Raw genomic sequence first — 144179 nt, 5'->3', positions numbered from 1 at the left:
TCTTGGCACCCACTTCTTTTACCAATCACTACTCTTCTGTAGTTAATAAGTTCACTCATTCATTCATCCATTCATTTATTCCACAAACATTTACTCTACTATGCACTAGACAGTGTGAGAGGGCAACAGGTATGGGATATACAAAAATGATAAAGAGATAGTCCCTTCCCACAAAGAGCATATGTCTAGTGGGGAGAGAAGTAGATAAATTACAAGCACTGTTTGTTAAGTGGTGGAATTTGGGTACAAATAAAATTCTGTATCAGGAGACCCAAGCAGTCAGGTTTAACAGAGATATTATTTGAGTTGGATTTTGAGGAATAAGTAGGACATTTCCAAATGGAGACAGCACAAAGGACATACTTGATAGAGGAAAGAACAGAGGCATAGAAAAAATGTGTGTCAAGAGAATGCAGGGGGGACATCCCTGGTGGCGCAGTGGTTAAGAATTCGCCTGCCAATGCAGGGGACATGGGTTCCAACCCTGGTCCGGGAGGATCCCACATGCCACAGAGCAGCTAGGCCCGTGAGCCACAACTACTGAGCCTGCACTCTAGAGCCCATGAGTCACAACTACTGAGCCCACATGCCACAACCACTGAAGCCCATGCGCCTAGAGCCTATGCTCTGCAACAAGAGAAGACACCACAATGAGAAGCCCACGCAACGCGACTAACAGTAGCCTCCGCTCGCCGCAACTAGAGAAAAGCCCACGCACAGCAACAGACCCAACGCAGCCAAAAATAAATAAATAAATAGAATGTAGCGTTAGTTCTGGCCTCAGCAAAATTAAGTAAAATTAAAATTAATTAAGTTAAAATTAATTAAGTAGGGGCAATCCACTTTCCTTTGCTGCCCCTTCCCCAAATCACATGACACAGGCAAATTCCAATACAAATAATTTGGGACTCTGCTTCTGTTCTTCTCCATTCTCATGAACAAAGATAAGATTTCGTTACTAACAATCACAAAGACAGCAACTAAATTGGGTCCCGTGCTCTTTCACATCACTGTCTCCCTTGATTTCATGGGTCTTAGGAAATAATCAGACCAGGCTTACTGAGAATCGCCGGCTGACTAAGGCCTACTTGGAATTGGGAATAAATGTTCGCACCAGGGCATGAGAAGTTTTCAAGGGGGTCAGTCAAGATTTCAAACCACAGTGTCCTCAGCTATGCAGCTGTACTGCAGGGACTAGCTAAGCACATGGTTCCTGCCTTCTCAGGGCTGCAGCGGGGCTGTATATATATTCTGAAGATAAAATGAAAAGATATGGTCTGGTAACAGCACCTAGTATCTGAAGGCAAGACCATCTTGAAAAACTGCCAAGACGGAAGGGTGCAGCAACCATTTCTCTGAGGAGTTGCTCTTTATACCAATTCTGTCCAATAACAATGTAAGTCACAACATGAACCACATGTAATTTTCAACTTTCTTATAGCTGCATTAAAAAAACTAAAAAAAGGTAAAAATCATTTTAATAATATATTTTATTTAACCTGTCCAAAATATTATAATTCTAAAATCTTATCAGTATTTTTAAAGTGTTAGGATATTTTACTTTTTTTGTTCATACTAAGTCTTTGACATCCAGTATGTATTTTCCACTGACAGCCCATCTCACTTCAGACTAGCCACACTGCAAGTGCCCAATAGCCATGAGTGTCTTAGCAGCTATGGTGCTGGACAGCATAGCTCTACACCAAAGGAGCTAGCTGTCTGTGGTCCTCCCTTCCCTGGACACTCTGTATTGATAGTAATACCCAAATAACCAAAGCATTAGCTAGGGTTAATCAAGACTCTGGCTGAGGACATATAGTAACTAACCTTGGTTCTTTTATTCATTCATTCATTTATTCACTTAATAAACATTGGTTCAGCGACTGTTATTGTGTGCCAAGTTAAGTGCTTCTTGTGGAAACACAAAATGAAATAAGAGGTCTCTGCTTTTGAGAGTCTAGTTGAGAAGAAACAATAATGGTGCAGTGCCTTGAATTCTTTTCCAGTGTGTGCACAGGGAGCCTTGGGAACCCAGTGGCAAGTCAGGGAATGAACAAGGAAGACAGGAGAGCTGAGGAACCATTCAGAGCACTGCAGGACTAGTGCAAGTTTACTGCACAGTTGTAAAGTGAAAGGAAAAAGATTCCTTGGAAGAGAAAGGGAACAGGTGCAAAGACCTAAGGCACCATTCTACAGAAGTCAAAAGTATAATCTGTAATAAGGAGGTTCCAGGGATGTCAGAGAATGTGTCAGGAAAGCTTGTGTGTCTGTGTTGCATACACCGCAACATAGTTTGGCACGGCATGGAACCAGAGAAACTGCAAGCATCCAACACCTAGTTTGGAGTCTTCGGATAAGTTCCAGGTAACTCCCTGCAACTTGTTTTTAGACAGGGCCAGTAGATGTCTGTTTTCAACATTCCAGAACCAAACTAAAAATCCAACAAATTATGCTATAAATGTATATGCTATATATGAATGTAAGGTTCTGTCACAGTTATTCAAACTTACAATATTTTCAGAGCATAGGCTAGGCACTTAAGGTCAGCATGTCCTGCTTATAAAAAAGTTTGTTTTACCAATTCAGAGAACTCTTTGCTAAAATATTTTCAGCAACAGTAGCAGGATTACATTTCCCTGGGTTGAGTCCCTTTAAGACAACAGACAAGGTCCCTCCCTTGCCTACACTGCCACCTTCATCCCCAACCTGACACTCACTCAATCCACTGCACTCCAGTCATAGGAAATGACCTATGGTTTCTGAAACACAGAGCTGCAGTCACTCTCAATGCAGACCTTTGCACATATGACTCCCAGAATGCACTAGTTTCTACCTGACTGCTTAAAACTCAGCTCAAAGCACAACTTCCTTGAGGAAGCCTCCCCATCGTCCCGACTCTCTATCTGGGTGGGCGCTACTCTGATGTGCTCCCATAGACCCCAGTGAATATCTCTACCATTGTTTTTTTGGCCATTTGCTTGTTATCTTCTGCCACAAGACTGTTAACTCCTAGTGGACAAAGTTTTTTGTTTGTTTGTTTAACTTCTATATCCCCCACCCCTATTCAATAAGTGATTGATAAATAGACGAATGAAAAAAATCAATAAACCATACTGTCTTTAGAACAAAAGGATTCAGGTTGGAAAAGTTATATGTTATAAATAACTTAAACACAGAAGGCAGAGTTATGGCAAATCAATCAAATTTTTTTTAAACAGAGTAATGCATGGTAAAGGAGATAAAGAGTTGTGACTAATTTAAAGGGAGACAGATTTTGCCTCAAGGTAGAACTTTCTAACACCTAGGGCTGTTAGAATGCTCCCTCTGGGGGTAGGCAAATTATGTCTTTGGGCCAAATTCAGGCCACCATCTGTTTTTATAAATAAAGTTTTATTGTAACACATCCACACCCATTTGTTTACATATTGTCCATAGCTGCTTTCACAGGCAAAGGCAGAGTTGAATAGTTGCAACAAAACCCAAGGACGAGGAATTCCCTGGTGGTCCGGTGCTTAGGACTCCATGCTTTCACTTCCAAGGGCACAGGTTCCATCCCTGGTCAAGGAACTAAGATCCCACAAGCCTCGTGGGGCAGCCAAAAAAAAAAGAAGAAAAGAAAAAACCCTAGGGCCTGCAAAGCCTAAAATATTTACTATCTGGCCCTTTACAGAAAAAGGTTGCTGGCCCCTAGTCTAGACATGAGGTTGTGAGATTTCCATTGCAGGAAATACTCAAGTAGAGGCTGGGTCTGTCCAGGATGTGGAAGGAATACGGTCTTTAAAAGAGAGAATGGTTACCTTTAAATGTCCTCCCCTCTGGGCAGGTCTGTGATTATAGGCCTACTTTTCTATGACAAAAGCGCATCATACTTTAATTTGTCTTTGACTGACAGTTCTATAATGGGCAGTATTGCCAGTGAAATGGAACAGGACCTGTACCCTCCCCCCTCCCCACCCTGGGTTCAAATCCTTTCAGTGTCCCACCCAAGTAGAGGATGGCAACTTCAGGCTGAGCACAAGATTCCTGGACCACCACCCTGTTACCTCACCACCAATCAATCAGAAGAAAGTCTGCACACAGTGGAAGATAATGAAGACTCTGACCCCCTCCCCAAACGATCCGCCTTTAAAACCTTTCATGGGCAAGCAGAATCTTTGGAGTTGGTTCCTGGACACAAGTCTGCCTTCTCCTCAGGTTGCCAGCCTCCTGAATTAAGTAACCTTTCCTTTCCAGCTAACACTTGTCTCTTGAGTATTGGCTTTCAAGCAGCGAACAGCCAAACCTTAGCTCAGTAATACTAGTTATAGAAGAGGAAATCATCACATATACAGCCATGGTTTAGGTAATGCACCCGACTTCCTAAATACAGCTTACACTCTGAATAATGAAGGAAATATGTTTTTGGCTTCAAGCATCACCAGGAAGCTATCATAGGAAGAAGTCAGGAAAGATTCAAAGGAAGCCAAGGACTTAAACAGACTTAAAATGAGGCTCTCCCTCTGGACCACAGGTATTAATCAGGGGGCAGCCCTTCAGCCTTTAATGTTCTTTATGAGGCTATGTGGTCACAGTGGAAAGGAAAGGGAGCCACCTACGAGATTACCTCTTCTGCTTGCTTTATTCTATTGACTCTCCTCAACATCATTGGAGGTCAAGTCTCCAGAGCTACTTTTTCATCCTTTAGCAGGGTTATTTACTTGGAATGAAAAATTCTCAAACTGGAGCACTCTGGATGAAGAAGAATTCCTTTTCAGAAATCATTCCATTTTCACATATTACAATGCCACACCACGAAATGTTTTTAATGTTGAAGTAAAGCCATGTGTGTACATTCCTTTGGTGTTCCTTAGGAGGGCTGAAATGTCTGCATGCTTCCATATTTTCAGTTATAGAGGATGTACCTTTGGGTAGATTAAGGAAGGAGCTGCTGCGTCAGGAGGAGAAAAGGCATTCCTGCATCCTGTTATTCTGGAGAAGGTGTTGCTGCAGGAAACTGGCCAAGGAAGGCAGGTCTGGGGGCAAGGTGCTCCCATCACCACATCAGTCAAGCTCAGCTGTCATCTCAGCACATTTCCTGCATTACCAGGTATACTGTTCTACAAATAAAGGAGGGACGGGAGCAAGTCCTAAAAACCCTCAATTTTAAAGTGGTTACACGGGCTATCCCCAAAGACACCTACCATCCCCTCTTCAATGATCTCCTCACCAACTATATCAAGACTCAAAGATGAGGGCAGCTGAAAAGACCCCAAATATTTCTGGTGGAAATTATTTATAGCTGTTTACTTTCTAGTGGTCACATTTACAGGTTTCTAGTAAATCCTCCAACTTTCCCTCCTATTTCTTCATGAAATGATTCTCTCTCTCCTCATTTACCACAGCAGCTGTGCAAGTGAGCTGCACTCCTTCAGATTTCTGCCAACTCTTGTTATCAGTCTGAAGGAACTGGCTACTTTAGGAGGAAAGGGAAGAAATCTCTCCAGCATTATGTAGTATAAGGAGAGGATCATGTAAGTTATAGTTGTCTGGGGTCAACTTGTGCAGATACTTAGCATTTGTTCTTTCCTTCTTCTCCCCATCTCTCCCCCCTGTGCTGGAGGATACTTGCTGTAATAAAAAACAGTAGAGAAAACTTGCTCCCGTGAAGTCTTATTGAAATTTTCCATTGGAAGGAGCGACTGTAGGTCAGGAGGGGAAACATTCAGCCAATGGGATTCAGAGTGACGCTCCCTCTTCTGAACTCCGGTGGCCCCACGGTTCAGCCAATTGGCTAAACCAGTCATTGGCAGTTCTCAAATCCTGTTCTGCTGTTCTCTGTGTGTGTCTACCTCATCCACTCAAGGAGGGTGTAAAAATTCCTTAAAGGCAGTCTAATCCCACATACTCTCCTTTGGACTTCCAATAGCTCCTAGCACAGGGCCTTCCACCCTGAAGTCATTTGAAAAAAATTTTTTGCTGTGCTACTTCTGAAGCCTGTGAACTAGTTCGAATGCATTTTAAGAACTTTAAAAACTTTTAAGAGTAACCAGAACACAGAAGAGAAGGGGGAAGATTTTAAAATACTTCCTTACTGGGATAGGCAGAATGATATTACTCCCAAAGATAACCAAGTGAATATGATATACTACATGGCAAGGGGGAATTAAAGTTGTCAATGGAATTAAGGTTGCTAATCAGCTGACCTTAAAAGAGGGAGATTTTTCCTGGATTATCTATGCGGACCCAACATAATCACAAAGGTCCTTGAAAGTGGAAGCAGGAAGCAGAAGACTTAGTGTCAGAGTGATGCTATGTGAGAAAGACTCTGCTAGCCATTGCTGGCTTAGGAGACGGAAGGAGACACAAACCAAGCAATGTGGGATGCCTGCAGAGGCTAGAAAAGGCAAGAAAAATTCTCCAGGGCCTCCAGAAAGACATGCAGCCCTGCTGACTCCTTGCTTTTCGCTTAGTTCTGAACAATCATAAGTTTGTGTTGTTTTTAAGCCACCAAATTTATGAAAAATTGTTGCAGAAGCCATAAAAAAACAGATTCAACGATCCTTGACATATACAAAAGGGAGGAAGGTTTAATATTGAGGCATTTTCTTCCTGAGAGTTTCTGCCTTGAAGAGGGCCTTCAGTCCTGTTTGGCCATAAAGTTTCTAAGTGATAGGGACTAAGAAGGAGTCAAGTGACTCCTTCTTAGTGGCAAAATCTTTGGCCTCCAAGGCCCTTGCATGTTTCAGGTTAATACCTACTGTGGAAGGCAGAGCTAGCCCTGCTCTCATATGAAATGAACAGTTGCCTCTGTAGTGTTATTTCATGGGGAAGGATAAGGTTTCCCAACCTACTTCCCCAAAAATGTCCCTCCTCCTTCCTCACTGGGCCCTGAGAACAGGGAAAGTAGTATCGCAGCCAGTTGAACAGGGTACCATTCCTTGCTTTCTATAAGGAAATCTTATATCTATGGATATCAAGGGTCTAGTTTTCACAATGGAACACCACTTGCTGTAGTGCCTGCACAACAAAATGTCACTCGAAAGGGATGTCTCCAAACCTGACAAGCATCGGATGTTGCCAACTGAGATAGGCTCAGAGCCAATGGTACTGGCTGGAAACACAAGGGGATGCATGGAGACACAGGTATTTTCTAAGCCAGGTAAATAGAGAGAACTGGGCTCCAAGGCGATATTTGCTAATATCACAATTTTGCTTACTTTCAACACTTAAAGGGGCAGGCTCCCCAATTCGGTCTTCAAAAGTTGATTAGCCTGGAAGGGCTGCAAAGGCTGCCTCTATTATATCCTCTGAGTGAAACAGGAACCTCCAGTGTTCTTGTAATTGTTCAGTACTGAGGTTCAAGTCGAACACATTTATGGGACTTGGCCTCTAGCCCACTTCTTATGAATACACACAAACGTACCTTTTATTGCTCAATAATGCTTTCACTTTTGCAACTTTTTATGAAACACTAAAAAAAAATGGGGATTTTATTTTAATTTTTTTACAGAAGAAACCACAGAAATACCAAATCTTCCAAATGGGAACTTTTCTTGTCTGCTGCCTCAATCAAAAATTATTTGTCAAGGGACTGGTCAAAGCTTCAACATAACAACTCAAGATATTCATTTGGTCCAAATCCAACTGACTTACTCTCCAGACTGAGTTTCTGCATCCCTCTTTACGAGCCCAACCTCCTTCTCTGGGATGCTTAAGGTACAACGCAACAGCATTCATCAGCTCTATATGCCTATAGGATGTGCTCCCCACTGACTCGGTTACAAATCCGCATTCTCTCATCTTGGTTCTTGTCTAGAAGAACAAGAAGCTCTTTCTTACATGCACACCTTTGCATTGCCACCTCTACATCATGACTCCAGGCCTTCATGACCCCCACCTGGACCACTGCAAGAGTTTCCTACCTAATCACCCTGCCTCCATTATCCACATTCGACAATTTGAATAAGCACACTGTCATCACATTACTCTTGAAGGAGAGATACAATCGTATTGCCCCAGCTTAGATGCTCCAATAGTTCTCCATTTTTCACCAGGTGAAGTTCAGTCTTCTCAACCTGGCATTCAACCTCATACAACCAGGCTCCGAATTCCCTTTCCAGATGTAGCTCTCACTACGCTCTTTCATGCATTCTGCACTGCTGACAATCTGGATGGTCCGGCACTCTGCAATGTACCCCACACATGCCTTTATTCTTGCCACTTTGAGTTCTTTGTTGCAAGCCACAGAAACTGACTTTGGCTACCTTGGGAGCAAGGGGATGGGCTGGAAGGATGTGTGGAAGTTCACAGACTCTGAAGAGCAAAGCACAGAAAGGACAGGAACCAGAGTTGTTCAGGGGGTTGCTCAGTAGTGGGAGCTGTTGGACAATCTCTTCGAGGCACAGACAAAGTGAATAAGTGAGCCCCAGATTTTTGAGTTTTTTGTTTTGTTTTGTTTTTTGCCGCTCTACTCACATTCCAACTCCAGAGAGCATCGAATGGAACTGGCTTTGGCTGGAGGCAATCAGAGCAACTTGATAGATCATTTTACAAACACTATTCAATGGGAGAAGAGAATTCTTCAAAAGTAAGTCAGAGCATGGGCTTTCCTGGTGGCGCAGTGGTTGAGGGTCCGCCTGCCGATGCAGGGGACACGGGGGTTCGTGCCCCGGTCCGGGAAGATCCCCCATGCCGCGGAGCGGCTGGGCCCGTGAGCCATGGCCGCTGAGCCTGCGCGTCCGGAGCCTGTGCTCCGCAACGGGAGAGGCCACAACAGTGAGAGGCCCACGTACCAAAAAAAAAAAAAAAAAAAGTAAGTCAGAGCGTTAGTGCCAGAAGAACAAATAATAGAGGCCCGGCAACCAAAAGCAACAAATACCTATGACACATTATCTCCACCTGGAATATTCACTTTCTACCTACCATTCTCTGCCCATTCTTCAAGACCCAGCTGAGATATCATTTTGAAGCCAGAGCCCATCTCTTTCATTGTGAGCTTCCAGTTCAGAATGTGCTCCTCTCTTTCAGTCCTCCTTACTTTCTTCCTTCTTTCACAGTTTTTATGTTGTATCCCTTTCCTCACTAGCTTTGTAATGAGAAAAGTCACATCCCCTCTCTATGCTCCAGTTTCTGGATCTACAAAAAGGAGATAATAATAACCATTTCACATAATCATTGTGAGTAGGATTAATATCCATATGTAATGAAATTAGTTTAGTGTCTGACATGTTGTGGTTGTTATTTTTATTAGCCTGTCATCATCATCATTATTATCAGTATTAACACTTTTAGACTGGGAACCATGATTTGTTCGTCTTTATGGACCCTAGTCAAATAGTTTGCACACAAAACTATTTGCTACTTCTGGTGAAAGAATGACTCAATAAAGTCAATTAATGAAGGAAGAAAATTCCGGCAGCTGAAATTGAAACTGGGATTTCAGTAGGTCTTCCCTTTCTACTTTTACCATCCAATAAGGAGACCCCAACTGCAGGAGCAAGGATTATCACAGATATTCCAAGAAACAGATAGGAAAAGAGCTTTTCCATTGAACATTCTGTGGTTCTGAGGCAGTTGGAAATACAGCCCCAGTTCTGTTCTTTTGCTGGAATAGCCTCTGTCTGTAGGAGATTTTAAAATGGATAATGAAAAGAAGGAAGGAAGGAAAGAAGGAAGGCAGTGGGCAAACATTAATAAGAAATTTAGGGTGACCCATGGGATAGGAAACAGGTATCCGCCCCACCCCGACCCAGTTTACCAACTCTGACAGTGGCCCCCTTAGGAGCCATTCTTGGTGATACCCTGTGCAATACTTAGGGATGCTCCTCGGGCATCCTTATCTCCCTTGGTTACCATTATGGGTCTGTCATCTATGTATTTATCTAAATCTTCTCCAAATCTATTTGTATGTTTAGTCTTTGCCACTTTCCACTTGTATTAAAGCTTTGCTTTAAAATTTAAATTTTAACCTAGATGGCTAGGGAAAAAAGAAAAAAACTCATCCTTCCAACAGAGAACTGGAGAAAGTTCCATTTAAATTGTACCTGTGCCACCCACTCAACAGCCTGGGCCAGGCATTTGCCCTCCCTGCTTCACCCTGATCCATTTAAAATTGATAGAATAACCTTCAGATCAGTACATTAAAGGTTAATTAGATTTTAACTTTTTCATGCCACTCAGAATATGAAGGAGATTATATAAATATTACATCTTACTATAGATTCTAGATAAGAATCCTTTCTTCATTTGACTAAATTTGTATCCCTCACTGATCGATTCCTTGTCCTCCACACCATATTTTTATACACTTTGGATAATCCCTTTATTACCACAATGTGTGGGTGTATAGATTATGCACCGTACTACTCTAGGGGGTGACATTCCTATCCTGTTTATCATACATATGTCCATGCACTGTGAAAATTTCCAGACAAAATGTCAGTAAACTGTCTTGGGGAAAGGGTACCTTTTTCTACTTCACACAAAGATATTAAGAAGACATTATGGGGACTTCCCTGGTAGGCACAGTGGTTAAGAATCCGCCTGCCAATGCAGGGAGGGGACACGGGTTCAAGCCCTAGTCCGGGAAGATCCCACATGCCGCGGAGCAACCAAGCCCGTGTGTCACAGCTACTGAGCCTGCGCTCTAGAGCCTGCGAGCCACAACTACTGAGCCACGTGCCACAACTACTCAAGCCTGTGCGCCTAGAGCCCAAGCTCCGCAACAAGAGAAGCCACTGCAATGAGAAGCCCACGCACCACAACGAAGAGTAGCCCCTGCTCGCCGCAGCTAGAGAAAGCCCACGCGCAGCAACAAAGACCCAACACAGCCAAAAATTAATTAATGAAAGAAAAAAAAAATCCATGTTAAAAAAAAAAGAAGACATTATGACTGGATTTGAGACATCACTACTATGTCTTTCCCAGCTTTATCCTTGAGCCTTTCAGTAAACTTCCATTTATTAGGTAGATTCAAGAAAGTTCAATGGTATTTTCAAATATAATACACATGTAGTAGTTACCTCCTGCATCAGACTTCCCACTCACTGCATACAGCCCTTTGAGCTGAGCTGTTCCTCTTGCAGTTCATTTCTGAGGCCCAGCACTTCCTCTTCTAGACCTGGTTCTGGGTCCCTAAGATACATACTTTAATACAGGTCTATAAATTAATCAGATGTGAATGTCTTCACTCCAGATTCCCCATGTCTGGCACAGAAATCTTTCTCAGGTTGGGTGAGAGAATGCGGGCAAATCCCTGGAGTAGCATTAAGTGTTGTTCCAATTAACAGTATCTTTTATTTTCTTCTTAAAAGGAGATGGCCCCCTGGATCTGGCTCCTTTGGGATGCTGAAGAGTATGTTTTTAACCCTTCGAGTAGAGCCAAGAAAAACATCTCTTGCTCTGTTTCTAGATTTAATATTTCCAGGTGGATTTAAGAAAACCACTATTATTTTGCTCTCGGTATGAGTACGTGTGCACACACACACACACATTTAGATCATCAAGGTAAAACGGATTTAACCATTTTAACAGGAATGGCTGTCATTTCACAGATTTGGGAGCCAGAATTCTCAGGATGATGCAAGCCATCATCCATCTAGTATTTAAGTGCTCTTACCTAAAACTCTGCTTTTGTTGAAACCACAGGGGAGACAAAATCCTTGCCCCAGGATAAGAATGGAAAGATGTCAAGGTACTTACTCTACTAAACCTCATTTGTCTAATCTTTAAAATGATAATGATAATAATACCTACCCCACGGACCATTAGCTTGTTGAAATAATAAACATGAAATCTTTTAAGTAGCTAATATTCAACAAATACTTATGGGAAACGTACTGCACTCATTAAAGAGAGAAGCATTTTTCCTGTCTTCAGGGAGTTTTACTTTTTATAGGGTTTTTTTTCCCCTCAAGAGGTTTTTGAGCAAGGGAGCAACCAATGGTGTACCAGAGGCAGTGTGTGTTGGCTTGCACGAGCCAATTAATAAAATATTCAGAACTAGTTGCTAAACCATTGGTAGTTGAAATATGGGAGTATCTGCACCTCAGAAATTGCCAAGCACTATAAATCAGACTTTCTTTCCCTCCCCCAGAAAGCCCATTTTGTAGCACACCGTTGAAAAATATGAAAGCATGAAAAATACAGCGTAGTGGTTAAGAACAGGGATTTGGAATTGGGGAGAGATGGATTAAAATCCTAACTGTACAATCTACAAGCTGTAAGTCATTTAGCTACTCTAAGCCTCATTATCCTCATTCATAAATGAGGAAAATGGATTAATACTGTAATCTACGTATGTTCATCTGCTCAGGTTGCCATTATAAATGTAGACTAGGTGGCTTAAACAACAGTTTTCTAACAGTTCTGGGGGTTAGAAGTCCAAGATCAAGTTGCTCGTATAGTCAGTTTCCGGGGAGGGCTCTTTATCTGGCTTGCAGATGGCCATGTTCTCACTGCATCTCCACATCACCTTTCCTCGGTGTGTGGGCATGGAGGGACAGCAAGCAAGCTCTCTAATGCCTCTTCTTATACAGACACTAATGCTACCAGATCAAAGTCCCACCCTTAAGACTTCATTTAACCTTAATTACCTCTTAAAAGGCTCTATCTCCAAATAAAGTCACATTGGGGATAGGACATATGAATTTTGAGGGGACATAAACATTCAATCCATAACACTATCTCATAGGAAAATAGAATGAGACACAGTATGTAAATGCCACGTCTAGAGCTTCTCAAGTGCTCAATAAATATTAGCTATTATTACCATTACTCATTAGAGGAGTAAGACTGGCTTTGTGGGGTGGTAGGAAGGGAGACTAGAAAGTGAAAGACTACAGTCAAGAGGTTCATTGAGCAGACCGTTGGAAAACATCAGACAAAGATCCCAATAAATGAAAAATTAACAAGATATAGAAACTGACTAGATATGGAGGTGATAAGAATAAATGGTCATGGGCTTCCCTGGTGGCGCAGTGGTTGAGAGTCCGCCTGCCGATGCAGGGGACACGGGTTCGTGCCCCGGTCCGGGAAGATCCCACATGCCGCGGAGCGGCTGGGCCCGTGAGCCATGGCCGCTGAGCCTGCGCGTCCAGAGCCTGTGCTCCGCAACGCAACGGGTGAGGCCACAACAGTGAGAGGCCCGCGTACCGCAAAAAAAAATTAAAAAAAAAAAAAGAAAGAAATGGTCAGAGTTAGCTCCAAGGAGCCTAGGTGGGAAGGAACTGATGGGAAAAAGACACCAGAAGATGAGAATCGGTTTTAGGAGTTTTAGGAAATGAAATGAAACAATTGAGAGTTTAAGATAATGGCCAAAAATATCCAAACTCCCCAATTTAAAATCCTTAGAGTATGTATTCATTGACCAAATATTTCTTGAGTTTTTATGCAAGACACTGACTATAAGGGATACAAAAATGGTTAGGATATGGTCCCTGTCTTTATGTACCTATGGTCCATTATGGATGAGGACATAAAAAGGAAATTGTCACTCAAGCTTGAAAGAGATTCAAATTAGGTGAAATAAATTTTCAAAAAAAGGGAGATGGCTTCTTGCTGAGGATAAATTAGCATTTCATGGAGGCAGAGGGATGGAGCATGAAGGATAGATAGGAAGGTGTGGACTTAGATAAACAGTAAGATGTGGAAGAGGGTAGAGAAAGGCTTCCTCATAGAGGCGTTCCTCTAGCATAAGAAAAAGCATTGAATTGAGAAAATGTATTCAGGGGGCAGTTCAGTTCAGCCAAAGCATGGACAGCCAATTAGAAAATAGTAGGAAATCAAGTTAGAGAGGCATCAAAGACCAAACCACAGAGGATCTTAAAATCTAGGTTAAAGAATTTGAACTTGATACAACATTGATGAAGGGAATTAAAAGAGACACAGATAAGTGGAAAGACATCCTCTGTTACTGGATTGGAAAAAGTAATATTGTTAAAATTGTCCATTACCCAAAGTGATCCACAGAGTCAATGCAATCCCTATCAAAACACCAATCTCATTCTCTACAGAAATTGAAAATAACAATCCTAAAATTCACATGGAACCATAAAAGACCCCAAATAGCCAAAGCATCTTGAGCAAGAAAACAAAGTTGGAGCCATTTCAAAATATATTGCAAAGCTACAGTAACTGAAAGATTATGGTTCTGGCAGAAAAACACACGTGAAGAGCAATAGAATAGAGAGCTCAGAAATAAACCTATAGTCAACTGATTGTTGACAAGCGTGGCAAGAACACACAATGGGGAAAGGATAGTCTCTTCAATAAACAGTGCTGGAAAAACTGGATAGCTACATGCAAAAGAATGAAATTAGACCTTTATCTTACACAACATAAACAAATCAACTTAAAATGGATTAAAGACTTAAAAGTAAGACATGAAACCATAAAACTCATAGAAGAAAACAGGGAAAAAAAGTTTGACATTGGTCAGGGCAACAATTTTTTGGATATGACACCAAAAACACAAACAACAAAAACAAAAATAGATAAATGGAATTTCATCAAGCTAAAAAGCTTCGCACAGCAAAGGAAACCATCAACAGAATGAAAAGCAAACTTACAGAACAGAAGGAAATATTTATAAACCATATATCTGATAAGGGGTTAATATCCATAATATATTAGGAACTCATAAAACTCAGTAGCAAAAAGAACCCCAAACAACCCAATTTAAAAGATGAACAAACTATTAGATATAAAATAAGCTACAAGGATATATTGTACAACATGGGGGATATTGTCAATATTTGATAATAAGTATACATGGAGTATAACCTTTAAAAATTGTGAATCATTATACTGTATACCTGTAACTTATATAATATTGTACAGCAACTATACTTCAATTTTTTAAAAAATGGATGAAGGACCAGAATAGACATTTCTCAAAAGAAGACATACATATGACCAAAAGATACATGAAAAGGTGCTCAACTTCACTAATAACCAGAGAAATGCAAATCAAAACCACAATGAGATATCACCTCAAACCTGTTAGAATGGTTATTATCAGAATGATAAAATATAACCGGAGTTGGCGAGCATATGGAAAAAAAAACACTTGCACTGTTGGTGGGAATATAAACTGATACATCCATTATAGAAAACAGTATGGAGGTTCCTCAAAAAATTTAAAATAGAACTACCACAGGATGCAGCAAGCCCACTACTGGGTATATACCCAAATAAATGAAATCAGTATCTTGAAAAAATATCTGCACTTTCATGTTCATTACAACATTATTCATAATAGCCAAAATGTGGAAACAACCTAAGTGTCCATGAACAGATGAGTGGATAAAAAAATGTGGCCTACATTCCATACAATGGAATATTATTCAGCCAGATAAAAGAAGGAAATCCTGCCACTTGCAGCAACATGGATGAACCTGGAGGACACAATGTTAAGTGAAATAAGCCAGACACAGAAAGACAAATACAGTATGATCTTGCTTATATGTGGAATATAAAATACTCATCAAACTCACAGAAGCAGAGAGTGTAAATGGTGGTTACTAGGGGCTGAGGGGAGAGGGAGATGGGGAAAGGTTGGTCAGAGGGTACAAAGTTTCAGTTATGCGTGACGAATTTCTTCTGGAGATCTCATGTACAACAATGTGATTATAGTTAATAATTCTATATTGAATACTTGAAATTTGTTAAGACGGTAGATCTTAAATGCTCTCACCAGAAAAAGAAACTAGTAACTATTCAAGATGATGGATATGTCAATTAAATTGATTGTGGTGATTCTTTCACAACGTATATGTATATCACATCATCAAGTTGTACACCTTAAATATACACATTTTTAAACTGGCAATTATATCTCAATAAAGCTGGAAAAAATTTTTATGTAAAAACTGCCCCCCCAAAAGAACTTGAACTTGATTTATTGATAGTAGTAAGTGGTGAATCACTACCACACTGATAAGCATCTTTCACCTCATCCACAATTGATTTACTCAGACCCTTTCATTCTCCAAATCTCTAAATAAACTTTTATCAGCTGTGCTGACTTTTTTTTTTTTTTTTTTTTGCGCTACGCGGGCCTCTCACTGTTGTGGCCTCTCCCGTTGCGGAGCACAGGCTCCAGACGCGCAGGCTCAGCGGCCATGGCTCACGGGCCCAGCCGCACCGCGGCATGGGGGATCTTCCCGGACCAGGGCACAAACCCGTGTCCCCTGCCACCAGGGAAGCCCCGCTGTGCTGACTTTTAAGGTGCCTAATTCCTGGCATTAACCCTTTTGCAATTCCTTCAGCAACCAGGTTGTCCAAGATCCCAGAACTCTTCCTGATCTCTGGAAAACTAAACCATGTCCCGCCTTTAACTACCTTAGCTTTCAATCTCAGAATTTCCTCAGAAAGATTAAGCAGAAACATCCGCTCTTCTCAATTCTGCTCGTACTCCTATATGCAGTGTGGTCTATGACAGTACTCCATATACAGTCCGTAACAGTTATTGAGCGAAAGAAAGAGAAGCTAAAACATGGAGGTGACTTACCAAGAACCTTTAGAAGGTATTCGGGAAGAGGAATCAGAGGAAGAGTGTGGAAGCCGAAGTTTGTGAGGTTCCAGAGCACAGACACGTACACACCTCGCGTCTCCTTCACCAGCATTTGCACCTCTGCCTCTTGCTCCCCTCAGAGGCTGCGAATCTCTGCAGAACACGCCCAGTTCCTTATTCAGGCCTGTGCCCCGCTGTGGGCGGAGGTCACGGGAAGAATGCGACTGCCGGTTGACCTGGAGCTGAACCTGAGCGCCCGGAGGCTACGCAGCCCCTCCCTGTCCTTGGATTGTACGTTCCGCCCACAGTTCCCACAGCTGGAGCCGGTTTCAGAGGCACAGGCTTGAGAGAGCGCTGTGGTGTTGAGACCATCTTGACGGTGTAAGTGACTGAACCCAGTTAAGGCCTCTACAGAAACTTTTAAAATCTGGCAGGCGGGCTTCCCTGGTGGCGCAGTGGTTGAGAGTCCGCCTGCCAATGCAGCGGACACGGATTTGAGCCTTGGTCCGCGAAGATTCCACATGCCGCTGAGCGGCTGGGCACGTGAGCCGTGGCCGGTGAGCCTGCGCGTCTGGAGCCTGTGCTCTGCAACGGGAGAGGCCGCAACAGTGAGAGGCCCGCGTAACGCAAAAAAAAAAAAAAATCTGGCAGGCAGGTGGGGTGATCTACCCGCAGCTGCGGGAGACAAGTCTCCTACGCAAGTTTCCTTGCTCGTTAAAGCTGCCACCTACCAACTGGAGTGGTCTCCTCTTTCTTTAGTCTCTCCCTGCCCTCCGTGTACGGGGCCAGTTTCAGATTTCACCGGGGAAATTTCAAGGTTGTGAACCAACAATTGTTGAGGCAGCCAGGGGACCGAAGAAATGGGCCTTGGGAAGGAGACATCCTGGGGGCAGGGAAGCCGACTTGGCCATTGACTTCTATGTGGGGAAGGGTGGCCCGTATGTTAGATGCTTGTGGGCCATCGAGTGAGTCAGGGGAGAAACCCCAAAACGCTGGCTGCTGTAATGTGTTTGTTTGAGGAACTGCGCAGGGCGAACCGCCGCAGAGAAGGGAAAGAAACGGCTGCCCCAGTGGGCAGGCCTCTAACTGTGGGCAGACGGGCTGGACCCCGACGCCCAACTGGAGGCTGAGGCTCAGGTTAGAAAATTGGAAGAAGAGCTGAGGATAGAGAAGGACGTGCAGTGTCCACGGCTCTGCTAGCTTCAGTGCAGGCAGGCGAGGTGGGAGAGCCAGGTAGTAATTTGGAGGCCTTAGCGGTGAGGGTTCTGTGAAGTGAGGAGGGCGCAAGCTGCCGGGAATTAAGGTCAGAGTGTTTGTAACAAAGCGGATTGGGACGGTAAGAGGTAGAATCCCTGGAAAAGTGAGGAGAGCAAAACAAGGATGTTGCGGTGATTGACAGGGAAACGCACAAAACGCCTCGAGCGGTATAACCCCTAAAACAAAGGAAACCAAAAGCACAGCAACAACAACGCCAGCCAGCATCCCCCAGTTCAGGAAACGTTCATGATGAGAGAATGTTCTCCCACTGAGCTTATTGATCTAGCTACCAAGTTCCAGCCAAAGACCAGGGAAACTATCCAGGCATGGTTCGTGAGGCTGTGCTATATAGGGGCCAGTGACATTTCTCTAATGTCATTGGGCAGCAGGCAGAAGAAATGACCAACATCACCACACACCCTGTCTTCCAGCAGTGCCTGCCTGGTGTTAAGGTTGGGGGAGGAGGGTGTTCTAGGAACTCACTCCCTCATAGATTGGATTATTCTAGCCTACAGGGAGGCTTGGCCCAATGATTGAGGGGGTGGGGGGAACCTCCCTGGGCCTGTGCAACCCTGGAAATCTATAGAGGAGGTACAACAAATTCTTAGGGATTTGGGAATGAGACAGGCTATCTGCACCCCTGTCTTTGAAGGTCCTGAATTGGCCACATTCACTACAGGAATTTAAGTCAAGATACTCCAATCCAACCCCAGTACGTGCTTTGGGATGCCGACATCCATGCCGAGCCCAGTCGTGGGAGAAGACATTTATGGTGTTGGGCAATTCATCGCTGGTCTTGGCGGGGCGGGGGGGTGGGGGGGTGGGGAACTGACAAATCCCCGGAACAGGTCCGGGCTGTGGGCAAGACCCAAGATGGAGGGAACTCAAAAAGCCAAAAGGCTATCCCAATCACCTGTAAAGGGTTGGGTAAAAGTAACCCAGAAGCAGACGTGGTTTGACCTCACTGCTGCAGGGGCCCCACCTGAAAAGATAGAGGCAACACAACATTGTTTGGTCAGCCTATAGAAAGCTTTAAAACGTGAACAACAATTCAGACCTGCCTCACCTGCCCCTGCTATCCCTGACGCCCTGCCTGCTCCCGCAGAGGCTTCGGGGATTCACGCTCTGGATACATGATACAAGCCAAGATTGCCTCCAGGTGAGGGCCCTTGGAGGCCTCATGTTGAACTCACATTCACCATTCCCCAGAAATAAGCAAAAGGTGATGGCTCTGGTTGACATTGGAACCAAATGTACTCTAATATCATGGTAACCCTCAGAAGCAGCCATTGATGGTTATGGAGAGCAAATGGTTATGGTCAGAAAGGTCCCTTTGGCACTGGAAATCAGGTGTTCTCTTGCACTAGAATACGAGGTTTTTTTCTCTTCAGTACTAGAGAACGTATTGGGCATTGATATCCTACAAGGTCGAATTTTGCAAACCTCTATCAGTGAATTCCACATCCAGGTTAAAGTAATCAAACCAGTGTTGAGGGGAAATGCCAGCTGAGAACCAGTTAGTCTACTGCCCCCTTGAAGAGTAATAATTGTCAAACGATATAAAGTGCCGAGGACACAGCATAAGGAAATAGGAGAAACTATCCAAGAACTGCACTGAGTGGGTATTGTGCGCCCTGCCCCTAGTGCTTTCGACAGCCCAGTATGGCCAGTAAAAAAGCCAGATGGCTCATGGAGGATGACCATGGACTACCAAGAATTCAGCAAGCCCCCCAAAAATTGAAGAAGTCATCCATGTGGCTGTACCCAGCACTGCACCATCTTAGATACCTGGCCGCCACCTTAGGAGTGGACCATGCTGCACTAGACTTAGCAAATGCTTTTCTCGGTGTGCCCCTGGCCGCTGAGTCACCAGATCAATTTGCCTTCACACGGGAGCGGCAGCAAGGGACTTTAAGGAACGTCCCCAAGATTACCAACACAGCCCCACCAAATGGCATGGGACGGTAGCTTGAGATCTGTCCCTGTTCTCTTTCCCCACATCAGTAAAATAAGCCCGTTACACTGATGCTAAACTGTTCACATGAAGATTTGCCTGTACTGCAGAACACTCTGCAGACTTCACTGGAACATCTGTGAGGGAGAGGATGGGCAGTGAACCCACAGAAAATTCAAGGCACAGACACCACTGCAAAGTTTCTGGGAGTCATTTGTGTCAGATAAGATGTGTCTTGTCCCAGAAGCTGTGATTGATAAGGTGCAAGCCTAAATGGCCCCTAAGAACACAAGAAGTACAAGCTTTTGTAGGAGTTTAGGGGTTTGGGAGGACTTTTATTTCCCACCTGGCACAGTGCCTCTATCCCTTCTACTGCCCAGTAAAGAAAGGGCATGGGAGAGACTGAGGATCAGGGCAGCAAGCTGCCATTGAGAAGAGAAAAAGACTTGTGAAACAGACCTGGGCATCACCTCCCAGGCAGGGCCACCATTTGAGGTAGATGTGTCTGTGAATCTGGAAGGTATGGGTTGGGCACTATGGCAGAGACCACAAAAGAGAGGGTCCCAGCTCTGGAAGGGGGCCGGAACCTGATAAACCACCATAGGGCACAGCTCCTGACAGGGTACACAGTGCTCCTTCAAGTAGAGCCTCTCCCAAAGGAACAGCGTATCATGTGTAAGGATGTCCCTTCCTAGCAAGGGGAAAGTTGAGAATATCTTCCAATGACCCACCTCTGCCATGGCTCAAATTCCCAGTCTAAGAGGCATGCCTATTTGCAACAGAGGAACATCCTGTCTGCCAGCCCACTGTCTCTAGAAATATGGGGGCTACTTGGCCCTGTAGAGTATGGGCCTATTCCGGTGGCAGCCCCTGCGGCCTGTTAGGGAGGGACTGGGGGAAATTCCCACTGATGCCTGGTATACAAATGGGTCTAGTAGGGCAAACAGCTTCTGCAGATGGACTGCAGTCACTATTCAGCCCAACACTGATGCCATCTGGCTGAAACAGGAATAAACTGGTGATCACTCGTCAGCCCTGACTGTTAACTCTTTTCACTGATGGCTGGGCTCTTCTAAAGAGATTAACCCTATGGTTCGCACAATTGGAAAATGAGGGGTGGATAACCATGAAGAAGCCCTTGGGGGTTGGGATATGTGGGAAGACATTTGGGTTCGCCTCCAAGGGCCTAAACTGTCCTCACTGTCTTCCACGTCCCCGTTCATAAAGTACTGACACCCACTGGCAATCAGGAAGCTGATGTCCTAGCTTGGGTACAAGCCCTAGCAACTGACCCTTCGGTAGATACAGCAGATTGGGTGGGATGGCATACTGCCAAGGATGCTGTGTTGCCTTTGAAATACACTGGCTTGATTAATGCAGTAATGGCATGTCCTATGTGTTCTAAACAAGGCCCAAGGCCACTGCCAAAGGAGTCTAGGGCCATCCACTGGAGTTCCCAACTGGTGAGGGATTGGCCAGTTGATTATATTGGCCCCCTCCCTCTGGGTGAGGGTTCTAAATATGCCTGGATCTGTGTGGACACTGTGTCTAGCCTGACCCAAGCTTTCCCCTGCCGCTGCACAAACCAGGCTGCCACTATAAGGGGTTTAGAGAAACTGAGTCCCATGTATGGATACCATTATCGAATCAACAACAATTGGGGGTCACGTTTCAAAGGTCATGATATGCAAAGGGCAAAGAACATAACATTAGACGGAGCTTTCATCCCCTCTGTAACCTACAAGCAGCAGTGTCAGTAGAAAGGAAGAACAGAATATTAAAGCAGCAGATTAAATTACAGGTAAAACCACTTTGGCCAGCTGGGCTAAAGCACTATCTAACGCTTTAATACATTTGAATGGTCAACCAGGAGGACCTGCTGCCTCATACACCAGACTGGGGACCCCTGCCGAGGCACTCAACACTGTAAAGGTATGGAAGTTGCTGGAAACAGCCATTGCCCTGATTCTCACCTCAGATGTGCTATGCTGCTGGGAATACCAAGTCCCATCATGACTGGGAAAGGCGCTGTCTACTGGGATTTGCAATGGGATGGGGTGACTTATCAGGCACCACTGGGTGAGAGACCTACTCAGACTCTGCTGGGATCCCGTTGTCCTGGTGAAATGAAACTACACCTAGAACTGAACACATACTATTGGGGGTCCTGGTCTGGCATATCGCATCCCCATCCATCTCCTCAAGCCTGACAGTGTTGCTTCCCCTGGCCAATATGTATGGTGTGCACAACCAGGTCAAATTCCTAAAGCTGGGCTTCCCTGGTGGCGCAGTGGTTGACAGTCCGCCTGCCGATGCAGGGAACCCGGGTTCGCGCCCCGGTCCGGGAGGATCCCACATGCCGCGGAGCGGCTGGGCCCGTGAGCCATGGCCGCTGAGCCTGCGCGTCCGGAGCCTGTGCTCCGCAACGGGAGAGGCCCGCGAACCGCAAAAAAAAAAAAAAAAATTCCTAAAGCTGCAGCCACATTTACATCCAAGGATCAGGCCATAGTGTAATTCTTATAGAAAGGAAAGAGGCTCCCATCCAAGTTCCTACTAACTATCTTTCTTTTTTGGTTTTCAGGGAAGAGTTTTTATTTATAATTAATTAATCACATTATTTATTTACTTGTTTGTTTATTTTTGGCTGCCTTCAGCCTTCATTGCCCCGTGCAGGCTTTCTCTAGTTGCGGCGAGTGGGGGCTACTCTTCGTTGCAGTGCACAGGCTTATTGCAGTGGCTTCTCTTGTTGCAGAGCATGGGCTCTAGGCACAGGGGCTTCAGTAGTTGTGGCACACAGGCTTCAGTAATTGTGACTCATGGGCTCTAGAGCACAGGCTCAGTAGTTGTGGCGTACGGGCTTAGCTGCTCCGCAGCATGTGGAATCTTCCCGGACCAGGGCTCGAACCCGTGTCCCCTGCATTGGCAGGCGGATTGTTAACCACAGGGAAGTCCCTAACTATCTGTCTTTTTGACCTTAGACTTCTGCTTCTCCTGTGGTGTTGGGTAATGGAATGGGCACCTGATGACTGGTTTGGCACTGACTGGTCATGCTACCCAGGTATTTATTAGGTAGCCCCAGATGGGGCCCAGTGGGTGTGTGGCACAAATCTTTGGCCATGGCTTCCACCTGGCTGGTTGGACCGTTGCACCCTGGGCTTTCCCTGGGCACAGGGGAGAATCCACCCCATGGTAACAGAAACTGCCCACCTACCTCTCCTCAGGGCCAGATGGGCATGTTCTGTTTTCCACTGGTACAATCATTTGGCCACCACCTTTATTCCTTCCACACATAGCACACATAGAAGCCCTTATTAATTCACCCAGTAACACCTCATTAATAGCCAGCAAAGCTGGTCCTTACTGAACACTGAAATGTCTCTAATGGGAAAGGCTGTCCTCCAAAACAGAAGGGCCTTGAACATTATTACTTCGTTGCAAGGAGGCACCTGTGCCGTTGTCCAAGCAGAATGTTGCGTGTTTATACCTGATGAGTCTGCTCAGGTATCATCTTTATTAAATATGAGGACACAAGTGAAGGCCCAGAGTGATCTGACCCCCAGCCTAGGGGACTCAGTCAATCAGTGGTTCCCATCATGGGGCTCTAGGTGGAAAGAACTGTTACTGGGGAATTATTATCTTAATCTGTGTTTCCTCTTGCATGTGCCTGTACTGTCACTGTGGTGTCTGCCTCCAGTGCAGCCAAACGGCCGCCAAATGAGCCACCTCCGTGCTAGTGAAACCCCTTGCTGATCGCTCAGGGCGCCTTGCAGAAGAGGACAACATGTGAGATTGTAAGAGCCGGGCACAAGGGGAGGAGTGTTGAAAGAGGGCATCGAGAGGACCTGACCACCAGTTGACCTGTAAGCTGAACCCAGGCGATCAAAGGCTCCTCACGCCCTCCCCTGTCCTTGGGATGTATGTTCTGTCCCCCTTTTTCACAACCAGAGCCATTTCCAGGGATGCAGCCTGGAGAGAGCAATGTAGTGTTGAAACCACCTGGACAGTGTACGTGACTGAACCCAGGTAAAGCCACTGTATAAACTTTTAAGATTCTGGCGAGTGGGTGTGGAGATCTGCTCGTCCAGAGGCAGCCCAAGCCTGCTTATTAAACCTGCCACCTACCAGTCTGCAGTGGGCGGCTGCTTCCTTCTTCAGTCTTTCCTTGCCCTCCTTGTACTGGGGCCAGTTTCAGACTTCACCCGGCGAAGTTCCCAAGGTCGCAAAGCAACACCCCAGCACCTGGCCTTGGGCCTGACACAAATAGGTGCTCAACGAATGGTGGCTGAAAGCAGGGATGGAGGGAAGGAGAAAAGGGAGGGAGAAGGGGGCAGCAGAACTTTGGCACTAAGACCTGCCAGGCTCTGTTACTTGGGTGCAAGTTTGCCTCCACTCTAGATTTTGAGCTTAAGAACAAAGATCGTAATCTAGAATCCTCTATATACTCTTCCAGCCAAAATGCCTAATATGGGATCAAACACAATAAAGCTTCGCTAAATTAAATTTCCTCAGTGCGGTGAGTCTGCTTTTTTCTTTCATTTTAGGGAGGGTGATGGGTAGGCTAGCCATAATTTTTAAAATCCACAGATTTTTGTAGATAGGTAACTGCTAAATTCAAAATTATAATGGGTTCAGTAGTGGGAAGTGCAGCAGCATTACTGTTACTACTGTTACTCTTACTACTGCTGCTATTCCTCTCTCTTGTGCCCAGGAGTATTTAAACATTCCCATGGGTAAAGGAGCCTGGAGTCTTTTAAAGACTCAAAACGAAAGCATCAGCCTTCACCTTCTCTCTAGCACACCAGCAAGAATTAATTACCAACCTGGGGGGAATTAACAGAAGCATTATCCAATCTAGAACGGGAAAACCAGGGCCTCAGGATTCAGAGGGCTCCAAAGCTGAGCCTGCTAAGCTGCGTCAACTTAAGGAAGATTTAAATGCTCTACCCAGCTTTCTCTCTGTCAGAAATGAATAACATTGCCATGAGAAGGAAGCCTAGCAATGACAGCAAGCCCTGGCTTGAGGTCTGTTGGCATAGTCTCTCCTAGATACTTGAAATGTGAAGATGGCAACTGGGTCTCTGCAGTCAGTGCACCTTTGAGTTATTAGGAAGAGGGATTAGAAAGAAGCCTTTCATTTAAAAACAGGTGGGTTTCTCTTAATTTCTAGGAAAGTTAGGAGTGCCCAGATGCCGCTGCTGATAGAATTGACTTCTATTCGCGTACTGCAGGTTGATGCTGTGTCATTTGTGCTTTATAAAAATCCAAAATCCTTAAGTGCTCTGATCAGTAACAGCCTAAGTAAACTGGAGCTGAAGGAGCTCCTTTGTCCACATCACCATCTTCCACTTCCCCTCTTCTGCTCTGCACCGAGCACTCTCTGATTAAAAGGCAGTCACCTATAAAAAGAATGCAGAGGGCTTCCCTGGTGGCGCAGTGGTTGAGAGTCCGCCTGCCGATGCAGGGGACACGGGTTCGTGCCCCGGTTCGGGAAGATCCCACATGCCGCGGAGCGGCTGGGCCCGTGAGCCATGGCCGCTGAGCCTGCGCGTCCGGAGCCTCTGCTCCGCAACGGGAGAGGCCACAACAGTGAGAGGCCCGCGTACCGCAAAAAAAAAAAAAAGAAAAAAAAAGAATGCAGAAGCCCAGCACAGGTAATGTGTTCTTTCCCGTTGCACAATGAATGAAATCTCAAGCTTTTAACCAATCTAGCAGCAACCAGTTTTAAAGATCTTCAGCAAGCTTCCTTGGTGGTAATCAGTGCAAAAGAATTCACTGATTAGTTCAACAGACTTTTCTTGAGCATCTATGTTATGTCAGGGATTAAGCTTTCAGAGGTGCTGGACAGAGTCCATTACTAAGAGTTTATGGCCCAAAACTCATATGCACTAAGGCCAATGTAGTCCAGACAAATGTGGGCTGTGGTATCTTCCCAAGGATACACTGGCAAGATTGAAAGATGTTCTTCATAGTACCTGTAATGGACTTTGAAACAAGTTTTTATAAATCTTGTGACTATCTTGTGAAAACCCTATTTATATTGCACTGTATTTTTGTCTTAACAGAATTAATTGATCATAGATAAATAGGTATACACATATTTTTAATACTCTATGGTTTTTAGCCCCATTTTAACATTTCTCCATTTGTAAACATACTGGCTACCTCAAAATGTGGAAGTAGCTCAGGCGTCTCAGAGTTTAAAATAATAAAGATAGCATGAAACCAAAATGACATCATTGTTTTCTAGCCCTTAAATCATCTCAAAGTAACTACTCTTTCCTTTCAAATCTTCACTAAAGGTTTCTTATTGACTCTCTTTATAATGGCATTTCACTGTGGTTTGAAACTGTATTCTGCTGCACTTTAATCTAAATCCCTCCTGCATCAATTTCACTCCATTCTTTCTTGACCTATTGGTGTAAATAGAAATAAAGAGTCATTTACCATCTTTTATACTGGCCCTGCCTTACCTTTTTGCAGTGTATGTGGACAGAGTACTTTGCTTATCACAGATGCTGAACAAATGTTGTTCAAATTTAACCAATCAGGTCAAGTGGATTTATACATGCACACACACACACACACACACACACACACACACACACACACATATATATAGGCTACTGAGCAAACTACTTCTTCCAAAACACTTAACACATATTATTTTACAACATTCCTGTAAAACTTGCTTTTATTATCCCTGATTACGCAGCTGAGGAAACTGAGACTCAGAGAGGCTAAGTAACTTGCCCTAGGTCACACAGCTAATGAATTTTAGAGTTGGAACTTATGCCCAAGTCTATCTGACCTCAAAGCCCTGTTTTTGGCTCCAGACTAGTAGGTAGCATCTCATCTTTGGTCCCGGGGCTAGATTTGGCTGCTTTTAATTGCCAGTAGACTCTACATGCACTTTCTAATGAAAACAATTCTCAACTCTGAACAACTCTACAGAGAATTTGAAAAAATGAAGAGGAACTTTGAAGAGGTCAGAGCTTTGAAATTTTTTCCCATCCTATTTCTTGAAAGTAATTGCTCAGAAAGATAAGGTGGTACTTACTTCCAGTAAAACTGGGACAGTCCCAGAAATGCTGACTCACTTGTAATGGAACATCATTCCTGGAACCATGTCCCATATAAAGCGGCCTCTCAGAGCTCTAGCAGATGCAAGAGGCCTCTGTGATCATAGCACCTCTTCCCCTTCACTCCAGCCAGAGTGTTCGTGGGACACCTTCTGTCTGCTTGATGCTCACGTGACAGGTTTGTGTTAGAGAACCCAGCACTCCTCACGTTGTATCCTAAACTATGTAGCTACCAGGGCATTTGTTTTCTTCAAAATTAACCAAGTTTGCTCATTTTTAATAATTTATTTTGTCTCCTTTACTATTTTTAGCATTTCATTTTTGGGGTTATTTTGCCCTACTTCATTGATGTGCAAGTTTCTGTTTTGTTTTGTTTCGTTTTGTTTTACCATGCCCCTTGTGGGATCTTAGTTCCCCCACCAGGGTTCGAACCCAGGCCCTCAGCAGTGAAAGCGCAGAGTCTTAACCACTGGACCACCAGGGAATTCCCATTTGTGTAAGTCATTTTTATAGACTTCTGTCCTATATCAGACAGAGCAGGAAGCAGAGCTCTGGACACTTTCTCTCTCCAAAACCCCCTGCTCCAAAATTTCTAGTACCCCTCTCTGGCCAAGCTTTTTAAAGATTCTTTTCTACTCTATCACTTCTCATTCTTTCTTCAGTACTCAGCCTCCAATCCACTATTCCCCTTACTACAGGAAAATGATCTCACACTTGCACCTCCAAAGAGTCACGTAGCATGGATATTTCCATTCCTTATTTGTTAGATTTCTGCAGTATGGGACTCTGTTCACCATTCCCTCCTTGAAACTTTTATATCCCTTGACTTCCTTGGTATAATTTTCTTCTCTTCTCATTTTCCTCCTGTTTGGCCAATCCTCCTCATTTTTATTCATATAAAATCTTCCATATCATTCATCCTTCTTTCTCCTGCATCTTAAACATTAATCATTCCTGGGATTCTGTTTCTGCACTTTTAACCACACTCTTCCTAGGTAACCTCATCCCCAAGACTTCAAATAGGTCCATTATACTGTGTCTACCAAATACTCTAATCATAATGAAAGCAAGGATCCCACTAATCTTGGCCTGAAGTACAGAAAATAATTAATAGATGTTTGGGCTTCCCTGGTGGCGCAGTGGTTGAGAGTCCGTCTGCCGATGCAGAGGACGCGGGTTCGTGCCCTGGTCCGGGAAGATCCCACATGTCGCGGAGCGGCTGGGCCCGTGAGCCATGGCCGCTGAGCCTGCGCGTCCGGAGCCTGTGCTCCGCAAGGGGAGAGGCCACAACAGTGAGAGGCCTGCGTACCGCAAAAAAAAAAAAATTAATAGGTGTTTGTTGAATGCATTAAATACCCATCTCCAGCCCAGGTCTTCCTCCTGAGCCCCAGACAATAAATATGTATATATGTATATGTGGGCATACATATTATATACCTACCTATTGGACTGCTCCACCTGAATGTCTTACAAGCACTTCACATTTATCTTTTTCAAAAATAGCTATTCTCTACTGGCCCCCAGCCTCCTCCTTACCTTTGATTCTCTGTTTTAGTAAATGGCACCATGCCAATCAGACACACTGGAGGTTGTCTTTATGACCACCTCTTCACCCACGTGCCCTCCCCCCATACCGAATTATTCATTAAATCCATTTATTTTTCTCTTATAAATCGTTCAAGTCTATCTTCTCTATTCCACTTACTCACACGGCCGCAACCTTAGTTGAGGCCTTCATCCTTCTACAACTACCATGGCCTCCCTCTCTCGCTCTCTCTCCAGTCCCAGATCACCCCAAGGCAGCCTCTACACTGCTGTCAGAATGTTTTTTTTCTGAAAACAAACCCAATCACGTACAGTTATATATCCAGTATCAAAAGTCCACGAATTTCCCTTTTCTCTGTCCTTAAAAGCACTGCAACAGGCACCTTTCATGAAAGATTCACTCAAGGCAAATGCAACCATACCCCGTAACAGGATTCAGCCAACCTTCTCTAATAGGAATCAGAGCCCTAGGTCAAGAGCACCCTAGATTCCTTTGCTTCCTTCATGCAAGGGCAGCGGTGCCTGTGCCACATTCCTAGCCAATATATTTATCTTGAATAGTACTTATTTCACTCCTTTAAAATTATTGCTAGCATCCCTCAGGCTACCTAATAAACCCTCTAGTGCTAGTTGAAATGGCAGAGAGTCAAACATTTACAGTAGCTACCTGAGTAGAGTCTTTCAGATGCTTAACTAACCTCCCTTGGAGTGTGTATTTTGGATTAAGGTACTTCAAACATCAGCAATCTGCCCGTAGAGGTAGGTTAAACTAACTAAACACACACATATGTATTACACTTTCTATGTTGAATATTTTTAAACTAAATTACAAACTATATAACATCCTGTTTTGCAGGGCCTTACAGGTGTGCCTAATTTGCCTACTGTGTAATTAAGCAGAGCTAGTACATACCCAACCCTTGGCATTCTTGTCTCAATGCTCAAGACAAGAAAAGATAGGCCACAGATGTTTTGTTCATGAATAGACCAGTGACTTTACTAATCCATTAGGTATAAGGGCAAAAGTTCTGGATGGGAACTCAGAATTCATTTCATCTATCCGGGCTTCAATCTTGCATTTCTCCGACCGAAGCTAATATTAAGCTGAACCATATGAAAATGCCGTCTTCAAAGTGGAAAAACACACAGGTTTTGGCAATTTTATATGGTTCAGTATCCCATGATGCTTCTTAGCCACCTTCAGATAAACAGAGAGAAACTATTTTAAAGCACTTATAAGAATCAAATTCTATTCAAATGCTTAGTGATGAGGTCCCAGGAGGAGAAGCAGATCCTTACCTCTCAGTGTTGCTGGTGCCTCCAAACTCCTTAATATGCTTCATCATTCAATAAGGGGCTGTGGTTGCCACGAAGTTGTCACAGATCAATTAAATCCTGGGCATTTCTGAGGTGACATTCAGATTAGTGGGAGGATAAAAGGAAATCAATTCTTCCTTTTCAGCCTGCACGTGCCCACTGATTTCCTGGTGTGAATCGTGAACTCTCATTTCAAACACAAAGGCAAAGATGGCCTCTCCTTTCAGGGCCACTAGTTGATTGCTGAGGTGATGCTGGAAGAATAGAAACCACAGGGGTCTTGCCTTGCCATTACGGGCACTGACACAAAAAGACATCTTTATACCAGGAGACGTAATGCTTTTTTTTTTTTTTTTTTTTTTTTTTTTTTTGCGGTACGCGGGCCTCTCACTGCTGTGGCCTCTCCCGTTGCGGAGCACAGGCTCCGGACGCGCAGGCTCAGCGGCCATGGCTCACGGGCCCAGCCGCGCCGCGGCATGTGGGATCTTCCCGGACCGGGACAGGAACCCGCGTCCGCCTGTATCGGGAGGCGGACTCTCAACCACTGCGCCACCAGGGAAGCCCGACACTAATGCTTTTTGAGGAAGAGTGTCACTGCAGAGTGGGGAGGGGGAAGAAAGACGAGTCAAGGTGAGGCAAAGTGAATTCCACCATTTAATTAGCAATCACCCCTGACCTGCCAGACACTGCTAGTGTAATTCCTGAATGGCTGAATCAAAGCGAACGAGCAGGTAATTAGATAGCATGCACTAGAGCACTAGAAGCATCACATTTTCAGGGTTTGCACTGAGAGCAAACTGGATATATGTGCTATGCTTTTAATATGTTTTGCTTTCCAATTAGCAATCAGACCTGATTTGTCAGTCATCCCACCTATAATGCATAAAACACTGGAACATGGAAAAAAAGCAAGTTCAGAAAATCAATCATGCTTATATTTATATTCACTCAATGCTGAGGCATTGCAAAAACTGCCGAAATATTATCTTTCTCTTTACAAAGGAGCAGAAAGGAAGGGTGAGATTGCAATTCAATATAATGAATAAAACTCTGGCTGTTTGGGGAAAAGTACAATAGCTGAATATTTATGAGATTGATGATGGGAAATGCATTTCATATAGTCAGCAATTGTGGAAATATTCTACCATTTATAAAGAGTATAGGAACAAGTACCTGTTCAAGAAATATAGAGTCATCTTTTTTTTTTTTTTTTTTTGCTGTACGCGGGCCTCTCACTGTTATGGCCTCTCCCATTGTGGAGCACAGGCTCCGGACGCGCAGGCTCAGCGGCCATGGCTCACGGGCCCAGCCGCTCCGTGGCATGTGGGATTTTCCCGGACCAGGGCACGAACCCGTGTCCCCCTCATCGGCAGGCGGACTCTCAACCACTGCGCCACCAGGGAAACCCTAGAGTCATCTTTTACATATAAGGAGTTAACAGAAAATGTTTTAAAATCTAGCCTTTTTATTGGATGGTAATTGGCAGAATGAGAATTTCTCATCTATCTCAAATAACACACTCACACAAGAGTGAAACTGAGTCCCCCCCCAAAACCAAGGCCCTCTAAAACTGAGTTCCCCTGCTGAGTTTATGGAAGCCTCTTTATCCAAAATTTTATTCCCTTTCTTGTCCCACTCCTGTCCCCCTCAGGATCAAAGAAAAGGGGGGATCAATACCGAGCAGGATGCTGCAGGGACCTCCCAGCTATAAAAACCCCTCTATATCTCCCACCCACACTCAAGGCAAGGGGATGACACTAGAAAAAGGCTTTAGTCTTTTTTTTTTTTTTTTTTTGTAGAAAAAGGCTTTAGTCTCCTAGGCCTTCCCCCATTTCCAAAGAGTGGACTGAAGAGGTTACTAATTAGGGAAGTGAGGGAACACAGAAACAAAGGTAAAGCAGTCAAGCAAGAAAAGTAATGATAGCTTAAATAAGAGCTCAGGTATAAAACAGAGTCCTAGTTCATCCTCAAGGGATATACACAACAATCTGATGCATAACTTTGAGTTATTCTGCAGAAACTGAGACCCGCCCCCCACCCATACCCAGGTGACTACTTGCTGACCACAAGCAGGTAGACCCCAGACTGGTTGGAACCAGAAAGTTGATGATCAAGATTTCTAAAACATCACTCTGTTACGTTACCACCAACCAATCAGAAGAAAGTCCACGAGCTGCAACCCTCACCCCAAATCTTGCCTTTTAAAAACTCTTTCCAGAAAGCCATCAGGGAGTTCAGGTGTTTTGAGCACCAGCTGCCCAATCTCCTTGCTTGGCACCCTGCAATAAATGCTATACTTTCCTTCACCACAGCCCAGTGTCGGTAGATTGGCTTTGCTGCACAGTGGGCAAGGGGACCCAAGTTTGGTTCAGTAACAGAGGTAGTATATAACTTCCTTCTAGCCTTTTAAAGAGAGTAGTCTAAACTCATTCAGTTTCCCTACTTCCTCAGCTCATATTCAGTTCTCAACCAAAGAATCTGTCTTCCATTACCACCATTCCATCAAAACTAGCCTTACCAAGGCCTCCAGTGACCTCTTAATTTCCAATTCAGTGAATACTTCCTGGTACTCATCTTAACAGACGGCCCTGTGGCTGTTGCCCCTGATAACTTCTCCCCTCTTCTTCAAAAGCTCTCATCCTTGGCTTCTGTGGTGCCTAGATCTTGATTCTCCTTCTGCCTCTCTGATCATCCTGTTTCTATCTCTTTTGTGAGCTTCTCTTTATCTGCATGTGTCTTAAATATTGGTGCTCCCCACTTCAGCCTGCACGTTTTCCCTGAGTGTTACTTGCTGTAGCCTCTGGTTTTAATTGCCACTGGCAGGCTGAAGATACCTAAATCTTTACCTCTTGTTCTGATTCTATACCTGAGCCTCAGGCACAACATCTCATTTCCAGATGGACCTCTTCACCTAAATATTCACCAGCACTTTATACTCAATGTGTCCAAAATGGAACTGCTTATCCTTCCAGCTTCCAATCCTGCTCTTCTTCTTGCCCTCCATGTTGCTATTCGTTGTTTGTGGGAGAGGCAGCCCCAACCATGGGCCCCAATGACTTCCACTTCCTGTTCAGGCCCTAGTGTCATCCCCTTGCCTTGAGTGTGGGCTAGTGACTTGCTTCTAACGAATGGAATATGGCAAAAAGTACTTCCAAGATTAGGTGGCAAAAAAAGATAGTGACTTCCTTCTTGCTTCCTCTCTCTTCCTCTCTCCCTTATTCACTCAGAGGGAAGCCAGCCACCATGTTATGTGCTGGCCTACAGAGAAGCTCACATGATAAAGAACTGATGTCACCAACCGAGGAGTACCAGAGTCCTGCCAACAGCCATGTGACTAAGCTTGTTAGCAGATCCTCCCCAAGTTGAGCCTTGAGATGGCTCACCTCCAAACACCTTGATTGTAACTTTGCAGAGGTGGATCCAGCTAATATATCATATACCATATGAATTCATTGTTTACTAAACAGTACATTATTTAGGAAAAATATATATACATGTGGTAAAACCATAAAAAAAGAAGAGGGAAATTATTAACACACTATTGAGAGAAGCGGTTACCTTTGGTAGAAGAATATGGAGGATAAAATTGAGGAAGGGATCATAGGAACTTCTGAGGTGTTGGTACTATTTAAGCTTAATGGTAAGAAGTGAGTATTTGTTTTATTATTCTTTAATCTGTGCTTCATATGTGTGTCTGTGTATGTATATAATGTACTCTTTGAATACATGATACATTTCACAGGTGTTCAATTTGGTTGTTTTCTCATAATTAGATTGACCTTAAGCCTTTTGGGCAAGAATACTACATGAAGTAATGTTTTGTCCTTCTCAGCGCATATCAGAGGGTCATGCCTTATTACTGGTCATATTAACCTTGATCAAGGTGGTATCTGTGAAGTTTTTCCTCTCTGAAGTTACTATTATTCCCTTTGTAATTAATGGAGATGGTTTGAGACTGTGCTAAAACCCTGTTTCTCCTCAAACTTTTGCCCAATGATTTTAGCATCTATCTTACTTAGTGGCTCTTTCTATTGGGTTTGCCCAGTAATGATTTTATATTTCCTTCATTCCTTCAACATTTTTTAATTGAAATTTTTCTATAGGCAAGAGTTGTCCCTTCTCCTTATATAAAGAGTTTTCCTTTCATAAATAAATGAAATTTATTTATTTCATTATGTATTTATATCTGTATTGACTCAAGGATACTTATTTTACTCTACTGGTCATAATCCAATGTTACTGTTATATATTTTTATTGTTTGAATCATTCCATTCTTGGCCATTGGGAGTTCCACCTTAGCTCCTGTGTCCTTATGACACACTGTCATCCTTTTCTTGAATACTTCTTTTTTCTGACATCACAAGATGTTCCAGTCGCATCTTTTATTTTTTTCCTCCCCAGCTTTTCCAAAGAGTTCTGGTTTCTTTCATAGGACAAGCGAATTTATAAACCGAGATTTTGCCACGAGGTGTACTCATGGCTACTAGAGTATCATTACTCCTGGGCTCTCTCAATGGACAAAGATGGGAAATATACATATGAGTACTAACCCACACATACACACATCTACATTTATTTCTACATATATCGATCTGTGTCTATACACATATAAAATCTGTAAGTTCATATTCATGAATCATACCTATGATTCCAATCCAACACCATGAGGCTCATTCCACCTTTCTCCCTTGATTTATCTCTAACTTCTTTCCCCAACAGTGACAGATCCAGCTCTCATTTTCTACAATATATTCATTTGTTTGTGCAATACTAGTATACACATAAAGTAGTTACACAATTGCTCATCTATACCCCTATGAGAAACAGATTTACTAACTAGATAACAGTATTTGCATACAGTTCTTTTTATCTTTAGCCTCACAGCATCCAGCCAAAATATTATTTTCCAAAGCTATTTAGGTTTGTGCTTTTCTGTCCGTTCAACCTCAGTGCAATATGTCATCCATTTGTAATACAGTTAAGTTCATTTGTTACTGATTACATTCCATTTTGGATTTTCTCCCAGTTCCTGGTTGATTTTAATTATTAAATGGGGAGAAGGTATGTATGTGAAACATGACTATGGTTCTAAAAGTCAAACCTATAAAAAAAATACTCAGAAAAGTATCTCTTCCTTTTCATCCCTACTAACCTGTCCCCATCCATTCCTTCTTCCTGCACCTTTCCTACCAATCTCTGTAGATAACCAATCTCTTTAGTTTCTCATTTATATTTCCTGTATCTCTTTTGTATACATGTGCAGATACATGTGTATTTTTTTATTTCCCTTCCTTCTCACATAAAGGGTATCATGCTATGTATATTCTTTTGTACTTTTCCTTTTCACTTACTAGTAAATATGTCCTGTAAATCACTGCATGTCAGTTCACAGAGATCTTTCTCATTCTTTTGTTACAGTAGCAGAGTACTCTAGGTGTACTATAGGTGTATAGTACTAGGTGTACTATAATTGTCTAGGTGTACTATAATTTATCCAATCACTCCTCAATGTGTTGGAATTTACTTCTTGTCAATATTTTCTAATTACAAACAATGCTGTCTTACATAACCTTGGCATATGTATTTTGTACATATTGGAAGTACATCTTCAGGGTAGAGCCCTAGAAGTGGGATTTTCTGGGTCAAAGACCAAGTGCATACGTAGTTCTTTTAAGTATTACCAACTTTCCCTCTAGAAGAGCTGTACTGGTGCACATTCTCACCAGGTACTTACTAGGGAGTGTCTGTGTCCTCACAGCGTCACCAACAAAACATGTTGACATAGTTTTTTATTTTTGCCAGTTTGATAGTGAGAAATTATACTTCAGTATTGTTTGAATGTACATTTCTCTAATTATAAGTGAATCTGAACATCTTTCCATATGTTCGAATGCTCCTTATATATTTTTGTGTCTACTCATGATTTTTTCCCATTTTTCTAATAGGTTTTGGTCCTTTGTTTCTCAATTTCTACAAGTTCTCTCTTCCTCTCTCATATATACATATACCACAGACAAAGATTATATATATATATGTATTTTTATATATATATATAATCTTTGTCTGTGGTATATGTTACAGATATTTTCTCCTAGTTTTTCCTTTGGTTTTGTTTATGATATGTGGTTGGTTTTTTTTTTTTTTGGTCACAAATCTTTTTTTATTAAACTTTTATGTAGTCAGATTTCTTAATCTTTGCTTTTATTGACCCTGGATTTTGAGTCACAGTTACAGCCCCTGTGTCTTTAATAATGTTAAAGAGGAATTTATCCATGTTTTCTTCACATACTTGTATGTTTGTATTTTTTACACTTAGATCTCTCACTCCTTAGGAGCTTCTTCTTGGGTAAAATGTGAGACGTGGATCTAATTTTAACTTCTTCCAAATGATTACCCAGTTGTCCAGCACCATTAAAAAGTCCAGCTTTATCCCAATGATTGGAGATGCCATCTGATAATTTCTAAATCTGCAACAATGAAGAGGTTATGAAAACCAGCAACAGACAAGACATTTCAAAAAATTATTTGTTACAAAAAGCAGATAGAAGAGCACTGACAGAGGAAGCCAAGCTAAGGAAGTTCATACAGGGGAAGGACATTTTATAATGATTTTTTAAAAGCCAATTCATCAAGAATACATAACAATCTTAAATGTGCGTAACTGTACTGTGTCTCTTGACTGATTTTCTAATCTAACAAAATGCTATGGCTCTCATTTAACACAAAAGTTGGGTTGGAAAATCATTTCTTTATTTGTTCTTCTGAAATTGTTTTCCATTTCACCCCACAGAGCCAGAAGCATAATGAGGAGCTTCCAGCCACATCTACAATAACATCTTGACATCCCCAACATACTCTAGGTCCTTGGAAAACAGCTGGATATAGTAGTCATTCAATTCTTCCAGCTGTGAGTTTTTATCTTTTGCTTTTGGCTTTTTAAAATTTTACCAATTCACTTCCATTCTCCTAGAAAAGCTTCAGAAAATAAAAACATCAATTTGTTTTAAAGGGAGTGGTTCTGCGACAGCACTTTTTATTCTAAAAGACCATAAAAAGCCAAGTAAGCAGGTTTGGCTACCTTACATAGGCCTTCCAACTCCATGCTAGACCTGAGTACTAATCTGCTTCCCAATCAGCAAAAACATTGAGAGATGAATCATTGAATTCCATAAATACTTGGTGTTAATTACAAACTGTATGATGAATTTTGCTGTAAGTAGGATCAGTTTGACATTTTGGAAACTTTCCAGAATCCACTTTTAAGGTGTTTGTGAGGTGGGTAGACTAAGTAGTGAGGGTTCATACCAAAAGATTTATCCGTATCTCTGAGCTGATAGAATTCATGAGTCAGCCAAGTCTTCACTTCATGCTTATGAAATGTCTTTCCTCCAGGAAGCTCTTCTCACATTCATTATCTCTTTAATCATTCACCTATTCCGTTAGAGAAAGCAAAGTGGGGAAACATGGGTTATACTAGCTCTTTTACTCTCAGGAGAGACTATTGAGGTTCAGAGAAAACAAAAAATTTAGTAATTCAAACCTGTGAAGTTAAAAAAAAAAAAAAAGCTATCCTAGGAAATTTGTGGAGTAATCATGTAAATTTTATTTTTTTTAATCCCTTAAATGTATACTGAGAATAAGAGGTGAACACCTCTTGATGCCTAATGAGCATCATTAGTGTTAATTCATAGTTTAATGTGATAAAAGCTTTAGAGCACTGTAGCAAAAATGTTAGTCAAATTTTTCACATAATACACAAGCCTATCAGATTCTCTTCTGGTCAAGCTGCTGAAAGTCCTATTCCCTTGCCCACATTATGAGGATTTATGAGATCGGTCTCAGTTAGGAATAAATCACTGAATCTCCTCATCTGTAAAATGAGGCCTCTGGCCTAACCCATGCCTTGTGCCCTAGGTACTTGGTGAGGATGAAAGATCTGAAAAGTTCCTTACCCCTTAGGAAAAACAAAATTACATATGTCTAGTCAGGCAAATTATTACAGGACGAATGCCTCATGACTTTAAGAGAAACGAGGACTTTATGACACACGATGATCTGAGTGAGAATATTAATAAAAATGAAAATATATTATCCAAGTACCTGTTACTCCTTTGTGACTCCCAATATTTATTTCTGGTGGATCATGGTTATGATCTTAACCAATGAAGCTTTCATAAGTTGGTCACCATTTGAAGGTATTGATATGTTTATTACACATATGAGGGAATGGAATTAATTAACGTTTGGGGGCTATTGTCTTTGCATGCATAATTTTAATTATTCCTGACAACAGCCAAAATAAGAAAACATTATTATCCTCATTTTTCAAATTAAATGGGGATACAGATAAAATTACAAAAGAAACTTACTCAGGATATCATAGGCAGTAGGTGGTAGAGCTGAGATTTGAATTCTGGTCTTTTGATTTTTAAAAACATGTTCATTCCAATACATGGAATGTTTGCCATCAATGATATGTTTCATATTAATATGAATTATTCCAATATTTTAAATTATGTAATTCACAAAATGGACAATGTATCTGTATTCGTTATTTTGGAAATACTGGGCTTCTGCACAAAACGGGAACAAACTCAACTGTTATAAGTAGAAGATGGATAAATGGCATCTCTCTCTGGAAGAGGCATCCCTGGGGAGTTCGCAACACATAGGGGCTCTCTAAAGGATGCTCCATGATTGCTCTATGACCTGGTGTGTCTAGGAAAGGAGGTTTTATGGGTATTTATAAAATATCTGACAAAAGAACAATGTTCAAGGCTAAGATTATTACTGCCATACACTATGGCATTAGTTTTCATCTTGTATTTTGTCCCAACATCCCTATGGGATGCAATACACTGTCATCAGTAATAGTGGTTTCGTTCTCTGCTCCACCAATTCACACCCTGTCTGAGTACCTTAGGGTAGGGTGGTGAGGCCCCTGCAGAAATCTGGAAAAGTCCCCTTTCTCAGATGACTCAGCTATGGGAGGTGGGAGAGGTAGGGAGAACAGTATTCCCATCCCTAAATAAATTAAGTCATTAGAACGAAACACGCTTTTAAGCAAATTATTAGAAATACAGCCTAAAAAGTTACAAGCAAGTTCCCCTTCCTCCAGCCTGATGGAGCTCCATGCCAGGGCATGTGCCTTGATAAGTATAAGGCTGTTCTTCAGTCTTGACTCGCCTCTCATGGCCAACTGGAACATAATCTCCACAACCATCGGCAGTGACCCTTCTCAGGGACTATGAAAGCACAGGTCTCCACATTTCACTAGAAACACAGAATGGCTCTAAGTACCTGTTAGAAGATTAAAATCTCAATCTCTTTGCCCTTTGATAATTATCAAAGCTCGGTTTATTTACTAGAAAAAGAAAAACATACATACCAAAAGAAGTTTAGCCTAACCAGAAATTAAAGAAACACAAATTAAAATCATTTTTCGCTTCAGGGAATTTTATCTAAAATAGGAATTTTTAGCTTTTCTTGAAAATCTAAAGATCTGGACTATCCTTAGTCTTTATTCCTGGATGACAACGGTTGGCAAGAGCTGAGTATCATCCTCTCCCTGAAGATAGGACATGCCGTCCCCAGTTCTTTGCTGTCTCCAGTGAACTCTCCTTATTGTCTCACGCATCTGCCTGCTCACTTGCCTGGCCTCTGTTGGCTTTTGAGTTTGCAGTCCTTGAGGAAGTACCCTCCTCTGCTCCAATCATTTGTGACCAGAGAGGTGGAGTCAGGTGACAAGAAACAGCTCCCTGTTTGTAAGAAACGATATGGTTCTGCTCCCTCAGCAGGGGCCATGGATATAGAAAACCTTCAGAAGGGAGGTATGGGTGTGGCAGACATTCTGAGGCTTGGCTTATCCATTACATCAACAGGGAAAGTCATCTATTTTTATAAATTTCAACATATACCATTAAATTACCTAGAGATATGGTCACAATATATTGTGAAAAAGCAGGTTTAAATCAGTAAGAGAGTAACCCATTTTTCATAACAAATTTATATACAGGCATTGCTTGTGATTTGAATCTAATCCTTTTCTTGGTTTGATATGTTGGATATCAAATTTGGACGGAGTGGAGAATGGGCCTTATATCTGTTTCAAGACCATCCCAAAACCCCAACCAATTTTCCAAAATTTAACTAGATATTCTTAAACACCTATATAGGGAGACAAGATGGTGGAGTAGAAAGACCTTGAGTTCAATTCCTTTTGTGAGAACACCAAAATCACAACTAACTGCTGAACAACCATTGACAAGAAAAGACTGGCACCTACCAAAAAAGATATTCCACATCCAAAGACATAAAGAAGAAATCCAACGAGACGGTAGGAGGGGCACACTCATGATATAAACACCTATATAATAATAACCCCAAGGATTTCTGCATAAATCTATTAGGTAAAATGTCAAACACATAATTATTTAATGGGCTTTTTAGTGGATATATTTTCATGTAATAGGCAACAATACAGTAGAAATTAGCTTTTCTTCTGTACAACAAGCATATACTATAGTGTAAACTAAAAACTACTATATATTTAAAGTTATGAAATGAATATAGATAGAACTTAAATAAGCAAACATGAAACATTTTAAAAATGATTACTTACCAAATAAGGAGGGATTTATGGAGAGGAAGACAGAGCCTCAGTTAGGTAGACAGTGATGCTACTCAGGGGTGGGTGTGGTGAGGGAGTGAGCTAGCAGAGAGCAGGTGAAACAGCACACACCTGAGGTGCACCTATGTTCAAATCCAAGGATCTTGTGGACAGCCACCTCTTTTTGGCACTTGAGTCTCTAGAAGTGGGTGGCTATAAACCATTATCTGAAATAGCAGATAGCCAAGAACCAAAACTAGCAAACAAACAAAAACTTGCAAAAACAAATATTTTATCTGCATAATTCCAAGTTTTCTAAAGATCCAGCAACAGGTATTTATGGCTCCCCTTCTTTCTCTTCCTTTGACCTAGAATGAACATCAGGTTGAACAAGTTTCTTGGTTGTAAGTTCTTTGTACCATCCACTTCACTAAATCTAGCCTCCCGCACAAGATTTAGGACTTCTGCTTTGTGTTAATCATTTCCTTGAAACCTTGGAAGTCAGCAACAATTGCGGGACCAGTTTTTTTCCATACTCCATTCATCGTTTGTTACGATACATGCCAAACCCAGTTGATAAATTTGAAGACCTTCTGAATGTCAAAACTCTTCCATAAATCCTTAATCGAAGCAGTGTTACCTGCATCACCAGACTATATATCAGCACATAAGTGCCACATAGTGCATCACCATCTGTAAACAATATGCCTTGAAGGCTGCAGGACTCTCAGAGGCTACAATAAGACATAATGCTGGGAAGCATAAAGACCACTGTGATATTATCTCTGTAACTATCCACACTAGAAGGACATCTGGGAGCATTGTCTATTATCAAAAAAGCATTGTTTGCAAGTTTTCTATCTTTGTGCACCCTTTGATGAATAGAGACAGTTAGATCCTCATGTAATGATTGAATACTGCCTTGGTCACCCAAGCTTTACGAGTTGATTATCACATAACAGACAATTTACTCAATAGTCCCTAAAAGGTACTGGGGTTTTTTATGTGATATGCCAACGGAGGTTTTAGCTTAGAAATAAATTCACTTTAAAGCAGTGTTAGCCTTTTGGGGATGGTTTATGTTCTAGGACTTTTGTCTCCTTTTTCTGAAATGAACGTACAAGATAGCATTTGTTTTCAAAATAGCCCAATTTCATCAACATTAAAAATTTGCTTTGCAGTTCAATCACCTTTGTCAATAGTTTCCTCCAATTCGTGGGCTCATTTACTTTCTTCATAGGCTTTCCAGCATTCTTAGAAAATCTTTTCATGTAATAATGTGGGGAGTCTGATGAGATAAGGCACAACATGTTTAAACTGTGTAAGACAAGATTCAGTATTGCCAAAAGAAGAGCTGAGAATCTACTGCAACATTCTATTTTCTCTCCTGAATTTGTGCACAAATCAAACAGTTTTGCTGCTGTAATAATGTGGATTTGTTATAACAAGTCTTCCTTTCAGATGGTGAATTTTGGGAAAAAAATGTTACAAGTCATTTAAACAATGATTTGTATAGTGAGATTCAGATGGCAAGGATTATCCATTATAAGAAAACTATAAAAGGATAGTAACCAAGGTTAATAGTAACTATCCCTGAAAGATGGGACAGAGTAATTTTAACAATTTTTGTTTATCAATGCTTCTAATCTATTGAAAATAAACATCTACCAATTTTAAATGGGGAAAGTAGATAATAGAATAAAATGTCATCTACCTGGACTAGCAGAGCACCTCACATCTGAAACACACTGTTTTGGTCCTCTAAGCAGAAAAGCACTTTAACAATATTTCCCATCCATTTTTCCTTCCAAGCTTTACTAAAAATGTAGCAAGATATTAAAATGGGACTCTGTTTTGAATCAGTTTCAGCAGAGGCCACCAAGAAGCTGAGAGCCAAACAATAGATGACAAAGGAGGTGTCAGAAAGCAGTGTTTCAACCTTTAGTTGAACCCCATATGTCATGGGTATAAGAAGGTTTTGTAGAAGAGGAGGGAAAGAAAACTTGCAGTGCTGTGACATTTTTCACTCACCCCTCCCTTGGGAGGAAGAAGGATATTCCCTTCAGCTTTACCTCAGCTTGGAGAAAGGGGCTTTAAGGAGAACATTTCAAGAACTTGATATGTGTTTTCTGGAATGTGGAGGGCACAGGAGACTGGTGTCTGGCACCCCCTAAAGGATCCACCACCTGGGGGAGAAGAGCCTGGAAAAAGCCCAGGTGGCAGGGGGCTCTGGGTACTCTTGTCTTCCTAGTGAGGGTACAGCACAACCTGCTAAGTATTGATAAGAGGCTTCCCGATGCCGACTTCCCCACTCTTCCCCAAAGCAGAGGAATCCGGGACAACTTAGTCACAGTGGTAGGAAGGGAGGGCGTAGTAAGGAAAGAGAGAGAGAACATTTCAAAACCTAGAAGGAAGTAAGAAGTAAGACCTTGCCCTCCTTTATCACCACAGACTTCCAGCCCAGCCTGGAAGGAGAAGAAAAGTTCAACTTCAAATGAAATTCAGAGTTTTCATTATTTTCATGGCCTGAACATAATAAAAACGAAATGGAGACTATTCTGGTGACCAGAAGTGAGCGGAAACATTTCATCTTTTGAGAATGCTAAGAAAACCTGAGGGACATGTCCTAAATTTCACACAAAGAGTGGGGGAAATCAACAGGTATTAAATGATGGTAGTGTGGGAGCGGGAGAATAAAGTTGCTTATAATTGTACCCTATTGAATTCCATTTGTCGTATTTACTAAAGCTCCCATATGTGTCATACTGCTACCGTTACTGTGAAGAAGTTATGGAGAACATCACACTCTACACCAAGCATAACTTTTTAACCACAGCCCACAGGAAGTAATTTGCCCCAGCCCCGTTCCAGCAGTAGCTGTCCTCCACAGCAAAGTGTTTGTATTATGCTCACCGGAAATCAAGGAACTAGTCCTGCTGGCAGTGGAACTGGTTTTTGTTCAGCTGTTCGAGCATCCTGAATAAAACGTGTGGTGCTCTTCTAACAATACACCAGACACTCTGCAGGCACTTTGAGTGCCAACCTCAATCCTAGCTTCCACTTACCATTCCTACTCTCTTCCCCATGGTTTTCTTTTATCTTTTTGTGTAGCATGCTTTTATGCAAACCACCTCAAGTTCTTTCTGTAATCTGGTGGAGCAATAAATATACTTATCACAAATAATACAAATAATTTGCACTAAAATTAATCTTGAACATAATTTAACTTTGTTCTGGTAATTATGAAGGTGCCTTGGCATCTTACATTGCCTGAAGGCCATCCATATGAACATCAGTTATTATTGTGCTATACATGTGATTGAGCTGATAAGGAGTCTAATTAATGGTTGATCCAATAACAAAGTTTTCTCCGTATTACTAGCCTGGGGTAGGTGGGAGGTGAAGAATACTATTCTGAAATCATCTTTAATTCTTAGGTATTTCTAAGTAAACGTTCATCTATATCAAAGGCATTTAGTTTTAAAGAAACAACGCTGTTTTTGTCTAACAGTCCTATTTGTACACGTGCAAGATTTTACATACAGATATAGATATATAGATATAGTCACTTTGACTATTACATTTATAATGTGGGCCAAGTAGGATTTCTAGTTAAAAATGCAGCTTAATCACAAATGATTACCCAATAAAGACTTCAACAAGAAAGAGTGAAGAAATAATGTAATAAAAGTGGACAGACAGAAGGGAAAACATCAATAGAGGAGAGGTTTGAACACATTCCTAGAAGATGGAAAGAGAATAAAAGGCTGTTGAAGGATAAAATCAACGGAGGAAGCAGAGACTTAGAATTCATAGAAGGAAGAAAAGCAGAGGAAAAAAGACTGTTAATCTTGATGCAGAACCCAGAGAGACAACGAATTCAAGGTCAGAGGTAAGGATGAAGACCAGAAGATAGGGGGCTGAAAAGAGATTAAAATTCCTCTATAAACAACACTCTGGGGGGTGGCAGCGGGTGAGGGGAAGGAACCTTACAAGAAAGTCATGTCCCATCAGAAAGGTCGGGGAGAAAGATCCACAAGAGGGGAACAAGTCTGCAGAGTGAGAGGCAGGACCGGCGGCGTAAGGCAGAAAGAGAGAAAAGGGCAAAGGGCAAGAAGAGCCAGAGAGTAGAGGGGAACAAAAACGACGGAAAGAGAGAGAGAGAGAGGTGTACAGAATGAGAGGTGGAGACACTGAGTAGTGAAGGAAGGGGGGGGGATCCAGACAAGCGGTGAGTCGTTTGGGTATGGATGATTCAGTTGTGATGTATTGATTTGTGGTTTTATAATCCTGTACATTCTAAATTTGTTTCTATTAGACAGATGAGAATGAGAACTGCAAAACTGCTGTCTAGAAGGCATGTGCATTTTGTAACTATTTGTATCAGAAGATAACTTCCATTTGCAATCCCGATTCAGCCAGGGGGCAGTGTCTTGACTCAGTCAGCTGTGGGTCCCCCTCTTCCCTTTTCCTGGGATAGGGGAGGGGATGGGGGGAGAAGTGGGGCAAGAAATGACTCTGACACTATATGGTACCTTTTTAAAGGAACATTAAAAATGTTTTTGTTTTGTTTTGTTTTTTTGTGAGGAAGGAAGGGAGGGAGGGAGAGAGGAAGGAAAGAAAGAAGGTACTCAGAACTATGTAAACCAAAATGTGACCTGACTTTGAGCATCTGGAAGAGGGCTTGCTGATAAGAAATGGAAATCCATTGGAACTGGATACAAGGATCATTTGGCTTTGATTGGTACCAAAGTTGAAACATCGAGTTTTGAATCCTAACACATGACTTACTTGTCTCTACACTGGACGGTATTCACTTGGTCATAATAATGTGAATGCTGCTTATCAAAGTTTAACCTTTGAATTCATCTATAAACTGAACCTGGAAAACTTTAAAATGTTACATAACAGAGGAAAATGTTATCAATTTTGACAACATAAAATTTAAAACTTTTTTCAGAGCAGACAGCTTAATGCTCTCCACCCACATGGCGATCCCGCACTGGCCTCCATGAGGCCCCCTGCCCCAGGACACCCCTCGCACTGGAGCCTGGACAGTGCACATGAGAGCACGCCCACCATCAGCACGACCTCTCCCACCCTCAGTGCCCAGGACTCGAAGGGGCTGCCTTTCGCTTCAGGGACCTACAGGCAGACAGAAGAGAGGGTGTGCTCTGAGGGAGAAGAGACCGAGAGCAAAAAGAAGGAAGAATGATACTCCCACTCTAGAAGGTGAACAGGATGTCTGTGGAGAGTGAAAAGGGAAAAAGAGCTGTTAGATGCAGGGGGGTCAGTAGACACATGATTCTAATAGTTTCCTCCAAGGGAAACTGTAGAGCATAATAATTAATAGCACAGTTAATAGAGCCATCCCAGCTTTACCACTTATTAACTGGTAACCTTTCACAAGTTATGCAAGAAATTGCTCTGTGCCTCAGTTTCTATGTCTGAAAAATGGGAATAATACTCTATTTCATAGGTCCAATTTAGGATAAATGACTTTATATAAAGTGTTTAGAACAGATCCTGGCATACAGTAAGCACTAAATAAATGTTTAATGTTATCTAACATCATTGGGAGTTATGAGATGCTGTCATGGTAAAATTAAAAATAAAACAAAAATAACAGCTGTTTTAAATTGGAGGTGGAAGGGGAGGAGAGAAAGTATAGCTTAAGTAGACACAATACCTTTCAGCTTCTCAGAAGTTCAGCTAATAAATAATGCCTGAAGTTTACAGTTGAAGAAACAGCACCGTTTTGTATTATTTGAAGTTAGAAAGGCAACCATTAGAAACACTAAAACCGGAAATAGTTATAAGCATTTTATTATTTTTCTAATCAAGTAAAGAATTATTCATTTAAAAAATAGAGTTATATTTGGCCCAAATTAATTCTACGAAAGCTGAACTACAAAAGCTAAACAAATCAAGCCGAATCTATCCTTTTGCAAATGAATTCAGCCTGGCAGATTTATTGGGAAGTGAAAAATAATCTCTTAGCCTATGATATTTTCCTGAGTCTTTGCCACACTTTCCAGGGTTATAGCAATGCCACACCTCTTGACGGCAAGACTCAGTTCTTGGGGAAGTACAGTATTAGTGCCTTTCGTCACATTTTTGAACTCTACAAAAATTATCCTGACCCACAGCCCAATTTCATCCAGACTCATGTGACAGCTTTGCCAGCTCCAGCGTGTGGGTGCAACGTATCTGCAGCGCTGAACTGCTTCCTCTAGCAAATTGTTACACTGGTTATCAGTTTTCACTTCTTGCAGGCAGGTGAGCCACGAAGTGGTGTTTCCATCAGTAATAACAAGACTGCTCTTTGGACCATTCCAGCATATCAGAGCAGCCACCTCTCTCATCTCTTCACCTGCTACTCCTTCATGCAATGCTTAAAATCTGCATTCTCGCTAAGGCACATCTAACAGACACACATTAGATTAACACCTTCTGAGAGGAACTAAAACATCAAAGGTATTTAGACATACATGAATGTGGTTATTCTTCATTTCAGTAATGCAGTTGGTTCACTTTCCCTGATATGCAGCTTTCCCATAGATTTTGGAACAATTTTAACATTTATTTAGCACTTATTATGTGCTAGGAATTGACAATCTAGTTTAACAGATAAATTAGATCCCCCCAAAACGTAACAGAATATAAGTTCTGTGATGAAGGAAAACACAGGGTGCTGCTGGAACAGTTAGGAGGGGGACTAATCCAGCCTGGGAAGTATAGTAGAGTGACAAGTAGGGTTTCTTGAAGGAAAGAATAGTTAAGCAAGAAAGGAGAGGAAGGGCATTCTCGGGAGAAGGTACAGGATATTATAGATAAGGAGCTGGAATAAGAGTCAGACATGTTCTGGGAAGGGTTTATTTGGGGAAGTGGGAGGTAAGAAGGAGCTAGGTCATAAAGAGAGCCTTTACGATATGCCAAGGAACATATATTTTTCTGGAATTCTCTAGGAGAGACATTGAAACATTTTAAGCAGGACAATAGAATAATCATTTTGTTTTAGGAAGGTTACTCTGCTCTAAAGGATGGATTTCAAAAGGAGGACAGGAATATCAGTTAGAAGTGAATCAGACACTTCCTCTGGGCCACTTCAAACCCTCTCAGACCCACCACTTTTTCTGGAAGCCGCTGCTGGAGTATGGAGTGTGTGCTACTTACCTCTCACTTTCTGCACCAGGGATTCCTGAGGCTCTGGGATGTCAAAATCGCTGCTGGGCATTCATGCCAAGTGCAGCCTGGAATTGCTGGGGACTTGATGAGCATGAGACCACCCTGTGTCCATGGCACCGCGCTTGAAAACTGGAATGGAAGCTGAGAAATCAATGCTCAGCTTCCTCCTTTCACATAACAGATGGAAAAGTTCTACACGACTGAGCAAGAGTGGTTTGTGGTGGTGGCCAGCTTGGTAAAGCAGACTGTGTTGGTTTTCCCTCCTTCTCTGTTTCTTCATTCCTACTCCCCAGGATGAACTACCCAAGTAAACCTGAGCACAAGCCTTGTTCTCAGATTCTGCTTTTGTGGAACCCAGGCTAAGACTAAAGATTACTACATAAATTCTGGAGAAAGTCATGTGTGCCTGAAATACAGCCTGGCAGTGGGAATGGAGACGAGGAAATGGACTCATTCATAAGACCTTAAGGATGTGGGATCAGCAGCATGGCTATGAGGAATGAGGAGAAGAGACAAGACTAGGCCTAGGATGATTCCAGGTGTCTGATTCAGGTGGTAGGGTGGCCTTTCACAGAAAGCTGTAGAGAAGAAAGAGAAACAGTACCGGAGGGGTAAAGGAAGAAGAGACTTCAGATGTGAATATACGAAATGAGAGATGGTTTTAAATCATCCAGGGGAGGATGTCTTGTGAGCAGTTTCATAAATAGATATAGATATATATATGATATAGATATAGAGATATACATAAAATAGTATAGTATGCGTCATAAAATACAAAGAAATGGGGAACATCTATATATAAGGGGTGGACGATGATTCTCTATATATTCAAGGAAATATACTGAGATCTAGTTCAATAAGTGAGAAGAAAAAAAAATACCAGATGACACAGAATCCAAAGGAGGAAAAAGTTTTTAAAAGGAGGGGATGGTTTACAAGAACAGAACCAGAGGTCCAACTGATAAGAACCGAAATGTATACATTAGATTTGACAAATGGAAAGTCACAGGTGACCTTGGCAAACAAGTTTCAGCAGCAAAGTGCAAAAGCCAAATAGCAGTGGGTTACAGGGTGACTGGAAGAGCAGTAAGAGAGTCAGAAAAAATAACAACATAGAATTTGCTCCTTCCCCCACCAGAGATATATAGAAAGACGACAGATAGTTGCATAGATGGATGATCTGTTCTACCTATGTGATAGACAGATCATCTGTTCATTATTTGAAAATTTAGACAATAGAGAAGAAATAACTTTAAAAAATCACTTTGTTTCATTCATAGATACTAACTACTATTATTTTGCTATGTCTCTTTCTAGACATTTTCCTAATCATATGTAATACTTCTAGCAAAAACATGATCATATTCTATATACCATTTTATAACCTTTTTTTCATATAATAGGTAATAAACATTTTTCCATGAACATAAATCTATATCTAAATCATTTTTAATGACTGTGTAGTATTCCATTGCATGAATGTATCACAATTTACATAACCATTGCCCAATTAAAGGACATAAAACATGTTGTACTGACAATCCTGTAATACAGCTATGCATGCCTATTTACTTATGATCAATTTCTGGAAGGAGTCTGACTCTATCAAAAGATGCGTTTGGTTTGTTTAAAGATTCTGATAGAACTATGCACCAAAAGTTTACACCACAAGTGCTCCATAAAAGCACTGTTTCCACATACCTTTGAAAATAGTGCATCATTAGTTTTTTTTTTTTTTAACATCTTTATTGGAGTATAATTGCTTTACAGTGTTGTCTTAGTTTCTGCTGTATAACAAAGTGAATCAGCTGTATGCAAACGTATATCCCCAAATCCCATTCCTCTAGCGTTTCTCTCCCACCCTCCTTATCCCATCCCCCTAGATGGTCGCAAAGCACCGAGCTGATCTTGCTGTGCCATGCAGCTGCTTCCCACTAGCTATCTATTTTACATTTGGTAGTGTATATATGTCCGTGCCACTCTCTCACTTCGTCCCAGCTTCCCCTTCCCCTTCTCTGTGTCCTCAAGTCCATTCTCTACGTCTGCATCCTTATTCCTGTCCTGCCCCTAGGTTCTTCAGAACCAGTTTTTTTTTTTTTTAGATTTCATATATATGTGTTAGCACACTGTATTTGTTTTTCTCTTTCTGACTTACTTCACTCTGTATGACAGACTCTAGATCCATCCACCTCACTACAAATAACTCAATTTCATTTCATTTTATGGCTGAGCAATATTCCATTGTATACATGTGCCACATATTCTTTATCCATTCATCCGATGATGGACACTTAGGTTGCATCCATGTCCTGGCTATTGTAAATAGAGCTGCAATGAACATTTTGGTACATGACTCTTTTTGAATTATGGTTTTCTCAGCATATATGCCCAGTAGTGGGATTGCTGGGTCGTATGGTAGTTCTATTTTTAATTTTTTAAGGACCTCCATACTGTTCTCCATAGTGGCTGTATCAATTTAAATTCCCACCAACAGTGCAAGAAGGTTCCCTTTTCTCCACACCCTCTCCAGCATTTACTGTTTGTAGATTTTTTGATGATGGCCATTCTGACTGGTGTGACGTGATACCTCATTGTAGTTTTGATTTGTATTTCTCTAATGATTAGTGAGGTTGAGCATCCTTTCATGTGTTTGTTGGCAGTCTGTATATCTTCTTTGGAGAAATGTCTATTTAGGTCTTCTGCCCAGTTTTGGATTGGGTTGTTTGTTTTTTTGATATTGAGCTGCATGAGCTGCTTGTATATTTTGGAAATTAATCCTTTGTCAGTTGCTTCATTTGCAAATATCTTCTCCCATTCTGAGGGTTGTCCTTTCATCTTGTTTATGGTTTCCGTTGCTGTACAAAAGGATTTAAACTTCATTAGGTCCTATTTGTTTATTTTTGTTTTTATTTCCATTTCTCTAGGAGGTGGGTTAAAAAGGATCTTGCTGTGATTTATGTCATAGAGTGTTCTGCCTATGTTTTCCTCTAATAGTTTTATAGTCTCTGGCCTTACATTTGGTCTTTAATCCATTTTGAGTTTATTTTTGTGTATGGTGTTATGGAGTGTTCTAATTTCATTCTTTTCCATGTAGCTGTACAGTTTTCCCAGCACCATTTATTGAAGAGGCTGTCTTTACTCCATTGTATATTTTTGCTTCCTTTATCAAAGATAAGGTGACCATATATGTTTGGGTTTATCTCTGGGCTTTCTATCCTGTTCCATTGATCCATATTTATGGTTTTGTGCCAGTACCATACTGTCTGGACTACTGTAGCTTTGTAGTATCGTCTGAAGTCAGGAGCCTGATTCCTCCAGCTCCGTTTATCTTTCTCAAGATTACTTTGGCTATTCGGGGTCTTTTGTGTTTCCATACAAATTGTGAAATTTTTTGTTCTAGTTCTGGGAAAAATGCCACTGGTAGTTTGATAGGGATTGCATTGAATCTGTAGATTGCTTTGCATAGTATAGTCATTTTCACAATGTTGATTCTTCCAATCCAAGAACATGGTATATCTCTCCCTCTGTTGGTATAATCTTTAATTTCTTTCATCAGTGTCTTACAGTTTTCTGCATACAGGTCTTTTGTCTCCTTAGGTAGGTTTATTCCTAGGTATTCTATTCTTTTTGTTGCAATGGTAAATGGAGTGTTTCCTTAATTTCTCTTTCAGACATTTCATCATTAGTGTATAGGAATGCAAGAAATTTCTGTGCATTAATTTTGTATCCTGCTACTCTACCAAGTTCACTGATTAGCTCTAGTAGTTTTCTGGTAGCATCTTTAGGATTCTCTATGTATAGTGTCATGTCATCTGCAAACAGTGACAATTTTTCTTCTTCTTTTCCGATTTGGATTCCTTTTACTTTTTTCTTCTCTGATTGCTGTGGCTAAAACTTCCAAAATTATGTTGAATAATAGCAGTGAGAGGGAGCAGCCTTGTCTTGTTCCGGATCTTAGAGGAAATGGTTTCAGTTTTTCATCATTGAGAATGATGTTGGCTGTGGATTTGTCATATATGGCCTTTATTATGTTGTGGTAGGTTCCCTCTATGTCTACTTTCTGGAGGGTTTTTATCATAAATGGGTGTTGAATTTTGTCAAAAGCTTTTTCTGGGGGCTTCCCTGGTGGTGCAGTGGTTGAGAGTCCGCCTGCTGATGCAGGGTACACAGGTTCGTGCCCCGGTCCGGGAAGATACCACATGCCGCGGAGCGGCTGGGCCCATGAGCCATGGCCGCTGAGCCTGCACGTCTGGAGCCTGTGCTCCACGACAGGAGAGGCCACAACAATGAGAGGCCCGCATACCGCAAAAAAAAAAAAGCTTTTTCTGCATCTATTATCATATGTTTTTTATCCTTCAATTTGTTAATATGGTGTATCACATTGATTCATTTGCATATATTGAAGGATCCTTGCATTGCTGGGATAAACACCACTTGATCATGGCGTATGATCCTTTTAATGTGCTGTTGGATTCTGTTTGCTAGTACTTTGTTGAGGATTTTCGCATCTATATTCATCAGCAATATTGGCCTGTAGTTTTTTTTTGTGACATCCTTGTCTGGTTTTGGTATCAGGGTGACGGTGGCCTCGTAGAATGAGTTTGGGAGTGTTCCTCCCTTTGCTATATTTTGGAAGAGTTTGAGAAGGATAGGTGTTAGTTCTTCTCTAAATATTTGATGGAATTTGCCTGTGAAGCCATCTGGTCCTGGGCTTTTGTTTGTTGGAAGATTTTTAATCAGTTTCAATTTCAGTGCTGTGATTAGTCTGTTTATATTTTCTATTTCTTCCTGGTTCAGTCTTGGAAGGTTGTGCATTTGTAAGAATTTGTCCATTTCTTCCAGGTTGTCCATTTTATTGCCATAGAGTTGCTTGTAGTAATCTCTCATGATCCTTGGTATTTCTGCAGTGTCAGTTGTTACTTCTCCTTTTTCATTTCTAATTCTATTGATTTGAGTCTTCTCCCTTTTTTTCTTGATGAGTCTGGCTAATGGTTTATCAATTTTGTTTACCTCCTCAAAGAACCAGCTTTTAGTTTTATTGATATTTGCTATTGTTTCCATTTCTTTTTCATTTACTTCTGATTTGATCTTTATGATTTCTTTCCTTCTGCTCACTTTGGGTATTTTTTGTTCTTCTTTCTCTAATTGCTTTAGGTGTAAGTTTAGGTTGTTTATTTGAGATGCTTCTTGTTTCTTGAGGTAGGATTGTATTGCTATAAAGTTCCCTCTTAGAACTGCTTTTGCTGCATCCCATAGGTTTTGGGTCGTCGTGTTTTCATTGTCATTTGTTTCTAGGTATTTTTTTCTTTCTTTAGTGATCTCTTGGTTATTTAGTAGCATACTGTTTAGCCTCCATGTGTTTGTATTTTTTTACAGTTTTTTTTCCTGTAATTGATATCTAGTCTTAAGGTGTTGTGGTTGGAAAAGATACTTGATATGATTTCAATTTTCTTAAATTTACCAAGGCTTGATTTGTGACCCAAGGTATGATCTATCCGGGAGAATATTCCATGAGCACATGAGAAGAAAGTGTATTCTCCTGTTTTGGGATGGAATGTCCTATAAATATCAATTAAGTCCATCTTGTTTAATGTGTCATTTAAAGCTTGTTTTCCATGCTTCCCCAGTGGCGCAGTGGTTAAGAATCCGCCTGCCAATGCAGGGGACACGTGTTCGAGCCCTGGTCTGGGAAGATCCCACATGCCGTGGAGCAACTAAGCCCGTGCACCACAACTACTGAGCCTGTGCTCTAGAGCCCACGAGCCACAACTACTGAGCCCACGTGCCACAACTACTGAAGCCCACACACCTAGAGCCCATGCTCTGCAACGAGAAGCCACTGCAGTGAGAAGCCTGCACAATGTAACGAAGGGCAGCCGCCACACGTTGCAACTACAGAAAGCCCGTGTGCAGCAACGAAGACCCAATGCAGCCAAAAATAAATAAATTAAATAAATAAAAAAGAAAAAAAAATTTAAAAACATAAAGCTTGTGTTTTCTTATTTATTTTCATTTTGGATGATCTGTCCATTGGTGAATGTGGGGTGTTAAAGTCCCCTACTATTACTGTGTTACTGTCAATTTCCCCTTTTATAGCTGTTAGCATTTGCCTTATGTATTGGGGTGCTCCTATGTTGGTGCATACTTACAACTGTTGTATCTTCTTCTTGGATTGATCCCTTGGATCATAATGTAGTGTCCTTCTTTGTCTCTTGTAACAGTCTTTATTTTAAAGTCTATTTTGTCTGCTATGAGAATTGCTACTCCAGCGTTTTGTTTTGTTTTTTAATAAGTTTATTCATTTTTGGCTGCATTGGGCCTATGTTGCTCTGTGCAGGCTTTCTGTAGCTGTGGTGCGCGGGCTTCTCATTGTGGTGGCTTCTCTTGTTGCGGAGCATGGGCTCTAGGCGCATGGGCTTCAGTCGTTGTGGCTCGCAGGCTCTAGAATGCAGGCTCAGTAGTTGTGGCTTAGTTGCTCCGCGCATGTGGGATCTTCCCAGACCAGGGCTTGAACCCGTGTCCCCTGCATTGGCAGGCGGATTCTTAACCACTGTGCCACCAGGGAAGCCTCTCCAGCTTTCTTTTGATTTCCTTCTGCATGGAATATCTTTTTCCATCCCCTCAGTTTCAGTCTGTATGTGTCCCTAGGTCTGGAGTGTGTCTCTTGTAGACAGCATATGTATGGGTCTTGTTTTTGTATCCTTCAGCCAGTCTATGTCTTTTGGTTGGAGCATTTAATCCATTTACATTTAAGGTAATTATTGATATGTATGTTCCTATTACCATTTTCTTAATTATTTTGGGTTTATTTTTGTAGGTCTTTTCCTTCTTTTGTTTTTCCTGCCTAGAGAAGTTCCTTTAGCATTTGTTGTAAAGCTGGTTTGGTGGTGATGAATTCTCAACTTTTGCTTGTCTGTAAAGGTTTTAATTTCTTCATCTAATCTGAATGAGATCCTTGCTGGGTAGAGTAATCTTGGTTGTAGGTTTTTCCCTTTCATCACTTTAAATATGTCCTGCCACTCCCTTCTGGCTTGCAGAGTTTCTGCTGAAAGATCAGCTGTTAACCTTATGGGGATTCCCTTGTATGCTATTTGTTGCTTTTCCCTTGCTGCTTTTAATATTTTTTCTTTGTATTTAATTTTTGACAGTTTGATTAATATGTGTCTCAGAGTGCTTCTCTTTGGGTTTATCCTGTATGGGACTCTCTGTGCTTCCTGGACTTGATTGACTATATCCTTTCCCCTGTTAGGAAAGTTTTTGACTATAATCTCTTATTTTCTCAGACCCTTTCTTTTCCTCTTCTTCTTCTGGAACCCCTACAATTCGACTGTTGGTGCATTTAATGTTGTCCCAGACGTCTCTGAGACTGTCCTCAATTCTTTTCATTGTTTTTGTTTATTCTGCTCCCTGGCAGTTATTTCCACCATTTTATCTTCCAGCTCACTTATCCATTCTTCTGCCTCAGTTGTTCTGTTATTGATTCCTTCTAGAGTATTTTTAACTTCAGTATTGTGTTGTTCATTACTGTTTGTTTCCTCTTTAGTTCTTCTAGTCCTTGTTAAATGTTTCTTGTATTTTCTCTATTCTGTTTCTGAGATTTTGGATCATCTTTACTATCATTACTCTGGGTTCTTTTTCAGGTAGGTTGCCTATTGTGTCTTCATTTATTTGATCTTGTAGGTTTTTAACTTGCTCCTTTGTCTGTAACATATTTTTTTTGTCGTTTCATTTTTTTTTTTTTTTTTGATGGGTGGTGCTGTATTCCAGTCTTACTGGTTGTTTGGCCTGAGATGTCCAGCACTGGAGTTTGCAGGCAGTTGGATAGAGCTGGGTCTTGGTACTGAGATGAGGACCTCCAGGAGGGCTCACTCTGACTGATATTCCCTGTGGTCTGAGGTTCTCTGTTGGTCCAGCGGTTTGTATTTGGAGCTCACACCTGGCCTCCAGCCTGGGAACTGAGATCCCGCAAGTTTTGTGGGGCAGTTTAAAAAAAAAAAAAAAGGAAGAAAGAAAGAAAAAAAAAGGAGAAGTACAATATCAAAGAATAAAAAACAAAGTAAAATTAGAAAGATAAAAAATATATTAGGAAGGGAAGAGATATGGGGACATATGTATATGTATAACTGATTCACTTTGTTGTAAAGCAGAAACTAACACACCATTGTAAAGCAATTATACTCTAATAAAGATGTTAAAAAAAAGAAAAATATATATTAGGAAAAATAAAAGTATAATTGAAACAACTGAAACAAGGCAAATTAAAACCGCGACAGAAAAAAGAAAAAGAGAAAAAGGGGGGGTGGAACAAGACAAAAGGATGATCACGAACTAAGTATAAAGAATAAAATTAGAAATATAAAAAATTTATTAGGAAAAATAAAAATATAAAAGAATCAACAACAATGAATCAACAAGGTAAAACAGAACCCCATCTAAAAGAGGAAAAAAAAAAAAAGCCTTGGCTATGGGGGCGTAATTTAGGCGGGGGTGGAACTTAGGCAGGGGCAGGGTTTAGGGTGGGGCGGGACCTAGGTTGGGGGGCTGGTGACGCTTGAGTGTGGCGTGGGGCCTCTGCTTAGGACCTGCCTGGAGCAGAGAGGCAGCACGTGGAAGGAGGGTCTCTGGAGTGTGGGGTTCTGGAGTTTGGAGGTAGGGCCCTGAGTGAGGGCGTGTGCGTGGGGTTTAGGCCCAGAGCGTTGGAGGGGGTCTCCAAGGGTAGAGGTGGGTCCCTGGCTGGGGTGTAGGGACAGGGCTTGTGCTCTGCATGGCAGGAGGGAGGCTCCAAAGGCAGAGGATTAGCCCAACAGCCTCCTGGGTGCCTAAGTGGACAGGGAAGGCACTGGCCCTGTTCTCTTCCATTCCCTCGTGCCCCTCCCCATCTCCCCCAGGGTCTCCCCATTGCTGCTAGACCCCTAACCATGGGTGGGTCCCGCTGGGTGTAGGAACTCCTCCCCTTCCCCAGTCACCCCACAGGGGTGCCGGTCCCCTAGTCCAGCCTTTACTTTTGCTCCCCCTTCCCTCCCTCCCACTCCCTCAGGACCCGCGCAGCTGGAGGGGGCCTAGGTGGGCAGAGGATCAGGCTCAGCATCTCAGCAGGTTCCTGGGGGCCCCAGTGGGCAGGGGAAACCTGGCCATGCTCCCTTTTGATCCTCTGCCCTCCCAGTGGTTCCCCAATTTCCCCCTTTAGGTGTGGGATCCCTTCCCCTCCCCAAGCCACCCCTCAGGGGCACCAGTCCCATCCCGCCTCCAGTTCTCCTCCCCCTTCTCTCCCCTCATGCCCCACGTCCTACCCGGTCGCTGGGGGTTCCTCCTGTCCCCTTAGGTGTCTGTGGTCCTCCAACAGTGCCTGGTAGGTGCTCTAGTTGTGAGGAGACGCGAATTCTACGTCCTCCTAGTATGCCATCTTGACTCCATTCCCCTCATTAGTTTTAATACAGACCTACCTTGTTATATTACACTTGGCTTTATTGCGCTTCGCAGACACTGCAGTTTTTACAAATTGAATTGTGACAACCTTGCATCCAGCAAGTCTATTGTCACCATTTTTCCAACAGCATTTGCTCAGTTTGTGTCTCTGTGTCACATTTTGCTAATTCTTGCAACATTTCGAACATTCTCATTATTATTATTATATTTGTTATGGTGATCTGTGATCAGTGATCTTCGATGTTACTGCTGTAATTGTTTTGGGGGCACCGCAGTCCATGTTCATAGTGAACTTAGTCTATAAATGTTGTATGAGTTCAGACTGCTGCACTGAACAGCTGTTCCCCCACCTCTCTCCCTCTCCTCAGGCCATTATTCTCTGAAACACAAGAATATTGACATTACGCCAGTTAATAACCCTACAATGGCCTCTAAGTATTCAACAGATTTTCAATGTAGATAAAACAGCCTTATATTGGAAGATGCCATCTAGGACTTTCATAGCTAGAGAGAAGTCAATGCCTGGCTTCCAAGCATCAAAGGACAGGCTGACTCTCTTGTTAGGGGCTAATACACCTGATGACTTTAAGTTGAAGGCAGTGCTCATTTACCATTCCAAGAATCCTAGGGCCCTTAAGAATTATGCTGAATCAACTCTGCCTGTGCTCTATAAATGGAACAACAAAGCCTTGATGACAGCATATCTGTTTACAACATGGTTTACTGAGACCTGCTCCTCAGAAAAAAAAGATTTCTTTCAAAATATGACTGCTCATTGACAATGCACCTCGTCACCCAAGAGCTCTGATGGAGATGTACAATGAGATGAATGATGTTTTTATGCCTGCTAACACAACATCCATTCTGCAGTCCACGGATCAAGGAGTAATTTTGACTTTCAAGTCCTATTATTTAAGAAATACATTTTTGTAAGGCTATAGTTGCCATATAGATAGTGATTCCTCTGATGGATCTGGGCAGTCAGTTGAAAACCTCTGGAAAGGATTCACCATTCTAGATGCCATTAAGAACATTCATGAGTCATGGGAAGAGGACAAAATAGCAAAGTTAACAGGAGTTTCGAAAAAGCTGACTCCAACCCTCATGGATGACTTTAAGGGGTTTAAGACTTCAGTGGAGGAAATAACTGCAGATGTAGTAGAAAAAGCAAGAGAAGTAGAATTAGAAGGGGAACCATAAGATGGGACTGAATTGCTGCAATCTCATGATAAAACTTTAACAGATGAAGAGTTGCTTCTCATGGATGAACAAAGAGAAGTGTTTTTTTGTGATGGACTCTACTCCTGGTAAAGATGCTGTGAAGATTGCTGAAATGACAACAGAGGATTTACACTAACTTAGTTGATAAAGCAGCACAGGGTTTGAGAGGATGACTCCAATTTTGAAACTTCTGAAGTAAAATGCCATCAAACAACATTGCATGCTGCAGAGAAATCGTTCCTTAAAGAAAGAGTCGATCAAAGGGGCAAACTTCATTGTTGTCTTATTTTAAGAAACTGCCAGCTACCCCAGCCCTCAGCAAACAACACCCTGGATCAGTCAGCAGCCATCAACTCGAGGCAAGACTCTCCTCCAGCACAAAGACTCGCTGAAGGCTCAGATGACGGTTAGCATTTTTTTAGCAATAAAGTATTATTTAACTAAGGTATGTACATTGTCTTTTTGTTTTAGACATAATGCTATTGCACACTTAACAGACTACAGTATAGTGTGAACCAACTTTTACACGCACTGGGAAACCAAAAAATTTATGTGACTTGCCTTATTTCAATACTCCGTTTATTGCAGTGGTCTGGAACCAAACTTGCAATATCTCCAAGGTAGACCTGCATATGTAATTTTCCACCATATACAAACAACTTATCTTTATGAAGTAAAACATGTCTATCTTGACGTTTTTGTCTTGTTTCTTTTCCCCACACACAGGTTATGACGATATTTTCCTACATTTTATTGCTTTTATATTTAAAAATGGAACTTATTTTCAAAACGATATAAGATGTAAATATAACTTTGTTTTCTTCCAAACGGATAGCCCATTATGCCACTATATTCATAAATAAACCATACTTTACATCCAAACTGAAATGACACTCTTATCATTTATTAGTTTCTCATATATAGTCTGATCTTTTTTTTTCTGGATCTTCTATATTATTTATCTAATCTAGTTGTCTATACCATTCCAGTACTAAGTGGGTTTAATTATAGAAACTTTGGGAGGCAAGTCCTCCCTAACTTGCAAAAGAACTTTGGCTAGTCTCAGATGTCTACTCTCCCCTACAGACATTAGTATTAGAATCATTTTGTACTATTCTAAACCAAACAAACAAACAAAAATAAACAAAAACCTATTTAAAAAAAACAAGTGGGACTACATCAAATTTAAAGGCTTCTGCACAGCAGAAGAAACTAACAACAAAATGAAAAGGCAACCTACTGAATGGGAGAAAATATTTGCAATCATATATATGATAAGGGGCTAATATCCAAATATATAAAGAACTCATTCAACTCAAGAGCCAAAAAAAAAATCCAATTTAAAAATGGGCAGAAGATCTGAATAGACATTTTTAGACATACAGATGGCCAACAGGCAACATGAAAAGGTGCTCAATATCACTAATCATCAGGGAATTGCAAATCTAAACCACAATGAAATACCACCTCATACCTGTTAGTATGGCTATTATCAGAAAGATAAAAGAAGAGCTGGTGAGGTTGTGGAAAAGAGAATGCTTGTACACTGTTGTTGGAAATGTAAATTGGGGCTGGTGTTGTGGAAAACAGCATGAAGGTTCCTCAAAAAATTAAACATATAGAACTACATATGATCCATTCTGGGTATTTACCCAAAGACAGAGAAAACACTAACTTGAAAAGATATATGACCCCCATGTTCATTGCAGCATTATTTACAAAATCCAAGACATGGAAACAAGTGTCCAGTGATTAGATGGATTAAAAAATGTGACACAAACACACACAAACAAAATGGAATATTATTCAGCCATTTTATTAAAAAAAGGAAATCTTGCCATTCTGACAACATGGAGGGAACTACTTAAGGGCATTATGCTAACTTAAGTAAGTCACACAAATACTTTATGATCTCACTTATATGTGGAATCTTAAAAAAAACCACAAAACCCACAACACACAAACACCCCCAAAACACGAGTTCATGGACATAGAGAACAGATTGGTGGTTGCCAGAGGTGGGGAGTGTGGGGTGGAGGGTGGGCGAAATGGGTCAAAAGGTACAAACTTCCAGTATTAAATAAGTCATGGGGATGTAATGTACAGCTTGGTGACTGTAATTAGTAATACTGTATTGTATATTTGAAAGTTGCTAATAGACTAGATCTTAAAAGTTCTCATCGCAGGAAAACAAATGGGTAACAATGTGTGGTGATGAATGTTAACTAGACATATTGTAGTGATCATCTTGCAGTATATACAAATATTGAATCATATTTATAACTGAAACTAATATAATGTTATATGCCAATCATATCTCAATAAAAAATTTATAAACAAGATTCTAAATGGAAATGCAGTGAATTTAGATATTAATTTAGACCTATTTTAAGTATTAGGTATTCCCATCCAGGATGATCATTCAAGATTGCTTTATGCCCTTTAATAAGGGTCTGTATTTACACAGGGTCTGTTCCTTTCTTATTAAATTTATTCCAAGGTATTTTATAAAGTCTGTCACTATTGTAAGGAGAATTTATCTGTTGCTTCAAATGTTAACTGGATATTGCCAACTTGAAGAAAAGCTTTTGATTTCTGTATTACATATCATGTAACCAGCCAAATATTAATTCTAAGATTTTTAGGGAAATCTTTGGAGTATACAGCCACATCATTAATAATTTCCCTATTCTTTTTTATGATGTATACCAATCACTTAATTTTTTTGTATTTTGAATTAGCTAAAGCTTTAAAAACCAAATAAACAGTTGTGGGGGAGGGTAAATCTATCTTTTCTAATTTAATGCAATGGTATGTGTATTTCATGTAACATGATATTTGCTGTCAGTTCTTACAAAGTATTACATTTAGATGATTTCCCTCTATTGCTATTTTATTTTGAGGATTTTTTTCCTCTTTAAAAACTTTTATTGTGAAATATATAATACAACTTAAAATTTAAAATGAATATTATGAGAATAACAAAATAAACACCCATGCATACACCATGCCATATTAAGTTACCAGTACCTTAGAGTCTCCCTTTGTGTTCCTCTCTGACCATAATCTCTCTCCCTAAACCCACCCTCCCAAGAGGTAACTGTTATCCAGAATTTTGTGCTATTTATTATGCCCTTGCTTTTCTTTAAAATGTTACCAGCTATCTATCCCTAAATAACTGTCCTTCTTGTTTTTGAAGTTATATTGTTGTTGAACTTTATATAGACAGAATAATGCTGTATCTATTTTTCTGACTTGCTTTTTCACTCAGTATGTTCCTGAAATTGTTATTGGATGTAGATAAAATGCATTCATGTCATCACTGTACGTCATTAAATTGTATGACTATCCTATAATTTACATATCCATTCTACTGTTGACATTGGGTTGTTACCAATTTGGGAATACTATAAGCAATGCTGCTTTAGGCATTCTCACACCTGTACACCAGCAGACACACGTGTGCAACGGCTTCCCTAAGTAAGAATGGATATAGGTTTGGTCATGTACAACTTTACTACATAATGACAAACTGACTTCTGTACAATAAATCAGTTCATCAATACGTCAATTTACCTATCCTTGTACCAAATACCATTTTGTTTATAAGTCTTGGTATCTTGTAATTCAAATGCTCTCACCTTGTGCCTCCTCACGAGTATCTTAACTTTATTGGCTATTTGCTCTACCAAGTCTATTTTAGAATAAGCCAGTTTAATAAATTAAAAATTCTTATTGAGGATGAACAATTTGGGGAATTTCTATCTAAGAATATACTCTGTACTGTTAGATTAATGACTTCTAATAAAGTTTTAATTTTCTGCATAAAAATTTTGCAAATTACTTTTTTTTTATTATAGCTTTTGATTTTTGCTGGTACATAGAAATAAAATTGATTTTTACTTGTTTCCAGAACCTTACTAAACTCTTATTAATTCTACCAATTTATCTGCATATTCTTTGTGGAGGTGGGGAGGGAAGATGGGCCTATGCAGACAATAACTCCCCTGTGAATAAGAATATATTTTTTCCTCTTGAATTCTTTTTATTATTATTTTTAAAATATTTATTTATTTATTTGGTTGCACCAGGTCTTAGTTGCCCCATGTGGGCTCCTTTTGTTGCAGCAGACGGGTTCCTTAGTTGTGGCTCCAGGGCTACTTAGTTGTGGCATGCGAACTCTTAGTTGTGGCATGCATGCGGGATCTAGTTCCCTGACGAGGGATTGAACCTGGGCCCCATGCATTGGGAGCGCGGAGTCTTATCCACTGCACCACCAGAGAAGTCCCTCCTCTTGAATTCTTAGACCTTTCTTTCTTTTTTTTTAAATTGTCAGTGCACTGGCTAGAACCTCCAATATAATGACATCCTTGTATTCTGATCTTGAAGGAAATGCTTTTAAAGTTTCATCATTAAGTAAGATGTGTGCTGTACTCTTTCTTGGTGAAAGTCCTTTACTACCTTAAGGAAGTGCTTTTTTATGCATTAAATTTTTCAGGGTTTCCCTGGTGGTGCAGTGGTTGAGAGTCTGCCTGCCGATGCTGAGGACACGGGTTTGTGCCCTGGTCTGGGAAGATCCCACATGCCGCGGAGCGGCTGGGCCCGTGAGCCAGTGCGTCCGGAGCCTGTGCTCCGCAACGGGAGAGGCCCGCGTACAGCAAAAAAAAAAAAAAAAAAAATTTTTTTCAGATGTTTTTTATTTATTACTGAGATGATCCTATGATTTTCCCCTTTATCTGTTAATGTGGTGAATTACATTTTGTATTTAAAAACTGATTTTGTATTGCTAAATCAACCTTGCATTCCAGAGATAAACTCAACTTAGTAATGATGCATAATCTTTTTTATGCAATGCTGAATTCACATTGCTAATAGAGTATTAGCAATTTTAGAATTTTTCCATTGATAGTCTTAAATGAGATTAGACTATAATTTTCCTTTCCTTTCCTCTTTGTTCTGATATCAAGGTTATGTTAAAAACTCATTAGAAAATGGAAAATGTTGGGATTTCCCTGGTGGTCCAGGTGGTTAAGAATCCACCTTACAATGCTGGGGACATGGGTTCGATCCCTGGTCAGGGAACTAAGATCCCACATGCCACACGGCAACTAAGCCCGCACTACAACTACTAAGCCCGCGTGCCACAACAAGAGAGCCTGTGTGCCGCAACTACTGAGCCCGTGCACTCTGGTGCCCACATGCTCATCACAACTAGAGAGAAGCCCGCGCGCTGCAATGAAGAGCCTGTGTGCCAGAATGAAAAATCCTGCGTGCCGCAACTAAGACCCAACACAGCCAAAAACAAATAGGTAAATAAATATTCAAAAATAAATAAATAAATGGAAAATGTTCTCTCTTCAATCTGTTTCTTGAATTTGGGGTGTACTTACCCTGAAACTATCTAGGCCAAGCATTTTCTTTGTAAGACAGAATTTTAACTTTGGAATCTATTCTTTAATAATTATAGAACCAACCAGGATTTTTTTTTCTTACTGAGTCATTTTTTTTTGTATTTTCTTCAGAATTTATCAATTTCAACTAAGTCTGCAATTTGACTGGCAGAAAGTTGTTCATAATATAATATGCATGTGTCAGTGTATTATATCACATCTAACATTTTATATTTGCTCTCTCAACCTTGAAAGATGTTTGTCAACATTATTGGTCTTCTTAAAAAGCTAAATAAAACAATAAATTACTATGAAGTGAACAAGTATATAACATAAAGGTTAAGAAATAGAATGCTGCCAGAGTACCTAAATTCCCATGTGCCCCTTCTTCATTTTCCCCCATGGAGGTTATACTATGTTGGCTTTTAGAGTAACAATTTTCTTGTTTGCCTTTAAACTTTTACCAGATAACTCTACAACCTTACACAATAAAGTATCACTTTGTCAATTTTTAAACTTTATATAAATAGAATTTAAAAAATTGTTATTTTTATATCTGTTTTCTTTCACTCAATACTCTCAAGATTTATCCAGGTCATTGCATGTTCAGGAGTTCATTCAATGCATGACTATAATACAGTATATTCATCCATTATAATGTTGATATAAATTTCTGATTTTTCATTTTCAGGCTTTTATGTATAATGTAGCTATGAACATTCTTTTGTACATGGATTCTGGTATTCGTGTGCCTATTTTTCCTGAAATAAATATCTGGGATTACAACTGTTTGGTTTTAAGGTATGCATATCTTAAACCTTACTGCTTAATGCCCAAGCATTTTATAAAATGATTATACAATTTACACTCCTACAAGCAGTGGAAGAGACTTCTCTGCTTCCCATTTGTGCTAAGCAAATATGGTGCATGTGCAATGGTATCTTACTTGCATTTTCTGCATTATGAATGAGGAACATCTCTTAATAAACTTATTAGCCATTTGGGTTTCTCACTTGTAAAATGCCTTTTTTTCTATAGAGATGTCTGATTTTTCAGTTATTTACGTATTCTGGATATGAGTCGTTTGTCAATTGCATAAATTGCAAACATCTACTCTGTGACTCTCACTCTCGTAATGATGTTTTTTCATGACTAGAAGTTCTTAATTTTAATGTAGATTTATCAATCTTTCCCACTATAATTAGTTTAAACAAAGTAACAAGTTTAACTAATCTTTTCCAACCCAACAGATTAAACATACTCTCCTATATTACCTAGTAAAATCTTTATAGTTTTACCTTTCATATTTAGGTCTACAATTCCCTTAAAATTCATCTTTGTATATAGCATGTGAAGAAATTAATTTCCTTCCCTTCTTTTTTTAATAGAGATACCCATTTTTCTCTGCACCATTTATTGAACAGACTGTCTTTTCCCCAATGTTTTAAAGTGCTATTTTTGTCTGTTTATGTATTTTCAATTATAATCCATTAATCTATTTGTGTTCAGTACACCAAAACTTCCAACACCTCAACTTCTTGATTGCTACGACTTTATAATAAACCTTGTTTCTAATAAACCTTCCTCAACTGAGTGGTTATTCATAACTCTTGTATTTCCATATAAATTTTTAAAACAGTTTGTTATTTTACACACACACAAATACACACACTTTGTATTTTGACTGGCTTTGTTTGAATCTATAATTCAATTTGGGGGAAACATTTTTCAAAAGTAAAGTAACCAATCCATGACTATGGTATAATATCTCTATTAAGGTCTTTAATTAACGTAAATAAAGTCCCATGGTCTTCTCTGTAAGATCTTGTACATCTTTTATTAGATTTATTCTTAAGTACTTCAGTGGTTTTTATGCTATTGTAACAGGTATCTTTTAAGAAAAAGCATTTTCAACCTGTTTGTGGCTGGTGTTAATATAATTCATACTTGTATACTGATTTTGTATCAGAATTTAATTTAGTAACTTATCTGTAGATTCTTTAGGATTTCCTATCTACACAATCATATCATCTGTGAATAACAGCAGTACTGGTTTTTCCTTTCTAATTTTTATACCATTTCTTTTTCTTACAATACTGCACTGGGAGGGACTACATTAAAATGTTGATTAAAGGTGAAGTAGGCACCCCACTCCTTTCTGATCACAAAGAATATGTTGCCAAGGTTTCATCATTAAGTATGATGTTTGTTATAGTTTTTTTGGTAGATAACCTTTTATAAGTTTAAGGATGTTCCATTCTACTTCTAATCTGCAAAAAGTCTGATCACAAGAGACAAATTTATCGGATGTTTTCCCTGCAACTACAGAGGTAATATAATTTTTCTCCCTTAACCTATTAGGAAAATATACTGATAAATTATCTAAAATTAGAATAACCTTGTGTGCCTGGCATAAACCCAACTTGGTTATGATATACTATTCTTCTTATATATTACAATATTTCATTTGTTAACATTTTGAAATATTGCATGTATTTTCACAAATAGGATTAACATTTCTTAAAATGTCCAAAGTTATCCAGAACTCATAAAATGAGATGGGACGTCTCCTTCCTCTATTCTCTTTAAGTATTTGTGTAAGATTGGTATTAATTCTTCATTAAATATTGAATAGCATTATCCAGTGAAGCCATCTGGGCCTGGTGATTTTTTTCTAGGAATAATTTTAAATGTGGATTCCATTTCTATAGTGTTTATAGGAACATTTATATGTGTTCTATTTCTTCCTGTATCAGTATTAATAAGTTACATTCCTCTAGAAATATGTCTGTGAGAATTGTGGTATTCGGTTGCAGTAATGAGTTCCAATTTGCTCACATCTTCCTGCATCCACACTCCTGGGTAATAGTACCTTCCCATTGACTTTAAAGCTCCCTTTAAAGTTAAAATTAACTACCTGCTACACTTTGCCAGTGAACATCCAATACATTTCCAAGTTCATGCCTTTTCTCACATCACTTCCTCTCCCTGGAAAACCCACATCTTTGGAGGCAACCATAGCTCCCTCCATCCCAATACAATGATAAAAGTTGTGTATTTTCTGCCAGAAAAAATGCATACATGCACATAAACACAAACTTTTATATAAACTATCATAGGATTCACTACCTCCATTCTGCAAAGTAGATTCTAGATTAACGACTCCTAACTTACACATTGCCCAGTATACATAATGCTTACAAATACTAATAGAGGGAGGAATAAGCAATAAATATGCAAGCAAATACACAACAGAGCAAAGGCTGATATAAGCATTCATACTGGCTTATGAAAATTTGTCTGAAAGAACTGTTTAAAACATGAAACATAAAATATACTTGAGTTTTAAGTATTTATTTACAAAGTTCTTCCTAATACAACTGCTTTTAAAATATAGCAATAAAGGATCATTTACTATTTAAAAGTGGTACATATGTGGCATAGAAAAAAATCTATATAGTCAGTTAAACTATTATAACTGATAACTGAAAATTGTTAAGTGACAATTAAACATTTGCAGTACTCCCTAAACAGGTAGGAAATAAAAATGCATTTATTCATAGGAACTTGATTAATTTGTATTACTGACTTAAAAAAAAAGACTACTGTGAAAGATAACATCAGTGTTTGAAAAGTATTTTACAAAAGCAAATAAATGTATTTCAGTTTTACACTTAATTATGAGGCCATGATAAAAATTTGACCATACACATATCTATGTATTTTACAGCAGGTTAGCCAACTTTAGAATTATTTCATAAAGAATATAAACAATCTTTACCACAATTTCCCCATGGTCTTATCCTTCAAAATAAAATTCCACACACTATCAAACTAAATCAAGATTTGCTAGTGGCTAAAATCATAAGTATATTGTCCCTTAAACAGCTACAAGTATACACCAGTATCATGTTTGTGCAAAATATACATTATTTTCTAATCTTTCTGCCCTTATCTCAATTTGCAAGCGTATTTTGAAACCATCTCCTTTAACTGTTATTCTTGTTAATAGCGGCAAATCTTTTAAAATCCACATGCTGTATCTTTATTTATAAAATAAACTGCAAAAGGAGCAGTTAAATAACTACTTTAAATAGTACATGTGGACCAAGAACCCACTATTCAGAGATCTATGCAGGTTTTTATCTAGTAAGTACTGTGGTATCACTTAATTTCTGAACAAATTGAGATACACAGATATTTATTTCCAAAAATTCATTCATGGACACTATACAAAGAGATTCACAGTAGTATTTGGCGTCAGCCAATAAAATTTATTTACTGCATCACGTGGCAAAGTTACTAATATCATGAATAACTTAAATGATTGGTCTTCAATTGCATTCAACAAAGAGAAAAATTACATCAAAATCAATATAATTTTTTACATGAATTAACTCAAAAAATGTAAGAGGTTAATCTTACTCTTTCAAGAAGAAAATAAAATGGCATAGTTTAGTGTTACCTTCTTTCCAGCGTTCACCAAGTGCTAACAACAAGTACCATTTAAGTCAGTTTCTTATGTGAATATGAGGTTGTTTAAAAGTTTCTACAAATTAAGATTTTTTTAAGCTTCATATCAAATGAGTTGTAGATCTACTTAAAGTATGACTTCTCCTTTCAAAGAAGGAAGGAAGGCTGACAAGGGAAGGAGATGGGATGCCCTGTGAAGACAAAATATTGTGTATTTAAAATTTTTTCTTTTAAAAATTGTAATATACAGTTTAGTATCATACATGTCATTTTTACATTTTACAAATTATCATAACAAGACATCTGAAAAATCTAAACTCTTTAAATAGAATTAGGGGGGAAGGGTGGGGAGAACACATAATTAAAACTATTTTAGCATTCTGAAAACAAGAAACAAATGGATAGACTAGTTTACTACATATGAACTCAGTTGAAACAGATATATGCTTAGTGTTTCAGGTTTTTTTAAAATTATAAATTAGAGTATAAGTTTTGAGGTTAAAAAGACAAACCCTAGTGGTTTCTTCTTAACTTAATCATAAAGCAGAATTAAGAGGAGTAAAATTACTTCGTGGGAAATAATTTTCTAAATTAAAAGTCATAAACTACGAAAGAGTTTTTATATTATGTATGCAACCCGTATTTATATGTCTGTATGTGTTTGTATGATTTTGCTCCATGTAAAAATTGAGCAAAACAGCAGTGCTTCTGATAATAGAGATTATTAATATACTAAGCTGTCTAAACTTATTGTTTCAGAGTGTCAAAGTTAAATATCATCAGATTTTTAATAACAAAGAAACATAGACATGAATACCAAACACTCAAGAGGGAGTGTAAATCAAAACAAATTATAAAGGTACTGTTTTATTTTAGCAGATATTAATGGCTAACTGCAACTAAACTTAGAGCCAGAGCTAGCTGTAAGTTCTCATCAACTAGGTAGTAAATAAAATGAAGTGTTTAAAGAGCTAGGTTGGTAAAGTATTACCATTCAAGTGATAGCAAAGAAATGATTTAAGTAGATAGTATAATAGTTTACATTTTCCTCAGGTAAAACCTTTACGATTTGCCATATTAAAAGCATAAATTTTACATAAATGTCATAAATCTAAGATTAAGAATCAGATCTGTAATATAAATCCACTTCACAGGACAATTACTACTATTTTTTAAATAATCATTTTCATAAATAAGAAAATCTCTAATGGGACTGATTTTTTCTGGACTTATGAGTAAATTACCTTGCAAACATATCTTTATGTGCCAATAAGCAAAGAAACTCTATTAAGCCTATGTTGTGAATTCAAAGCAGTTATAAAGTTGTGAATTCAAAAGTCCCCACCCACCTAATAAGTAATTCAGTGGAGAAAAATACTTTCTTTTTTCACAAATGTAAACTTCAAATAGCTAATAAGCTCACATTAAACTTCACGAGGCTTGTTTCCATTACTGGTTGGCATATCTCCTAATTCTTCACAAATGTCAAAGATGACTTGGATAGAACTTTTTTTGAAATTTGAAAACTCAGTATTTCCTTCTAGCATCTCTGAAAAACTAGCTCGTGAGGCAGAATGACGTATAGATCGAAACCAGGAGTTTTGAGAGCGCCCACCAGTAGAGTTTGAGCGCTGAACATAACCATGCTTAGTAAATCCAATTATAGTGCTTGTGGAAACAGAATGGGTAATCTGTTAGAACAGAAATAGGCAATTGAGAAGAGGACATGAACGCCTTAAAGATATTTTAGGTACTTCTTATTTATGTTGTCTACATAAAATTGACAAAACCATAAATAATATATATTAATTTTCCAAAATTCTTCTATTAAATCCAATTATCTTCATTTGAAAAGCAATGTTTATAATAGTTACTATAAATGCAGGAAATAAACAAGGGATAGTACTTTGGACTTCAGAAAGCTTACAGTCCGATTTTAGTAAATGAATGCTAAATTTTGTCAATTTCAATATATTTTTCATTAATCAAATTTCTTTGCAAAAATTTATATCATCAACTAAGTACAATTTCTCTCTCACTGGAAAGTTAATCTTGATTAAAAGTTCTGTATAAACATACTCATATTAGCTGTAACCTTTGATGTATATTAACTAACGACTTAACTAGCTTTATAAAAAAATAAGTTATTAAGCATTATGTGCCTTTTCTGTATAAACTTTAACAATTAAAGGTAACCATTTATAAAACACCAAAGCACTCCCTTTGTGTATATTAACTTATTTAATCCTTACAACTACTACTTTAGATTCATTTTACAGACAGTGAAATTGAAACAGGAAGATCTCTAATAAGCTGACAAAGGTCACACAGCTAGCAAATAGCAGAACCGGGATTTGAACATGTGAGTTCCAGAGTTCATGCTCTTAACCACTACTCAAACTGCCTTTGAGTACAAAATCACATTATACGTGAGTGTGTGTGTGTATTTACTCTCTACAATAACACCATAGGTAAGTACTATTAACCTCTTTTCTCTCATCTGCAAAAATGGGGATAAGAGAGAATAGGAAACTTGCTGAAGGACATACAGCTAAGAAGTGACAGTCACTTGCTTTTCTTAACCTTAGTAGGTAAGGTTAATAATTTTTACAAAGGACAGATACATCACTATTTAGTGATAATAATAAATGTTAGAAATGCCCTTAATATTAATTAAATGACTAAAATTCTGACACTGTTGGGAATTTGGATTGCTCAGGAAACATTTAAAAATATATACATGAATTTAGAACCCATATCATCCTTTGATATTCACAGCTTCAGAGATTATATATTCATCACAGAAATAATGAAAGAAATAAAACTCAGTCTCTGCTATATTACTGGAGCCAATCTATAAATAGAACCATAGCTATTTACATCAGTAAAGTGATAGGCCAGATTGAAACATGTTTCTTAGAGACCTACAACTCAATCCCAATAAAATTTCATATCAAACTACACATTAAGTAAGTCTCTAGTTCATTAAGTGAGGTTTTCTCAGTTACCTAACCCAGTAAAGAGGTCAGATGCTTAGATATATCCAAAAAATTGATGGAGATATTAATATTTCCATCTTTAAAAAGTTAACAAATTCCACACCAACTTCATAAATTTGGAGTCATTTAGCCCATTAAATCAAAATCACTTACTGCTAATGAAGATGTGCTAGACAGACGACTCATTACATGCTTATCATTGCTAGAAGGACTTCTTCCCTCCACTGAACTTTGGGATGTCATAAGAGCCCTTCGTAGAGCTCTTTTTGGAGTTTTGGAGAAAGAGAATGCTCTTGTAACCTAGAGTTAAATTACAATTAATTAAAAAACCTAGACAAATCTAACTGATTAGAACAATTATATGTAAACAAAGCCAAATTCACACCAAAAGTTTTTCTATAAAAAGTATATAGCAAAATTAGAATCTCTTTGGACAAAGCAGTGAGAAAATGTAGTACATTGTAGATTACTCCATCTTGGTTTCATAGAGCACCTACACTAGTCCAGCAGGAGAAAGTGGGAGGGAAAATTTGGCATGAGAGAAGAAACCTGGGTGTTATCTGATTCTGCTACAATTTAGTTGTGAGATCTTTGATCCAAAGTCACTTAAACCTCAATTTCTTTAATTGAAAAAGTGTAGGAGTTTATTTGAATCATCATCGTTAACATGTTTATCTACTATACATCATACATGTTAAATGCAGAGATACAATGATAATTAAAGTATAAAGCCTCCCCTCAAAGGCAAGGAAAACAACAACCAAGACTTATAAACCTAGCAAGTAGACTACAGTTGCAAAATTTTACCTGTAAAATTAAAAGTCTAGTTCTACTTTTAAAAAGCCCTATTACCAACATTCTTGTGTAGTCCTCAACAACTTCAATACTGTAAGGTAAGTAACAAAGCTATCTTCATCATTAGAAGTCTGAAACACACTTATGGTAAGGAATAGATCCCAGGTTTCCTGACTCTACTGTGTGCCCTTTGCTGAAAAATATCTGATTTTTAACATGAACGCAATTCATGTTAAATGCAATTTCTAACATGAATGCACACGTGTCTATACCTAAAACACCATCAGAAGTATCATAGTAACTATAATGGGAAGGATAACAATTTGTTATAATTACTGTGCCAAAGAATTCACTGAGCTAAACTATTATCTCTGTAGGCCATTGCCTAGAACCAAAAACAGCTTTATTTTATACACTACCTGATGTCTATGGCAATACTATTTTAATATACTCTGAAAAATACATTTTGGAGATATGCTGAATAATAATTTCACTAAGACTCACCTTTTTTGAAGTCTTTTTTATTGCTCTAGATGCTCTACTCAATGTACTGTCCATATCTTTCGTATTTACTTCAAAGGATTCTGGATCAGCAGTGTAAATAAGATTCTCCTGTTGAAAATTAATATTTTTATTTTAAAATAAACAAAATAAAGATACACAACTGTTCCTAAAATCAAACCTTTAAGAACTTATATGCTCACATAGGGAGCATATATAAATGAAGCTACTCAAGATTTCTGATGGGTTTGATATAATTTCTACTCTGAAATTTATTTAAGGCCTCAAAAAGTATATAACAGAAGAACAAAAACTGATTCAAAGAATCAGATTTTTATATTTTTTACAGTGTGTGTGTGTGTGTGTGTGTGTGTGTGTGTGTGTGTGTGTGTGTGTATGAGTATAGAAATATTTCCTCTTCAACATGGCAAAAGTTCTCAAATGATAAGACACCGACTCAGGGCTTTTAAAAAATTTACTATGCATAATATTTGAAATGTAGGAAAGAGCTCAACTGAAGTTGCCTAATATCTGAATTTACAAACATTTCTTAGTAACAAAATTTCACAACTGGGAAGAATTCTGTGGTTTAACACAGTATAAATCAGGATATAGTTAAATGTTTGCTGCCATCTTGTGGTTAATTTTACTTTATGAAATATCTTCATTAACTTTATATTTCAGTTCTAGAATTATCAGCCATCCTGTGGCTAGTAATTCAATAGATTTTATTTTAAGGAAATTTTTCCATTAACCGTTTACATTTCAGAATCATGGTTATACATTTAGAAAGGACTGCATAAGCCATGTAGTCAGGCATTGTGATAAATGCAGGAGTAATCTCTATAATAGGCAATCACTATACTGCAGAAATCCATTTTATATATGGATATCTAGAACTATGAGAAAAAATTCTTCCTTATAATGAGCAGTTTTTTGGCTTTACAAAAAGCTGTCTGCATCTCTTTTCTCATCAGCACTCTGTTGTACACACTAGCACTGTATTTCCTTCTATGAACCTTTTTGTGGAACAATCCTTTATTTATAACAACATATTCTTGGCCCACAGAAATTTTTTTTTTTTTTGGGCGGTACGTGGGCCTCTCACTGCTGTGGCCTCTCCCGTTGCAGAGCACAGGCTCCGGATGCGCAGGCTCAGCGGCCATGGCTCACGGGCCCAGCCGCTCTGCGGCATGTGGGATCTTCCCGGACCGGGGCACAAACCCGCGTCCCCTGCATCGGCAGGCGGACTCTCAACCATTGCGCCACCAGGGAAGCCCCCCACAGAAATTTTTAAAAAACAAACAAATCAAGGGCCAGAGGAGGTGGTGGAATAGAAGGAAGTGGAACTCACCTCTTCCCACAAATATACCACAAATACATCTACATATGGAATAATTCTTATAGTATACCTGCTGAATGCCAGCAGAAGATCTCATAAAACCAAAATGCAAGAAAGATGACCACCTAACAGGTAGGGTGAAAGAAAGAAAACGGGAATTGGGATGGGATCTGTGCCCCTGGGAGGGTGCTGTGAAAGAGGAAAGGTTCCCTCACCATGGGAAGCCGCTTTACCAGCAGGGGAGATCAGTGGGGAGAGAAAGGGAGCTTCAGAAGCTTGGAGGAGAGTGCTGCAGCCAGTGTGCAACAAGAAGAACATAGACCTGCACAGAAGGCCCTGGCCATCTCACTGCAATCCCCAGCCTAGGACCCACATCTGCTGGTACACACAGGGGCTAGTGCTAAAACTTGGGCTTCAGAGGACAGACCTGAGAAGACTGGCATTGGCTGCATGGAGACAGCCTGAAGAGGCTGGAGTGTGGTCCACAGCTGCAAACAGGGGCATGCACAAGAAGGAGCCCAGATCTGTCACTGATGTCCCATTGTTAACCTGCAAGCTCAAAGGGAGGGGCGGGGCCTGGAATAGCAGCCTCATTCTCGGTGTGCTCAGAGGGTGAGGCTCTGCCTCTGTGATTTGGGAGCGAGCAAGCTTGGGTGAGCTGCCCACACATGGAGGCAGGGCTGAAACCCTAGCCTATGGCCAGCGGCCGCACAACTTCAGAAGCAGGGTTGAAATCTGAGTGTTCCAGCAGCTGTGATATCTGCGGATTTGTGCATCTGAGACAGCTTTGTAAACCCAGTGCCTGCAGGACATCGGAGTAGATTATTGGCGCTCCTGTGGCTGGGGCAGGTCTGGCGATAGCAGGCTCTGCTGGCGCTCACACACAGAGCCGGGGCCGGGGTCTGGGCTGACTCAGTAGCTCCTACGGTGGGTCCAGATGCTTGACCCAGTCCAGGTGCACGACCATGGTATACCAGTGCTTGAACTCAGTGGTTCCATGTCAAAAGATCTATGCTAGTGGCTTTGTGGGCACAGCACCTGAGAGATACCCCAGCTTACTGTCTGAATTCCCATGGTTGAGGTGGGACTGAAGGCAGTGCCAAAGACAGTATACATTGGTGAGCCAACACGACAGGTAACAAGCAAAACCACAGAGCGACTTCCCAGTAGACAGCTTCTGCAGAGGAATAATCAGGGGTTCCTCTCCCAGCAGGGGCATTCAAGCCCAACTACCTCACACCAGTCCAGAAACAGAGCTGGTGGCATCTACTCCAACAACTGGGGTGCAGACCCTGCCCCTGACAGAGCTGTGACAACCAAAGAGCAAAGAGGAGGCCACACTCAACATCAGTGCAGGCTCTGGTCATCACGGTAACAATCATACCCCCTATCAAGGGGATAACGGCTAACACACACTAAAGAAAAATGTGGCAGACATCCATAATAAAAACAGCCCTTGAACAAAAATATTACACTCACGAGGGCTACACAGGGAAACACAAAAAACAGCCCTTCAAGACCACAGCAGATAACTATTTCTCCTTAATTCACAGAGTCAGAGAAACAGAAGTAAAATGAAGCAGAGGAAACACTCCCAATTAAAAGACCAAGAGAATTCCCCTGAAAGAACAATGAAACAGACATCTGCAGTCTAGCAGATCGGAGTCCAAAAAGGAGGTAATGAAAATACTGAAGTAATTAAGCAAGTCTATCAATAGAAATGCACATTACTGTAAAAAGGAACTAAAAACTATAAAAAGGAGGCAATTAAATTAGAAAACTCATTTCCCAAAACAAAAGCTGAACTCGAGGCAATCAACAACAAACTGGATAATGCAAAAGAACTTATAAGTGATCTGGAAGATAGAATAATGGAAATCACCCAATCAGAACAGCAGACAGAAACACAAATGAAAAAAAAAAAAAAGGAAAGCAATAAACGAGACCTATGGGATAATATAAAGTATCCAGATCTATGCATAATAGGGATCCCAGAAGGAAAACAAAGAGAAAAGGGGATCAAAAATTTATTTGGAGCTTCCCTGGTGGCGTAGTGGTTGAGAGTCTGCCTGCCGATGCAACGGACATGGGTTCGTGCCCCAGTCCAGGAAGATCCCACATGCCACGGAGCGGCTGGGCCCGTGAGCCATGGCCACCAAGCCTGCGCATCCGGAGCCTGTGCTCCGCAACGGGAGAGGCCACAGCAGTGAGAGGCCCGCGTACTGAAAAAAAAAAAAAAAAGTATTTGAAGAAATTATGGCTGATGACTTCCCAAATATAAAGAAGGAAACAGATACCCAGGTACAGGAAGCACAGAGGGCCCCAAACAAGAAGAACCCAAACAGACCTACACCAAGACATATTATAATTAAAATGACAAAAGTTAAAAGATATGAGGATTCTAAAGGCAGCAAGAGAAAAACAAAGCGTTAATTACAAGGGAAACCACATAAGGCTATCAGCTGATTTCTCTACAGAAACATTGAAGACCAGAAGGGAGTGGCAAGATATATTCAAAGTATTGAAAGGGAAGAAGCTGCAACCCAGGATACTCTAGCCAGCAAATTTATCACTTATGATAGAAGGAGAGATAAAGAATTTCTCAGACAAGCAAAAACTAAAAGAATACAGTAATATTAAACCTATCTTAATAGGAGTATTGAAAGGTCTTCTTTAAATAGAAAAGAAGCAAGAATCTAGAGGAAAGAGAAATACCTCAACTGGAAAGTAAATCACTTAAATAAGCCAGTATACAGATTAAAAAAATAAATTTTTGTGAAAGCAATGATAACTACAATGAACACCAAAAGAATAAAAAAAAAAAAAGAATAAACATGAAGATGTAAAAGAGGACATCAAAATCATAAAATGTGGGGGAAGCGAGTATGAAAAATATACAACAGATTCACAAAAACCAAAAAGAACAGAACAAAAGCGTAATACAAAAGAAAACCATCAAACTACAAAATGAAAAACAAAAAGAAAGGAACAAAGAAGAAATACAAAATCAACTGGAAAACAAGATTTAAAATGGCAATAAATACATATCTACCAATAATTACCTAAAATGTCAATGGACTAAATTCTCTAATAAAAAGACACAGAGTGGAAGATTGAATAAAAAAACAGAAGCTCACAATATGCTGCCTACAAGGGACCCACTTTAGGGTGAAGGACACACATAGATTGAAAGTGATGAGATGGAAAAAGATATTTCATGCAAACAGAAATGACAAGAAAGTGGGTCTAGCAATACTCCTATCAGACAAAACAGATTCTAAAACTAATGTAATAAAGATAATAAAGGACACTCTATAATGATAAAAGGGTCAATACAAGAAGAGGCTATTACACTCGTTAACATAACACTTGTTAACATATGCAGTATAGGAGCACCTAAATACAAAAAGCAAATGGTAACAGACATAAAGGAAGAAATTGACAGGAATACAATAGTAAGAGACTTTAACACCTCACTCACACCAATGGACAGATCTTCCAGATATAAAAATCAGTAAGGCAAGAGAGATCCTAAATGATACAATAGAACAGTTAGACTTAATTGCTATTTTCAGGACATTACATCCCAAAAAACCAGAATCCACATTCTTTTTAAGTGCACATGGAATAATCTCTAGGACAAACCACATACTAGGACAAAAAACAAGCCTGAACAAATTTAAGAGGATAGAAATTATTTCAAGCATCTTTTCTGACCACAAAGGCGTGAAACTAGAAATCAACCACAAAAAGAGAAATGAGAAAAAAATGATTACATGGAGACTAAAAAACATGCTACAAAAACCAATGGGTTGATGATGCAATCAAAGAGGAAATCAGAAGATACCTTGAAACATATGACATAAAAATACAACCATACAAAATCTATGGCATGCAGCAAAAGAAGTTCTTATAAGGAAGGAAATAATAAAGATCAGAGAGAAAATAAATAAAATATAGATTAAAAAACAAAAGAAAAGAGCTGGTTCTTTGAAATGGTAAACAAAATCAACAAACCTCTCTTCAGGCTCATCAAGAACAGAGGAACCAAATAAAATAAGAAATGAAAGAGGAGAAATAACAACCAGTACAACAGAAATTTAAAAAACCACAAGACAATACTATGAACAATTATATGCCAACAAATTCAACAACCTAGAAAAAATGTACAATTTTCTAGAAACATACAACCCACCAAAACTGAATGAAGAAGAAAGAAAATTTGAACAGACCATTCACTAGAAGTGAAATACAATATGCAATGAAAAAACTCCCTGCAAACCGAAGTCAGGACCAGATGGCTTCACTGAGGAATTCTGCCAAGCATACAAAGAAGAACTTATAAAAACCCTCCCCAAGCTCTTCCACCAAAAGATTGAAAAGGGAACACTCCCAAAGGCATTCTAGAAAGCCACCATCACCCTGATACCAAAACCAAAAACAATACCAAAAAAGAAAATTAAAGGCCAATATCTTTGATGAATATAAATGAAAAAATTCTCAACAAAATATTAGCGAACCAAATCCAACAACACATAAAAACAAGATCATATACCACAATCAAGTTGGATTCATCCCAGGGTCACAAAGATGGTTCGACATACAAATATCAGTGTGGTAACACCACATCAATAAAAGAAAAGACAAAAAACACATGATTATCTCAATAGATGCAGGAAAAGCATCTGATAAAATTCAATGTCCATTCATGATAAAAACTCTTACCAAAGCGGGTATAGAGGGAACACATTGCAACATAATAAAACCTGTTTTGACAAACCCCCAGCCAAGATAATACTCAATGGTGAAAAGCTGAAAGCCTCCCCGCTAAAATCTGGAACAAGATAAGGGTGCCCACTCTTACCACTTCTATTCAATATAGGATTGGAAGTCTGAGCCACAGCAATGGACAAGAAAAAGGAATAAAAGGTATCAAAATTGGAAAAGAGGTAAAACTGTCATTACATGCAGATGACATGACACTAAATATAGAAAACCCTATAGACTCCACACAAAAACTATTAGAACTGATAAATTCAGCAAGGTAATGATACAAGATTAACATACAGAAATCTGTTGTATTTCTTTACACTAACAATGAAATATCAGAAAGTAAAAAAAAAAAAAGAAAAAAAAGAAAAAATTCCTTTTAAAACCACATCATACACACACAAAATATTTAGGAATAAACCTGACCAAGGAGGTCAAAGATTTATATGCTGAGAACACTAGAAAATTGTTAAAGGAAACTGAAGATGATTCAAAGAAATGAAATCATGCTCTTGATTGGAAGAATTAATATTGTTAAAACAGCCATACTACCCAAAGCATGCTACAGATTTAATGCAATCCCTATCAAGTTACTCATGACATTTTTCACAGAACTAAAACAAATAGTTCTCATATTTATATGGAACCATAAAAAAAACAGAATTACCAAAGCAATCCTGAGGAAAAATAACAAGGCTGGAGGCATAACCCTCTCAGACTTCAGAGAATACTACAAAGCTACAGTAATCAAAACAGTGTTGTATTGGCCCCCAAACAGACATATGGATCAATGGAACAGAACAGAGAGCCCAGAAATAAACCAACATACCTACAGTCAATTAACCTTTGACAAAGGAGGCAAGAATATACAATGGAGAAAAGACACTCTCGTCAGCAACTGGTGCTGGGAAAGCTGGACAGCTGTATGTAAATCAATGAAGTGAGAAGACACCCTCGCGCCATACATAAAAATAAACTCAAAATGGTAAAGAATTAAATATAAGACAAGACACCATAAAACTCCTAGAAGAGAACACAGGCAAAACATTCTGACATAAATTGTACCAATGTTTTCTTAGGTCAGTCTCCCAAGGCAATAGAAATAAAGGCAAAAATAAACAAATTGGACCTAATCAAACTTATAAGCTTTTGCACAGGAAGGAAACCATATAAAGAAAAGACAACCTACAGAAGGGGAGAAAATATTTGCAAACAATTCAATCAACAAGGGATTAACTTCCAAAATATACAAATAGTTCATATAACTCTATAACAAGAAAACAACCCAATCAATAACTGGGCAGAAGACCTAAATAAACATTTCTCCAAAGAAGACATACAGATGGCCAAGAGGCACATGGAAAGATGCTCAACATCACTAATTATTAGAGAAATGAAAATCAAACCTACAATGAGGTACCCCTCACACCAGTCAGAATGGCCATCATTAAAAAGTCTACAAATAACAAATCCCAGAGAGGGTGTGGAGAAAAAGGGAACCCTCCTACACTGTTGGTTGGAATGTAAACTGGTGCAGCCACTATGAAAACAGTATGGAGGTTCCTTAAAAAAACTAAAAATAGAGTTATCATATGACCTAGGAATCCCACTCCTGGGCATATATCCAGAGAAAACTATAATTCAAAAATACATACACCCCAATGTCCACAGCAGCACAATTTACAATTGCTGAGACATGGAAGCAACCTAAATGTCCATTGACAGATGAATGGATAAAGAAGATGTGGTATATATACAAAATGGAACAGGGACTTCTCTGGTGGCGAGCTACAACTACTGAAGCCCACGTGCCTAGAGCCCATGCTCTGCAACGAGAAGCCACCACAATGAGAAGCCTGCGCACAGCAACGAAGAGTAGCCCCCATTCGCCACAGCTAGGAAAAAAGCCCGTGCGCAGCAGCAAAGACCCAATGCAGCCAAAAATAAATAATTAATTAATTTAAAAAGAAAAAAAAGTTTAAAAAAATGGACTGACTACCCCTCAGCAATGAGAAAGAATGAAAGTATGCCATGCAGCAACATGGATGGACCTAGAGATTATCATACTAAATGAAGTAAATCACAAAGAGAAAAGACAAATACCATATGATATCACTTATATGTGGAATCTAAAATAGGACATAAATGAACTTATTTACGAAAAAGAAACAGACTCACAGACATAGAAAATGTAAAAACTTATGGTTACCAAAGGGGAACAGGGGTGGGAGAGGGATAAACTAGGAGTTTGGGATTAGCAGATACAAACTACTATATATAAAATAGATAAACAACAAGGTCCTACTGTATAGCACAGGGAACTATATTCAGTATCCTATAATAAACCATAATGAAAAAGAATATGTGTGTATATATATATGTATAACTGAATCACTTTGCTGTACACCAGAAACTAACACAATGCTGTAAATCAACTATACTTCAATTAAAAAACATAAAATTTAAAAGTCTGTTAATTTTTCTAAACAGTTAGGTAAATACTTTTAATAAAGTATTTACTTTATAAGCAATAATAATTATACCTCAATGTCTTTAAGATCAGATTTAACTATAATAAACTGTATGTTTTATTCCCACAGGAAATGTCCAAGTACTATACTGAAAAAGGTTATCTGTCTATACATTCTCCTCCATCTATGTCATTTGTGCAAAGATGAAGGGATCTATATCTATCACATGTCTCTCCCATATATAATGAAGAAATCAAATTATCTTTTTGTTTTTTCGGTATGTGGGCCTCTCACTGTTGTGGCCTCTCCCATTTGCAGAGCATAGGCTCCGGACGTGCAGGCTCAGCGGCCATGGCTCACGGGCCTAGCCGCTCCGCGGCATGTGGGATCTTCCTGGACAGGGGCACGAACCCGTGTCCCCTGCATCGGCAGGCGGACTCTCAACCACTGCGCCACCAGGGAAGCCCCCAAATTATCTTTTAATGGACCTAGATTTCATCCAAGATCTACTACAAGCTACCTGATTTCTGGTGAGTCATTTAACTTCAAGAATTTGATTTTCTCATATATCTTCACTTTAATCTGTACAGGATAAAAATGGTTATATATTCATAATGGCATTTGATTTTAAGAGATTGGACTAAGAAAACTGCATTGGCAACTTGCCTGACAGGAAAAGCAACTTGCTACAATTCACCTATTGCTCTCAATAAGATAAAAGAACAATAGAACAAAATACTCTCTCACAGATAGCCAAGTCAAAGAGCACTAATGAAAATACATTAAAAGTCCCAAAAGCTTCACTACAGCAGAGCCAAAGGAGCTGTAAGGCTATGAGGCCTTATATATGAGGCCCTGTCTGTAAGCTAGGGACTCAAAGAAATGTTTCATGTGTCTATATTTTTAAAAATTTCCTCCAAAGCAACTTTTAAATCAGTTTTCCTCAATAAACACAACACAAACTCTCCTTCATCCATAATTAACAAGTCATTAGAAACATACACGTTTAGTCTGTATATTACCATGGAGTTTAAATTTTCATTATAATAGTGGTTTAAGAACTTACAGCATCTGCTTTACAAATGGTGTTGGCTACATGTCGACACAGCATCTTTAGCCAGTTTTCTTTTGGAGGTTCCTCTGATGTCATCTGGAAACTGAGCAGCACATTTGCCTGCTCTGTAGGTGGCCTCACAAGCAAGGCAAAAGCATTATGGCAATCTAGGGTTCCAGAATAATCACAAACATTAAATGTTACTCCTTGGAAAATGACAGACTTAACACAAGTTCCCTCAGAGCAATGAAACTCCAAAAAATTATCTCTTCTCTACCTTTTCTGTCCCCTCTACTTTTTTTTGTGTGTGTGTGTGTTACATGGGCCTCTCACTGTTGCGGCCTCTCCCGTTGCAGAGCATAGGCTCTGGACGCACAGGCTCAGCGGCCATAGCTCATGGGCCTAGCCGCTCCGCAGCACGTGGGATCTTCCCGGACCGGGGCACAAACCCGTGTCCCCTGCATCGGCTGGCGGACTCTCAACCACTGCGCCACCAGGGAAGCCCTCCCTCTGTTTTTAACTGGACAAAGAATAGCATCATATTAAGTTGAAACACTGGAAAGAATTATAATAGTATGTACCATGTGAGGAACCAACAATGATATTGTTAAGTAAGCAGTATTTTCCATGACATTTCATATTTTCTTTGATGGAGTTTTAAAAAATTAGATTATATCATTTCTTAGAATTCTAGAATTTAAGTTTTAAAATAAAGTGACATTGTAAGAATAATTCAATAATTCAACCTATTTAAATCAAGTTCAAATAAATAAAATACTCAAATTGTTACAAAATGTTTTATGACCAAGATGCTAAAACAGAACCTATTTTAAACAATGAAGTCTTCCATAATTATAATCCAAAAATATAGAGATCATTTAAGTGAATGTTCTATGTAACCTTTAATAAATCCAGAATTTGACAATTGAGTAAAGATAGCAATATAAGTTGCCATTCAAGGGTTTTTTTATTGTTTCTCATAAATTAAAAGCTTTCCATCATTTGAGGATGGGATCAGTAATGGAACCAGTTTACACTGTAAAAATATATGCCTAAACAAACAAAATATTGCCAGGCATGCACATCACTAGGTACTATTTTGAAAACTGATACTGCGCCAGTAGGTATAAACTTTTCCCAATTTCAGGCCTTCAAAGAATCCTCTCTAACACTCCCAAAGTATAGAGTAAAAGCTTTCCTTAATACACATTTGAGCCCATGTTGAGTCTACCATAGTTACTTTGGGTGTACTTACTCATGCACATCTATTCCTGTCATATCCTAAGTGTATCCCTAACAATACAGCCATTGGCAACAGGGAAGGTTATAAGCTGTGGGGCACACGTAATAGACTACAATTGTCTTCGGATTCTGAAGGAATAAAAATAAGTTTTGGTGTGGGAATGGGCTCTATTTTGACATGTAACCACTTAAAAGCTCTCTGTCCCTTAAGAGATGAAGATATCCTTCAGACTGAGATAGTATTTTCATTTGAACTAAAAATCTCCCAGTTCCTAGAGATGTAGTTGAAGTATAAGAACAATTACTTTGCCAGAACTAACCAACAATATTTAAAGATAATATACCAGCTTAAAAAATATATATAAGGGAATCAAACTTTCAATGAATATAAACTATTTTTATCTAGCCAATAGTTTATCCAATGACCATACCTTCTGTCTCTCGTATGTCTAGCACCTTCTTAATCTGAGAAAGAGGCATTAGATGAATATGCTTAAGAGAAGCTGGGGGTCGGGTCTGGCCATGAGGACTCCTAAAAGTGCCGATAACCTTGTGTCGTTTTCTTGCTATCTGATTATAGAAAAAAAAAAAAAGTCATCGTCAGTAACATAAAAACAAACACCAAATGCTTAAAAGTTAAATGGCACTAATCACATAAATCTATATGCAGCTTATTTAACTACCAGTCATTCCAAAATTATTATCTGATAAGCATAGTTACTATGTGACAAATTCATACATGTAACTATGTAGCAGGAATGCTCATGTTTATATGAGAAGAGCTCAAAAGTCAGGAAAACAGGATATATGGAAAAGATCCCAGAGGTGTGAAAGAACTTAGAAGCACTGTGAGAAGTAACAGGATCAAAGGATGAAGGAACCTTCAATAAAAGGCCTTGAATTCAGAAAGGGGAATAGTTGCTCTGGGATTACTGCCTTGGGTTCAAAAGATAATTGATTTCAGTGTAAAAGCAGAATACACAATTATCTCAGATGCTTTGCAAGGCACTGAGGATAAAGGAGTGAATAATACAGAAATGGTTCTGGCTCTCATGATACCTACATACTATTGACAAACAGGAAAATTAAAGTAACTAAATAATACATTAAAAATTGATACAAATTATAAAGTCAAGGTGCTATGTTAAGATATAACTTTACCTAAACTGGGAACTCATGCAAAGGAAGACAGGTAAAGTAATGCTGGAGAAGACAGGAACAAAATCAGAAAGGACCCTGTGACTCATGATGTATTTGAGTTCTGTGAATTTTATAAGGTCTTTAAATTTATTGTTTTCATTTCCATGAAATCCTAGTATATTATTTTGCCTTTTTAAAAGAACATTTCTTTGGGGGTTATAATCATCAACTGAAAGACATTAACACAAAATGATTTAGATTAAGCTACTTAATGAATTGAGATTGACTGGTCATCATCATGAATATGACAAAGTAAGGCTGAAAAATGTATTGTTGATAGCTTGTGTTGACTAATGAAAAAAGATCAAAAGGCAGTCAGTATCACATTCACATTGATGCAGAAATATGACACAGATCTATGATACATATCAAATATTAAAGGCCCATTTACATTAATATATGAAAAAAGCTGATTCTTTAAATAATTATTTCCACTGTACTATTTGAATATACTTTTAATTTAGCTAAGCAAAATAAATAATTTTAAGTTTCATTTTTAAAAAGGAAAAACGATGACAAGTGCTAATATTGATGATACAAATGCTAGTCCATCAAGGTAAAAACTCAAAATATAGATACATCACCCGTCATGTTTAAGTGAAGTCAGTTTAGATCTTATCTATTTTAAATGCTTCTAACTTTTATCATTCTCTTCATTCCAAATTTGCTCAAAGTTTTGTTTTTTTTTAAACAAACAAGCTAAAGAATAGGAGTTTATAAATCTAAAAGTCCAAATTATAAATTTGGAGTTCAAATTTAATGTTAAAAATAGAAATGTTACAGTTAATGTGATTCTGACATGGAGACTAAGAGAGAGTAGAACAAAAAGTCACTGAATTCAGGAAGATGAAGGAAGTGAGAAACCAGGGTATCAGATAACAGACTTGGAGGCTACAAGGAATGACCAATGGCAGGAATTAAAATGGAAGGTAAGTCAATGAGCCAGTTGTAGAAGACTTCACAAAAATTGAAGGGGATGTAAAATTTAAAGTAAGTCTCAACTATCTAAGGATTAAGAGGATAAAGACCAGAATGGATTAGCAAAGGAAGTACAGATAACCTAACCTATTAGATGAATGGAGCCAGCTGACCTATGAACGTCAACAGGAAAAACTTACAAAAGCTTTAATGAAAGCAAACAAACAGAACTACTAAGCAGCTACATGGTACTCAGTGAGCATGATACTGCAGATTCAAATAAAATATGATCAAAAATTGACTCTACCTAGTCCCTGTTCTCAAAAGCAGAGCAGGCTAAAGCTCTCATTACAGGGGAGACAAGTAGTTCAGAATTATCTGCCTCATGATTTTTTATAACTTTCTCAGTTCAGGGTAAGGTCAATTGTGTACAGTATTTTCACTGCCTTTACTTTTGTGTTTTGTGACAGTACTGACCAAATGAAAATACCATTTTTCACTAACCTCACAACAACAAAACTCTAACACAAGTAAATTTTTGGTGAGATTTTATTGCACCTGTAACTGTACCTGGCTTTTTCTCTAAGATTCCGTTGTATTTATACTTTAAAAACTAATGTGCAGGAGACCTTCAAGATGGCGGAGGAGTAAGACATGGAGATCATCTTCCTCCCCACAAATACATCAGAAATACATCTGCATGTGGAACAACTCCTACAGAACACCTACTGAAAGCTGGCAGAAGACCTCAGACCTCCTAAAAGGCAAGAAACTCCCCCACGTACCTGGGTAGGGCAAAAGAAAAAAGAATAAACAGAGACAAAAGGATAGGGACAGGACCTGCACCAGTGGGAGGGAGCTGTGAAGGAGGAAAGGTTTCCACACATTAGGAAGCCCGTTCACTGGTGGAGACAGGGGGGTGGGCGGGGGGAAACTTCAGTGCCATGGAGAAGAGCGCAGCAACAGGGGTGCAGAGGGCAAAGTGGAGAGATTCCCACACAGAGGATCGGTGCCGACAAGCACTCACCAGCCGAAGAGGATTGTCTACTCAGCCGCCGGGGCGGGCGGGGGCTGGGAGCTGAGGCTTGGGCTTCCATCAGATCCCAGGGAGAGGAATGGGGTTGGCAGCGTGAACACATCCTGAAGGGACTAGTGCACCACAGCTAGTCAGGAGAGAGTCCGGGAAAAAGTATGGAGCTGCCGAAAAGGCAAGAGATCATTGTTTTGGGGTGCACGAGGAGAGGGGATTCAGAGCACCGCCTAAATGAGGTCCAGAGATGGGTGCAAGTCGCGGCTATCAGCGCGGACACGAGAGACAGGCATGAGACACCAAGGCTGTTGCTGCTGCCACCAAGAAGCCTGTGTGCGAGCACAGGTCACTACTCACACCTCCCCTCCTGCGAGCCTGTGCAGCCCGCCACTGCCAGGGTCCTGTGATCCAGGGACAACTTCCCCGGGAGAACACACGGCGCACCTCAGGCTGTTGCAACGTCATGTGGGCCTCTGCCGCGGCACGCTCGGCCCCACATTCCGTACCCCTCCCTCCCCCCGGCCTGAGTGAGCCAGAACCCCCTAATCAGCTGCTCCTTTAACCCCGTCCTGTCTGGGTGGAAACAGATGAGCTCAGGCGACCTACATGCAGAGTCAGGGCCAAATCTAAAGCTGAACTCCAGGAGCTGTGGGAACAAAGAAGAGAAAGGAAATCTCTCCCTGCAGCTTCAGGAGCAGCGGATGACATCTCCACAGCCACCCTGATGTACCCTGCATCTGTGGAATACCTGAATAGACAACGAATCATCCCAAATTGAGGAGCTGGACTTTGGGAGCAACTGTAGACTTGGGGTTTGCTTTCTGCATCTAATTTGTGACTGGTCTTATGTTTATCTTAGTTTAGTATTTAGAGTTTATTATCATTGGTAGATTTGTTTATTGCTTTGGTTGCTCTCTTCCTATTTTTTTTTTTTAATACATAGATTTTTTCCCCCTTTTTCTCTTTTTGTGAATGTGTATGTGTGTGCTTCTTTGTGTGATTCTGTCTGTATAGCGTTGCTTTGACCATTTGTCCTAAGGCTCTGTCTGTCTGCTTTTTTTTTTTTAGTATACTTTTTGGCGCTTGTTATCATTGGTGGATCTGTTTTTTGCTTTGGTCGTTCTCTTCTTTCTTTTCTTTTTTTAAATTACTTCTTATTTTTTTATTTTTAATAACGTTTTTATTTTTTATTTTAATAACTTCATTTTATTTATTTTTCTTTCTTTCTTTATGTCTTTGTTTCTCCCTTTTCTTCTGAGCCATGTGGCTAACAGGGTTTTGGTGCTCCAGCCAGGTGTCAGGCCTGTGCCTCTGACGTGGGAGAGCCAAGTTCAGGATACTGGTCTACCAGAGAACTCCCGACTCCATGTAATATCAAACTGCGAAAGCTCTCCCAGAGATCTGCACCTCAACGCTAAGACCCAGCTCCACTCAACGACCAGCAAGCTACAGTGCTGGATACCTTATCCCAAACAACTAACAAGACAGGAACACAACACTACCCATTAGCAGAGAGGCTGCCTAAAATCATAATAAGGTCACAGACACCACAAAACCACAAAACACACCACCAGATGCAGTCATGTCCACCAGAAAGACAAGATCCAGCCTCATCCACCAGAACACAGGCACCAGTCCCCTCCACCAGGAAGCCTACACAACCCACTGAACCAACTTTAGCCGCTGGGCCAGACACCAAAATCAATGGGAACTACGAACCTGCAGCCTGCGAAAAGGAAACCCCAAACACAGTAAGTTAAGAACAATGAGAAGACAGAGAAACACACAGCAGATGAAGGAGCAAGGTAAAAACCCACCAGACCAAACAAATGAAGAGGAAATAGGCAGTGTACCTGAAAACAAATTCAGAGTAATGATGGTAAAGATGATCCAAAATCTTGGAAATAGAATGGAGGAAATACAAGAAGTGTTTAACACGGACCTAGAAGAACTAAAGAGCAAACAAACAATGATGAACAGCACAATAAATGAAATTAAAAATTCTCTAGAAGGAATCAATAGCAGAATAACTGAGAAAGAAGAACAGATAAGTGACCTGGAAGATACCATAGTGGAAATAACTACCGCAGAGCAGAATAAAGAAAAAAAAGAATGAAAAGAACTGAGGACCGTCTCAGAGACCTCTGGGACAACATTAAACACACCAACATTCAAATTATAGGGGTCCCAGAATATGAAGAGAAAAAGAAAGGGACTGAGAAAATATTTGAAGAGATTATAGTTGAAAACTTCCCTAATATGGGAAAGGAAATAGTCAATCAAATCCAGGAAGCACAGAGAGTCCCATACAGGATAAATCTAAGGAGAAACACACCAAGACAGAAATTAATCAAACTACTAAAAATTAAATACAAAGAAAAAATATTAAAAGCAGCAAGGGAAAAACAACAAATAACATACAAGGGAATCCCCATAAGGTTAACAGCTGATCCTTCAGCAGAAACTCTGCAAGCCAGAAGGGAGTAGCAGGACATATTTAAAGTGATGAAAGGGAAAAACCTACTACCAAGATTACTCTACCCAGCAAGGATCTCATTCAGATTTGATGGAGAAATTAAAACCTTTACAGACAAGCAAAAGCTAAGAGAATTCGGCACCACCAAACCAGCTTTACAAGAAATGCTAAAGGAACTTCTCTAGGCAGGAAAAACGAAAGAAGGAAAAGACCTACAATAACAAACCCAAAACAATTAAGAAAATGGTAATAGGAACATACATATCGACAACTACCTTAAATGTAAATGGATTAAGTGTTCCAACCAAAAGACACAGACTGGGTGAATGGATACAAAAACAAGACCCATACATATGCTGTCTACAAGGGACCCACTCCAGACCTAGGGACACATACAGACTGAAAGTGAAGGGATGGAAAAAGATATTCCAAGCAAAAGGAAATCAAAAGAAAGCTGGAGGGCTTCCCTGGTGGCGCAGTGGTTGGGAGTCTGCCTGCCGGTGCAGGGGATACGGGTTCGTGCCCCAGTCCGGGAGGGTCCCGCGTGCCGCGGACTCGCTGGGCCCGTGAGCCATGGCCGCTGCACCTGCGCTTCCGGAGCCTGTTCTCCACAACGGGAGAGGCCACAGCAGTGAGAGGCCCGTGTACCACAAAAAAAAAAAAAAAAAAAAAACAACCTAGAAACAAATGACAAGGAAAACACGACGACCCAAAACCCATGGGATGCAGCAGAAGCAGTTCTAAGGGGGAACTTTACAGCAATACAATCCTACCTCAAGAAACAAGAAACATCTCAAATAAACAACCTAACCTTACATCTAAAGCAATTAGAGAAAGAAGAACAAAAAAACCCCAAAGTTAGCAGAAGGAAAGAAGTCATAAAGATCAGATCAGAAATAAATGAAAAAGAAATGAAGGAAACAATAGCAAAGATCAATAAAACTAAAAGCTGGTTCTTTGAGAAAATAAACCATATTGATAAACCATTAGGCTCATCAAGAAAAAAAGGGAGAAGACTCAAATCAATAGAATTAGAAAAGAAATAGGAAAAGTAACAACTGACAATGCAGAAAATACAAAGGATTATGAGAGACTATTGCAAGCAACTATATGCCAATAAAATGGACAACCTGGAAGAAATGGACAAATTCTTAGAAATGCACAACCTTCCAAGACTGAACCAGGAATAAATAGAAACTATGAACAGACCAATCACAAGCACTGCATTTGAAACTATGATTAAAAATATTCCAACAAACAAAAAAATAAATAAAATAAAATAAAATAAAAAATATTCCAACAAACAAAAGCCCAGGATCAGATGGCTTCACAGGTGAATTCTATCAAACATTTAGAGAAGAGCTAACACCTATCCTTCTCAAACTCTTCCAAAATATAGCAGAGGGAGGAACACACCCAAACTCATTCTACGAGGCCACCATCACCATGATACCAAAACTAGACAAAGATGTCACAAAGAAAGAAAACTACAGGCCAATATCACTGATGAACATAGATTCAAAATTCCTCAACAAAATACTAGCAAACAGAATCCAACAGCACATTAAAAGGATCATACACCATGATCAAGTGGGGTTTATCCCAGGAATGCAAGGATTCTTCAATACACACAAATGCCCATTGACAGATGAATGGATGAAGAAGATGTGGTACATATATACAATGGAATGTTACTCAGCCATAAAAAGGAACAAAATTGGGTCATTTGTAGAGATGTGGATGGATCTAGAGACTGTCATACAGAGTGAAGTAAGTCAGAAAGAGAAAAATATTGTATATTAACGCATATATGTGGAGCCTAGAAAAATGGTACAGATGAACCAGTTTGCAGGGCAGAAATAGAGACACAAATGTAGAGAAGAAATGTTATGGACACCAAGGGGGAGAGTGGTGGTGTGATGAATTGGGAGATTGGGATTGACATATATACACTAATATGTATAAAATGGATAACTAATAAGAACCTGCTGTATAAAAAAATAAATAAAATAAAATTGAAAAATTAAAAAAAAACCCAAAAAAACAAAGAGTCATGTGCCACAATGTTCATTCCAGCTCTACTTATAATAGCCAGGACATGGAAGCAACCTAAGTGTCTGTCCATCAACAGATGAATGGATAAAGAAGATGTGGCACATATATACAATGGAATATTACTCAGCCATAAAAAGAACAAAACTGAGTTATTTGTAGTGAGGTGGATGGACCTAGAGTCTGTCATACAGAGTGAAGTTAAGTCAGAAAGAGAAAAACAAACACCATATGGTAACACATATATATGTAATACAAAAAAAAAAGGTTCTGAAGAACCTAGGGGCAGGACAGGAATAAAGAGGCAGACATAGAGAATGGACTTGCGGACACGGGAAGGGGGAAGGGTAAGCTGGGACAAAGTGAGAGACTGGCATGGACATATATACACTACCAAATGTAAAACAGATAGCTAGTGGAAAGAAGCCACATAGCATAGGGAGATCAGCTTGGTGCTTTGTGACCACCTAGTGGGGTGGGATAGAGATGGTGGGAGGGAGATGCAAGCGGGAGGAGATATCGGGATATATGTATAGCTGATTCATTTTGTTATAAAGCAGAAACTAACACACCATTGTAAATCAATTATACTCCAGGGCTTCCCTGGTGGCGCAGTGGTTGAGAGTCCGCTTGCCAATGCAGGGGACACGGGTTCGTGCCCCAGTCCGGGAGGATCCCACATGCCGCGGAGCGGCTGGGCCCGTGAGCCATGGCTGCTGAGCCTGCGCGTCCGGAGCCTGTGCTCCGCAACGGGAGAGGCCACAACAGTGAGAGGCCCGCGTACCGCAAAAAAAAAAAAAAAAATTAGACTCCAATAAAGATGTTAAAAAAAAAATACTAATGTGCATGATACAAGAGGGTAGCACTAGATAAGAAATGAAGTAGAAAGGAATAAAAGGAAGAAGTATAAATTTTAAAGAAAAAGGCAACTCATCAAAATCACTTCAATGAATGCAACAAAAACTTACCCAATAACACAAATGTCAAATGAGTCTCCTGGTTAATGACTTTATCATTAGAAGACAGAATGTGTTCTATTTTCTGAGATGAAGGAAAATACATTCCTTTATATCCCCCAATTAGACTGTTTAGTTGATTAAAAATACACGAATAAAAGAATGAAAGAAAGGGGTTGAAAAAGCACATAAATATAGTTCAATCTGCCTGTAGGACTAATATGGGGAAAAAATTTACTTGGATAGATAAGAATTTTAGAATTAGAATCATTGCACCGCATCTGATAAACTGACCATTAACTCACTCTAAAACCTGCAGACTTAAGGAAGAAATCAGGGGATTGTAAATTCATTGTATTAAATAATCCACTTATCTCCTTCTTCAACAAAATACTGATTTCTTTGCTGGAAAAATCTACTTAAATTTCAAAAAGAACTCATAATTATTTTGTAAATCTTGAAGAAATATACATAGATATAAGAAGTTCCTAAAATTCTTCACCTAAGCATTTATTTGCATGGAAATAAACTAAATTTTCATTGTGACTTGGATCTGAAGTCATAAAAAATCATCACATTTCTTAATATTAGGCCTTCTCCTAAAAGCATTCAATTAATAGTATTAAGTCAACAACCAGTCTCATCAAAAAAATGTGATTAAGTTCACTTTAAGCTATTTACTTTAATCACTTAATTAAATTAATTTAAAGTTTTTGTAATTAAATCAAAGTTTGGTTTTAAACATTCAGTGAAGTCACACAAAACAGCAGTGTTATTATACTGTATTAAGGACAACTTTACCTCTAGGCAGTCATTGAAGAGGAAGAGGGTTACTTGTTCTCCTCTGTCACAGGGGTGCTCACCTAGAGAAACTGTTTCAACTCGCTGAACTAAGCTTCGGTGAGAAGATAAAAGATTAGCCTGAATAGATTGAAAATATTAATAAAAAAGATTACTTTATAGCAAATAATTTGTAAAAGTTATAATTTAAAAGAAAGTTGTGTTGAGATTCTGTTTATATTATAACTGCAGAATCTACAGTTGAGCCTTTAACAACACAGGTTTGAACTGTGTTGGTCCACTTATACACAGTGTTTTTTCAATAAATAAGTACTACACGATCCATGATTGGTTGAATCCATGAATACAGAACCACAGAAACAAAGGGCCAACTATAAAGTTACATGCAGATTTTCTACTGCACTGGTGGGGCTGATGCCCTTAACACCCAGTTGTTCAAGGGTCAACCGTTAACAAGAAAAAGAAAATAAGTTGACAATCATCAAAAATGAATACCTACTGGACATCCATCTACTTCATAAACAACATCGAAAATTTGCTTTTGAGCTTCTGTCTTTCTCTTATCCTCATTAATATGGCTGAAAAATTAATAAGGTTACTTTTAGAACAAGACTATAAAAACTGTATATACATACATCTTGTGTCACAAACAAAAATCCTTCCATGTGAGTCTATCTTAATTTTGATACCTGTATCAGTTAAAATATTCCCTAAAAGTATCCCACTACATTAAAAAAAATTTCATACAACCCTTCAGAGAAGTATATTTTGCTTTAGTCCTTACAATATTGTGTCTTTTTTTTAAATTATACTCACTATACTCACTCACTTCCTAAAATACGTTACAATGGTATAAACTTCAGGTTCTCATAATCTAAGTGTAAGTTCAGGTAAGGTTTTATGCAAATCATTCCTAAGTCATATGCTAATCATTTCACTGAAATAAAAATTAAGACTAATGGACAAGATGGAATAAGGAGGAAAAAAATATACTCTGCCTGAAACAACTAAAAAAATAAAAACAATCAAAGTATAACGAAACAGGGTTCTCAAGTCACTGGAAGTCAATTCCTGTGAGACAGGAAACAATGCAAGGCCAATTATATCCTGTATACAAAAGATACACTTTACATACAAAGACATAAATAGACTGAAAGTAAAATGCTGAGAAAGAGCACAATATTCAAGTATACATGGAACATTCTCCAGGTTAAGCCATAAAATAGGCCTCAAAAAGTTTGAAAGGACTGAAATAATACAAAGTATATTTTCCATAAACAATGAAGTAAAATCAGAAATTGATAACAAAAGGAAATTTTGAAAATTCACAAATATGTGGGAATTAGCCAAAACACTCCTACACAACCAATGGGTCAAGAAGTAATCACAAGGGAAATTAGAAAATACTTTCAGATAAACAAAAACACAAAATTTATGGAATATGACTAAAGCAATGCTTAAAGGGAAATTTATAGCTATAAAAGTGTACAATTAGGGGCTTCCCTGGTGGCGCAGTGGTTGAGAATCTGCCTGCCAATGCAGGTGACATGGGTTTGAGCCCTGGTCCAGGAAGATCCCACATGCCACGGAGCAACTAAGCCTGTGTGCCACAGCTTCTGAGCCTGCGCTCTAGAGCCCACGTGACACGACTACTGAAGCCTGCACGTCTAGAGCCTGTGCTCCACAACAGGAGAAGCCACCACAATGAGAAGCCCGCACACCGCAATGAAGAGTAGCCCCTGCTCACCGCAACTAGAGAAAGCCCCCGCACAGCAAAGAAGATAACAATGAAGACCCAGTGCAGCCAAAAATAAATAAATAAATAAATTTAAAGAAGTGAAAAAAAAAGTGTACAATTAAAAAAATGATCTCGGGGCTTCCCTGGTGGCGCAGTGGTTGAGAGTCCGCCTGCTGATGCAGGGGACACAAGTTCGTGCCGCGGTCCGGGAGGATCCCACATGCCGCGGAGCAGCCGGGCCCATGAGCCATGGCCGCTGAGCCTGAGCGTCCGGAGCCTGTGCTCTGCAACGGCAGAGGCCACAGCAGTGAGAGGCCCGCATACCGCAAAAAAAAAAAAAAAAAATGATCTCGGGCTTCCCTGGTGGCGCAGTGGTTGAGAGTCCGCCTGCTGATGCAGGGGACACGGGTTTGTGCCCCGGTCCGGGAAGATCCCACATGCCGCGGAGCGGCTAGGCCTGTGAGCCATGGCCGCTGAGCCTGTGCGTCCGGAGCCTGTGCTCCACAACGGGAGAGGCCGCAACAGTGAGAGGCCCGCGTACAGCAAAAAAAAAAAAAGAAAAAAAAAGATCTCAAACCAGTTTCCTAGCCTTCTACTGTAAGACACTGGGGAGGAAAAAAGAGCAAGCTAAATCTAAAGCAAGCAGGAAAAAAGAAATCATAAAGATCAGAGTGAAAATGAATGAAATAGAGAATAGAAAAAAATCAACAAACCTAAAAGCTTTTTTCTTTTATGAAAATACGTTAACACTCACTGCTTAATTCGTAGTTTGTAGAAAGGATCAAGTTAAATAACGTGTGAGTACGTTAAACCACAAAGTGTTGAAAAACACTATTATCCTGATCCCAAAACAACAAAGCAAAAGCATGAAGGCTGGCTGATTAACATATAATATACAAACATAAGCAAAAGCCAAAATATGCATAATGCTTTCAGCAGCAACAGAAGCTGGTATTCATTAATTTGAGCATTATGCTACTGCTGGATCGTTTCACTAGAGATAGTAATCTTTCTCTCTAGGAGCTCCTTTGCAAGTATTTTTAAGAAACGCAATTTCACATAGAAGCACCTCATGGAATCTCAGAAATCATTTAAATCTACTGAATATGTTTATTATGTAAAGCTCAAAGAAGTGAAATGCCCTCGCCCTTCATGAAGCAAAACAATTAACAGCAACAGAGTTTTCAATTTTGATCATATTAGTCAGGAAAAAATCATTTCTGATTAATGCTATGTCTTCAAGTTAAACCTACAGTAAACAGCTTAAGTTTAACAATCAAGTTCCCTAGTAAATTTCTTTGAGTTTATACTTCTAATACATCTCCAACAAACTGTATCAATTTAATTCCATAGAATTCAAAGTAAGAAACAAAAAGTCAAAGCTAATGTGAAAAAAGCATTATAAACTTCTTCTTTACATCATGGTCAAATTCCCAATTTCCATTTGGGTAGTTTATAAGAATATGAAGACAAAAACAAGCTAAGACTGGAGGTATATGAAGAAAATGTCTACTAGTGTATTTTTTACAATTTTCAAATTTCTAAACCATTGTTACTCTCTGCATAATAGTTCAATACCTTCAGAAATATGTTTTAAATTAATTATTGTATACTAAACAATACTTCTAACATTTTAATGTGTGACTACACTACTATAAAATAATTTAGATACTATTACAGAATTATGCTACTGATATTTTTCTCACCATTTATGATTCTAGTTGTTCTACCAATTCCATTTTAAATCTAAGGAGCAATAAAAAATTGAAATAATGTACTTACGTCATTACTTCCTTTAGTGATCCAATAGCTTTTTCTAGAGTGCTTTTGTCAGGATTTTCTTCAGCTGTATGCTTCTTAAGATCTGTAATGATAAAATGTTTTCTCTATGATTAAAAAAAATTCATTAGTTCTCCAACTATGACTTAAAAATGCTGTCCACTTTGATAGATACAGGTTGATTAATTTTTAAAAAATAATATCTAACTTTTACTTGTTTTATGCAGGCTTCCCTGGTGGTGCAGTGGTTGAGAGTCCGCCTGCCGATGCAGGGGGACACGGGTTCGTGCCCTGGTCCAGGAAGATACCACATGCTGCGGAGCGGCTGAGCCCTGTGAGCCATTGGCCACTGAGCCTGCACGTCCGGAGCCTGTGCTCCGCAATGGGAGAGGCCACAACAGTGTGAGGCCCGCGTATCGCAAAAAAAAAAAAAAAAAAAAAAATGTTTTATGCAATGTTCCCTTTTAAGAGCTCTCTTCTTAAATGTATTAAAGTTTCCATGTTTTTTCATTGACTAAATTTCCAGAATATGTAACAGATTTTCTTACACTATTTCAATTCCCTTCTAGTAAAGCTTGAGGACTCCTAGATTCTTCAAACTCTCTCCATAGTGCTGAAGGAAAACACATGATTCTCCATTAGCTAAGAAATCATTATATATGCCATATTTCATAGCGGGGTCCATGGCTCCATCACAGAAAGCAGTTGGTGTCCTCAAGAGATGGTTTTGTTTAGTTTGTAGGTTCATGAGATGCTTACACTTTGACTCTTCTTATCCAAGTTGCTTATAATGTTCCATCTAACTGTTTGTTCCCCAATACCAGGCCCACCTAATCTTTTAAGTGGAATGATAGAAGAAAGACTTAGAAATCAAGTTCATTTTAGTCATGACAACATCTGATGGGATTCCTATAAGTACTTAAGGAAACAATAATGAAGATAAATTTAAAAAATACCCTGCTTTGTAAAGTTAAAAGTTCATGTGTTCATATATTCTTCTTATAATCTGTAAAACAGGATAGCTTTTAAAGACTGGGGAAATCATCTTATATGTTAGTAATTCTAAACTACATTAGATAACCTCAAAGAGAATAAAAATGATCAATTTTTGTAGTTACAACCATAACTCATAGTTTAACCAATATACTTTAAAGACAATAGATTAAAGTCACAAACTTAGCCTCCTTATCTGCTACACACACTATTGTAGTTAAGGTTTGGGGACCAAAATGCTTTATTATACTTATTCCTATTTGTAATTTAATTTTCATACTTAAATTTAAAAAATATAAAAATTGGGCTTCCCTGGTGGCATAGTGGTTGAGAGTCCACCTGCCAATGCAGGGGACATGGGTTCGTGCCCCGGTCCGGGAGGATCCCACATGCCGCGGAGCAGCTGGGCCCGTGAGCCACGGCCGCTGAGCCTGTGCGTCCAGAGCCTGTGCTCCGCAACTGGAGAGGCCACAAGAGTGAGAGGCCCGCGTACCGCAAAAAAAATAATAATAATTAAAAAAAATAAAAATAATAAAAAAAAAATTGACTGTCCTATAACTATTCACTACTTTAGTCAGGTAATATAAAAGCATATAAATATGCCTTTCTTTTCATGCAGGCATAATTTATTCATATTTATTCATAAAAATTAACTCTGCTATAAAAATCCCCTTCATTTATATCTGTAGTTTAAGTTTTAGAATAAACGGATGTATGTTTCAAGAGTGTTCTGCACAATGTAAGAAAAAAAAGCATAAAATGAAGCATAAAGAACTTTTACTAAGATTCAGAAAAAGACTAAATCACTTGAGACACATTAATCATCTCTGATCTTGTAATTTTGTGGGTGAATTTCGTGTGGATGTAAACTGATCGTGAAATTAGTGATGCACCATGAAATATAAGAAGACTTTTAGTAGACAGACAAAAAGTACAATACTAGTCAATATAATTGACATCACAACAAATAAAGCATTTTAGGCCAGAGTGAATTTTTGTAGCACCAGTGATTATTCAGATTATCCATAAAGATATTTCCTATGTAAAAGATATAAGCTTTAAAGTTGAAACCTAAGAGGATTTTGAAAATGAGAAATTTTTCAAATTTTTTAGAACAAAACAATTCCATAGAAACATCCAAAATTGTCTGGAAACAGATCAGACAAGTACCATTTAAAAGTAATGCAACACTGGGTAACCTCTGTACTGGTCGGATGAGAAGTTCAACAAGGCTTTGCCGCCCACATTCTGGTTTAGCTTGGTTTATCTGAAAGGAATTAATTTATTCAATAATTATTTAAAAGGTTTTCTGCAAAGATTAGACATTACATTTACTAGATTACACTTTTATCATTTGTGCCCTGATAAGAACTAACAGAAGTAGGGTGGCAGTTGTTCTCTGGCAGATTACTGTGGCTAAATAATCCCCCAAGGCCTGAAATGGCCTCCTGGCAAGCCAAGGATTAACACCTTAAACAGAGAGTGAGTTCTCTAAGCACTCTTATACATTTCATTTGAGTTTCTCTTACATCTACACCATTCAAAAGAAAAAAAACAAATTTAAAATATTAATTATGCTGATACCATTTGGATAAACAAAGTAAGGCACTGGTAAGAAAAAAAATCATTAAAAGCAAAACAAAACTCATTGGAAAATTTTTAGAGGTGTTTGAGAACTAAAACATGAATAAATTAAAAAAAAAAAACAAAACCACAGACAACATTCATATTCATTCAGCTGCCTCTTGGATCCTGCTTGTAGCATGTCAAAACTTGTGAAGCCAAACATCACTGCCACTCTCAGGTAAAGCTAAAGTTAACAGATAACATTAAGGTGTTCTTACATGGATACATTTTTACTAAAAGTATAATTTTAATGAACTTATTAGATTTTTATTTGAAAGAAATGCACATTACCTTCAGAAAAGCATGAAATCTTGGTTTCTGTTTTTCACATTTAATAATTGTTTCCTTGCTCATTTCAAAGAAGTTCACAAATGGAGGGTACGTTTTTACCAAATCTTTTGACTAGCAACAATTAAAAAAAACAACACATTAATTGGTAATGGATGTTACCCTTAGTCAATGAAACTTAAAGTTGAATAATCAATAGTCAAAATCTGACATACTGGACCCACATAAAAGTTTAAAATAAGTTTCTTCTCAAGTTAAATAGAGGAATTTATTTTATAAACTTTTCACTAACTACTGTGTTAACTGCTAAACAAAATGCATCAATTGGTACCCAGAGCCTAAAGCCTGAAAAGCAAACAAAGACTCAAAAAGAAAAAGAAGTATATGAAAGCTTATAGCATTGATATAAACATGACAAAGTTTTAAAACTTCTATAAGTTCAGAATATAGTAATTATAGTTGATCTATACAGAATCCAAGAACATGCTATTATCTACTGAAGGATCCAAACCACCATTAAAAGACCAACTGTACTGGGTAATTTTTAGGTAAAATGAAAACAAAAAAAAAGGAACTTGACTAATTGAGACTAACAGGTATCAAAAAGATATGGGACAATAATTTGCATATTTGGAATTCTCAACCAACCAGAAAAAAACATCTAAGGGATACAGGGTAAAGATCAAAGTTAGGAGACCTCGGAAAACAAAAGTAAATGGGCAAGAATCCAAGGCAGTGAAACTTACAAATCATATCCAAAGAGACTGAAAGAAATTTATAAATCCTATTCACAGCATCTCATCCAAAATTAATATACTTTATTTGATAAACTATGTTGTTCTTATCTTAGAGAAGAAACAGTTCATTAGAAACTTTTATGCAGACACAAAGACAGTAAAAACTGCTATCAACTAAGGAAAGAAATGACTAAAACTCGATTACTGAAAATTCCAAAAAAATCATTAATCTGTGGCTATTTATAAGAGGCAAATAACATATATATAGTAAAATGTTTGTAGCACAATACAACAATTAGTGTTCCTAATGATGATCTTGAGCTATCAAGAAAGTGTTAGACTGTATAGAGAAGGCATGTTTCAGAAGAGAAGAACACTTGCAATATATTTTACAAACACAACTATGTCAAAGTGTTTAAAAAGCTCTCACATTTAAACAGGTAACTTTCATTCCCTGTCAGTCCTTGTTGAGATGATACTTTAATCTGAAAACTTAAAAAGGAAATAAAATACTTACATATTTAAGAAAGATATCACCAATACTTTTGCTCTCATCCCAATTAACAATAAGGTCTTCAAGATCATCCTGAAAAAACACAAAATGGGACAAGGAGATTGATTTTGACAATCTCTTTAACATCTTTTTATATTTAAGATATTCATTTGAAAGATGCACTTTACAATGTATCTTAATTTGATGTGTATAACAATTAATAACATTCTTTCTCCTCAACAGGAAATTAACTTTTTGACTATGAGGAAAATATCCTTTGAAAAATAATTAAGAAAATATAAAGAATGTCAAGTCAATAAGATTTAAGTCTAGGGACTTCCCTGGGTGGCGCAGTGGTTAAAAATCCACCTGCCAATGCAGGGGACAAGGGTTCGAGTCCTGGTCCGGTAAGATCCCACATGCTGTGGAGCAACTAAGCCCGTGAGCCACAACTACTGAGCCCACGCACCACAATTACTGAAGCCCACACACCTAGGGCCCATGCTCCGCAACAAGAGAAGCCACTGCAATGAGAAGCCCGCACACCGCAACGAAGAGTAGCCCCCACTTGCCGCAACTAGGAAAAAGCCCGTGCACGGCAGCAAAGACCCAATGCAGGCAAAAACAAATAAATAAATTTATTTAAAAAAAAAAAGAAGACTAAGTCTAACTTCCCAGTATGATGTGGTAGTTCAGTATCTTTTCTAATTATTAACTATAAAGCTGATGGTGTGATTAATTATAGAATTAATTAATTATAGAAAACTACTTTCGATCTTGATGCTGAAACATCAGCCATTAGAAACTGTAATCTATAAAGGGGTCAGCAAACTTTACTTAAAGGGCCAGAAGGTAAGTATTTTAAGGCTTGCAGGCCACATGGTTTCTGTCACACGTCCTCAACTCTGTCCTTGTAGAGTGGAAGGAGCCATAGATAATACATAAATGATTATGTGTGGCTGTGTATCAATAAAACTTCCCTTACCAAAACAAGCAAAACTTTACCAAAATCCTAAATTGGCTGGATTCGGTCCACTGACTACAGTTTGCTAATCCCTGGCCTATAAAATTTCTCAATCATCATCCTAAAATACTATATATTTTCAAAAATTTAGAAGACACCCTAAAAGCTTTCTAGGATAATAAAACAAAACACAAATCAGATGATAAAATGAGATACCAAGAAATGACATGCCCTAATTGAAATCCTAAAAGTGACTTTAAAGTAGAAATTAATCAATAAACTTATACAAGAGCTTTTCAAAGTGTTATATGCAGACCCCCCCAAAACACACTTTTTTAGTGGGATCCACGAGATTAAACTATTTTTACTACACTACTAAGGCATTATTTGACTTTTTTATTCTAATTCTCTCATAAGGATACAACAGAGTTTTCTAGAGGCTATATACATGATGTGTGATACTGCAACAGAATGAATTAAGAAGTAGGCAGGAGAAATAGTCTTCTATTAAGCCAGACAGAAAAAAAACCATAAATCAACATCACTCCTCACTATTTGTTTTGGAAATTAGTTATTTTTTAAAAGAACACGTTATTTATCTATCATATAATGAGTCATTATTACTTTAAATTTATTAATGTATGTTTTAAAAACTGGATATCCACACAAAAAAAGATGAACTTAAACCCTCACCTCAGCCAAAAATGAACTCAAGATAGGTTCTAGACCTAACTGTAAGAGCTAAAACAATACAACCTCTAGAAGAAAATATAGGAGAAAATCTTCAAAACCTTGGGTTAGGAAAAAATTTCTTAGATATGACACCAAAAGCACATTACATTTTCAAAAATGGATAAATAGGACTTCTTCAAAATTAAAAATTTTGGTACTTCAAAAGACACCACTAAATAAATGAAATGACAAGCAATGACAGGGTGGGAGGAAATTTCTGCAAAACACATAGCTGATAAAGGACTTGTATCTATAGTTTACAGAGAACTCTTACAACTCAGTAAGACAACAAACAACCCAACCAAAAAATGGGCACCAGATCTAAGCACACATTTCACAAAGGTAATATATGAATGGTTAACAAGCACATGAAAAGATGCTCAACATCATTAATCATTAGGGAAATGTAAATCAAAATCACTTCACATCCCAGAATGGCTATAAAAGAAAAAGGGTAAGTATTGGCAAGAATGTGTAGAAATCTGAACTCTTATAGATTACTGGTGAGAATATAAAATGATGTAAAAACCTGGCAGTTTCTCAAAAATTTTAAATATAAGTCTACCAACATGACCTAACAATTCTACTACTCCTAAGTATCTACGGAAGAGAATGAAAGCATGCCCAAACGAAGATTTGCACATAATGTTCGTATCAGCATTATTCATAACAGCCAAAAACTGAAAACAAGCTAAATTTCCATCAGTTGGTGAATGGATAAAGAAATGTAGGTTAGCCGTATAATAGACTATTATCTGGCCACACAAAGGAACAAACTACTAACGTACTAAATCATAGTTGAAATTCAAAAATATGCTAAGTGAAAGAAGCCAGACATAAGACACCACATATTATATATTCACATTTATATGAAGTTTCTAGAAAAGGCAAATTCAAAAGAAAGTAGATTAGTGGTTGCCTGGACCAGGGCCTAGGAATGGGGTTTACTACAAATGGGTATGAAGGATCTTAATGGGGAAGATGAAATGCTCTAAAATGGATTTATGGTGGTGGTTGCATGACGTGGTAAAGTTATTAAAATCATTGAATCATATATTTTAAAAAGGTTGAATTTAAAGATGTAAAATGTACCTCAATAAAGCTGTTAAAAAAACTGATGCATCTTTAAAATACTATTAGATTTTTGTTTTAATTTCAAAAACAGTTAATACCAATAGATAAAACCCATATAGGGCTTCCCTGGTGGCGCAGTGGATGAGAGTCCGCCTGCTGATGCAGAGGACACGGGTTCGTGCCCCGGTCCGGGAAGATCCCACATGCTGCGGAGCGGCTGGGCCTGTAAGCCATGGCCGCTGAGACTGTGCGTCCAGAGCCTGTGCTCCGCAACGGGAGAGGCCACAACAGTGAGAGGCCCGTGTACCGCCAAAAAAACCCAAAAATGACAAAACCATATAAACGTAAGTTCCTCAGTCATTTTTAAGAATGAAAAGGGACCCTGAGACCAAAGAATTTAAGAACCACTACCCTATATTCTGCAGATTCAGAAAAGCCAAAAGGGAAAAAATTTACTTCCAATAGCAAAAAGGTGAACTCAAGCAAGAATAATTTAACAGCTCACAGTGTCAAGAACAAAGATTTAACTGTTTAAAACTGCACTTGAAAGAAACAAAAGAAAAAGATTATAAATAAGACTAATCTTGGAACAATATAATATAGTGAATTCTGGCACTGATTAGTTAGTTTTAAATACTGGTTCTAGAGCCTGTTAGTTTTGTGCTGTTAGGCAAGTTACTTAACCTTAAAGTGCCTCAATTTTCTATTATGAAAAATGAGGATAGTAATGACTCCTATCTCATAAAGGATTAAATTAGTTAATACTTGATTAGCACTTAGAAGAAACCCTAACCCTAACCCTACAGTAGTGCTCAATAAGCTATTATTAACTATATTTTCCTATGTATTTAATATAAGTAAGGGAGATATCTGGAAAACGGTGATGCAAAAAAAAAAAAAACCACCTTATAGCACTGCCAATATAATCTAGTGGTACATTTTTAAAGTGTAAAAAATTACAGGATGGCTGCATATACTTATATAAGAATATTGTTACCAAAGAGCAAAATAATCTCTAGGGGATCCGAAAAATAGTCTACTGTTTCTGGTTAACCTTTAAATCCTCATGCTTGTTGATTAAATAAAGATCTCTGCCCTAATCAACTGTTAGCTCAGGGACCAAGTAAAGAAACTAAGGCTTAGAGACATTAATTTGTCCCAAATCACACAGTTGTGAACGAGTATTCATACTCAGGCTTGTCTGACTCCTGATTCTATGTCATTCTACTTGATCTATACCACAGTTCTCCCCATCAGAAACGGGGAGCCAGGTGGGCAGGCGAGCCCCAAACATCATTATTCATAGTGCCACCATTTCTTACAATGTTTCTGTAGGAATATGCTTGACTCAGTTTCGGACAGACCCTGGGACATGTCTCCTCCTAGTCCATTACACAATTCTCCATCGGATGCTCCCAAAGTTACCTCCTGGCCATAAGAAAGGAGAATTCTATAGTTCTAAGACATAGAGCATAGCTCCCAAAGTGTATTGCAAAAGTAGAGGAAGTTGTAAGCAGATGGGATTAAGAAAGCTAAGCTCCTTCCTTCTCTTCTTCCTCGCTAAGATTTCTTCTGTCCTGTTACCATCTATTTTTATACAAGATAGGTTTCTCTTTTGCTTAGCTCACAATACTCCAAATTAGCAGATTTCCCAGTATACACCTGTTCCTGAAACAAGTACAAGGTACCTTAGGACTTACACTAAATTAACAAATAACAAAGCACAAACACAGAAAGAAAACATTCTCCCTCCAACCCTTTCCTTTCTCTTTTGTTTCATCATAGTTCCATACAAAAGCAGGCATTTGCAGAAGGACCAATGGTGATTAGCCCTGAAAAGGAAAAATTCACACATAGGAAAAGAGGTGTTCATAACAATCTCAAAAATTCTCAACTTAATCTAAATATTAGCATGCTAAAAGTTGGAGGCAAATTAAGAATAAGGCTAAAGGTATCCACATGATATCTAGGATGACAAAATACACTAAGTTCCAGTCCTAATTTGGACATTTAAAAGTAGCATGACCAATGTTCAGCAAATATTTACTGACAGAAATCTAAGTGCCAGACAGTGGTTGTAAACACAGTGGGTAAAAAATGATTTTAGTCCTTCACAAAACATCTAAACATTAGTTTACTTGCCTTCTGAATTTAGTTTATTGGTAATATGAATTGCTATTGTTATTTATTGAATGCTCAGTGTTAGGCACTATGCTTAGTGACTTATAAAAATGTAAAAACTGAGAATAAAAATTTCACAACCACCCATGATTCAGATACTACTATCCCCATTTTACAGATAAGAAAACTGAAGCAATTAAAGTTACCTTACTTCAAACCCAAATCTACTTTATTCCACAGTCCATATCTGAAACCACTATGCAATGCTATAAAATAGATACCAGTGCTTCTCAGGAATACCATACCAATAAGATGATATGAAAAACTGTACAAACTTAAGCCACATTTACACGGTTTATTCATTTACATATTAAAAGAATAAATCTACAGCATGATAATCAAGAAGCAATACAGCATTAGTAATAGTCAGGACATGGAAAGAAACTAAGTGTCCATAAATGAATCAACGGATAAAGAAAATGTGGTATATACAATGAAATATTATTCAGCCATGAAAAGAAGGTTATCCTGCAATCTGTGACAACATGGATGGACCTTGAGGGCATTATGCTACGTGAGGTAAGTCAGAGAAAACAAATACTATATGATCTCACTTACATGTGGAATATTTAAAAAAAAAAACCTCATAGATACAGAGAACAGATTGGTAGTTGCCAGAGGCAGGGGGAGGAGTGGGTGAAATGCGTAAAGGTGGTCAAAAGGTGCAAACTTCCAGTTATAAGAAAAATAAGTCCTTAGGCTGTAATGTAGAGCATGGTGACTATAGTTAACAATACTGTTTTGTATATCTGAAAGTTGCTAAGGGAGTAGATCTTAAAAGTTCTCATCACAAAGGAAAAAAAAAACAACTATGTGTGGTGGCAGATGTTAACTAAACTTATTGTGCTGACCATTTTGCAATACATATATCAATCCATTATGCTGTACACAAAAAACTAATACAATGCTATATGTCAATTTTATCTCATTAGAAGGGGGGGCAAGACAACATTAGGGTTTAGGAGAACAGACTGAGACAAAAAAGGGTTCAAATTCAGTGTCCAGCATTTATTATATGACTGACTTTAGAAAAATTATTTAATCTCTGTATGTAGCAGTTTCACATCTGTAAAAGTGGACAATTATAATATCAACTTCTTGGTAATGTTCAATAGATGTGACAATACTTGATAAATGGTGGGCTACATTCAAAAGAAGAAAAAAATGTTATGCATAAAAAAACCAGAAAGAAAATACAACAAAATTTTAGGAGTATTTGGGTTATGGGATTATAGGTTTTTTCTACTCCTTTTTCCTTTATTTTACAAATAAATGTTTGACAGCACACATTGCCGTCACTGTAGAAAAAAACATAGGCTTTAAAATTTTAAACGTATGACAAACCTGTAATCAGCTAAAAAACAACTACTAGTTGAAATACTGGTAATCCAAGTTTATAAAAGCTTAAAAAATTATGTTACACATTAGAAAACTAAAGGGTGACCATCGTTTTCAAAGCTCCAGTGACTCACTAGTGAATGAAACAAAAAAGCAGACTCACAGATATAGAGAACAAACTAGTGGTTACTGGTGGGAAGATGGAAGCAAGGAGGGCAATTTAAGGGTAGTGTGGAAAAAGAGGGTTATTATGGGATTAGATGACATTATGTATATGAAACTTTTGAAAACTGTAAAGCACTACAGAATTTAAAGACTCTTTCATCTAGTAAAAAAGAAATTTTTTTTTTAAAAAGATCCAGTCAATCAGAGAACATGATTTTCTGAATTGAGATTATGATCCTATACACATAAAAGTATGTAACATTTTATATTGGATGGGAACTTGCACACCCAGACTGGCTAAATGACTAACACAAAGTGATCCACAAATTAGTAGTAAAACACCAAGATGAAAACCTGCTTGCCTTTCCACTCTACCTTTATGCCTCTCAGTGTTTATGAAAAAAAAAAAAAACCATTCCAAGAAAATTTTACTCTTCAAATATTCAGAATCCTAACTGGAAATAAGGAGAAACTAGCCTGAGATTCTATAGTTTTTTTTTTTTTTTTTGTGGTACGCGGGCCTCTCACTGCTGTGGCCTCTCCCGTTGCGGAGCACAGGCTCCGGACGTGCAGGCTCAGTGGCCATGGCTCATGGGCCCAGCTGCTCCGCGGCATGTGGGATTTTCCCAGACCGGGGCACGAACCCGTGTCCCCTGCATCGGCAGGCGGACTCTCAACCACTGCACCACGAGGGAAGCCCGATTTTATAGCTTTTTAAGAAAAGACAGACTCTCCTTCAAAATTACTTGTAAATCTAGAAATAAGTGAAATGTGGTCAAGAATATTGATAAAATATACAAGCATTTGATAAATTGCATTTTTATTAACTTATAAGTCTTTTATATTTTTGTCCACAACGTGCAGTAAAATCAAAAGTAAGTTAATGTATTTGTTTGAAAACATTCTGTAATTCAGATTGATCTTTTTATTGTAATATAGAATAAACATTTAGGGAAAAGTTTTCAATTAGCAATAATAGCACGCCTCAGATAAACCTCATTGGGTATGATACTGCCACTGCACAAAGCTGGAAGAGACATTAATATGGGTTGTTTTGAGAGGAAAACTGATAAATTTTGCTCAGGCATCACATAGGTAAACTAAGAGGAAATAATGCTAAACTACTTTTAAGGGTTCAGCTAAACCTGCCCCAAAATTACTTTACTATGAGAGACTGATACCTGGAATTCATGGACCCTTTATCAAGGGAAAATCATTAAAAAGAGGATAGCATTGTCTTACACGGTTTTGGCATTTATCTGACCATAAAGATAGAGAGAAATGAAAGAAATGATCTCGAGTCCCTTCCAACTTCACAGTTTTTCAAATAAACCAAAGCAAAACAAAAACATACAACTTAGGATGAACAACAGCAGGAAAATAAGAAAAATAGTACTAGCAAACATGTCTCTATAGAAAAGACTTCATAAGGTCTAAATTCCTTATTTTCAAATTAATCAAAATCAAAACACAGGCAAACAGCAAATATTAATAAGGCACTGGAGCAAAGGGACAAATGATTCAAAGGAATAAATGAGGGATTAAGCAATTTTAAATACAAAACTTATTTAGCTAGTCAGAAGCACCTGAAAAATCGTACTAAATATACACAATGAAAAAAGAATTACTACTACACTAACACATACAAATTTACCTTTATCTTAGTGTGCACATCAAAGATATCTGGAATACTACCAAAAATAGTCTTAATCTCTTCTGGTGCAAGGATAGGCCCACCTCGTTGTCCTTCCTCTTCCAAAGGCACTTGAAATAGCTAAAAGGTAAAAAAGATTAGTTTAGGTCGATTGTGGAAAAAGAAAAAAAAATTAAAAATCTAACATACAGACAGTGATAAAGGAGAGCTATGATGTTAATGGAAAAGAAAAAAAAGTTGAAAAAAAAAATACTTCTCCCTAAATTTGAGACCTTTTCTCATAACATTTTCTAGTCTGTTTTATCCTATTTATTTATTCATCTCTGTGTGTATATACAATCTTGTAATAAAATGTTACATTAGGGCTTCCCTGGTGGCGCAGTGGTTAAGAATCTGCCTGCCAATGCAGGGGACACGGGTTTGAGCCCTGCTCTGGGAAGATCCCACATGCCACGGAGCAACTAGGCCAGTGAGCCACAACTACTGAGCCTCTGAGTGTCTGGAGCCTGTGCTCCGCAACAAGAGAGGCCGCGATAGTGAGAGGCCCGCGCACCACGATGAAGAGTGGTCCCTGCTTGCCGCAACCAGAGAAGTCCCTTGCACAGAAACGAAGACCCAACACAGCCAAAAATAAATAAATTTAAAAAAATAAAATAAAATGTCACATTAGAATCTAATAAAAGTTTATCACAGTTCTATAAATCATTAAAATTGTTAGTAGGATTCACAGTAATTTCTACTTTTTTTATTCAAGTAAGTAAGGAACAAAGCAATAAGCAGTCATACACTTAATGTAAGTACTAAATGTTTTTAAATGATAGCAAAAAAACTTGGTTTAGGGGGAAAAGACTGGATGTGAAGCTAGAAGACCTGTTTATAGCCATGTTGATCTAAGGTGGAGCTGAGGCAGTGATGCTAGCACAGGGGAGCGGCTGCAAATATAGATCATCATTAGCAGAGAGGTGTGACTGCACAGAGACCATAATAAATCAATTGCTTGCAGACTCATATCAAAACCCTGTCAGAAGTGGCAAGTGAAAACAAGCTCAGGAAAAAAACAACAACAAGCTCAGGGCTCCCACTAATTCTGCATTATGGTGAGTTGTATAATTTTTTCATTATATATTACAATGTAATAATAATAGAAATAAAGTGCACAATAATGTAATGCCCTTGAATCATCCCGAAACCACCCCCCGCACCCCCACCATATGTGGAATAATTGTCTTCCAGAAAACCGGCCCCTGGTGCCAAAAAGGTTGGGGACTACTGTATTATATGATTCCATTTTATGACATTTTCAAAAACCACAGAATTATAAAAATGGAGAATAGATCAGTGGTTACCAGGAGGTGGAAGGAGAAAAGGGTGTGACATAAAGGAATAGTACCAGGAGTTTTTGGGGGGATGGAAATATTCTGTATCCTCATTGTAGTGGTGGTTAAACAAATTTTCACATGTGTTAAAATTCATGGAAATGTACATCAAAGAAAGAGTCAATTTTACTATATAATTAATAAAATTTGACTTAAATTTTTAAATGTTCATTGACTATTCAAAGTAAAAATAATAATGTATTATTGTGTTCTTAACATATGTGGAAGTAAAATGAATGACAACAGCACAAAGGGCAGGAGGGGATTGAAGGAAGGGGGGGAAGAAAGTACATTCTAAATAGTAAGAAACTTCATTAAGATTATGAATTGTTCCTATTTTTAAGAATGACTACAATTCTACAACAGTTTATCCCCCCTTAAAAAAATATGTGTGTGTATATATATATATATATATATTCAGGCTTTCCATTTCTGTAAGTATGGTGAAAGCTACCTGCTGAAAACAAAATACTGAAGAAAAACCTCTTTCTAAATACAGCAATAAGCTGACAAGAAAGTGAGGTACCTTCGGAGGCCAAAATCTAAGTGAAAGTAGAAAGTTGAGTACTAAATCACCTTTTGCCCCAAAGACATTTGCCTAAACTGATGAAAGTTAAGCTTCACCTATAAAAGCCTCAGTGGGAACAGGAGACCAACACAAAACCTAGTTTCCAACATACTAACAACTTCCAGTAAAATTAAGTGTGTTTAACCAATGATCCAGAAATTCCAGGTTTTTGCCCGGAATATGTTCTCAAGGAGCCATGAATAAGAATATTCACAGCAGCACTACTAGTAACAGTAAAAACAAACAGCAACGAAACACTAAAACAAATTTCAATGTCAGCAACGAAACACTAAAACAAATCTCAATGTCTATTAAAAATAAAAGTTAAAGTTGAAATATTCATACAGGAAAATGAATTACTACTACGTGCAGTGACACAAATGTGTTTCAAGAACATTTCTATCAAGTGAAAAAAGCAATTCACTAAAAAATATATACTGTTACATTTGATGTTCCACACATATGTGATAGATCTATAAGGAAAATGATAAGCACAAAATTCCAGATTACAGTTATTGCTGAGAGAGGGGAAAGAAATGGAATTGGGAAAAAACACAATAGAGGATGCAAAGATATCTGTAACCATTTATAAGCATTCCTTTATCTAGTCAACATTTAATTAAAATTCCTAAACAAAAATATTTAGACACCAAAATACATCAAGATTCATTAAAACTTCTCAGTATTCTTAAGACACAATACCTTAAAACAGTTCTACTGTTTGTTTTAATCCCTCATATAAAATTAGTTAGCCAAAATACTATTGATTCTACCTTTCCAATATTTCTCAAATCTATCCTCTTTTCATCCTCACTGATACTATCATAAGAAGTTCAGGTTCTCAAAATCTCTAACCAAGATTGCCAAAATAACCTCCAAGTAGATTTCCTTGCCTCCACAATTTCCCCTTCTTCAATTCCTCCTTCAAAGTGAACCAAGTTCCCTTCTAAAATACAAGTCAAGGGATATCATCCCTCCTCCCATCAAAAATTCTTCTATAATTACACGTGACACACTGTACAAAGGCCGTCTCCAGTCTGGCATAAGCAGTCTTAACTCTCACTGTATCCATACTCCAACCCCTATCCCAGTCCACTTAACCCACCCTCAACTCTAATCCCCCTAGACTACTCTGTAATACCTTGAATGATACATATCTTCAGTTTGTACTGTTGGAATAATCTCAAATACACTTCCTACCATACTCTTTGCATGCACCAATCATAATTATGCTTTAACACTCACTTCAATTTGTATCTTCTTTATGATACTTTTCCCAATGTTCAACCATTGAAAATTCCAGACCAAACCTTCCCTAAGCTGGAAGAGGAGCAAAATTCTCACCATACAAATCTCCAAATACCTTAACTAAACCTCCCTCATGAAGTTCATAACCTTCCACTTGGTATTATAATAGGTGTGTATGTTTTAACTCCTCTTCCAGTCTAAGTTCCTTTAAAACAGGAACCCTCTTTAACACTTGTCACAAAACTTTATATTAATAGGTACCTAAGTATTATTTGGAATACATCAAGCTTCTGGATAGTCACTTAATTTGGGAGCTAAGTTAAAATTAAGCTATTCCAAATCCAAACTAAAAAAAAAAAAGACACATTAGTCCTAAAAAAAAAAAGCTTAAAAAGAACACTATCATGAATTTAGACCACAATCTTTTAAATAAACTTAGGTGAGTTTATACTAAGCACAGTGGTATGAAAGTCTGTCTACAGTGTAATAATTACAAGTGCTTTTGAAAAAGAAGTTTTAGTGAATTTAATTGATATGCAAATTAAAATTCTGAAACTCCAGTGCCTTTACCACAGCCTGAAAGGGTTTACATTTCTAGGTAATAAATGCTACCAAAGTACATGAACAGTATATGCCAAAGGGATTTTCTGCTACTCAACCACATTTTGGCTGACTATAAAAACTTCAACAAGAAACTCATCTAGGATGATTTCCCTTGAGGAAGAAGAGCAGAGCTGACTTAAAACAAGTGAAGTTTAATATAGCAGAGGGCCTCATAAAACCCTGACTACTGCTAAACAAATTAACTGTGAAGAATAATCTCTCTGTGAATACCAAGAAAGAAGTCTTTTCATTTCTTATTCATGCATTTTATCAATGGTACAAGCAACTAAAGGCCATTATATTGGACCTTAATGAGATATATTAAGATTTCAAATAGAGATCAGTTAAAAATTAAACCCAAATCAGAAACTCCCTATTATTTTTCTATTCAAAGTCAAGCTTGGTGGTATCAACCTTATTTTCCTGACAAACTGTTTCTTTCATTACCACAAAGTTATTCCTTCTTTCTACAGATTCCAAAATAATGTCCTATTGTTGTGTCTTTCAGAACCTTGAATTTTGATTTATTCCTTAATATCTTCTTCAATCTCAACCTACAAGGATTCATTAGAATTGTTTTTCTTCAGAAATAACTTCATAGTACATTTTAATATTAGTAAGCAATGAGTCAACATTTGACTACTGCATAATTTAAGAAAACTCGACACAGTAAAGGATTACTAAAAAAAATGACAACCATATTGTTATGCTTCATTGCTAATTGCTTTTCCATATATATATACAGTACTAAATAAAACAGTGACTCTAGAATACACATTATCAGAAAAAACTACCACTTCCAAATATAAATGCAGTATCTTGACATGGAAGCTGCTAAATTCTGAATTAAACTCAGTCCCCTCTAAGATTGTCTATTGAGGATCCTTCTCTCTTTAAAGTCACTATTAAAAAAAGATGCTATTTCTGCATGAATAGAACGCTACTCTTACAGTTATGCCATTTCCCTAAGAGCAGTTTTTGTCATACATTTTCATTTTTAATATCTGTTCAAATTCTATGCTTATATAATTTTCTTATAAAAAATAATACCACTTAGATTTTTTTACTTATAAACACTGGAACAGAGAACATTTTCCCAAACTCTTACCTGAATAATTGTGGCCAATATATTTACGTAATTACTTTCAGTCTGATAGAGCTCTCTTGCAACTTGCCACCTGGCTGACTGCTTTGAAGGAACTGGAGTAGAATTTTTAGATGACTTAGTACAAGACTTTGGTGTTTCTAAAAGGTAAAAAGGAGGAAAGATTTAAAATGGAAGTCAGATGTAAGTACCAAACACTGTACAAATTTAATAGAAAAAAAGGGAAAGATATCTACTCCTATAAATATACCACCATACACATTTTCATTAAAGTAGAATTTCCTCCTAGAATAAGGCCAGAAAAAAAATAATGGTCATGTACTCTTCAAAAATATCGAGGTCATTAAAAACAAAGATTGATTGAAAAAAAGAACTGTTCCAGATAAGAATAAACTAGAGAAAGATAACACAACAACCTGTGATCGTGGATTGGATCCTAAGCCAGAAAAAACTTTTTTCTTTTGCTTAAAAGCATATTAGGACATTAGTGGAATAACTGGTAAAATTTGAAGGTCTATAGAGTAGATCATAGTATTAAATGTTAATTTCCTAATTATAATACTTATACTGTACTTATGTAAGAAATGTTCCTATATTTTGGGAAATACACAATTAAGTATTTAGAGGTAGAGGCACATCATATCTCCAACTTACTCTCAAAACAGCACAGATATAAAAAATACACGTGTATGTAAAAAAAGAGAGAGAGAATGAATGAATGAATACTAAAGCAAATATGGCAGAATATTTCCATTTAGGAAATCTGAGCATATAGGAATCTTTACAGCAATATATAAAGATATTTAAGTTAAAAAAGAAGGAAAAGGTTGTTACAATTACACAATCAAAATAATGGAAAACTTTTCATATATATATGGAGAAAAAAAAAACAAAAAACCCCAACATTAACTAAATTCTCTGTTAAAGTATCTTAACATAAGATATTCAGTCTAACCCAAATTGGAGGGAGGATGCATTAGTATATTTTATATGTATCTCAAGAAAAAATTTTTAATGAAATTTCATGAAAGCTTAAAATACATTTTCTTACTATCAATATGGTTAGAATACTTAAACATTATATACAGAATCTCCTAATAGCCAAGTTCTCAATAGGAAAAGGAATGTATAACACATAATAGAATGACATGAAAGAAGACAATATATAGTCCCAGCATATCAAATTTACTCAATGATAAATAATCTTAAGCATTAATTTAAACAATCATGCATACTGTGGAGTTCTGAATGTTTAAAAAAACCAAAAAAACAGACTTCAAAGAATTTCCCACTTGCCATATATTATTTTGGGCTACACTCACCAGACTCAGGAGCCTCTGCCATTACGGTATACTTTAGGGGGGAAAAAACTGACATACACTGATCTAATTTAATTATTGTGTCTAAGCAGTGATCTACAAACTGGGTATTCTATTATTCAGAATACCTAATACATAACAGTTGTCATGTCTGTTTTCTTTAGTGGTTCATTTTCTTCTGTCCCCTCAACTTCATATTCAAGCTTCAGTCCTTTATGTTCATCTCTTACCATCTCATGCCCATTAGGTCCACCATGATCACAGAACCAGTAAATTCTTAGATCTACATATCTAATCATAATCCCCCGCCCAAGCACCTGGTTCAGCTTTTCCAAATGCCTACTGGACATTTCTATCTCAATTTAACCTGGATTTTCTCTCAAACTACACTCTTTCCTCCAAAATATAAACTTTCTATTTTTGCTAAGGAAGAATTTCTTCCTTTTAATATTTTGCCATCTTCTCCTCTTCCTCCCCATCACTCCATTCTATCAATATTTCCCCAGTGCTTCTTACTTTTCTTTCCAAACATCATCAACCCTGGTTTAGGGCCTTATTACCTTGTGGCCCAAGTCTCTAGAGATTACTTCATGGTCAGGCTATCTCTAAACTGCCTTACTTCTAATCATGCTTCAGAATAATCCACTACAAATTATTTACTCAATGAATCACTCTGCTGCTCAAGTTTCTAAAGTTCCTTGCTGATGACAATATACAGATCAGACATGCCAGTCTGATCTCAAAGTTCTCTAATATTAGGCCCCAATTAACCTTTTTCTAATGTGACTCTTACTCCTCCATCTTCCAATCAAACTGACCTATTCACTTTTCCCTAAAAACTCATTTTGCACGCTGTTACCTGTATTCTTGCTCCTCTTATAATCTCAAATCCACCTCAGTTTTCTGGGCCTACCTTAAATTGACTTTCAATTCCTTCCATGAATATTTAGTGAGTACCTACTCTATACTAGGCACTGGGAATAAAGCAGAGAAGCTAGACAAGGTTCTTGTTCTCTTCCAGCTTACATTCTGGTGAAGCAAGTAAAATAAAGCAGCAAACAATTTCTAACAGCGATAACTACTACTGAAGGCAACAACCAGGTAACGGGTTGGTAGGAAGGAGTAGTGGGACAGAGACTTAACTTTAAAGAGAACCCCGATAAGATTTAAGACAGGGAGAGCAAATATAAAGTTCCTGAGGTATGGTTGTAGTAGAAAAATCTGAAGAATAATAAAGATATTATGACTGACACCCAGAGAGGATTAGTGGAGGACAAAAGCACATGAGGTTAGAAGTAGGTGAAGAAAGATTACATAGGAACCTGAAAGCTACGGTAATACAAAGCCATTGAATGACTTCATGCAGAGGAGCGGCATGAACTAATTTTATACGTTTTTAGAGACTGGTTAGTCTGCATGTAGAAAGGCAAAAATGAGTACAGGGAGACCACTTGGGGACCACTGCAATCGTCTAAGAGAGACCATTTTTACAGAAAAGGTTGATAAAGGAAGTGTAACAAAGGAACAGAGTTGGAATGGCAGAGAGAATCAAGAGTTCTAATTTGATTATGTTAAGTTTAGGATGTGTATTAGACATGAACAAGGAGGTGTCAAGTATATTGTTGGACAGGGAAAACCTCAAATTTGGGAGTCAACAGCATATAGAAAAGCCATGGAATTAAATGAGATAATTTAGGAAGAATTCAATGGAGCAGAAACGACTCAGGAATAATATTCCACATTTAGAGTTAGAGAGAGAAGTTAGGTCAAGGAGAATGTGAAACGAGTGATATGCAAAAGCCAAAATTAAAAAATGTGTCCAGGAAGGAGTAGCTGCTAATGTGTTGAATGCTGCTGATTACACAAAAACTGTCAGCACCCCCAGCAAGAGCAATTGGAATGAATGAAATTCAATTGGAATGAATTGAAAGGAAAATAAAAAGCAAGGAAATGAGACAATGGATCAAGGTGATTCCTTCAAGAGTACCTATATGAAAGGGAAGAGGGAAATGGGACAGTAAGTGGAAAGTATTACAGAGTCGAGGGAAGGTTTTGATTGTTTCATAAATTAGAAAACACAACAAATTTGTGTGCAGACTAAAAAAACAGAGGGGAAAAACTGAAGATCAAGAGAGAAGAGCTAATTATAGGTGGCTTCCTGTATCAGCTGAGAACAAAGTAAATTCACCTTCCTCTGACTTCACTGTACCTATTTTCTCTATAATCTATGTGACATCTTCTATGATTCCTGTGTGTTAAGAACCTGCTCTTTGAACAGTTCTATCACTTTCTAGCTGTGTGACCCCAGACAAGTTTTCCTTCTCTAACCTCAATCTAGTCATCTGTAAAACAGGGACAATAAAACCTATCTTATAAATATACAAAACACATAAACAGTTAGTATATAGCAAGCAACTATTAAATGTAAGCATTTTCATGTGCCTTTTCTCCTCAGACAGAACAAAGGTCATTAAAAACAGAGCCTTTCTGGGACTTCCCTGGTGGCTCAGTGGTTAAGAATCCGCCTGCCAATGCAGGGGAGACAGGTTCGAGCCCTGGTCCGGGAAGATCCCACATGCCGTGGAGCAACTAAGCCTGCGCGCCACAACTACTGACCCTGCGCTCTACAGCCCGAGAGCCACAACTACTGAGCCTGCGTGCCACAAGTACTGAAGCCCGCGTGCCTAGAGCCTGTGCTCCGCGACAAGAGAAGCCACCGCAAGGAGAAGCCCGCACACCGAAACGAAGAGTAGCCCCCGCTCGCCGCAACTAAAGAAAGCCCGCGTGCAGCAACGAAGACCCAATGCAGCCAAAAATAAATTAATTAAGGTAAAACAAAGAGCCTTTCATATTCACTGTAGTAGGGATTTATCTATCTATATTCTAATAATTATTCTATTCCACTAAATTTAAACATCAATTTTTTAAAATGTGAATTACCTCCGTAGTTAATGCTAGATTCTGGTGTGTTGGAGATATCTAGGAGTGACCCTATAGAAAGGGAATGTTCAGCTGACGGGCGCTTACGGGGAGGGAAAGGTGACATGTCTGTCTCTCTTGAAAGCTGAGCAAGTGTCTCTTTTAAACGACGTCTTTTGCGATTGCTGTTTGGGGTATTTAGAGAAAGCAGTGATACTGATTTCTTGAGCTCAGGTGTATTAGCCTGCAATCAAAAGCACAAAAGCTCAATTTTACTTCAGTGGTTCTTTACTGAGACAGGAACAAAAGAAAAATATATTTACGAGTCTGACAAAATCGGGGTTTTGCACAAGAACTGTACATCTATATACTCTTCCATGTAATTCAGAAGCTTCATGAAACATAATAATCAAAGGAGCATTGTAATTATCTAACCCTTAACACCTAATGCTTTTTCTCCATAGCACTATTACTATTACATATTCATCTGTAAGCTTCTTTATTGTCTACTCCCCATTAGGCCATAAACTCCAGGAAGACAGAGACCATTCATATTTCATTCACCATATCTCTGGCATTTAGCACAATGCTTGGACATAGTGCTCTCCAATATTTGTCGAATACCACTTGATTTTAGGAGTTCTCTTCTGAAATCTAAGGCATATTTTTTAAACTTTATGTCAGGAACCTTACATTGAGAATAAAAGAGTCCAAAGAGAACACAACAGAGTACATATTTAGATTTTATAGAAACACAATAAATCCACACCTTCGCTTTCAAATATTCCATTCAAAATTATTAAATCTCGAACTGAAGTAAATTTTCCTTAAAGCCTGCTTCTATACCTTTATGTCACATTTTGGTGAATGATACTACTTTTCACCAAGATCCAGCAGCAAGGCTGGATTTTTCCTTGCCTATATTCCTTCTACTGCAGTCATGTTTAAAATGCCATCTCTCCCCTTAATATTCTTCAGTGGTTCCAATACGTACAGGACAAATCCAAACCCTTTAACATATTAAAAACTTGATTCTGCCTATCTAGTCAGCTTTATCTGTTGGCCTTCTTTCCCACACTCTTTTCCAAAGCCATACTAAACTACTTGCTATTTTAATGTACTTTCAAGTTTTCATTCCCTCTCCCACCTGCTATCTAACATGAATGTCCTTACCAAGTTAGCCTAGGAAGCTGGCTCATATTTATTTGCTCTTTCAATTGCGCCTGAGTCTCTCAGAGTGAAGCTAGTTAGAATACATACATTACTCAATTAGAGCACATTTCTGCACGTCTCTCTTTCCTTTAAGGTTCTAAGTTTTTGAAGATAGGGATGTTACTGTTCATGATGGTATTACCAAGAATTTGCACAGAATGAAAATCTACATAGACTATTACTCAATATCCAACTGTTTAATTATTCTGAAACCCCTAAATATGACAAAAAAGATGACCTGTGTGCTAATTATACTATGCTTTTTTGGGATAAAAAAGTGTCATCTTTATACAATCAAATTCACAGAATAAATGACAAAAGGGACAAAAAGCATACCTTTTCATATAAATACATAGTTTCTCCAGCTCGGGCATCCATCTGAATGCTTCCCCAGAACCACTAGGGGAAAGAACATTTTAATTAAGAATTTATCTCATCAGATAAGCTATCAATATTACCAATGTTTTTTAAAAACCAATCTCATTCTAGAATTACTTGCCTCTTGCTTGACAACATAAAGTTTCTTTGAAGGTTCAAATGGAAGTTCTTTTACTATATTTTCTTCAACTATAAGGTGAGTGCATCTTTCATCTCCAACAGGTAAACAGTTTCCTCCTAAAGAGGAAAGCATACAAGCATACATAAGCCCAACTATTTAGCCCCAGGCCCAAATTTTTAAAGAGGCATATTCACCTCCTGATCAGCAGGAGTAAGCAATAAAATACATATAACTTCTAAATTATGCTAAATTCTACCTTGCATTTCAGTCATTTCTTCCATATTGGTTTTCTCTTCATCTGAAAATCCCAGGAAACTTAAAATGCAATCTTGAAATGGAGGAACTTTAAATTCATTTCTAAATTCATCAAATGATGCACAGAAATCCCTAAAAACAAAACACACTCTTCTAAAACCAGCTTAACTGAAATTCAATAAGTTAGGCAGATTAATTTATAAATCTACGGTAATTCTCAAGGTTTTAGCATAACTTATTTACTGAAAATATTTTACATTTGGTCCTGAAATGTTCATAAAAACCTCAGTTAAAAAAAAAATTGACGTGTCCTCAGTCATCCCAGAAGTAACATCTCACAAAGTTTAATCACGGGTAATCTTTACAAGATGCAAATCTCTGCTCTGTACATGAAATTTTATATGCATTCCAGGAGTTCTATAGTTTCATAAAATCTTAAGTAATAACGAAGTACAATAGCAAGGAATTATGAGACTGTAAAGCTTAACAAGGTTACGAAATGCAATCACCACTTAAAACGTAACCAGACAAACAGAAAATAAGAAAAAATATGGCACATCCCAAACATCCAGATGCATTAAGCTATTACCTGATAATTTTAGAATGTTCTTAATGGTTATTAAATTATTTCACAAAGTGAAGTTCAAAGACATCATAGATGTCTTGCCATTTTCAATTTTTTATAAACAAAACTTTGCTCCTCCTAGACTTTATTCCCTAAGCTTCACAAAGACTGACTTAATTTTTTATATACTAATCTATGAATTTTGGGCATGTGGGTTTATCTTCATGACACAACATGACTGATTCACATAATTAACCACTGAATTTCTAAACACTTACTGTTCATTCCGCCTTTCCCAAGCTTTATATATCCATTCTGGTTTCATAATTGGAGTACCCAGGCTCACAGCTATCTAAAAACATAAACATGTTTATCATTACTTATATGGTGAATTTTTACCTTAAGTAACTGCATTCATGCAAGTTATAAGCAATTATATACATACATTTTGCAGTCTTAGATCATTGTTCATCTGCTTTGTAACAAAATATAAAGAAAAATTAACAGAAAAAACTATCTTTCCATCATACAATTTAGGTTAAAATAACTTTGAAACAAGTTCCATGATGTCCAAACTGTTTCACTGTATTTTAAATAAATACATCTGTGAAGTTAATTAAGTTCATCTTTATTACATTTCTATTTCTCTTTGTGTTTACCTCCTTGGAAGTACTAACCCCCAAGACAGCAGTAAGAGTAAGAGACAATTTCCGATTAAGTCATTAAAACCTTAGATATGAATTGTAAGTATACCTCCCAGGAATTCAACAATACCCTAAAATTACCATTTGCTACATAAATACACTGATGGAGGGTGGGAACAAAGTGATAAACTCTTCCTAACATATTCAAGTGCAATCTTAAACTAAGACTTTAATCCCAATGAAAGTATTTTCTCCCATTCTTTTATAATTTTCACAAGTTAAATCTTGGAACCATTTTATAAGAACAAAGTTTTGCTCTTAGATAAGAGAGAAATATCTGCCCTCATGACCTTCTGACTTCCTTATTCACCACTGCTCATAGTAATCTTTGCTAATATTATTCATCTGCCTAAACTATTATCCACCTACCAACCTCCACAATCCCCATCATCTTTTAAGACCTAACTCAAGTTCCACTGCCTCCTTCAAACCTCAGGGGCCACACTCCTATGATTTAAAATTTTTACTAAATGTTCCTATAGCAAAAATTGAATTTCTGATCCTCAATAAATTATGGGGGAAATAGACAGGATAAGAGCACTACTGTTAAATCCATCCTCAAACAGTGCTATATTGAAACATACAAAAATACCGAAGTTTACATACCCTGAATTTTTCTCCTTGTGTACAATTTGCCACCAAATGTGTAACTTTTGAATTAAAGTCTTTTCGAATAACTCCACCCATGTGATGAACCAATGTCACCAATCTGACCTCAAAAGAAAATGTAAACATTGACTTTATCATTAATTTGAACAAAATTTGAAACTATGTTTATAATTCATTTAGCATTTACTGAATACTTTCTATTTATAAGGTACATATGTGAATTTTTATAAAAATAAATTTTATGTCAAAAAAATTAAAGGTTCATTTGCCTTATTGGCACAGGCAAAATTATACAGAGATAAGCTAGTAAAGATGATCACACAAAACTAAGTTAATTAACAACTGGCTTTCACACAAGTAAGAAAGTAAATATATTACTTTTTGGAGGGGGGTGAAGTAGAAAAGAATAGCATTATTGCTTTGCCAAGCAAAGGGGGATATATCGGGCTCATGCCTGGAAAAACTGTGTGTCCCAGTACATTATTTTTTTAAAACCAGGTTGCCATCACACCAAGATTCTTCCCACAAAATTAGAGTAATACCCCATTAGCTCCAACATAAAAAATTTTATGGGTCAAAGAAAGAAGTTTCTATGAATTCTCTAGAGCAATGAGAATGCTTTAAGGCTGGACCTGCACAACAAAAAATCACAATGCGTAAACAAAAACTTCAAATAATGTGGCTGATGTGATACTTAACAAAAAGACAGTTTAAACAGATTAGACAGTCATGAAATTTTTCTAATTCACATACCAGCTATCCTAGATGAAATATGTTTCTTTACAAGGCTCTTCCGAGTATTTCTTCACAAAGTTTAAGACCTAGTATATTCATAGTAATTTCTCCTTCAATGTTTTAAAAATAAAACCATGATATAGCTACCAAAAAAAAAAGCTAATTTAAATTTATTTTGCTAGAAAAAATATTCTTTGAATAGAATGTTTTAAAATACTTACTAGTTCTTCTTTCTTCCTAAATCCAGTAAAACATAGTACTAGATTCATCATGCTTGTACAATAGAGTGGGCGACATGAAAATGGCAAAGGCTGAAGGATACAACAATTTTAAATCTGTGAGCTTCTTTACAGTAAAAATAGAACACATCTTTCGCAAGCTAAACGTATTTCCCTCTCTTGCCAATTAACTTTCCAAATCCAAAGATATACTTCCATCTTTCAATATGCAACAAATAGCAAAAACCCAGTTTCACAATAAAAATTTCCCATGATTCCCGTATCGTATTTGATACACATCATCTAGACACACTTTACTACTGGCAAGTAAAACATAAATATTCATACCCAAACCTTTATTTCCAAAATGTACTTTGACACAGATGAAGTATTATAAGGAAAGATTTCCATACGTTACTGTAAATGCTTCAAATTAAAGTTAAAAGAAGTCAAAAATAGTTTCTAATAAATACTAATAATACATACACTTGAACCAAATATGATTCCAATTTTTGAGCTAAAAAATGGAGATAATAAATAATTTAACAAATTGTTTTATCTATCTATCTATACATGAAAGAGAATGGTTAAAAATATATATTTAATTTCCACTATTATACAGGAATGTTCTTTTCCATAATTGTGGCCTTTAAAAAGTTTATGTGGTTTCTGAAAGCAACACTTCTGAATCAAAGCAGAGAATTAAAGATTATCATGTGCTCATTACTAGTATCTATAACAAAAGAAGCACAAAGACCCAAGCAATTTAAAGTTAAGGCAAGCTTAAGAATGCCAAAACTGAGCAATAAAAACCAAAGAATAGGTATTAACTCTACTACAACTCTTACATTGAAATGCTATTTAAAAACAAAAAGCTAAAGTAGGACTTCCCTGGTGGTGCAGTGGTTAAGAATCTGCCAGCCAATGCAGGGGACATGGGTTCAAGCCCTGGTCTGGGAAGAGCCCACATGCCACAGAGCAACTAAGCCCGTGCGCCACAACTACTGAGCCTGCGCTCTAGAGCCAGCGAGCCACAACTACTGAGCCCACGTGCCACAACTACTGAAGCCCGCGTGCCTAGAGCCTGTGCTCCGCAACAAGAGGAGCCACCACAATGAGAAGCCCGCGCGCCGCAACGAAGAGTAAGGCCCCTCTCGCCGCAAATAGAGAAAGCCTGCACGCAGCAACGAAGACCCAACACAGTCATAAATAAATGAATGAATGAATGAATAAATAAATAAATAGCTAAAGTAATTTCCCTAATTTTAAATCATGCAGAAACTGATAAAAATGGAATTGTGGTACCAGTTGCGTGAAGGAAAATTAAAGTTTATGTATATGTACACATCTTTAGAACTCAAGTTTAAGCAAACTACTACTTCCCAAGATACTGCAGGTATTGAGACTAAATATATGTAAATAATATTGTTTAGAATTAAAGGACTATATTAGAGTAGCCACTACTATTCCTATCCTAAATATTCACATTCTCAACAATTAATGAAATTTTTCCGCATAAAAATTCTTTAATAAAAATTTAACCTTGAGAAGTTATAATAAGCGTATATTCTTTCTTACCTCTCCTTTTTGTGCATAGTTTAATACAACTGGTGGTCCAATAACTCTACAGTCAGTCTTGTATAACTCATTAAAGACAGAATCCTGGAAGTCCGTGACTATGAATACATTTTCAAATTCTGGAGAATCCAAACTTTTAAATTCTTCAACTGATTCCATCTTCACAAATGGCACTTTAATTTCCTTGATTTTTTTCACGGAGTTATTAGAAATAAAATATTATAAAATTAATTCATGTGTCTCTCTAAATAAGACCTAAAAATCAATTCAATATCAACATTTTTGTATTTGTAGAAGTTTAAAATCATACAATAAGCATTATACTTAATAGTGAACAGTCATATTTCTTTACTTATGTTTTTATATAAACGTATCTCCATCCATATTAAGATCTTAAATTTTGAAGATTATTATAAAGGTAGTCATTATAAAGCATCTAGTATGCATACAAAATAAAGATGATGAATTTTTTAAGTACACGTAGTTATAGTAAGATGCATTAGAAAGATATCCACTACTGCTCTTTATTCTGATCAAGAAAATGATGCCACGCATATAGTTCTTCCTGCACAAACTGTTTTCAGAAAAATAGAAAAAATACTATGACATGCAACATCTACAAAAAGGATGGAGTTAACTTAATGATTTCAGTATATACAAGGGAAGTAAGAGAAATATATGAAATATGTAGGCAGTTGCAGCATGGCAAACACAGGATATAAAAAGGCAAGTTAGTGTTTAACACTTTATACTGTAGATCTATGAAAAAGAATGAAGATATTTCGGTATCTATATGCCTCCCGTTTTTAAAGAACAGAACCATTTAAAAGAAAATTCAAATGGGTCAGTAAATTATTTGGGATTTATTTGCTAGGCTGACGTGTAGGGCTGAATTGTGTATATCCAAAACTCATGCTGAGGTCCTATAGGGATACCTTAGAATGTGACTATCTGGAGATATGGCCTTTCAACATGTAATTAAGGTTAAATGAAGTCACAAGGGTGGATCCTAGTCAGATTGGATTAGTGGTGGATTGGTGTCCTTATAAGAGGGGGAAATTTGGACACATGAAAGAGCAGAGATGTGCATGCACAGAAGGCTGTGTGAAGATATATGAAGAAGGTGGCAGCCATCTACAAACCAAGGAGAGAGGCCTCAAGAGAAATCAAACCTGCTGACACCTTGATCTTGGACTTTTAGTCTCCAGGAAAGTGAGAAAATAAGTTTCTGTTGTTTAAGTTGCCCAGTCTGTGGTATTTTGACATGGAGGCCCTCACAATCTAGTATAACTGGTATAGAGTTAGATATATTTCACATGCTGAGGTAAATTCCCTGATGACTGTCAATTATTGTGATTTGTAATTCTGGAAATAAAGCAAGAATTTAGAATAAATATAAAATTATTGAGAAAAAAGAAGCTAAAGAGTTTAAAGTGTCATCTTCATAAATACATAAATGGAATGTCATTTAAATCTAACAATGCCAAATTACTTTATAAGGATTTCATTATTTATGAAACATTATATTTTTGGGTTTCAGAAACACCCAAATTTTAAAATAAATGTAATAGTTTCTATTAATCTAGCTTCAGAGTGCTCAGAGTATAACTTGTTTCTAATTTAGGTCCAATCACCATGAGTGGACTCTACAAATACAATCAAAGGAAGTGCAGCATGCCACATGCAATGAAATGCTTGACCTACCATATTAACAATACTTTTTATTAATTTTTCATCCGATTTTCCAGGACAACTTTCTTTTATCTTTATAACAGGGACTTCCATTATTTTAATAGTCTGTGGAAAAGAGACTTAAGTATGAGGTTAAGAAAACTATAAATTTATTTATACACAGATGGAAGAAAAATATTTAAAAAACCCCAAAAATCTAAAAACTAAATTCCCATACCTTTAAGGCTTTTATAAGTTCTTCTTGTTTTCCAGCTTCTTGAACCAATATTATTCTTGTTTCAATCTGAGGCATTTCTTCTATTAAAATTAAAAATGTTTAAGTAAAACATTTTTATTCACTAACATCAAAATCAACAGCACATGCAACTTTAGGAAAGATCCATTTATACAGTGAAAAAGGAAGAACTGGCTCTTCTCCTGACCAGTCATAACTGACTATATTCTAGCTAACAATGTTGCAGCTAGACTGCCCTCACATACGGAAAAAGCAATATCCAACAAGATGCTTTCACCTTCAAATTTGGGAAGCATTTATCCAAACAATAATAAAAACTCTAGTGTAAAGAGTTTCTGTTAAATTTTTACTGAATACCTGTAGCCTAGCTTAACAGTTTTACAGTTAAATCATAAGAAAGTTACTAGTCAGTAAGTTTAGGATTAAAATAGTGATTTGATATTTTAAAGCAGATAACATGTTTACCTTCAACATATGAAGTAGATCCAGTAAATAAGTTTTCCTTAGAAGTTTCAGTAACTTTAGAATCAAAAATGGAAGAGTCTGCCAAGCTTGTACTCCCAGTAGTGGATGTTAATGCACTATTTTCAGCCATTATTTGTACTCTTCTGCAATGGCTGAAAAAAACAAAATTTGAATAAAATTACATGAAGCAAACAATTACTGGGCAAAAACAAGCATTATACCTAGAACTTATAAAAAGTATCACTACCCTTTTTTTTTTTAATACTGAACCAAACAAAGTCACTCAACTTCTCTGAGCCTCAGTTTGCTCTTCTGTAAAATAAAGACACTAATAACTGACTCACAGTGATACAGTAAAAATAACAATGTACCAAAAGTACTCAGATATTACCTGACAGTCAAAAAGTACTCACAAAGGTACTCATAAATACTATGCTACCTCTCCACTCCATACCTTTGCCCTCAACCAAACTATTTCTCTTCCTGTATTCATTTATAATACCATCATCCCCCAAATAATCCCAGTCAAAAACACGATCCAGTCATACTCTTTCATCTGCCTCATTCGCCCTGCCCCAAAGCATCTCTGTATCTCTGGGACCCAGCCCCCCTTTCTGTGGCCAATGCCACAGTGGCCACTTGGTCAAATACAACAGTTCCAAACAACTTTATCACCAGTTTCTTCAGCGGTCACTTTCCACATGGTTTTCAGGGTATGCTCCTAAAAACAAATGTGACCATATTATTTCGCTACTTATAACTTCCATGAGCACTGCTCCCTATCCGATCAAGTTCAAATTCACCATCCACTTTACTTTAGTCCTAGCCTACCTATTTAGCCTCATCTCCTGTATTTCCCCCAGTGCACATCGACTGTACGCTCCAGCCACAAAGCATTTCCCAGCATTTTTCAAATACAGATCATAATTTACTCCACACCTACTTGTATTTAATAGTGCTCAATTCTCCACCTATCATGTCTTTCAACCCCTGACCCACCACTCTTGACTTATCCTCTGTAGATTCCTCCAAACCTCTCATGTATAACTGGACTCCTCCCTTACTTGTATTTTTATATTACTTTACAAATGTCTAAAAGATTTCACGAGACAATTAACACGTCAATAAGACTCTGGACTATGAAAGAAAATCTTTGTTTTTAAATTTCCAGGACTTAAAGAGTTGAAAAGTTAAGCAAGCAGGGAATAAAGAAAAAGTTGAATAGATCTTCATCAATTTAAATTGGGGTTTTTACATAAGTTTATTACCTTGAAGTAAATTTCCAGAATATTGGGCAAATATAAAGAGGAAGCCCAATCTTATCTGGAGGTCTATGCCTGATCTCTTTCCTACTTTTTCAGAATAATAAAATATACAAATAACTTCCACCAGATTTTTAGCAAAGTAATAGTTTCAGGTATCATTAGCAGCATTTCGGCATGGTGATGTCAAATAGTGTGAATATGTACATACTAATAACAACAGACCTAAGCGCAATTATTAGGTGCACACTTCAAAGACAAGCAACTCAGCTTCCTGTCTCAGCTCTGCACTTAGTAGGTTAAGCCTCAGCTTCCACATCAGGAAAAGAAATAAGAGCACAACTCAAATCCAATTGTGATAAAAACTGAATAGATGATGTCTCTAAATGAGTGACGATTATTCATTCTCATATATACTCACAATGTGGACATTTCTCATTGTCTTACCAAACATCCACGGCAATCATTATTCTAAGGCTCTCCAAAGGAGTGCTCCAATAGTTGTTAATAAGAGCCTTTACTTGGAATCAATGATAAATTCTATCCAGCCCTTATTTTTTTGTTAAGTCTCACACTTAAATGTTTCCGGTGAAAAAGAAAGGCTCTATCTAAACAGGCTTTCATTTAAAGTCCCCTTAAAAGAATGTTAAAAAGAAAAACCGGGGCTTCCCTGGTGGCGCAGTGGTTGAGAGTCTGCCTGCTAATGCAGGGGACACGGGTTCAGGCCCTGGTCTGGGAGGATCCCGCGTGCCGCGGAGCGACTGGGCCCATGAGCCACAACTACTGAGCCTGCGCGTCTGGAGCCTGTGCTCCGCAAGGGGAGAGACCGCGATAGTGAGAGGCCCGCGCAAGGCGATGAAGAGTGGCCCCCGCTTGCCACAACTAGAGAAAGCCCTCACGCAGAAACGAAGACCCAACACAGCAAAAATAAATTAATTAATATCCTTCTTAAAAAAAAAAGAAAAACCAAGAGATGAATTAACCTGCCTTAAGGAATGTAGGAGGAGGGAGACTTTAATAAATCAAAAACACCGTGAGTTTACATTTTTCACCTATGCCTCTCTGTTTAAAGACCATCAAAACAGGTAGGTGATTGGGACTTCCCTGGTGGTCCAGGGGCTAAGACTCTGCGCTCCCAATGCAGGGGGCCCAGGTTCGATCCCTGGTCAGGGAACTAGATCCCATATGTTGCAGCTAAGAGTTCGCATGCCGCAACTAAAGATCCCATGTGACCCCAACGAAGATCCTGCACAACGAAGATCCTGGGGCAACGAATATCCTGCATGCCACAACTAAGATCCCACGCAGCCAAAAAAAAAAAAGGTAGGTGATTAAAAATTAAAATTGACTGATGACACTGTATGTGATCAATTTACTGCCAAAACAGTTTTAAAATTTAGAAAAAAGCTGCATGCTAAACTCATCACATATCAACAGTCTGATTACAAACTGAAATACACTAATCACTTTTTCACATTTATGTATTCTGTAAGTTTTTATAACAAACACAAAAGGATCAGTGTTCATAAACCCATACAGATTACTTCTCACCTGAGAACATACTCAAGGAGCTTCTAACTAAATACAACTCATGGCTTTTTTCATCACAAAGATAAAATTTGTCATTTAAACAAGTTTTTCTTTTACTTGTATTTTAGGCAATCATCTTTCAGGGTGGAGGAGCTAAACGCCTTCCTGGGTGTGTTGGTGGTGTTACAATAACATTGCTAACATTACATAACACTGTGACTAACAATATTTATTTAACGCTTAATATGCGGCATTATTCTAAACCTTTAGACATTGTTCTAAACCTTTTACTTGTATTCATTTAATCTTTGCAACAATCCTAAGAGGCAGGTACTATTATCATATTCCTCTTACAGGTAAAGAAACCTAGAGCGGAGAGATTAATTCCCCCCAGGTCAGAGTGTTGTTAGTGGCAAAACAAGGGTTCAAATCCGGTCTGATTCCAGAGGCTGCGCTTTTAACCATTAAGCCATACCCGTCTGTACGCGGGGTGGGGCGCTGGAACGAGCTGGCGTTTTATCTTAAATACTAAAAACTAAAGAGAAGACGCCAAGAAGAATCCAAGGGTGAAACCACTAAGTAATCTGAGATAAGCCCCCAAAGGGCGCAGCTGCCGGCCCCCAGAGCCGCAGAGCCCACTGCGGTTTGCCAAGACCCCTTTCCCGACAACTCCCCACTTTGCCCAGAAACTCTTTCGGAAGAAATATTCAACCAGGTGAGCGGTGACGACGCACAGCAGCCAGGCGGACCTCGGGCTCCCACTCCGCATCCCGGCCCCGATGTTGGGAACGCGGCGGTGTGGTTCCCAGAGCCGGGAAGCCAAGGCTGGGAGCTCCGGAATTCGCGGTCACCGGGGCGGGGCCGTGGGACACAAGCAGAGCGGCCCACTGCTCCAGGGACGCCGGCCCTCTCCCACCTCCGCCACCCGCACCCACAGAGCCCTCACCACTCTCAAAAGACGCCCTGGAAGTTCCACCTTTTCAAGAACCGACCCTTCTCACTTTTACCGCCATTCCTCGCCGCCGGCGGCCGCAGCCAATTCAAAAAGTGACCCGCAGAGGGGCGGTGATTGGCCGCCGCTCTCCGCCCACCTCCCCGCAGGTGCCAACCGATTGGTTGTGCGTGTGTTTCAAATAAACCCAACGGCTCCGACGTCAGAACGTCCCGAATTTGTAGAGAAGTGCCCGGATGTTACCAGGAGGTGGTAGTAATGGCTCCTGGGCTTCTGTGGGAGTAGCAGGTGTGTCTGTGACTACCGCTTGTTTACTCAGTAAACATCCCGTTTCCTAAGGAAAGTTTGAGTGGATTCTTCGTCCCCTCGGCTTTTTTTTTTTTTTCCCCGCCACCAAATCCTTTAAACGTAATCAGTGCCTTGACAGATGAATTTTTCTCCAGTGATTCCTGTGAGCTGTAAGATTTTTCTGCCTGAGCTTTAGGAATTTAAAGTTGGGTTAAGGGGTTTGGGGTTTGGTGGTTGTGTTGGCGCGGCGGGGCCCAGGACACGGGAACTCGGAGTCTCTCCAGATGGACTTCAAATCAGCAGCCTCTTATTTAAATCCTGACGTATGTAAAGCACTGTGCTCTGGTCTAGGGAATTTCACGGATGATTAGAATAAATTCTTAGTGTTTCTAAGCCTTTTTAAAAAAATATATAAGCTTGCATTTGAACAAATGTAAAAATATGTCACGAGATTCTAGACTCTTCTGGAGCCAAAGTAAATTGTTAGCTGCTGCACCCGCCCCTCCCCCCTTCCCCGAGGTCTTTTGCTGCTTTCCTCTGAAGTCTAGCCAAGAATTTATCGGTTTTCCTATAATTACGATTGTTATCACGAAAATCTTTTATTTTCTTCGTTTTCTAAATATAATATCCTGTCACACAACCTCTTAAAAAGACACCTCCCGAAGGTGAGTTTTGCATAGTTCCCACCTGATCGCTGGTTTAAATAAAGGAAGAAAGGAGAATCCGCTGATGAAACCTTAAATTTCAACAAGAGGAGGAGAACTTGTACTTTGGAATGGAACACTTCTGAACGTCTCAAACAGGTCGTCAGGATTTGGAATTTTTCCTAACTTTGTCAGGCCACCTTAGAATGCCTGAAAAGTTTGTAATGCATTCCACAAAATGAGTGAACCAGTCTGGTAATTATTGGTTTCCCTGTTAATAATTGAAGAATATTTACAGTCTGCCCTTCATTTAATGCTATGATAACCGTTAGGGAGAAAGCAAAGAAAAACAGTAATTGAAATTTCACTTTGGAATGTGCTTGCATACTTAAACTAGGGTGTGCCCAGCATTCCAAAAGGTCTCCTCACTGAAAATACATTAAGCTAGTGAAGAAAGCAACCTGTTTCCTCTGTGCATTGCTCCCTGTTAAGCTTTGCACCCAAATCTATTGATTGCCTACACAGCATCACCACACAAATTGTATGCTAGCCTAACGAAAGCTATACTTGATTCCTTTTAAGGGTCGTATGGCAGTCTGACTAGCAAATAAATGGGCAATACAGTCTTCTAACATTTCCTAACCACGTGACATCCTTTTCCATTTCCTAGGCAAGTAACCTCAAGCAAATAATTTAACCTCTCTATGCCTCAGTTTGAGTCCTTATAAAAGGGCATGATAATACTTACCTCAGAGTATTGTTGTGAGGATTAAAAGTTAATATATGTAATTAAAACATATTCTAGCATATAATAAACATTCAGTAGATGTTAGCTGTTAATATTACTACTACTTTGCTGCTGTGGCTGCTGCTACTATTACCACTACTGTTACCTCAGCTGAGGCCCTATACTTGCCTGATGGGACTGATGGTCCTCTACACCGCCTTCTCACCCCTGACCACAGGAGCAATGGCAGCAGTGTTTCTGTTCCCTTTGCCCCACCCATCCCCAGCCACAAATCCCGCCACCCACCAGACAAAGCTTGGTGCAGTGAAGACCTCCATTGCATTCTTTTCCTACCAGAGAGAGGACAGTCCTTCTACACCAAACTTAATCTCTCTTCTCTTTTAAGGGAAAGCCTGCAATGCTCAAGATGTCTCCTCTTGTCTAGAAGATACGGCCTTCTTGCTGCTGCCCTTGGCCAGGCTTCTGTCCCCTTCCAAGGCAAGTCCAGCCAAGATTCTTTATGCTAAATGCAAGCCTCTTCCTTCAGGTGCCTTCACTGGAAATGTAGTTATTGAATTCATATGTCAAGGGGACAAAACTGTTTACAGTACAGGATAAATAGATAGATAGATAGATAAATCAATATGAGAAATTCCTTGAAAGAATAAACCATTTAAAAAATTCTTACATGTCATTCACAGCTCCTAAGATGCTGAATGAACAGTTTTCAACAAAAAATACTAAAGGAATTGAACTAAAGTACTTAGTATATTAAAGTACGTGACATATTTTCATCAAACAATATGATAATTTCTGAGGTGGGGAAATGAAATGTGGAAGATAGAACTACTGAGATTCTTCCTTTGGAGGATCAACTTCCCCACCTCCATCTCTGAATTGAGTGACACGCTGGACCATCTTTCCTGACTCTCATCTTAACACTTGTTCCTCTTCCAGTTTATTCCCTCCTCTTTATTTATAGTTCCTTTCTTTCCTTACACCCTCCCCTTTCCATCTCCATCTTCGTTTTCCATATGTACTCCTTCAGGGCAGCAGAGAATGGGGAGTTAGGAAAGTTAGTTTGGGGTTATGGAATATCTTTTTCCACCCTATATCCACCCGCATTCACAAGTATGCACACTGCCCACGCCATCACTCTTCAAATCAGAATGAAGAAGATTTCTCACACTTTTGTAGTTTGTTCTAATCTGCTAATAAGAATTAGTATATCTGAAAAGACTATTAAATTTTTGCAATAAATGGGCAATATTTGTTGTGGTGGATTTTGCTTTTATTACCTAAAGTTGTGATGAAATATAATTTCTAGGTTTTACTTTTTATTTTTTAAAGGAACATTTCTTTCTCTTTTTTTAAATAAATTTATTTACTTATTTTTGTCTGCATTGGGTCTTCATTGCTGCACACAGGGTTCCTCTGGTGTGGCGAGTGAAGGCTACTTTTCTTTGCGGTGCATGGGCTTCTCATTGTGGTGGCTTCTCTTGTTGCAGAGCACAGGCTCTACGTGCATGGGCTTCAGTATTTGTGGCACATGGGCTCAGTAGTTGTGGCTCGCTGGCTCTAGAGCAGAGGCTCAGTAGTTGTGGTGCACAGTCTTAGTTGCTTCGTGGCATGTAGGACCCTCCTGGACCAGGGCTTGAACCCATGTCCCCTGCATTGGCAGGTGGATTCTTAACCACTGCACCACCAGGGAGGGAAGTCCTAGGTTTTATTTTTAAGTATGAAATGTCATCGACCAATAATACCATCTACTTTATAGTAAATTTAACTATTTCATCATAGAATTAAATGTTTTACTGTAACTAAATATTAGCATTGTAATGGCACATAGAACTCATGTAATTGTTTTTCTCCTCTGTCACCATCCTTACCACCTCAAAGCATTTGTGAAATACATAGCTATGTATAAAGCCACACTAGGTACAGTTACAAAGATTCAGTCCCTCTAAGAATTTATCACTTAAGATTTTTGTTTCAAAATCTTTAATGAGTAGCCATGGAATTCTGTACTTTCTTGGAATTATTAACATTTTCCAATTAAAATGTTGTATTTCCAAGTTGGTTATAATATAGCATCTTCTAACCTGTCATCTCTGCCTGTGAAACAAGCTTTAGAAATTATAATCACTGTGAGCCAGAAGAAGCTATTTTACATACCTCAACAGTCAGTAATTAGGATATGACATTGGCAGTTTTATTCATATGAATCATTAGGCTGTAAATCACTTGACATAGATTTGCAATACTATACAAATTTACCACTTAAAGTTTCACTTGGACAAATAGAATTACCATTCCTTGATGGAGCAAGAGGTTTCCAAATATGGTGAGACCATTTTTCAAATTATGTAATTTGATTAGCAAAATTTTAGATGTAGAAAAAAAAATCTCAGTTCACTAGTGTCATTCTTTATTTTACAAATGAATTTTACTGAGGCCCGCAACATAGAGCTTATATTCCTTTACCAAGGTCAGGTAACGGGTTAATGGAAAAACCGAGATCAAAAATTTTATTTCTATTAAATCTATTTTGTCTTTATTAAATTAAAGATACTAATATTTATACTTTACATTAAACTTATAAAAGTACCAGTATCTTTATTCATACTGCTTATATATTTTACTTTTGAGGACATTAAGATGCTTTCAGGGACTTCCCTGGCAGTCCACGCAGGGTGTGTGGGTTCCATCCCTGGTTGGGGAACTAAGATCCTGCATGCCACCCGGCATGGCCAAAAATAAAAAAATTTTTAAATTAAAAAGAAAAAGATGCTTTCAGTCCCATAAGAGCCTTGTTGGTCTTGTTCACCAATGTATCTATCTCCAGCACCTAGCAACAGTTCCTGGCATATAAGATGTTCTCAAAAGTTGTTGCATGAATAACATTGTAATTGATCTTCAGAATCCATATTGCCTTCTTCTAATTAATTCTCAAGTTTGCATTTAGAGTGACATTATGCAAATCCAAACTCATCATATCACTACCTCCTTAAAACCCTTCAATACTACTAGGCCTCCAAGGCCTGACCTCTACTCATTTCCAGCTTCATTTCTCTTGAGTTCTATACCTGCCTTACTTCTCAAGGATTTTTGCATCTGCTCTTCTCTCTACCAATTCCTTTGATCCCCATTCTTTTAACCTAAGAGACAACTTCTAATCCTTTTAGCATTTGCTCACTTACTACTCCTCAGAAGATCTTTGCTAACTACCCATATCATCAGAATCCCCATTATATAGCCCCTAGCACCATGAGTATCTCTTTTGTGGTACTTATCAAAGATGTGATTATTGGATTAATGTCTCTCTCCTCCACTATCTAAGCTACTTGAAAGGGAAAATGTTTTTTTGTTTACCATTTTGTCCACAGTGAAGGCACTCAGTGAAATATTTGTTGAAATAACAAGTAAATGAATTAATGATTAAATGAACTTATTTTTATTATAATATCAGTGATGTCCTTTCTAAAGTTATTTTAAAAGTTTTCTCTTTTTTTTTCTGATTTTGTTTTTCTTTGGCTGTTCTGTGCAGCTTGTGGGATCTCAGCTCCCCAACCAGGGATTGAATCCAGGCCACAGCAGTGAAAGTCCAGAGTCCTAACCACTAGGCAACCAGGGAACTCCCCTAAAAAAGGTTTCTATTATTTTTACTTTTATCTAACCCATTATTTATGACAATTTTTCAGGAAAGATTAAGTGGCATATTTCCAAAATTAATAAATTTACAAAAGGATAAAATAATTACATCTTTTATTGACAGTTGAGTAAATTACCCAAGGATTGAATGCTTTTTATACCACGCCTATTCCAGCTATGAATGGAAGAGAGTTAATGCTAATAGTACTAAACTGATTGGATAAAACTTGCCAGTGTTTATGAACATAGGCAATTATCCATATCAAAAATTCAGTTTTTATACAACCTACACTTTCATACATTATAAACTGATACTTATAAATTGCCTCTTCCACACTGTCAACTGACTTGTAGACATCAAAGTTATCCCAAAGTGATTTTGTCTTCAGTTTAGTTTTGACAGTAACTCCGTCTTCGTAGAGTAGTACTGATATTTACTATGACAACAATTTGAATACTTTGATTGTACTTAGCAATATTTTGCTGCTGCTATTCAAATGAATGGAAAAATGGAATTGCTAATGCAATTGAAATAAAAATGGAACCCAGGTCCTCAAAAAATGGTGGATATTTGACCTCAGTTGGCATGAGGATTTAGCATAAGCAGATTAACTGTGGGTTTAATAATGAAGGAAAAATTACATGTAAATAGAAATGCATTGGGGAAGGTATTTTAAAGGTGAGATATACTGTTGTAAGTGATATTCAAGTGTATAGTGCAACTATATATAAATCCTATGCCTAGAAAAAAATTAACATTAATGAAATACACAAAATGTTCTTAGTGTCTCTATCTTGGCCATTGCATTTACATTATTTCCCCTTCTTTCCTTTTTTTTTTGGTACTTTTCAAATTTTCTATCATGAGCATTTTAGTGGACAGTTGTTGCTTTCCTGGCTGTTGAACATTTAACCATTCCTTCCTAATAATAGTCTGATATCCCTTTTGAGAAATCCCTCATTGAATATGGTTTTAGTGCAAGGTCATGTTCATCTGTTACCATAGATCTGAGTGGAGCCACATTCTCTTCCCATGCTTAAAGCTCAGTCATCATCTGCTCTTTCAAAGGATTTTGAATTTTTAGCATGTGTTAAAGATACGGGAAGGGTTAAGGATCATATATTGATACATTCTAATAGCATCAACAGTGTGCAGACCAGCTTCTTTGAGTCCAGTAATCTTTGATGGTATTTCCACTGACTACACCTCTGGAGCTCTCTAGCTCCTCCCAATTCCCAAGGCTGACCCTCATACTGATTCTGTGAATTTGCAGAATAAATTAAATCCTTTTTTCCTTCAAGATAGTTAGAATTGGTTTCTATTGCTTGTGACCAAGAATGCCCAGATGTGTTGCTTTTACAAATCCAAATCTTGTTGGCTCTACCTTCAAAATATGTCCATAATTAAACTAGTTCTTATCCCTCCATTACCCTTTTCTACACTACCATCATCTCTCACCTGAATTATTGCAATAGCCTCCTAACTCATGCCCCCAATTTTACCCATAAATCTTCACCATCTATCCTCAAAGAAGCAACTGGAATATTCCTGTTAAAATATAAGTCAGATCATGTCACTCTGCTCAAAACCTTAATTGGCTTCCAATTTCTTTCATACTAAAGCCAAAGTTCCCAAAATAGTCTTCATGGCCCTACATAATCCTCATTGACATCCTCACCCTCTCCCTTTCACACCTTTACTTACCTCTAGCCACACTGGCTTCTTTGCTGCTCCTCAAAGACACGAGGCACACTCCTAACTCAGGCTGATTTCTCTACTTTTATGTTCTTCCTTCATATGTGCCTGACTTACCCCCTCTTCTCTGTCAATTCTTGCTCAAATTCACCATATCAGCTAGGTGGCTACCCCTCCAAAAATTGCAGCTCCTCCTCAAGCTCTCCTGGTCCCCTTTGCCTTGCCCTTTTAATTTTATAGCCATTATCAACTACAAGTATATATTTATTTGTTATGTTATTATTTATTGTCTGTCTCTCCATACTAGAATGTGAGTTCCATGAAGGCAGCAGGGGGGTTTTGTCTGTTTTTTCCCTACTATATTTCCAGTGACTAAGTCAGTACCTGCCACATGATAGGTACTCAGAAATTTTTTGAAGAAAAGAATAAATGAAAGAAGAAAGGAAGGAATGAAAATAAGGAAGAAAGGAAATAAATATTTCTAAATATTACTTACATAATATAATGAAAATTTAGTTAATAGTTTATCCACTGTTTTCAAGCTTTTTGCATATTTCTTCAAATGAAATGTCACAGTGAACTCCAATATATAAAACAGATAAATGCCAAGCTGAATTGACATAGAAGAGAGGTCATGATTTATCTTCATAGAGACTGCAGGAATTTTAATTCTTCTAGAACACAGAATTTGAAAACCACTGACTACTGACAGAATTTGAAAATGATTGACCACGGTATCTGAAGGGCCAAACCCTTTATTTACAAAACAAGAAGATGAGATTTACTCCTAATAGATATTCACACCCATCTATGAAGTTATCTAGCAAAAAAAAAAAAAATTCTTTTTGAATTTGAATCTAGTTAATCTCTAGATCTGATTTTTTAAGGAATACAGAGAACAGAGAAACGTGAAAAATTATAGCTCAGGGATACAGTCAGTAAGATCTAGCCTTGTAGAAACTCTACAAGAAACCCTGATTTCTTCAACAAATAATTGAAAGGGGAAAATGATTAGTAAAGGGATAATCAATAGATGAGACTTAAAAGACATAAAACCAAATACAACATGTAGATTTTATTTGGATCATGATTCAAACTTTTTTAAAAATTATGACAACAGGATTTCTGCTTCTCCTATAGCTGAGTAAACTGCTAAACAACCAACTCTTTCACAAATAACTATAGATATAGGGGAAAAGTACAAAAAACAATTATCCAAAAGATTTGAACAGTGAACAAAAGCAGGTAGACTCTGCAGAGGAGTAAAAACTTAGATTGACATGGGGTGTTTAAAAATGTTATGACTTTTAGAATAAGAAAACTCTGCAGTTATTGTTATGCAGAGGCCAAAACTAAGAGAAAAGTCAGTCTTTCTGTCATAAGGAGCAGAGGACAGAATTTGGGGCAACCACAGCTGCTGGAAAGTAAGGGGGTACAGAGGGTCCTCTAGAGAGCCTAAGAGAAGCATGCTAAATTCTGCATATAAAATGAAACGATCTCTAGCTGACCCCTTAACCATGTAAATACAAGGAGGACTGCAAGTCATCCTGTCAAGGAAAAAAGAACAGAACTGAGATTTGAGCTGCTGCTCAAAAGACAGAGTTTTCAGTTTCAGTTCAAACAAGTAATTGCCTGACAATACAAAAATATCAGCATTTTTTGAAGAATAAAACAGAATTCAGAATCTCCAAGATACAACCATCATGTCTATGTTCTGTGCCATATCAAAAAAAAAAAAAAAAACAAAAAACAGGCATGACACATTCTAAGAAAAATAAACCAATAGAGGCTAATTCTGAGGTAGCTCAGATTTGAAGATTAGGATACAAGGACTTTAAAGCAGTTATTATAACTATGCTGAACGAGATAAAGGAAAGTATTCTTGTAATTAGTGAAAACACAGAAAAATCTCAGCAGAGAAATAGTATTAAAAAGAATCAAATGGAGCACACAAAGCAAGAATCATCATATAAATTAAGAAAAATTTTATAAATTATATTTCATAAAATTAAAAACTTCTACCCTCCAAAAGTCACTGTTAAGAAATGTCAACAGTTAAGAAAGTGAAAAGACAAGCCACAGACTGGAAAAAAATTACTTTCAAAATACCTATATGACTAAACATTGATATTCAGAATATTTAAAGAACTCTCATGACTTAATAAAACAAGCAACCCACTTTTTTCAAATGGGCAAAGAAAGATTTGACAGATACCCCACCAAAGAAGAGATACTAATGGCAAATATGCACATTATAAGATGCTTAGCATCACTATTCATCAGGGAAATACAGGTTAAAACCACATTCAGGTACTACTACACATCTATTAGAGTGGCTAGAATTTAAAATAAAAATGGTCAGTACCAAGTTCTAGTGAGGATGTGGAGCAACATGACCTCTCATACATTGCTGGTGTGGATGTCTCTTACAAAGTTAAACATAATTGCCAAATGGCCCAATAATCCCATTCCTATGTATGAGAATCATTGAGGAAATTTTATTCATAATTGCTAAAAACTGGAAGGAACCCAACTGTATATCATTAGTGAATGCATAAACAAGTACATCCAAAACATGGGAAACTACTCAGCAATTTACATGCAACAAAATGGATGACTCTCATAAGCATCATGTTAAGTGAAAGAAAACAGAAACAAAATACATGTTGTGTGATTCCACTGATGTGGTATTCTGAAAAAGAATGATAAAGGGACAAAATACAGATAATGGTTGACAGAGGCTAAAGGGTAGGAGTGGAGGCTTACTGCAAAATGGCACAAGAGCACTTTGGGGGATGACGGAAGTATGCATGTCTTGATTGTGGTAGTGGTTACACAAATGTATATCTCTGCCAAAAGTCATGAAGTTACTGTATTGAATAATGTCTTAATAAGCATAACTTAAAAAAAAGAACAAAATGGGAATTCTAGGATGGAAAATAAAATAGCTAAAACAAAAAATTAACTGGATGAACTTAATAGTAGATTATGAGCCTGGCACACTGCCTACTGTGCTAAGGAGATGGATGGACCTAACAGAAGAATGAAGAGTCAGTCAGCTGGAACATAGACCAATAAAAATTATCCAATCATAAGGACAGAGAGAAAACTTTTGGATAAAAAATGAGAGCTTTAGGAACCTGTGGGAAAACATCACATATAATTGGAATCCCAGGAGGAGAGAGAGAAAGAGGAAAAAATAATTTTAAGAAATAATGGCCGAAATTTTCTCAAATATGGGAAAAGACATAGCATTTACCAGAAGAAAAGGTTTCTATTTCCAGAAGCTCAGAAACCCAAATTAGGATAAATACAAAGAATGTCTTTCATATCATAGTCAAATTGCTGAAATCCAAAGATAAAGGCAAAATCTTAAAAGTGGCCATGGGGGAAAAAAAAAAGACACATTACAAATAGGAGAACAAGAGTTTGCAAATATACTAACTTCTTATTAGAAACTATGGAGACCAGGAGACAGTGGTACAACATCAAACAAATACTGAAAGAAAAAACTATTAACCCCAAATTCTATATCTAGTGAAAATATCCTTCCAGAATGAAGGCAAAATAAAGACATTTTCAAATAAAAGAAAACTAAGAATTAACTGCTAGCACACTAGTATTACAAGAAATGCTAAAGAAAGTTTTTCAGGCTGATGTGAGATGATTCCAGCTAGAAACTTTAATACTCATGAAGAACTTTAAGAAATGGTAAATAACTGAGTAAATATGAAAGACTATTTTTCTATTGGTTTCTTTAAAACACATGTAACTGCTTAAAACAAAAATTATAGGCTTTTTTATGGGGTTTATAATGTAAGTAGATGTAATACATATGACAACTACTGCATAAAGAAAGGCAGGAGCTCTAAACGAACCCACATGGTTGCAGAGTTTGCACATGTTGTCTTAATCTGCTGCTTTAACGAAAACAACATAGACTGGTTGGTTTATAAACAGCAGTAATTTATTTATTTTATTTTTATTTTTTGATTTTTTGACTGTATTGGGTCTTCATTGCTGCATGCGGGCTTTAGTTGCGGCGAGCAGGGGCTACTCTTCATTGCGGTGCGCAGGCTTCTCGTTGCGTTGGCTTCTCTTGTTGTGGAGCATGGGCTCTAGGTGTGCAGGCTTCAGTAGTTGCAGCACGTGGGCTCAGTAGTTGTGGCTTGCAGGCTCTAGAGTGCAGGCTAGAGCTAGAGCAGGCTAGCTAGCGCAGGCTCAGTAGTTGTGCCGCACAGGCTTAGTTGCTCCGTGGCATGTGGGATCTTCCTGGACCAGGGCTCGAACCTGTGTCCCCTGCATTGGCAGGCGGTTTCTTAATCACTGCGCCACCAGAGAAGCCCCAATGGCAGTAATTTATTGGTCACAGTTCTATAGGCTGAAAATCCAAAATCAGGGTAACAGGTGGTAAGGTTCTGGTGAAGACCTTCTTCCAGGTTGCAGACTTCTGACTTCTCACTGTGTCCTCACATGGTGGAAGGGGTGAGGGATCTCTGTGCAGTCTCTTTTAAAACAACAGTAATCCCATTCATGAGGGCTTCAGCCTCATGACATAAGCACCTCCTAGAGGCCCCACCTCCTAATATTATCACATTGGGCATTGAGATTTCACCATATGACTTTTGGGGGAATGCAAATATTGAGACCACAGCACATATTATACGAGGTAGAATATGAAAAGTTGACTGTATACTGTAATCCCTAGAGAAAACACTAAATTTAATAATTCAAAGAGACATAAATAAAAATGCAAAGAGGCAGAGAAAAAAATTAAGTAAAATTCTAAAAACATTTAAATAAACCAGAAGAAGGCAGAAAAAGGGAAAGGAGAGAATAAAAAACTGAGAATCCAAAAAACAAATAATAAATGATAGATCTAAATCCAGAAGGTTTAAACAGACACTTTACAAAAGAATACAAACTAATGGTAATGACCAAGAAGCACATAAAAAGGTGCTCAATGTCATTAGTCATCAGAGATAAGCAAATTAACAGCAAAATGAGATAGCACTATACACTCATTAGAATGTAAAAAGACTGATAATTAAAAATACTGATAATACCAAATGTTGGCGAGGATGTGAAAAAATCAGAACCTTCATTGTTGATCCGTGTAAAAAGCTACAACCTCTTTGAAAAAAGATCGGAACCATTTCCTGTAAAATAAGTATGCACCTATCCTATGACATTAATGCTTACTCAAGAAAAATCAATACATCTGACCACAAAAAGACTTGTATAAGAACTTTCATAGCAACTTTACTCATAATACCCCAAAACTGGAAACAGCTCAGATATCCATCAGAGACTATATAAACAAACTGTGGTATATTCATACAAGGGAATATTATTCAGCAGGAAAAAAGGAATGAATCACTGATTTCCACAACAATGTGGATGACTGACTCTCAAAAACATTATGCTGAGTGGAAAAAAGCCTCACACAAAAGAGTAAGGCTATTTATATAAGGTTCAAGAACAGTAAAATCTAATCTATTATGGAAAATAATCAGAACAGTGGTTTTCTCTTAGGTAATGGAGTTAGGGAGTAAATGGGGAGGGTCATGATGGCAATGGCAATATTCTGTATTTTGACAGCAGTTTGAGTTACAGATATATGCATTTGTCAAAACTCAATATATACTTAAGATTTGTGCATTTTATTGTTTGGAAATTTTATGACAAAAGAAAAAGTAAACAAATATTTTACTGTAGTTAATGATGTGCATATTGAAGTAAATATTTAAGGGAAATTGTACTGATATCTGTAATTTACTTTGAAATGTGTAAAAAAAAATAGATGAACTAATGGATACACAGAGGGATAGATATATGATAAAACCAGAAATAGAAAAACATTAATGGTATCATCTAGGTGGTCTGAAAATAGGTGTTCACTGTAAAATTATTTCGACTTTGCTGTATGAAAATTTCACAATAAAATGTTGGGGGAAAGATTCAGTAAAAATTTATTTAAAATAAGAGGATATCAAAGAAATGTGAATGCAGATGGATATTTGATGGTATTAAGGAATTATGTTTATTTTTGTGTGTGTGATAATGGTATTGTGGTTATAGTCTTTAAAGGTATCTTTTAGAGATGCATTACAAAAAAAAATCACATTTTTGAGATCCTTGCATGTTTTTCTTTGTTTGTTCCCCAAATTTATACTTTTTTATTCATGTAAATTGACCTTATGGGCTTCCCAGTTCTCTGTTTTCCTATGATTGTGATATATTGACCCTGAATATGATACCTTTACTAAATTCTGGAGCAGAAATAGAACAAAAGAGTGACTGTTAGCAGGATTCACAACTTATGGGATATGAGTTCAAAGGCACTGGGACTCGAGAAGTTTTAGACCCATGATGACTGAGCTACTAAAATTCTAGCAAGCGTTAGGGATCAAATAGTATGTAAGATGCTATAGACCAGAGCCACACACAGGAAAAGAAATTCCATACTTTGGACAACAAATGTGAATCAGAGGAAACCTAAAATTCAGGCAATTGTGTGATTCCAGAAGTTCTTAACCTTTGCCCTATAGCAAATAAGCTAATGGGTACCCCATGAAGTGGTCTGTGAGTTTTTGTGCGAGTTGTATAAAATGATGTTAGTGCTTAGAATAATGACACATAGAAAGCACTCAATCAATGCTAGATATTATTATTATTATGTATTTGACAAATATTTTTAGGTACTTATTATACATCAGGCACTGTGCTAGGCACTGGGGATAAAATTATGAAACAAATTCGTGCAGCCTTTGCCACCATACAGCTCAGAGTTTAGTGAGCTCTATGTAGAAAATCCTCATTCCATCATAGTGCTTTCCTTTTTTTACAACTGGAGTTCACAAGGCCATATAGCATGCTAACCATCCATAACAGGTAATTTTATGTTAATATGTATAAAATAGAAAAATGTTTCCCTAATGCCTACTAACATGAAAGTTGTGATGCTTGGTAGAATCGCAGATGTGAAAAAAAAACACAACTAATGCTTTACGTCTCATTATTTTTACCTTCTCTTTCACACACAGTTGAACTTATAGAGGCTATTAAAATATTAGGCTATTTTCTCCTTCATTAAGCATAATTTCCTTTAATTTTTTATTAACATTTTGCATGCTTCTCTTTTTGAAGATTAAATGGAGCTATTATGTATAGTATCATAGAGTTTATCAATATTTTCAAATT

The 144179-nt window shown here is 38.2% G+C and overlaps 1 protein-coding gene and 1 non-coding gene across 14 annotated transcripts; both read right to left on the bottom strand.

The window, feature by feature from the left end:
• Window positions 1–68025: 68025 nt before the first annotated feature.
• ECT2 (epithelial cell transforming 2) lies at window positions 68026–130053 on the bottom strand. Of its 13 annotated transcripts, none has more exons than XM_060150008.1 (26): window positions 129965–130053; window positions 126227–126378; window positions 125744–125823; window positions 125539–125631; window positions 123835–124017; window positions 122260–122349; window positions 121301–121408; window positions 120269–120342; window positions 119427–119557; window positions 119171–119286; window positions 119008–119070; window positions 117481–117703; window positions 113225–113361; window positions 108322–108441; window positions 100238–100306; window positions 98987–99097; window positions 98240–98336; window positions 96080–96161; window positions 93059–93137; window positions 92560–92679; window positions 83558–83696; window positions 81897–82051; window positions 72251–72358; window positions 71105–71251; window positions 69376–69643; window positions 68026–68143 (listed from the first exon to the last, which is right to left on the bottom strand). In XM_060150008.1, exons 2-25 carry the CDS (start codon window positions 126354–126356, stop codon window positions 69377–69379), a joined length of 2922 nt encoding a protein of 973 aa, XP_060005991.1. In that variant the 5' UTR covers window positions 126357–126378; window positions 129965–130053; the 3' UTR covers window positions 68026–68143; window position 69376. The 13 variants fall into 13 exon arrangements, with proteins under 13 accessions (XP_060005991.1, XP_060005995.1, XP_060005994.1 ...); XM_060150012.1 differs by having other exon boundaries at window positions 117568–117703; XM_060150011.1 differs by having other exon boundaries at window positions 125744–125820.
• On the bottom strand, window positions 107556–107696 carry LOC132521418 (U4 spliceosomal RNA). Its single transcript, XR_009540868.1, has one exon. It is a non-coding gene; the product is annotated as a U4 spliceosomal RNA (small nuclear RNA).
• Window positions 130054–144179: the final 14126 nt, after the last annotated feature.

The sequence above is a fragment of the Lagenorhynchus albirostris genome, chromosome 5 (genome assembly GCF_949774975.1).
Source record: "Lagenorhynchus albirostris chromosome 5, mLagAlb1.1, whole genome shotgun sequence".
Classification (NCBI taxonomy): Eukaryota; Metazoa; Chordata; class Mammalia; order Artiodactyla; family Delphinidae; genus Lagenorhynchus; species Lagenorhynchus albirostris.
This window is presented reverse-complemented; position numbering and strand designations above follow the sequence as displayed.

Excerpts from the sequence above, each read along its gene's own strand:
- ECT2 (XM_060150008.1), bottom strand. The coding sequence starts at position 126,356 with ATGGCTGAAAATAGTGCATTAACATCCACTACTGGGAGTACAAGCTTG. Across the intron at positions 120,343-121,300 it reads CACAAGGAGAAAAATTCAGG|ATAGCTGTGAGCCTGGGTAC; the intron begins GTATGTAAACTT and ends TTATGTTTTTAG. Across the intron at positions 93,138-96,079 it reads TCACTAAAGGAAGTAATGAC|CCATATTAATGAGGATAAGA; the intron begins GTAAGTACATTA and ends TTAATTTTTCAG.